The sequence below is a fragment of the Dendropsophus ebraccatus genome, chromosome 11, assembly GCF_027789765.1.
Source record: "Dendropsophus ebraccatus isolate aDenEbr1 chromosome 11, aDenEbr1.pat, whole genome shotgun sequence".
In the NCBI taxonomy this organism is placed as follows: domain Eukaryota; kingdom Metazoa; phylum Chordata; class Amphibia; order Anura; family Hylidae; genus Dendropsophus; species Dendropsophus ebraccatus.
The window spans coordinates 82,784,036-82,928,214 of NC_091464.1; the positions used below are offsets into that span (position 1 = coordinate 82,784,036).

A 144,179-nucleotide genomic window follows, 5' to 3' on the forward strand; every position below is an offset into this window, starting at 1 on the left:
AGCCGGATAGGTAAAAGCATCCCGAAGGTATTAATGACTAAAGTGACACTGGTCATATTCATAAAATTTGTCTCTGTCATTAAGGCCATTTCAGGCTCTGTCCTTAAGGGGTTAAGCTAAAAGTCACTATATTGTGGTCACTATTACCCAGGTGTTCATGGACAGTGACATCCCCAACCAGCTCAGCGTTGTTAGAAATAACCAGATCCGGCAGCCATCACTTCTAGTTCACAGAAAAAAAAAAGGAAAAAATTGGTCAGCTCTCCTAGAACGCTGTTCACACTAGGCAGGAGCACGTGGCCATGGCTGAAATTGCAAAACACACAAAAACACAGAAAAATGCAACAGCTCACCGCAACAGCAAGATACAGACCCACCATAGACATGAAAATAGTTAAAAGCAGCCCCCCCAACTGCCCAAAAAAGTCTCTTGGTTACTAAAGAGTCTCTTGGTTACTATTTGCAAACAGCGTAAACTGCCTCACCACGATAAGGTGGTCTCGAGGCAGACCCTACACTGTATGTACACTATGGTCTCTCCATGGCGTATAATACGCCTATGCTCTGGGCATGCAAGATCCGTCTAATACCTGCAAAAATAATTCATGGACATGGACAGTGGCATCCCCAACCAGCTCAGAGTTGTTAGAAATAACCAGATCCGGCAGCCATCACTTCTAGTTGGCTCCTCCACAAACTGGCCCAGAAAATTATCCTGCAGGAGGTTAAGAAATTCCCTCCCCTTTGTGGTTCTAGCTGAACCGTGACCCCAATCTATATCTGGGTAGTTGAGGTCCCCCATTACCACTACTGTCCCCGCCCGGGCAGCCCGCTCTATTTGTCTATTCAGCTGACCATCTATTACCTTAGTAATGTTGGGGGTCTATAGATTACACCAAGAATAATTTTTTCCCTCTTTTCCTCCTTCTGTAGTTCTACCCATAATGCTTCCACATCATCACAGTCATCGCCCACTATTGCATCTTTTACACTCACTTTAATATCATTTCTGACATACAGAAGACACAATAGAAGATGTAATATATGGAAGGTCCTTAACCTCTTAAGGACATAGGACGTACCGGTACGTCCTATGTCCTCACTTGCACTTCAAAGCGGGGCCGCGCGGCGGCCCCGCTTTGAAGTGCCGCGATCCCGGGTGCCGCGAGTAGCCCGGGACCGCTGCTATTAGCGGGCACGGTCTGATCGCCGTGCCCGCTAATTAGCTAATCGGAGGCAGCTGTCAAAGTTGACAGCTGCCTCCGATTACAGGAGGCAACGTTTCCCTGGTGTCTAGTGGGGGAGATCGCTCCTCCGGGACCTTGTCCCGGAGGAGCGATCTCCGTTACTGATGCCGGCCGGGGACGCGTCCAAGATGGCGCCGTCCTCGGCTCGGCACTCGTTTGTATTCGGCTGCAGCAGCCGAAAGCAAACGAGTGCCGATCTCATGGATCTCTGCAGCATATCTATGCTGCAGAGATCTCAATGAGAGATCCAAGTGTATATACTAGAAGTCCCCCAGGGGGGCTTCTAGTATATGTGTAAAAAAAAAAAATAAAGTGTTGTTAATAGTAAAAAGCCCCCTCCCCTAATAAAAGTCTGAATCACCCCCCTTTTCCCAGGTTTTAAAAGTAAACAAATAAATAAATAAATAAACATGTTTGCTATCGCCGCGTGCGTAATCGCCCGAACTATTAATTAATCACATTCCTGATCTCGTACGGTAAACGGCGTCAGCGCAAAAAAATCCCAAAGTGCAAAATTGCGCATTTTTGGTCGCATCAAATCCAGAAAAAATGTAATAAAAAGCGATCAAAAAGACGTATATGGGCAATCAAGGTACCGATAGAAAGATCACATCATGGCGCAAAAAATGACACCTCGCACAGCCCCATAGACTAAAGGATAAAAGCGTTATAAGCCTGGGAATGGAGCGATTTTAAGGAACGTATATTGGTTAACAACGGTTTGAATTTTTTACAGGCCATCAGATACAATATAAGTTATACATGTTACATATCGTTTTAATCGTAACGACTTGAGGAACATGCATAACAAGTCAGTTTTACCCCAGGGTGAATGGCGTAAAAACACATTTCCCCCAAATAAAAGAAATGCGTTTTTTTTTTCAATTTCACCACACTTCGAATTTTTTTCTGGTTTCGCAGTGTACTTTATGCAAAAATTCAGCCTGTAATTGCAAAGTACAATTAGTGACGCAAAAAATAAGGGCTCATGTGGGTTTCTAGGTGGAAAAATGCAAGTGCTATGACCTTTTAAACACAAGGAGGAAAAACCGAAAACGTAAAAACGAAAATGGGCCATGTCCTTAAAGGGTTAAAGTGTCACTGTCGTGAATTTTTTTTCTTGCAGAAATCAATAGTCCAGGCGATTTTAAGAAACTTTGTAATTGGGTTTATTATCCGAAAAATGCATTTTTATCATGAAAAAGCAGTTTGAAGCTCTCCCCCCTGTCTTCATTGTTCTCCTATGGAGAGAGCTAAAGAAAAGACCAAAACAGGACAACAAAGAGTTAATCTACAAATCCCTCACCTGATATCTCCTGTGACAGTCACCAGTGACCTGTCTGAGCTCGGATTACAGCTGTCACCCAGCTCCGTGCCTGTAATCCTCTGTTATCTGCTTTCTGCTGCCGGCTAACTCCCTCCTTCCTCCTCCCCCCTCCCCTCTCCCTAGAGCAGACAGGGGACGTCTCCTGCAACAAGTCACAGTTTTCAGATTTTTCAGAGTGGATGAAAAAGAGGAAGGAGGGGGGGACCTGGGAAAAGGCTTTTTACATGCAGATAATGGCAGATTTGGCTAATAAACCCAATTACAAAGTTTCTTAAAATCGCCTGGACTATTGATTTCTGCAAAAAAAAAAATACGACAGTGACTCTTTAACGATTTTGTCTCACTGACATGAGTAAGATTGTCATGGTAACCGAGCAATGATCTTTACCATTATAAGTAGCCAGATCGCTCTTAAAAGGGACCCAAGTCGCTCTTAAAGGGACGGGAGCCATGTCGCTCTTAAAGGGACCCAAGTCGTTCTTAAAGGGACTCAAGTCACTCTTAAAGGGTCCCATGTCACTCTTAAAGGGATCCAAGTCGCTCTTGAAGGGACAGTACCCAAGTCGCTCTTAAAAGGGACAGGACGCATGTTGCTCTTAAAGGGACCCGACGCATGTTGTTCTTAAAGGGACCCAAGTCGCTCCAAAAGGTATGGGACCCATGTCGCTAGAGCGACCTGGGTCCCTTTAACAGCGACCTGGTTCCCTTTAAGAGCGACCTGGGTCCCTTTAAGAGCGAAATGGGTCCCTTTAAGGGCAACTCGGGTCCCTTTAAGGGCGACTCGGGTCCCTTTAAGGGGCGACCCGGGTCCCTTTAAGGGCGACCCGGGTCCCTTTAAGGGCAAAATATGTCCCTTTAAGAGCGAAATTGGTCCCTTTAAGAGCAAAATGGGTCCTTTTAAGAGCGACCTGGGTCCCTTTAAGAGCGAAATGGGTCCCTTTAAGAGCAACCTGGGTCCCTTTAAGAGCGACCTGGGTCCCTTTAAGAGCGACCTGGGTCCCTTTAAGAGCAACCTGGGTCCCTTTAAGAGCGAAATATGTCCCTTTAAGAGCGACCTGGGTCCCTTTAAGAGCGACCTGGGTCCCTTTAAGAGCGAAATATGTCCCTTTAAGAGCAAAATGGGTCCCTTTAAGAGCGACCTGGGTCCCTTTAGGAGCAACCTGGGTCCCTTTAAGAGCGAAATATGTCCCTTTAAGAGCAAAATGGGTCCCTTTAAGAGCGACCTGGGTGCCTTTAGGAGCAACCTGGGTCCCTTTAAGAGCGAAATATGTCCCATTAAGATCGAAATGGGTCCCTTTAAAAATGACCTGGGTCCCTTTAAGAGCGACTTGGGTCCCTTTAAGAGCGACTTGGGTCCCTTTAAGAGTGACCTGAGTCCCTTTAAGAGCGAAATACGTCCCTTTAAGAGCAACCTGGGTCCCTTTAAGAGAAATTGGAGTCCCTTTAAGAGCGAAATGGGTCCCTTTAAGAGCAACCTGGGTCCCTTTACAAGCGAAATATGTCCCTTTAAGAGCGACCTGGGTCCCTTTAAGAGTGACCCGTGTTCCTTTAAGAGCGACCTGGGTCCCTTTAAGGGCGACCTGGGTCCCTTTAAGGGCGACCTGGGTCCCTTTAAGGGCGAAATGGGTCCCTTTAAGGGCGACCTGGGTCCCTTTAAGAGCGAAATATGTCCCTTTAAGAGCGAAATATGTCCCTTTAAGAGCGACCTGGGTCCCTTTAAAAGCAAAATGGGTCCCTTTAAGAGCGAAATGGGTCCCTTTAAGAGCGAAATGGGTCCCTTTAAGAGTGACCCATGTTCCTTTAAGAGCGACCTGGGTCCCTTTAAGAGCGAAATGGGTCCCTTTAAGAGCGAAATGGGTCCCTTTAGGAGCGACCTGGGTCTCTTTAAGAGCGAAATGTCCCTTTGAGAGCAAAATGGGTCCCTTAAAGAGTGACCTGGGTCCCTTTAAGTGTGACCTGGGTCCCTTTAAGAGCCACCTGGGTTCCATTAAGAGCGAAATGGGTCACTTTAAGAGCTAAATGGGTCCCTTTAAGAGCTACATGGGTCCCTTTAAGAGCTCTTAAAGCGACCCAGGTTGCTCCTAAAGGGACGGGAGCCAAGTTGCTCTTAAAGGGATGGGACTCAAGTCGCTCTTAAAGGGACGGCACCCAGGATTAAAGTTTCTCTTAAAGGGAAGTCACTGGTAAAGGGGCGCTCCTTTCAAGCACTATGTATTTCCCTGGAAATGCAAATCTAGTTGGGTTTATTAGCCGAAAAATGCATTTTTATCTTGAAAAAGCAGTTTGAAAATACCCCCCCCCCCCCGTCTTCATTGTTCTCTATGGAGAGGGGAGGGGTGGAGGGAGATGAGGCACCAAAACAAGACAACAAAGAGTTAATTTACAGCTACATCAGCTGCCTACTAATCTCCCTCCTCCCCTCTCCATAGCACAGACTGGATCTGACTGATGTAAAACAGGTAAAATTTCCTGATTCTGAAAAGTGGATGACAGAAAGGAGAGGAGGGGGAGACCTGGGAAAAGGCTTTTTGCATGCAGATAATGGCATATTTGCCTAATAAACCCAATTACAAACTTTCTTAAAACCACCTGGGCTATTGATTTCTGCAAAAAAAATTTAACGACAGTGACTCTTTAAAGGCAATCTGTCACTAGGTTTATTATGCCACCTTAAATGAGGGCAGCATAAACCAGTGACAGAAATACTGAACAAATCAGTGTATTACCTATATCATTCTGTTCATCTGTTCTCCTAATATGCAGGAGAATAGGATTCTTGCTACACCCCTCCCCCCGCCCTCCAGCTGCTGACTGACAGGTCACTGCCTATACACGGGTAGATAACGGCCAATCAGCAGCTGGTGGGTGGAATTTTTTGCTTCTCATGAATATCCAGGACTACTGAGCTCATGCACATAATGAAGAGGACTACTTATTATCCATGTTAATCAGGAGGAGATCTCTGGATCAGCTGCACAGAACAATGTAAGTGATACATCATTCTGTTCAGCTTCTCTGTCACTAGTTTATGCTACCCTGAGATAGGACACCATAACCCTACTGACAGAGTCTCTAAGCTCAACAACTAAGCAAATCCAGAAAGTTGATATAATTCTACTACTTTTTATAATAATGAAGAAGTGAGGTCTCCCTCAAAAATAAAGCACACGCATACAGAAACATGTATAACTCTAATTTATTATTAAATTACATAACAAAGCTTTTTTTCTTTATTACAGACAGGATTTGCACATTAGGTGCAGAAATGGGAAAATAATTACAAGAGCAATAAAATATAATTAGTTGTAATGAGCAATTTGTAAAGCAAAATAAGAAAGTGCTATTACATGGGGAAGAGTATATACAGGTGGGTATACTTTTGGTTCGGTTATCCCTTCATAATGCCAGCACGAGGTTTGGAGAATAAATTATTTGTCACATTTGACAGGAGACCACACGTGGTAGAAAGGATTATGGTTAGTACATGTGCCTGACTGCACCCTTATATTTCCATAGGAGCTATGAAGTAAAGCTATAGGTTGCATATGATTATTATGGATGTGATGGCAGGATTGTTGTATAATTGTGGTTCCAGAGAGGCTCAAGGAGAATCTTTTTATGTTTTATAGCAGGATAGGGAACCTTCGGCCCTCCAGCTGTTGCAAAACGACAATTCCCATCATGCCTGGACAGCCTTTGGCTGTCCAGGCATGATGGGAATTGTAGTTTTGCAACAGCTGGCTGCTGCTGGCTACCAATAAGATATTGATGGCCTATCCTAAGGGTCCATTTACACCAGGGATGGGGAACCTTCGGCCCTCCAGCTGTTGCAAAACTACAATTACCATCATGCCTGGTATAGAGCTTTAGCTTTGGCTGTCCAGGCATGATGGGAATTGTAGTTTTGCAACAGCTGGAAGGCCGAAGGTTCCCCATCCCTGATTTACACAGAAAGATTACCTGCCAAAGATTTGAAGCCAAAGCCAGAAAGACTATAAACAGAGATCAGGTTATAAATGATAGCCTGAGCTTTCTCCTCTTTTCAAAGCCATTCCTGGCTTTGGCTTCAAATATTTGGCAGATAATCTGTGTAAATAGACCCTAAGGAGATGATATAAATAAATTTAGTCTGAAAAACTACTCTTGCGTATGCAACGTTTACACTACAATGCGGCAACTGAAACAGTCACATTACGGCTGCATTTCTTTGGGAGTAACTGTGGCATGAATTATAAAGTGAGATGTCGGCATTTAAACTAATTTAAAGTTTATTTTAATTCTTTAGCCGCTGCAAAGATGCATGATAATCACAACTTTGATGGGATACGATTGTCACATAAAGATATTGCAGGATGCAGCAAAGATGGCAACCTAATGTAAAAATTGTTGGCAGCTATACTCCAGTGGCTTGCACACATCAAAAAGTTGCCATTTAGTATTATGCAAAGGATCTTTCTGGTTAAAGGGGTTATCCGGTGCTACAAAAACATGGCCACTTTCTTCTAGAGACAGCACCGCTCTGGTCTCCAGTTTGGGTGCAACATTTGTAACTCAGTTCCATTGAAGTGACATGCACAACCACATTTAACTGGTCAAAACTTTTAATATGTCTGTGCAACAAGTCAAAAGATTTCTAGGGGCCAATAACGCTTTAAAAATGGGAAAAAAAAGATTGAAAAAATTACCAATAGAAACCACATTTCTGTAGAGTAATCTGGGAGCTACACTAGTCATTGGTTGCTATGAGCAGCTTCTTCATTTCTATTTAAACATGAGATTTCTTTAAAGGGTGCCTTCACACAGACCGAATTTCACACTATGGCTGCGGAGCCAGTGTCAGTTCATCCTTATGAGAATACATACTCGCAGCAGGATTGCCATCCAGCTGCGAGTATGTAAGTTAAGTCCCTGGCGGCTGGAGCATACATCACCTCCTCACGGCTCCGGCTTGCTTCGGAAGTTCTCGACAGGACGTCCCGCTGAGCCAATCAGTGGCTGGGGTGGGGTGGGGTGTGGCAGCGCACTGATTGGCTAAGCAGGACGAGCAGACACCGGGAAGCCCTGAAGCAAGCCGGAGCTGGGAAGAGGTGATGTGTGCTCTGGCCGCCGGGGGCTTAACTTACATACTCGCAGGTGGATGTCAGTCATGCTGGAAGTATGTATTCTCATAACGATGAACTGACACTGGCTCCGCAGCAGATTCCGGTGTATGTGAATGCACTTCAAAGGGGTATTCCTATCTTAGTAAGTTAAAACCTATCCACAGGATGGAGGATAAGGCGCAGATCGGGATTCGACCACTAAGACCCCCACCAAACCAGAGAACATATTCGCTCCCTGAATTAACTCTGAAACGCTCAGCAGCCCCATAGACAATGAATGGAGAGGAGGCCCCCCCAGACGCCGTCCACACTATTCATCCTGGGGACAATTATGTTAAAATTTTAGGGAATCAGAAGAGGCCCAGCAGTCAGACCCCAGCTGATCTGCTCCTGACTGAGATATGAATACTCCTTTAAGTTTGGTAGCTAAACACATATATAACCACAAATGTAGGGGACCTAGATGTAAAACGTAAAAGATGGTTTTAGACAGGTCATACATAACATAAGAAAGGAAAATCCCTTTAAACCAACCATTTCCTTATCAGAATTTGTTTTGTGATGTTCTTTATAATAACCAATTCTCTCTACAGAACAAAAAATAGTTGTGTGCTTACTACTTGGGTACAACGCACCTATATATATATATATATATATATATATATATATATATATATATATATATATATATATATATATATATATATAAAACTAAAAGGGTATTGACTCTGCGGGACTAATCTCGAGCATTATGCTTCCAGCTGGAAAATCAATGCTGTAAACTTGAGTGAAGATGTAATTTAATATTGTGTTTTATGCAGCTATCATATATGAATTGATATGCGGGAGATGCAGGGACTAATGCTTAAAGGGGTATTCCAATCTGGGACATTTATAGCATATTCTCAGGATGGGACATAAATGGCGGTCCCATCTCCCCCACCTATAAAGAGGTTGGGGGGGGGGGGGGGGGGTCATCCATGTTAGGTAGTAATATCCCTTTAAATTTACTTCTAGATCTGGGCCTGAGTAAATATTTCTAGTCACAGACAGCACTGTGGTCTTCCTTAAAGGAGTTGTTCACAAAAGAAAAAATTCTTTCAAATCAACTGGTTCCAACAAGTGCCAGAGATTTGCAATTTACTTTTATTTAAAAATCTCCAGTCTTCCAGTACTTATCAGCTGCTGTCTGCCCTGCAAGAAGTGGTGTATTCTCTCCAGTAAGACACCATACTCTCTGCTGCCACCTCTGTTCATGTCAGGAACTGTCCAGAACAGCAGCAAATCCCCATAGAAAACCTTTTTCTGCTCTGCAGCCTGGAAATAAAACTTTATGCGGGGCATACAGCAGCTGATACGTACTGGAAGACTTGAGATTTTTTTTTTTTTTAATACAAGTAAATTACAAATCTCTGGCACTTGCTGGGACCAGTTGATCTGAAAGAAAAAAAAATGGTACATTCGCTTTAAAGGAGTTGTTCACTATCAGGTAAATTCGCTTTACGCTTTGCCCATGGATAGAACAGCACAGGAAAGTCAGTACCGTGGTCCTTTTTTTGAACCGTGGCCCAATTCCCGTGTAACGGACTGTTCCCTCCCACCGGCTGGCTAGCCAGCCCGTCCCCGGTGGGAGGGAAGCCCTGCCCCTATATGATGCTGCTCCATTGATTCTAATGGAGGCGTGTTATAGAGGGGCGGGGGCTTCCTTCCACTGGGAGCGGGGCGCCGGTCTCCAGTGCTCTACCCCCCAGCCGATGCCCAGGAAACCACGCACCTCATCTCATAAAACACTGAAATCGCATATAAGAGAAGTGCATATAATGAACGGCTGTATAATACACTGTCACTGTGGAATAGCATCTATTAGGTGTGTATATATATATATATATATATATATATATATATATGTAGTAATACAGCAGCTGAGATGTCAGAATACACTGTTTTACCACAAACTGTGTCTGCAATGCGGAAGGTAATAAGCAGCCATGAACATTTGGCTAACAGGGAATTCTGAGGAAATTTGATCTCCCACTGTCAGTTCTGCTCTATAATGGCCTCCTCTTAAAGGGAACCTGTCATCCCTTTCATGCTGCCTGAACCACAAGTCTTTTGGGTGTCTCCCAATACCCAAAAAGGGAGAGATCCACCAATCAAGGTCGGTGGGACAGGACAAAACTGCTAGGGACCGCCCCAATGACTCAATGGCAAAATGAAATTGATGGCAAGTTGCATTTAAAGGAAACCATTAACACATTGGAAATACAGTCCAATCACCCGGCAATCTGTTACAGAACAGGAAGAGCTGAGCAGATTGATGTCCATATTTATGGGAAAAGATTTAGTCATAATGTCATCATGTAAACCTCTGCTCAGTCTTGGTTGAGGAGTCCAGTGGGTGGTCTTGCTCAGTGATCGCCAGCCTTGACCAATTAGGACCGCCCCCTGGACTCCTAGGTTCTGATTGAGCAGAATTGAAATAATCTTCAAAAATATAAATTACTAAAATGTACATTAATCTACTCCGCTCACTTTGCTCTAAAGCACGGCCGCCTGCAGGCTGTACTCCATTTTCAACGGAATGGGATTACTTTAAAAATTTGCAATCCTACCAGTTTTCCACCATGAAGATTATTAATATATGTTTTTCGTTTTTAAATTAAAAAAAGTGTATAGATATATACTGTACATGGTTACTTCTGGTCAAACACGGATTGTATTATTACAGTATAAGTAGCTGATGTCTGCTACCACCTGACAAATGCCATAAAGGAACACTAACCCGGGACCACGGTGCCGTTACCGCTGTGAAACGCTTCTTCCGTCACCACAAATACATACAGGTGACATTTCTACAAATAATCTGTGATGCATGGAGATCGGAGACTGACATCTTGTTTCTGCATGCCTTGGTAGTTTTATCAGTACCTAGTAAATTGGTTATGTACATGTGTCTGGTATACATATCTTCTTATTACAGGGGTTGTTCACCAATTTATTTTTCTTTCAAATTAACTGGTGCCAGAGATTTGTAATTTACTGTATTAAAAAATCTCAAGCCTTCCAGTACTTATCAGCTGCTGTTTGTCCTGTAGGAACTGTAGTATTCTCACCAATTTAACACAGTGCTCTCTGCTGCCACCTCTGTCCATGTCAGGAACTGTCCAGAGCAGTAGCAAATCCCCATAGAAAACCTTTCCTGCTCTCCAGACTGGAATGAATACCACTTCCTGCAGGACATACAGAACCTGATAAGTACTGCAAGACTGGAGATTTTTTTTTTTAATAGCAGTAACTTGCAAATTTACCAGTTAATTTAAAATAAAAATAAATTTGGTGAACTAACCCTTTAAGCATTAACAGAGCAAGTAAAATTGGCCACAAGGCTACCCTACTGATCTGCAATGCCTGCCATACAGTACATTATAACAAATCTATAGGGTTAATGCCAAATGTACACACCATAGTCTGTAACTAGGATAAGTGGTCCTTTAAGGTACCAGACATCGATGAGCCTTTCACAAATCCCAAAAATTCAGTATGTACTTCAAAGGTTAGATGACAATGACTATGTACAGCTACTGGCCTGCAATATGGACGCTGCCAGTACTATAGCCTGTCAATATAAAAGGTAAAGTATTCCTGTAATATCCCCACTCCCTTATGTACAGTTGGTGTGTGCAGAACTGCAACTTCCACGCGTTCCGTTCCATCCTGACGTCGCTGCTCTTCTTCTGGATGTAGCAGAGTCTGTGTCAGTTATCAATGGAAAGCGTAAAGTAGCAGCAAGATAGTGCAAATGCCGATAACGGAGCCCAAGATGAGAGAATCCCGGCGCTTCCGCAGGTTAATCCTCTGGATGAGACTGTTTACTGCAGGAAAACGATCTGGAGAGCTGGGTTAAGGACGGCAACAAGTGCAAAGACATAAGACATTGACTTATTATATACACATTGACCACAAAGACTGATCGGCTTCACATTTAGAGGAGGTGCACACACCAGTACGGCGTATACAACTTGTATGAGAAGTTAGCTGTTCTGTAGCAACACAATAAGAACAGGACTGAGCCGTGTTCAACCAGCTGAGCTGCAATATTAGGCCGCAAAATGCAATGAAAAATCACTGCAAGTCATTGGTTGTACTGGTACAGAACAGCCAGTAGCACTGTACATGACGTTGTCACATGCGACACTACTGAATACCTCTGGTGAATGTCAGGTGGGGAATTGACGTCTAACATGAATAATTATTCTGCTATAAATACGGTGTCACAGTGGGCACATGACAACGCTTACCTATGATGTTGGTATTAGTCTATACTTGGCTAAGAAAAGGGAGGTAGGGAGACACATGAGAGAAGAGGAAAGAGGTAGGAGGGCATGGTGTAAGGCTAGTAGAGATGAGCGAACCTTAAGCATGCTCGAGTCCATCCGAACCCGAGCATTCGGCGTTTGATTACCGGCGGCTGCTAAACTTGAATAAAGCCCTAAGGCTATGTGGAAATCATGGATATAGTCATTGGCTGTATCCATGTTTTCCAGACAACCTTGGAGTTTTATCCAAGTTCAGCAGCCCCGCTAATCAAATACCGAACGGTCGGGTTCGGATCGACTCGAACCCGAACCCAGTTTGCTCATCTCTAGAGGCTAGGCTCACTGACAGGCTACTAAATTCTTACTGTATTTTAAGTGGGCCCAAGGCACCCTGAAGGTCAGCAATAGTGAGGGCAAAGGGTTTCACTACCTGCATAATTTGGTCTTTAGGATAGTGGAATGAAAGGAAGACCTTCTCTGAATCTAATTTGTCTCAAAGAACAGCTGCATTTCTGACACCACCTCCGACTTTTTGGGTATTTGGGGATTCAACCACTCCCTTAGGAGAACCCTCTTTGCCACCAGCAACACCACGTGTATTAGTTTCAGAATCGATCAGAGGCTCAAGCTTCTAGGATTTGCAGGCAATTTCCCGAGTTGTGATGACATCATGACTGGGGGAAAATGCCCGTCCTGGCTGATGGACAGCTCTTTCAGCCAATCAGTGACTGAAATAGCATCCCGTCTCAGTCACTGGCTGACTGAGCGGCCAGTCTATCAGCTGAGTTGAGTTCCCAGAGCAGCAATCCGGTGCTGAAGAGGCACGGGGAGAGGCGAATCAATACTCTTGGTTATTCAACGCCCCCCCCCCCCCCAGGCAATAATTATCACACACACACACACACACATATATATATATATATATATATATATATATATATATATATATATATATATATATGTGCATAACTCTTATCTGTGAGCTTCCCTATCTATCCATCAGCACACAATCAACCTCTGAAAACAAAAGACATTTTCATCCTTCATTAAATATATGATGGGAATGAATGCAACTATGCTGGTGTTCTGCTGCAGGGCTGTTTACCAGCCAACTATATCTTCCCTAAAAGCAACGGCAGGGGACTAAGAGGGAACACTGGTGCAGTGGAAATAACTGGCTGGTTACTGTTCACTTCACTTTCCCATTAACAGCCCAGGAGAGGTGTCAGGAAGACAGCTGCTGAAATATTAAGCACTTTCCTGGATCTACTCTCATTACATGCGCTGTAGTAATTAAACCTAGGACTCTTAAGTCTCCATTGATCAGTCTGCTCATCTGTCACTATGAAAAAAACATAGTAGGGGAAAGGGATAGCGCCCCTCATGAGGATAACGGAGGATAATCTTGGGAAAAAATACTATGCTTAAAGAAGCAGTGCTCTGTTTTTTTGTTTTTATTGGGCACATAAATCTAATATATATATATATATAGAGAGAGAGAGAGAGAGAGAGAGAGAGAGACCTATGATGTGGATTTTCACTGTGCAAAACACAAAAACACGGCCGCTTTCTTTTGCAAACAGCACCACTCTTGTACTCAGTTTGGGCGTGGTTTTGCAACTCTGTTTTACTGATCTGCAATAATGCACACGACCTGAGGACAGGGGTGGTGCTGTTTTTTGCAAGACAGAGTAACCATGTCATCTTTTGTAATCCTAGAGAACCACTTGAAACTTTGGACTCTGCAGATTCATTGCAGGTTTTTCCCAGTGTGGATTTTTGGAACCTTTCACTGTTTGGGTATGTGTACACTGAGTAATTTTGACGGAAACTCCGTCGTGGAATTCTGAGCTCGTGCCCGCTCATGGACTGCGGCGGGCGGTCTCCACCCGTGTCATATACTCCATTCTATGCACTGGCAGATTCTTTCATCCGTCCAAAGAATGAACTGTGCCCGCCACAGTCCGCGAGTGGGCACGAGCTCAGAACTCCGCAACGGAGTTTCCGTCAAAATTACTCAGTGTGCACATACCCTTTACCTGTAGTGAAGTTGTATACATATATGAAGACTCCTCCCTGTCCATACAAACAGATATTTAAAGGGGTATTCCACACAAACATAACTTTTGCCCATGGTGAGACTAGCAATTCCTTCCACACTTCCACACAGATTTTTGTGTCTTCAGAAGAAAGCAGCAGCTAAGAACTGGGGGAAGGAGACTAAATAGATAATAACAAGTATGGAAGGAATTGTTAGTATCACCATGGGCAGCAACATACCAAAAGTTATGTTTGAGTGGGATACCGGTTTTGACATACACAATTGTTCATAGAGAAAATTGCTCACAACGCTGCAAATATTTTCCTATAAGACCTAATTACCCATTATTGCTTATCAATATCCTCAGTTACGACGTAATGAACAATAATATTACTTATGTGGTATAATCTATACAATTACACAGGCAGGAATACAATATTCTACATCAAAATCTCTGAGTAGCAGCCATTAAGTGTGACTATACACAATGTAGATTACTTTCAGAGCGCACAGACAACTCTTACATAGTTATGTTAGCTGTAGTCAATACCGTTCCTGCTGACAATGCCATTTGCCAAACTGCTTACTCTGAATGGAAACCGGCTCCCGGAGGACTTCTTTTCTATCCAACATATGTAAGGGATTGAGAGTGCACAAAGAATAGACTGGGAGGAGATTTCATACAAGCCCTTTTAATATGTAAACTACATAAATGGCAAAATATAAAGTTTTTTTTTTTAAAAAGCACAAATTTTATAAAATATTTAGTACTTTTAAGACTTAGGGTCCTATAAACTAACGGTCCTTTAGATGGGATGCCTGCAGGAAACAAACGCTAATCTCGGCACTTCTCTACACAGCCTTCACATGGCTTTATCCTGTAACGGTGTAATATATATATATATTTATTATATATATATATATATATATATATATATATATAATTATTTTTTTTTCTTTGTTAAACTTTTTTTAAAACATTTTTTGTAATATTTTTTCTAATTTTCCATTTTCCTATCTTTATTATAAAATAATCCTGATATCTTGTAGTTCTTATTCTCATGAGGCCAAAACTAAGCTGAGACTTCCTGTTGTGTCTGTGGTGATAAGAGGAGGCTGCTGTAAAGTGATCTGTACAGCATTACAGCGTCATGCGAAACCAGTAGATAGAGGAGACGATAGCAGCTTCCTATGGAATGACCTCTCTAAGGGTCACCGAGCGCGCTCAGTAATCTTTCACATTCATCTCAAGGGGGACAGAATCTGTCTCTTGTTGTCTATTTCCATGAGTCTTGCTGTACATCATGTCACTAAATGCTGTTAAAAACAGCCCAGGAAAGATGGCAGCCACACATTCCCTTTAAATTGATCATTATAACAATGATTTTATTGGATCCGATCAGGCGATGAATAAGCGCTTTATCATTGGTCGGCTGATCGTTGGTCTACCAATGCTGATCTGTCCAAGACTGGCTGAGCAAAGAGCAGTGTCCCAACCCCACCCAATAACAAGTGCCTCTCAAAAATAGTCTATAACTAAAAGTTAACATCTTTTTTATACAGATTTTTCTGGACAGCACAAAACAAAAAGATAGACGATGACCTTTGGATGTAACCCTATCCATCTCGGAGACATCCCCTGAGGAAGCTAGAAAGGAGAAGCTGAAGCACCTCTGTATGACTGTATGTGGATCCTGTCTGACACTGGTAATAAGTGGATATGTAGCTGTTGCTGAGTGTTCCTCTTAATGTGGTAAATAGAGATGAGCGAGCAGGGTTCGAGTTCATCCGAACTCGAACGATCGGCATTTGATTAGCGGTGGCTGCTGAACTTGGATAAAGCTCTAAGGTTCTCTGGAAAACATGGATACAGTCAATGACTATATCCATGATTTCCACATAGCCTTAGGGTTTTATCCAAGTTCAGCAGCCACCGCTAATCAAACGCCGAACGCTCGGGTTCGGATGGACTGGAGCATGCTTGAGGTTTGCTCCTCTCTAGTGGTAAAGTATTAGCATGCTCAAAAGGATACTAGCCAAGGTATTCATCCGGCTCTGTATGGATTTTAACATCCCCCTCTGCGATGTCATGTTTTCTTTCGTAGCCATCGCAATGCTGCAAAGATAAAGAAAGCATTTTACTTCATAATGGAATTATTAATTATAACGAGAAAGAAGCAATTATGTGAAAATCCTTAAGTCTCCAGACAGAGAGGGATTCTGCCGTCTGTAACACAATTTTATCTGAAGACTGATCCAAAAGCAGAAGCAATGTGCAAGGCTCGGTCTTCCGGCAGACATGAGTGGTCAAGTCTAACAAGAACAAATCAGCGGGAACCAACGATGGGTCAGACACCTAGGCTGAGAACAGGGGTCACGGCTATCTGTGTAACTCCAATCCAAGAGAACAGACAATGCTGCACACATGGAGGTCCCTTCTTAGCTTGTATTCGCCAGCTTTCACACCAGTCAGGGCTGTGGACCATCAGTGCATCATCCACCCTATCGGATATTTATGAAATAACCAGATACGCTATAAGCATCTGAGATGGCGATACCATTTTAGAGAGTACCTGTCATTAAAAATTACTTCTGACATCAGGTATCAGTCATATCAAAAGTTATTGATTGCAGTGGGTCTCACTGCTGACACCGGCTGCAGTCAGGAGATATAGCCAGCATCCATTCCCCAGTCATTCGCCTATTCTGACAGTTTAGTCTCATACTATAATGTCAGCTCAGCACTCCCTTCCCCCTCATTGTCCGCTCGCTGCCTGTGCTACTACGCGCATAGACAGCGAGCACGGAGCAGCAGGAGAGGCCAACGGAACGATCCTTAAATCATTAGGGCTGCCCATGAAACGGCAGCCTGCTGCCACCACTCCTATTACACAGAGCGACGAGCAGCAGACCATCACCCACATAATCGTGATTTTTCAGCATGTTGAAAGACGACGATCAGCCCCAATGTCACTGCACGTAATATGCGGTTTGCGGAACGTCACTGGGAGATGGATGGTTAACCCTTTCCATTTATTTTTTTTATTTTATTTCCCTGGAATACACCTTTAACTATTTCATAGCCTGCCAGACGACATTGTACTACTTTCTTACAACCGTTTTCCTTACCAGTGCCCTATCCCTCCTCTATTGTTTTTTCATCTGTGTTGATAAAAAAATTAGTATTTTAAATCATGTTTAATAATAAAGAATTGCGTTGTGTATGATATATATGTGAGTTGTGTAGTTGTGGGTTTAGGGGTTTTGATTGTTTTTTGTTTTGTTTTTTTTTATTCTCATATCAACTATCATTGTTAACCCTTTCACGACCATGGGTCATTGATGCATCAATGCCCAGGTCGTTTTAGGACATCAGCTTATGGGATCATAATGATCCCATAAGCTGATGTCCCTATGTCTGCCCCAATGTCGCTGTTACAATCTTGTGACAGCGGCAGGGGAGAGAGGGGAGGAGGCTGAGCATACAGGCATGCGCCCCGTGCGACCAGCCTTAACTCCCTCCCCCCGCCGGCCTCCGTAGGCCTGAGGCTTCCGGTTTCCATGGCTACCATCGGGCTCTGCGATCACTCCGCAGAGCCCCGATGGACAGCAGACAGAGAATTCTACCTCAGTAGAGGGAGAATTCTCTGTCAGGAACCCTAGAGATGCTGCGGTCGCGCTGACCGCAGTATCTATAGTGTTGACTCACAGCTCCTGCATCTGTGTCATGCTGCGGTGCAAATTAACGTACGGCTCATCAAGTTAAAGGAAACCTGACAGCATGGCTTCCCATTGCAGATTCCACGAGCAGTGCATACTTACCGCCCATGTCTGTGATCCAGCGTGCACCTAAAAATCGTGTCTGTGCCCACCTCGCTCTCCATCTGATGCTATAGCTTCATGCTGGATAGAGAGCGGGACGGGCGCAAACAGTGGCACAGGCAAACCTCTGTGATACCTCTGTGTGTCGGGGATAAAAGACATTTTGTAGGCGCACACTGGATCACAAAACAGCATGGAAGGTAGGCATGCACTGCTCATGTGATCAGCAATGGGAAACTGGCAGTGCAGATGAATGCATCTGTGCTGCCAGGTTCGCATGAAATATTTTTAAAAAATACTTTATAAATGCAGTGGACTGGCTGGTATATAGGTATAGTATACATATTTAAATACATATAGTATATATACACTATGGGGGAGATTTATCAAAGGGTATAAAAAATAGACTGGTGTAAACTGCCCATAGCAACCAATCATAGCTCAGCTTTCAGCTCTGGTACAATGAAAGCTGAGCTGTGATTGGTTGCTGTAGCCAGTTTACACCAGTCTATTTTTTATACCCTTTGATAAATCTGGGCCTATATCTCATTACATCTACATTATAGTAATAATAAACTACATCATATAACTGTATTTCATTTGTAATACATTGCATCAGCTATATAGCTTTTCCTTATAAATCTCAGACAGAGGGGGCAGCAGAGAGCACTGTGTCAAAATGGAAAAAATACACCACTTCCTGCAGGACATGCAGTAGCTGATAAGTACTGGAAGGATAAATTGAAGTAATCTACAAATCTTTACACTCTCTGAAACCATTTAATTTGAAATATTTTTCCCAGAGTACCCCTATAACATGAGGAAAAAAAAAACATTTCAATGTCCTACAAAATGGAACATTTTCGCTGCCTAATTTATATTACTTTGGAGGGTTTATTTGGTTTTGTTCTTGGGTTATTACTGTCTTCTTAATACATTATGGTACAGTATGTTATGGAGCAGCACAGTTTGGAAACCACCTTAAAGTGTCACTGTCATTTAAAAAAAATTTTTTTTGCAGAAATCAATAGTCCAGGCGATTTTAAGAAACTTTGTAATTGGGTTTATTAGCTGAAATTTTTTTTTCATGAAAAAGCAATTTGAAGCTCTCTCCCCTGTCTTCATTGTTCTCTTTGGAGAGGGGAGGTGTGGAGGGAGATGAGGCACCAAAACAGAACAACAAAGAGTTAATTAACAGATACATCACTGGGCTATCTCCTCTGAAGTCAGCACTGACCTCTCTGACTTCTGAATACCGGCTTTTATACAACTCCCGCTGTGTAATCCTTTGTTCTCTGCTGGCGACTAATCTCCCTCCTCCCCTCTCCATAGATTAGACAGGGCACGACTGATGTAAAAGTTGGAAATTTCCTGATAATGAGCAGTGAAGGATTTTTGAATGCAGATAATGGCATATTAGCCTTATAAACCCAATTACACAGATTCATAAAATCGCCTGTACTATTGATTTCTAAAAAAAAAAAAAAAAAAAAAAAAAACGAGTGACACTTTAAAATATATAACTATGAATAACAAATTATCACATGAAAGAACTGAATATATGTATAATTTCCCCCAATTTCAGTACAAGCATTGCTTAATCACCGCTACAGGGATTGTCTGATGATGCGGACGTCGCTATCAGGCTGCATCTAGCTTAGGGCCATGCCAGGACACGCTGCCATACCAAAGACTAGTAATATCAACAGCCAAGCTCTTCCATGGTAATAAATGACCTACATCAGCCACCGCGTTCCTGACTTCTTCCACTGGCCGGCAGTCATTCTCCCAGCAGATCTCTGCAGTGTCCCTGGACTCATTACAGCAGTAATCATTGTATCTGAACAGGTCTGCCTGGCTCAGATTCCGAGTGCTGCTGGCCTACGTGAAGAGCCCCCCAGGGACACAATTATAAAACCTCATTAGGAATATATCCTGGGAGTGAGTGCTTTTAACATCTGAAAAGCAGAGCTCAATAAGTAAGGCAGGCAAATGCATGGAGCTTTCAAGCCTGTACATTAGGGAAGGGAGAAGCTTTACATTCTGCTAAGAAAAAAAAAAAAGTGCAACTTTTCATCAAAAAGGCATTACTGAAGAAAGGGCTGTGGGCTGCGCAGTTTGGGAACGGAGAAACACCGGGCAGAATACCTAATAAGCAAAGTCTTCAGATAGCAGGAATTCCCATCTGTAGGTTGTGCTGAGCAACGTGCGAATAGATTAGCCCTGACCATTTAGCATCCTCATTGCCTACGCTTTTGGGAATCATCAAACTTTTAAAGTCTCTTAACTCCTTCTCTTAGATCTCGCTGCATCTCTAATAGCCGCTAATGATCGCTGAGATGGTGTGATAGGAGCGAGATGACGTCTGCGAGGTGAAAGCGAAATCTCTTTTGCTGACCAATGTAGATCCAAGACTGTCTGACTGATTTATAGGGGTGTTCACGCATTTGTATAAGTAGCTGATACTCTGATGGGGACCTTACTGATCAATGGTAAGAGAGTCCAATGTCCTCTGCTCCTCTTTACCAGCACACTCTTATTTCCATAAACACCATAGAATCCAATGGAGCAACATCCACCGCATCATATAAACCAGTACACGTGCTCTACTGGTGATTGCTGGGGCACCAAGTGATCCAACAGACTTCACCTATGCTGTGATCAACATGAAATACTGAGTAGCAGTAGTAGTGATAGGGTTAGGCTCTACTCATAGTATGGCTTTCTTGTACCTGCTTTAACCCTTTGAGGACCAGGCCCAAAATGACCCAGTGGACCGCGCCAATTTTTTATTTTTGCGCTTTCGTTTTTTCCTCCGCCCCTTCTAAGAGCTCTAGCACTTTCATTTTTCTACAGGGCCATGTGGGGGCTTTTTTTTCAGTAATAGTTGTACTTTGCAATGGCGTCTTTCATTCTTCCATAACATGTATGATGGAACCCCAAAAATATGATTTATGAAAATATAAATTGGTGAAATTGGAAAAAAGAATACAATATGGTAACTTTTAGGGGGTTCCTGTGTCTACATAATGCACTATATGGTAACAGCGACATGATACCATTATTCTATAGGTCAGCCCGAACACAACCATAAGCAGGTTTACACAGATTCTCTTATGTTATATATATATATATATATATATATATATATATATATATATATATATATATATATATATTATATATATATTTTATTTTATGAAATCCTTTTTCTTTTTTTTGCAATTTAAGTATTAACAAAAAAAGGGCCTATTTGACTCTTATAACGGTTTTAGTTTATCACCTATGGGGCTGTATGGGGTGTCATTTTTTGCGCCATGATCTCTAGTTTTTAGTAAAACCACATTTGTGTAGCTTGGATGTTTTGATCACTTTTTTATAAATTTTTCTTATATGTATAATGTACCAAAAAATTAGCAATTCTGGCGCTTTTTTCCCACTTTTCGTCTACGCCGCTCACCTTGCGGGATGACGATTGTTATATTTTAATAGATTGGACAATTACGCACGCTATGGTATGTAATATGTTTATTTATTTATTTTTACATGTTTTATTTGTATAATGGGATAGGGGAGTGATTTAAATTTTTATTGGGGGAGGGGCTTTGGGGTATTTTTAAAAACATTTTTACTTTTTTTTTTTTTTTTTTTTTAAAGTCCCCTTGGGGGAATTTTACATGCAATACTTAGATTGTATACACTGATCATTGCTATGCCATAGGCATATCACTGATCAGTGTAATAGCCTGTGGCAGACTCAATAAGCAGAGTGCCGATCAGACTGCACAGAGGACCTTTCTGCCTGTCATTTATCCTCTCCAAGTGTGCTGACAGGCAAAGCGCGGTGACTAGATACGGGCAGGGAGCCGCCCAGATGACCAGTCCTTTTTTCCGGGTATACAGCTCCTGCTGCAGCCGCGGACGGTACGTGCCGCGGCTGCTGCAGGAGCTGTATACAGCAGTTCAGGGAACTATATCAGCCCAATTGGGCTGATTGGTTTCCTTTAGGCTCCATTCACTTCAATGAAACTGAGTTACAGAACATGCAGCCAAACTGAAGACAAGAGCGGTGCTGTCTCTGCAAGAAAGTGGATATGTTTTTGTAGCGCTGGATAACCCCTTTAAATTAATTACACTGACTACCTTGGCAATGTAAACTGCCCCCTAGTGGTCAAGTCATGATCTTTTTTCATCTGCTTCTTACTGCTGCCATACGAGAACAGCCAAAATAAAATTCTATGCGGCTATTTTTTACTATAAAGAACTTGTTGTAGATAATCCGATCAATATCCCTGTGAACTAGAAGCATCTAATGATGGAAAAAGTAGCATCACATTTAGCGGCTCATCTGACATCTGCTCACCATTAACAGAAAAATACACGCTCTTTCAGCCAGTGATGAAAACAGATAGAAAATGTTACGTTTTCCTATGAATGTCTATCATGGAAGGTCTAGCCGCTCATTGCTGGCCACAACTTATCACTTTGTACTATATAGAAGGCTGTAGAACCCTTCCCCAGTGATTCCAACTGGTCTTGCCACAATGCACCTCCTGAGTCCTCTTCTCTGTTAGATGCCAGGCACAGCATACGTACCCCTTTACATAGGTACGAACCACTAAATACCAGGACTTGCTGTTTTGGAGATGCAGATCCCCCAGCTGTCCGGTCATCACAATCCGGCACATGTCAAAATTGCTCGGCTCCTTTCTTACTCCAAGCTCCATTTTTACAAAATGTAATCCACATTAACCCCTTTTGCCTAACCAACAGCAACCAATCACAACTCAGCTTCCATGTTCAGAGCAAGTGATGCTATGAGTTGAGCTGTGATTGGTTGCAGTGGGTAAATAGCTCTACACAAAGGAGGATAACTCTGGGCCTAAGCTTATTTATGATATTTTTGGCTTAGCAGCCTGGAGAGTAATACCAGCAGTTCTCACTGTAATATGGATTGACAACTTGTAGTTTGACACCCCTACCATAGACTGTGAACTGCGCACTGGCTGCACGCACAGTCTGCTCAACTCATGGAAGAAATTTTTTCTACCTTTCTAGTAATCGGCAGGGGTCCCATACATAATACCAGTGAATGCCAGACATAGTATATATGGATTATTATCTTACCTTATGGTTTCTTCTATCAGACGATCAGAACTGTAAGATAAAAATAAATAATGATCAATGATCATATTGATATTCTTTAAATCGAGACTTTGTAGAGATTAAAAAAAGAAAAAGAAATGTAAATTAAATAGAAATACTTTAAAGGGGTACTCCGGCCCGGGGGTATTTTTCTGCTCTGGCTGGGGAGGGGGTGGTTATGGACGGTGGAGGTCACTTACCTTCCCGGATCGCTCAGCGCGGTACACCGGTCCCGCAGCCGATTCCTAGTGTGAGCTGCCGCACGAGATGTGACTCCGCTACGGAAGCGGCCGCGGGATGGGTGTACTGGCCGGCGCGATCCGGGACCCGATGCTGGAATCAAGGAGGTGGGTGACCTCCGCGATCCATAACCACCCCCTCTCCGGCCAGAGCACAAAAATACCCCCGGGCCGGAGTACCCCTTTAATGCAATTTTCAAATAAAAATAAAACAATGTAGATGCATTCCCTGCAGGTGGGGCAGATGGCCAGGGGAAAAATAAAAAACAAAAAAATTAAACAGCAGTTCACCAATATCGATAACCCTGCACCAATCCTGCATCAAGGACTAGAACGTTGCTAGTAGAAGGAAAAGTTTTCCCATCTCGCAATGGTGGTTATCATTTGAGTTGCTTGATCGCCATCTTGATATCCCGACAGGGCAGTATGAACTCCACCATCAGGTTAAGTAACACAAAGGGGTATTCCGCTCAAACATAAATTTGAATATGTTGCTGCCCATGGTGAAACTAACAATTCCTTCCATACTTGTTATTATATATTCAGTCTAATTCCCCCAGTTCTCAGCTGCTGCTTTCTGCTGAAAACACAAAAATCTCCCCCTACCTCCGCCTCCTTTTGAGATGGCTGATGTAAACAAGTCCCTATCTGTAACTTTTTTGCAACATTGCAATGCCGGAGGGATAATTACAGCGAGTTCATCAGCAACTTGACCTCAAATTAAAGGGTTATCCAGCGCTAGGGGACACGTTAGTTTAAAGTTGAAATACCCCTTTAGTTAAAACCACACCTGAACTGGAGTCACGTTGTCTATGGAAGAAAGTGTTCATGTTTTTCTAATGCTGGATAACACCTTTAAACCCTCCCAGAATTACAAAGAAGCTACAAAGTTGCAGATATAGCCGGCCAGGGACTTGTTTACATCAACTTACTCAGAAGGGGGAGGCGGAGAATGAACAGCTCACACAGTTTTTTGTGTTTTCAGCAGAAAGCAGCAGCTCAGAGCTGGGGGAAGGAGACTGAAGAGATAATAAATATGGAATGAATTGTTAGTTTCACCATGGGCAGCAACATATGTTTGAGTGGAATACCCCTTTAAAGATGGTGACAAACCAGATGAAACATAGATTTATCCATCTCTTACAAGGCTGATTTACTCGAATGCAGAAAAAAAGTGCTCTATTAGGAGGCATCAATTCCTCCACCCAACATGTAGAGAAGAAATGATGTAACTTCACAGATATCGACAAGCAGCAATGATTTGTTTTATGGGTTCTCCTAGCAGCGAGACTGCTGACATCTAATAATCTGAGCGAGCAGGAACAATGTGATGGGTTCCTACCGCATGAGTGTATTTAAGCTTTCTCCTTGTCAGGCCAGCAGTTGGTAAGCCTTTTCTGTGTCATTTGCTATGCAGGAGCCCATTGCAAGGCGGTGAAAGTACGCAGGTAAAAGGCATTACTGAAAGTCATTAAGATTAACCGCAATGGTTCCAGCCATGCCAGGAACAAATCTAATGGATTCTCTTACTCCTCTAAGTAAAGGAATTAACATATGCAGCTGCAACAATAGGAACGACATGCCTCTCACAACCGGCACTTAACTTTCTGGTGATCAGAAATTTTCCTAAACGACCCACCTAGAAGCTAAATCATTACGTATATCGAGCTCTGTAGTGACAGCAGCGGATACAGTCTGGAGGCATACAGACCGATTCACAGCTTTCTTATTTTTGTTCATTTCTAGAGTTGAGTGGACCCGTCAAACTGTTTGGGTTCGGAAACGTTTTCTGAATATAAACGCTCTGCATTTTATTCCTGGCGATTACAGAAGTTGGATGTCACCCTAGGGCTGCTAGAAAAACATGGATACAGCGATAGGCCATGGTTACAATTTGCAACAACGGCCGTGATTTATACAAAACATATGTTGTATGTGCATGAATGGAATCCCTGCTGGAGCGTATACACATAGTATATGCTCCGGTTGGGATTCTAACCAGTCGCACAGAAAACTGATGCGCCCGCATTCCCAATTCATCAGAAATTAACAACATCCGTCCGGTACTACAGTACCGGCCAGGATGATCTTCAGTACCACCGGTACCAACGGCCGGTGTTGTACGTAGTGTTAACCTAGCCATATGCTGTTTCCATGATTTCCTGGCAGCCTTAGGGCTGCATCCAACTTCTGCAGCCGTGAGGTTCAGAGATTATTTGATATGCCTCAGGCAGGTTCAGAGTTACTATGGCTGATATGGAGGCCTAGTAAAGGTCTCAAGCCTCCATAATAACTTATGGACACCCTGTGATTGCGTTTCAGAGATGCCAATTGGTCAGTGAAGACTACTGTGGTCACTGAGACATTTAATTGTAGTGCTCACAATCCCAGCATTTAAGTGGTTAAAACACTGCCATCATCTGCGTGACTGATTTGATTTTTTTTTTTTAAGTCCAGTTACCCCTTTAATAAACATAGTAATTTATCTTGTTCAATCAAAATCTCTTTCCACTACTCCACTGTGTGTAACTTTCCAGAAACTGCACTCATTATACAGAGCATTATATCACATTATAGCATGGGCTATATAATAATACACCAACTAGAGCTTTATTGCTACCAGCACTGCTCTGTCAGTTGCCTTGATGTTGTGATGATGTTTGCTGACAGGCTGTCAGTTATCATATTTAACAGAAGAACAATAAACTGAACACAGAATTTAAAGTGAACGTACCATCAGGTGCATAGCTTTTTTATTTTTTACATTAGCCAATTGGCACCAGCCAAAAAAAAAAAAAAAAAAAAGTCCATACAACTGGGATCCCTGTGCCAGCACTGATTAGCTAGTGTAAAAAAAAAAAAAAAAAAAAAAAGACATTACCCTGATGGCACAAGCTCAGACAAACTGGGGACCTCAGTGCTCCTGAGTGCGAAAGAACATTACTGCAATAAGTATCACATCCTCTAAAGCTGAGTAAAGGAAAAACTAAACTATTAAGAAATGGATCCTGTAAAGCTTAAAAAACTGCTGAAAAATATATGATACAAGAAACACTGTGGTCACAAATACCATTATTCTTTCATCACACAGACACACAACAGTTTTTTTTTTCCTGAAATTTCACTTGAAGTTACACCTGATAGTTGGCTTAAACTGTCGTATTTTTTTTTTTTTTTTGCAGAAACTGGCACGAGCTGGGTGACAGCTGTAATCAGAGCTCAGAGAGGTCAGTGGTGACTGTCAGAGGAGATAAAGGGTGAGGTACTTGTACATTAACTCTTTGTTGTCATGTTTTGGTCTTTTATTTAGCTCTCTCCATAGGAGAACAATGAAGACAGGGGGGTGAGCTTCAAACTGCTTTTTCATGATAAAAATGCATTTTTTTTTCGGCTAATAAACACAATTACAAAGTTTCTTAAAATTGCCTGTACTATTGATTTCTGCAAAAAAAAAAAAAAAATTGACAGTGACACTTTAACCTCTTAAGGACATAGGACGTACCGGTACGTCCTATGTCCTCACTTGCACTTCAAAGCGGGGCCGCGCGGCGGCCCCGCTTTGAAGTGCCGCGATCCCGGGTGCCGCGAGTAGCCCGGGACCGCTGCTATTAGCGGGCACGGTCGGATCGCCGTGCCCGCTAATTAGCTAATCGGAGGCAGCTGTCAAAGTTGACAGCTGCCTCCGATTACCGGAGGCAACGTTTCCCTGGTGTCTAGTGGGGGAGATCGCTCCTCCGGGACCTTGTCCCGGAGGAGCGATCTCCGTTACTGATGCCGGCCGGGGACGCGTCCAAGATGGCGCCGTCCTCGGCTCGGCACTCGTTCGTTTTCGGCTGCAGCAGCCGAAAGCAAACGAGTGCCGATCTCATGGATCTCTGCAGCATATCTATGCTGCAGAGATCTCTATGAGAGATCACAGTGTAAATACTAGAAGTCCCCCATGGGGGCTTCTAGTATATGTGTAAAAAAAAAAAAAAAGTGTTGTTAATAGTAAAAAGCCCCCTCCCCTAATAAAAGTCTGAATCACCCCCCTTTTCCCAGGTTTTAAATAAAAGTAAACAAATAAATAAATAAATAAACATGTTTGCTATCGCCGCGTGCGTAATCGCCCAAACTATTAATTAATCACATTCCTGATCTCGTACGGTAAACGGCGTCAGCGCAAAAAAATCCCAAAGTGCAAAATTGCGCATTTTTGGTCGCATCAAATCCAGAAAAAATGTAATAAAAAGCGATCAAAAAGACGTATATGGGCAATCAAGGTACCGATAGAAAGATCACATCATGGCGCAAAAAATGACACCTCGCACAGCCCCATAGACCAAAGGATAAAAGCGCTATAAGCCTGGGAATGGAGCGATTTTAAGGAACGTATATTGGTTAACAACGGTTTAAATTTTTTACAGGCCATCAGATACAATATAAGTTATACATGTTATATATCGTTTTAATCGTAACAACTTGAGGAACATGCATAACAAGTCAGTTTTACCCCAGGGCGAATGGCGTAAAAACACATTTCCCCCAAATAAAAGAAATGCGTTTTTTTTTTTTCAATTTCACCACACTTTGAATTTTTTTCTGGTTTCGCAGTGTACTTTATGCAAAAATTCAGCCTGTAATTGCAAAGTACAATTAGTGACGCAAAAAATAAGGGGTCATGTGGGTTTCTAGGTGGAAAAATGCAAGTGCTATGACCTTTTAAACACAAGGAGGAAAAAACGAAAACGTAAAAACGAAAATGGGCCATGTCCTTAAAGGGTTAAAGCGGACCTGTCACAGGATCTTTAAGTGCATGGTTATATAGGGCTTCTCCATCTGATTTCATTGAGCTGATCTCATTGAGCTTTTATTGAGCCCCCAGTGCTGAGATAGCTGTCTTTTTATGATTATGAAAATGAGCTCCAAAAAAGGGTGTTTTCCCTGGATGCAAAAACCCATCTATGTAAATCCCAGCAATTGCCTGCAACGCCCCTGTGCTCTGGAGAGCAGGAAAGGTTATCTATGGACATTAGCTTCTGCTCTGGACAGTTGCTGGACAGAGGTGGCAGCAGAGAGCACTGTGTCAGACTGGAGAGAATACACCACTTCCTGCAGGACATACAGCAGCTGATAAGTACAGGAAGACTGGACAATTTTTTAACAGACGTAAATTACAAATCTTGAACACTTTCTGGCACCAGTTGATTTGAAAGAAATTTTTATTTAGAACAACCCCTTTAAGCAAAAATAAATAACAGAGACAACAACAGTCGCCATCTCAATTATTCTTGTGGTCCCTATGGCTGAAATCCCTCTGCACTGTGTGATGACTGGACCACAGTAATGCTGCATCCAGTGACAATGTCAATCAACAGTGTTGTCACATCACTACAGACACAAATACCCTTTGCTATACCCTTCTCATTAGCAATACTGTTGTCAGACATCAGAAAACTCAAGAATCCTAACTTTCAGTATCTTGCAGAGGTATTTTTGCTTTCAGATAGACCGATATGAGATACAGATCATCGGAAACACTTCCTCTACCTCTATCTTTAACCTGTTGCAATAATGCAATTTAGCACTTATGGCTCTAAATGGAAAGCCAGTCAGTTTTAAACTTTAATGGAAGGCGTACATTTAACCCTCATTTCCACAGTTGACACATAAATGGACAAACACTTAGGAGTCAGCCTGGGCTAATTTGATTTCTGGTAAAATTCAGCCCCGGTTCAACCCCGGTTACAGCACTGTAGGGTTATGGCCCACGGCCAGCTAGGAAAGTAGACGACAAGAGGAAGAATTAAAAATATAAGTGTTGACAGGTTGGTGCTTACAGCTTTGTGCTTCACGGGGTCCAAGATGAAGCAGATGGCCACAGCTTGGAATTGGTGAGAGCCTGACCTGTAGATCATCAGTGCAGCATTTACTCTGTAATAAATGTGATATACAAGCTCGGACACCTGGCTGTAATAAAAGGAAACAAAAGGAGCGGGCTCGATTGTTTAAATCTATAAAAAAGGGAAGAACCATCAACCTTAGCATCAAAAACGTTGGAGAAGGAACACAGGAATGGGGAACCATTGGCCCTCCAGCTGTGGCAAAACTACGATTCCCATCATGCCTGGCATGGTGGGAATTGTAGTTTTGCCATCCCTGTAGTTCCCCATTCCTGCTTTAGAGTGATGACACGTCCCTGAGAGCCACTTCCGTGGTGCACTGCCAGGGCTGCACTGTGTGTCAGCAGTACACACACACACAGAGGTTTTTCACAGCACCTATTCCTCTCTGCTATGTCTTGATATAGTGTTAGTGAAAGTGCACTGAACAGGCAGACTGGCACAGCTAGCAGGTACACAGAGCTTCTGTAGCTCACTCTCAATCCTACATACAGGACATGCTAAGCCCTGGCCACATTTCCTGTGTTCTTTCTTGCTGTGACTTTTTCTAAAGACAGACCTACCCTTCCAACCAGCAATGGACAACAGATGGGAGGGAAGTGAGACACCTAGTGGCCAATACTTTAGAGCTGTTATTTGGAGTAAGAAGTCATTTTTGGTCAATTAAAGGGGTTGTTCACCAATTCTTTTTCTTTAAAATCAACTGGTGCCAGAAATTTGTAATTTACTTCTATTAAAAAAATCTCAAGTTTTCCAGAACTTATCAGTTGCTGTATGTCTTGCAGGAAGCGATGTATTCTTTCCAGTCTGGAGAGCAGAAGAGGTTTTCTATGGGGATTTGCTACTGCTCTGGACAGTTCCTGACATGGACAGAGGTGGCAGCAGAGAGCACTGCGTCAGACTGGAAAGAATACACAGCTTTCTGCAGGACATACAGCAGCTGATATGTACTGCAGTGTCAGCCGTTTGGAAGAAAAGTTACAGCTGACAGATTCCCTTTAAGTACTTTCCTTTTCACCCTTGACCACATTTTCACATTTTCAAAGTCTTAATGCCATTGAATATGAGAAGTATAAAAACACATTCTCCCAACCAAAGCAACGTCCACAGTATAAGTTATATGATAGGGTCATCAAGACGGAAACAATCCAAATGTGGAGGAGACGGAGTAACTACCAGCGTCTCACTTGGGGGTCATCATCTAATTAAGAGGACAGGCTAGATTTCTGATCACTGTGAATAGGAGATTGGTCTTCTCACAAAAAAGATTTGATTCTTTGTTCGGCCAAATCTTCGGGTGAGTAGGTTAAGGCACACACAGTGACAGGGAAATTGCTTCAACTTGCATCAAATGGGTCATTTCTAAGGCAGAAAAGATTGAAGCCCGGAGAAATATAATGCTAGCTCTCATTTGTCCGCAGTGCTGGGAATCTTCGAAGATAAAAGAAACGCTTGGGAGAGATGAAAGGACTGGGCCCATCCACATCTGGTTTAAGTAAAAATGTTTATAATTAGGTGGAAGCGCTCGTTCCCTTGAGCTTTCGGCTTCATTAGTACACAGCTCCTCCGCTTTAGAGACAACTCGCAGCACTAATACGTTTCTTTTCCTTCTTCTTCAATAAACTTTGCTTCCAGCCAAGCAAACAAAAACTTTTTTTTTTTTTTCTTAAATCCCAAAAGTGAGCGGATTAGTAAATTTTTATCATACAATGAGTTGGGACCAGCAAATACTATTCAAAGGTAAATTCTTACTTGTTCTTTTGTTCAAATATGGTTATATGTACGCTTATGTTTGCAAACCCTGTGGAACTACCTACATTTTTTAAAATGACACAAATGTTATCTAAGCGAGTGTCACTGTCGCTTCACAAAACTTTTGACATGTCATAGAGATACTTAGACCCCGACCGATCAAATCTTTTGTCTCTATGACATGTCAAAAGTTTTGTGAAATGACAGTGACACTTTAACAAGTGATGTTCAAAGAGGGAGTAAGTGAATCTTAAAGGGGTACTCCAGGCAGGGGTTATTTTTATTGTATGGCCTGGGAAGGGGTGGATATAGAGGCCGCCGGTCACTTACCTTCCCGGTTCCAGCGCTAGGTCCCGGATCGCGCTGCCCTGCTCTCCCGTCCCACTGTCGCTTCCTGGTCTGAGCTGCGGCTTGAGACGTGACGTCTCAAGGCAGCTCAGCTATTCAGCGGCTGAGGGGGGACCCTACTACGACCGCTGAATGGCTGAGCTGCCTTGAGACGTCACGTTTCAAGCCGCAGCTCAGACCAGAAGCGGGACAGGAAAACAGGGTGGCGCAATCCGGGACCCGACGCTGGAACCGGGGAGGTAAGTGACCCGTGGCGTCTATATCCACCCCCTCCCCGGCCACACAATAAAAATAACCCCAGCCCAGAGTACCTCTGTAATGATCAAGGCCTTCTCAATAGAGATGAACGGACCTGTAACAACAGTTCAGATTCAGCAATGTTCTGTGAAACCGAATGCTCTGCGTTTCATTCTCTGTGGCTGAAGAAGTTGAATGCTACCCTAGGGCTGCCAGGAAAAACATGGATACAGCCTATGGCCATGTTCACACAGTGTATTTTTTATGATGACTTAAAAAGTTGCCGTTCTTGTCTTAAAATAATGGACTGTAACAAACAATGTTTCCATGTATTTAAGGACTCCTTAGGGCGGCATTCAACTTTTGCAGCTGCGGAGAATCAAACGCCGAGTGTTCAGGTTCGGATAATGTTGGCCTCGCTGACGGCCGTAGTGACAGACATGCTGTTTCCAGCGTTCTGTTGCTTATAGCTAAGTGTAAAGTTGTACATGGTGAGAAACTTGCCAATTATCAGCAGATAGACAGGGCCAGAGGCTTCTCAGGAATAATGGTGACTCTTCTCCTGCAGTACCGGTGCACGCTGTGTATTTCAGCATATCACTGCTTTAAAACTACTGCCTGCAACAAATCGATGGTAACAGAGTGTCTGTCGCTATGTTATGCTGCTCTCAGCTGGACCTGACAGGTTCCTGTGAATAAATACTAATTATCAGCATTGCCATGTGGTCTATACCTATGTGTCCTGTTGCAATCTTATAACTACCTGCAGGTGCAGATACTATCAATTTCATGGTTATGTTTGATGGATAATTAATCTAATCAATTTGATAAATCGCTCAGCCCTACTTCTAATCTCGTCTTAAAGGGAATCTGACACTAGGTTTATTCTGCCTTAAATGAAGACAGCATAAACTAGTGACAGAAAAACTGAACAGATCGGTGTATTACTTACATCATTCAGCGTTCTCCTAATATGCAGGAGAATAGGATTCTTGCCACACCCCTCCCTCCACTGCTGATTGACATTTGACTGCCTATACGGCCAATCAGCAGCTGGTAGGCGGAGTTTTCAGCTTCTCATGAATATCCAGGACTACTGGGCTCATGCACATAATGGAGAGGACTACTTATTGTCCATGTTATTCAGGAGGAGATCTCTGGATCAGCTGCACAGAACAATGTAAGTGATACATCATTCTGCTCAGCTTCTCTGTCACTAGTTTATGCTACCCTGAGATAGGACAGCAGAAACCTACTGACAGAGTCTGCTTAACTAAATTTTACAAAATATAGAAAGAACTGTGATTTTAGGTGGGCCATAATCCAGATCTATTTGGATAAAGGCATGGGTGTCTGTGGCCATTACTACAGTATAGTATCACTCATGCAAACAGGACGCCGGTAACGCTTGTACATATGAGCACAACTCTCCCTATTTTTCGGGTCTGAGTCAGCACATAGTCCAATCCTCAGACACAGAAATTGCACAAAGATGTAATACATGACTATGACAAATGTTTTCAACTAGTGGCAAAAAAAAACCTTATCAATTTCCTACAGCAAAATATATATTAAACAGCAACTTATGCAAAGGTAATTGACTGCTGTAGCCATAAATCTTCTGAGTCAACGTGACAAGAGTGCACAGGTTGGCAAAGCATCTGAGCAAACTTATTAACATAATAGTAACATAAATGAGAAACTCTAAGTTGCAGATAAATCCTCTAACATTCGGAGGCGTCATCAGTTATGATCAGTGAGGTTGGTCTCCGTCTGTAGGGCGCGCAGCAGATGGTTTGGTTGGGAAGGTTTGTCTTTTAGCTGACGACTGTAAGAGGTCGTCCGAACAAAACAGCCCAGGATTGCATTACGAATGTGCCAAGAAAATCCCATCTTGGAGACATTTTAACCCTTTCCTGTTGTGTGCCATAGATGTACAGCGCTGTACTGTGCCGATACTGGAAAAAAACAATTCTGATTACGGCATTAAAAAGGAGGAGAGTTCTCTGTGCCCCCTAATGGCCAGGGTAGAGTATTTAGAGGGAAAGCCCAAGCCCAAGGCCTAACAAATAATACAAAAATAAGTATAATTTAGCTCTCAGAATGTGGCTAGCTAAAAAGATGAAGGGTAACATTTCCAGTGTATTTAAATGTCTTCAAAAATAACTTTTTATAAGTCATCAGGGATGTCAAAAGTTATAGATCACAACGTATCTCACTGCTGAAACCCGCTGTGATCGGGAGATCTCAATGACCATGCAGGCCTCACCGCACAAATGATTAAAGGGGTAGTTCAGCAAAATGCCTTTCAAATCAAATGGTGCCAGAAATTTGTAATTTACGTCTACTAAAAATGTCAAGTCTTCCAGTACTTAGCTGCTGTATGTCCTGCAGGAAATGATGTATTCTTTCCAGTCTAGAGAGCAGGAGAGGTTCGTATGTTACTGCTCTGGACAGTTACTGAAATGGACAGAGGTGGCAGCAGAGAGCACTGTGTCAGACTGGAGAGAATATACCACTTACTGCAGGACATACAGCAGCTGATAAGTACTGAAAGACTGGAGATTTTTTAATAGAAGTAAATTACAAATCTCTGGCACCAGTTGATTTGAAAGGACTTTGTTTTGCTTAGTTATCCCTTTAATAAATTGTAATTTCATTATTGTCAGCTCCACATCACCTATTTTCAATGGTGCGACCTGTATCAATGATTTTCATGCCTGCATAATAGATCTGATTGGCCGACGAACAAGCGTTTATCACCCGATAGTTGGCCCTTTTACATGGGCCCATTATCAGGGGAATGAAGTGACAATCGGCATGGATACTACATGATCTGTGTACACTGTACTCTAGAGACCCTTAGATGTGCTTAAGGAATAAATAAATTTGTATAAGGACTCAAGAGTGACTACTCTTTAAGGGTCCGTTCACACTATGTTCTGCATGTCAACGAGAGTGCACGAGACATCCTATTGAATCATTGGGACAAGCAGAACTTCAAGCGAAGCCCGCAGCATAGTGTAAAGACCCTAAGGGTGAAAGGCTGAACTTAGTTATTTTGTTATTCTTCATTTTTGTCTTCTTCACACATAGGTGACAAAAAATTCCCCACGTAAAAATAGGAACCACTTGGATCTCAAATATCACAAACCTTGACCTGCTGTATAACATAAAGACATACACAACTAGTGCCTACACTTTATTTTGCCAACTAAAGTGCATTTTAAAGTGTCAGCTCTATAGTTATAGCGAACAGGATTTAGGCGGTGCGATCATTTTTCTTCATTACCATTGGTCCTCTTATATAAATCATGCATATTGGCTTGTCACTTTATAAGGAGAATGTATTAGGGAGTAGCAGGAAATAGACTTGGGTAATATAAAGTGACAAGTGGGTTCTGAGTTGCAGATGAGCTGTGCAAATTGTCTGATTTGTCTGTGAGGCTGATACACAGCAGGGGGGGAAAGCGGAGCGATACTGCATGTATAGCCCCAACTAATAGGCCACTCCTCACCACTGTCAGGAAGATGGGGAAAGGAGAGTATATAGGTTAATGCAGCCATATATCAAGCAGTAGAATATCCCAGGATGAGGAGGAATGACATTTACTTTATATTAATACTGTAGGTGACATAGTAGGAATTAACATCTTCTCATAGCAAATGGAAGATAAATACGGCCAATCGTAACTTGGTAACAGAGCGTTCACATCAAGATTTCCCCGTACGTTTGGGATATATATACATACATATATATATATGGGCCATTCCATCCAAACTGAACCTTTCGTAACACCTAAACATTTTTTTTTTAACAGCTAATTAAAGAAAAATGCAATTTAACCACAAAAGTTAATATAAATTAAGACTCTTAATGTATATTTATAACTAAATTGCAGTTTTACTAGGTTTAACTATGTTTTACGAAAGGTTCAGTTTGGATGGAATGGCCTAAATATATATATATATATATATATATATATATATATATATATATATATATATATATTATATGCAGTGGTATCTTGGATTAAGAACGTTTTGCAAGAAGAGCTCACAATTTTTAAAAATTGTTACTTGGTTTAAGAGCATTGCTTTGGTGTAAGAGCTCCCTGTACTGGGTGGGAGGGGGAGTGGGGGAGGGGCATGGTCTGCATAGCGGGGTCTACAGCACTGTACTCTGACCCAGGAAGTCTCCCTCACCTTCCAAATCATAGTAGATCCACTTCCTTCGTATTTCATGCTCCCTGCAGTCTCTGTAAGCCCTTGTGTTTCCCATCCTCTCCATTCCTGCTATAATGTGCCTGCACTTACACTCAGCTATACACACTGCTGCAATAATGTGCTTGCACTTACACTCAGCCATTCACACTGCTGTATAGAAAAGTTTCTGTCATTGTCCTCCTGCGCAGCTCTGAGACTCTAGAATGAAGAAACAAAGCAGGAAGTGCCAACTCACCAACCAGTGCGATTTATTCAAGGTACATGCTGTACATCAGCTCACAGGCAAGGCATTCTGAGTGTCTTCCACTGAGCCTCAGTGGAAGACACTCAGAATGCCTTGCCTGTGAGCTGATGTACAGCATGTACCTTGAATAAATCGCACTGGTTGGTGAGTTGCCGCTTCCTGCTTCGTTTCTTCATTCTATGTTTACAATGATCTTCATGCACAGCACCACCAGTTAAAGTGCACAAGACGCCACACATGCTAAGACTGCACACCACAGCCCTCTCCCTTGATTGCGCATACAAAAGGGACAGTGCCTAGCGCGTCACAGTTTCTACGTACTGCTCTGTGACTCTCACTTCCTGATTGGTCCATGCTGAACACACCCCTCCCCCGTTGCAGTCATGTGACCACACAGACCTCTGGCAGAAGCTCTGCTCTCTTTTGTAGCCTGTTGTACTATGCTACTGCATTATGAGGATTTGCAGTTCCAGGCTATGTTCACACTATGTATCTGTATTTTTTATGCGGCTGGAAATGTGCGGCTGAAACTACGGCCGTGGGAAAAAATAGACATGCGGCTGAAAACATACGGTCATTTACGTGGAAATCTGGTTCAACTAAAAATAACAAATAAAATCTTTAGAAAGTGATGCAAACACCTCTGGATGCATCAGGGAAAGCAGGGAAACAGTTTACATGAATCGCTATTAGCGGGGTTTGCGATCCTCTGCACTAATGCCGATGCCTCTCATGGTTAATATATTTAAATAATAAAACACATTTTCGTTGTAATAAAGTCTCTTTCGTTGTTCAATAATTCAATTTAAACGAATCCATCATTTTGCAATTAAATATACTGTTAAAATAAATATATATATAAATAAATGTATATTTATACACTCACTGGCCACTTTATTAGGTACACCATGCTAGTAACGGGTTGGACCCCCTTTTGCCTTCAGAACTGCCTCAATTCTTCGTGGCATAGATACAACAAGGTGCTGGAAGCTTCCTCAGAGATTTTGGTCCATATTGACATGATGGCATCACACAGTTGCCGCAGATTTGTCGGCTGCACATCAATGATGCCAATCTCCCGTTCCACCACATCCCAAAGATGCTCTATTGGATTGAGATCTGGTGACTGTGGAGGCCATTGGAGTACAGTGAACTCATTGTCATGTTCAAGAAACCAGTCTGAGATGATTCTAGCGTTATGACATGGCGCATTATCCTGCTGAAAGTAGCCATCAGATGTTGGGTACATTGTGGTCATAAAGGGATGGACATGGTCAGCAACAATACTCAGGTAGGCTGTGGCGTTGCAACGATGCTCAATTGGTACCAAGGGGCCCAAAGAGTGCCAAGAAAATATTCCCCACACCATGACACCACCACCAGCAGCCTGAACCGTTGATACAAGGCAGGATGGATCCATGCTTTCATGTTGTTGACGCCAAATTCTGACCCTACCATCCGAATGTCGCAGCAGAAATCGAGACTCATCAGACCAGGCAACGTTTTTCCAATCTTCTACTGTCCAATTTCGATGAGCTCGTGCAAATTGTAGCCTCAGTTTCCTGTTCTTAGCTGAAAGGAGTGGCACCCGGTGTGGTCTTCTGCTGCTGTAGCCCATCTGCCTCAAAGTTGGACGTACTGTGCGTTCAGAGATGCTCTTCTGCCTACCTTGGTTGTAACGGTTGGCTATTTGAGTCACTGTTGCCTTTCTATCAGCTCAAACCAGTTTGCCCATTCTCCTCTGACCTCTGGCATCAACAAGGCATTTCCGCCCACAGAACTGCCGCTCACTGGATGTTTTTTCTTTTTCGGACCATTCTCTGTAAACTCTAGAGATGGTTGTGCGTGAAATTCCCAGTAGATCAGCAGTTTCTGAAACACTCAGACCAGCCCTTCTGGCACCAACAACCATGCCACGTTCAAAGGCCCTCAAATCACCTTTCTTCCCCATACTGATGCTCGGTTTGAACTGCAGGAGATTGTCTTGACCATGTCTACATGCCTAAATGCACTGAGTTGCCGCCATGTGATTGGCTGATTAGAAATTAAGTGGAAACGTGCAGTTGGACAGGTGTACCTAATAAAGTGGCCGGTGAGTGTATATATATTTATTTTTTGACAGTATATTTAATTGCACAATGATGGATTTGTTTAAATTAAATAATTGAACAACGAAACTGATTTTATTACAACAAAAATGTTTTTTTTTATTAATTAAATATTAATTAGTACAGGAAGCTCCATTAAGCCGTTAATTCATATTGCCGGCAATAGAGCATTCTGTACTAATCATCACTTTACTTTAATTAAAACATCAAATGTTTCTTCTAATTATGTTATCACAATAGCATTATTAGAAGAAACATTTTGAATTATATGTGTGCTCAGCCGATTGGCTGATCGCACATATAAAGAGCCGGTCCGCAGTACAGTGACTTCATTGTGCTGCGGACCAGCGAAGAGACAACATCGGGGTGAGTATGAAGCTCTCCCCACCCCCTCCCCTGCACTGCACCCCTCCCAGCAAGGAAGGGGGGTCACTTAACCCCTTCCTCGCTGGGATGGGTGCAGTCTGACATCAGTCTGGCCCCCAAGGGGTTAAGGGGGATGCAATACATCCTCCCTTAACCCCTTGGGGGCCAGACCGTAAGCAGCGATCTGTAAAGATGCTGCATACTGTAAGGTGCACAACACCGCTCACAATGATGGGTGTTGTGCTCCTGTTTGTGTGTTTTTGTGTGTTTCTCCCTTTTTGTTTTTCAGATATCGGTATCCTGTGGATTACGTTGGATTCGGTGGACTACGTCGATGACCAGCGTTTGTTTGGTGTTTTTTTTTTAATAAAATGGTCAATGAGGGGTGTGGGGGTGTTTTTATTTGAATTAAAAAAATGTTTTCACTTGTGTCTTGTCTTTATTTCTTTACTTTATAGACTTAGTAGTGGAAGCCGTCTAATAGACGGAATCCATTACTAAGTCGGGGCCTAGTGTTAGCAGGTATAAAATGGCTAACATTAACCCCCCATTATTACCCCAGTACCCAATGCCACCAGGGGTACTGGGAAGAGCCGGGTGCCAGTGGTCCCGCAGCGTCAAAATTGGCGCTCCTGGACTGGGCGGCAGCAGGCTGGTAAGATTTAGGCTGGGGAGGGCCTAAACCAATGGCTCTTCCCACCCTGGTGTTACCAGGCTGCTGTCGCTTGGTTTTTAACCCAACTGGTTTCTTTGTAATAAAGTCCCTTTCGTTGTTCAATAATTTAATTTAAACGAATCCATCATTGTGCAATTAAATATACTGTCAAAAAATATATATATAAATATAAATTTATTTATATATATATATATTTATTTTAACAGTATATTTAATTGCACAATGATGGATTCGTTAGAATTAAATTATTGAACAACGAAAGGGACTTTATTACAAAGAAAATGTGTTTTATTAATTTAATATATTAACTATTAGAGGCATCGGCATTCGGCATTATTGCCGGCTATTTTTGAAGTACTCCGTACGGACCGCCTCTCAATCCACGGCCGTGAATTTGCACTGTTCCAGCCGCAAACAATGGTCTTGTTCATTTTTTACGGGTCCATTTACGATAGGGCCGTAGGTTCATACATAGTGTGCACTGTGCAGCCGTATATCGTATACTTTCCAGCGTATGCATTAACCGGAAAAATCCGGCCGATGATTTACCGCCCGCAATACAGCCGCACAGATACATAGTGTGAACCTAGCCCCATCCTGTATCTATGTTTTCAGGTTTATGCACTTACTATACGTTATACTCTTGCTGATTGCTATACTGTACAGTAACTTACAATATGACATATTCAGCCAATTCTCATTGTTTATTTCATCTGTTCTACATGTTATTAAGAATAATAAATCATAATTTCTGGGGTGTGGAACCAATTGTCTGCATTTCTATGATTTCTTATGGGAAAATTACTTTGCTATAAGAGTGGATTTGGATTACAAGCGCGGCCCCGGAACGTATTATGCTCGTAATCCAAGGCACCACTGTATATATATAAATATATATCAACGTCCTGCCAAAGGGATACATTGGTGTACTGGCAAGTAGCCACCTTCACTTTAAAGGGGATGTCTGGAGTTTGGTATATTTGTTATACATTGCTGCTGGTACACATAACAGAAACCTGTTATGCTTACCCATCCACGCTTCCCTGGTGTCGCCAGTGTCCCCCCGCTTACTGCAGAGCCTCTACTTCCTCGTCTCGGGAGTGACAGCCTGGTCAGCCAATCACTGGCTGAGATAGGATAACCCCGTGGCCAGTGATTGGCTGAGCAGGCAGTCTCAGAAATAGTGGCTCTGCAGTCAGTGGGGGGACACCGGCGACACCAGGGGAGAGCGGAGAGGTAAGTATAGGATGATTATTGTTTTGTATGCACTAGCAGTAGTATATTAAAAAAAAAATACCATACACTGGACAACCCCTTTATGGTCCAAAATGGCAATTATGAAAGATACCATGGGTACAGACTCTAACCTACTGTTACGTTCCCATAGAGCCGGTACCCTGAGAATGAAGGTCATTTGCTTACCTTCATTTTCACTGGCAATTTCGCTAAACTTCTTTTTAATCAAGAGATGAATGTAAGAAAATGACCTTCATTCTCAGGGTGCCCGGCTTTATGGGAACATGGCAGCAGGATACATACTCCGAACCTGCTGTTAGTTTCCCTTTACAGGAGCCCACTCCTAGGAGCACCTCAAATTCTACCTTGAAGAACTCTGGCAGATGTGTTGATTGCTTTTCTGTCCCTGTCAAATATCTAAGAAGAGGCTGGAATTATTGTGTCATCTCTACCTTAAGAGCATTTGCTGCTTCTAAGAAACTTTAAATAAGAAAACTGCTCTGAGGAATCAGGCACTACAAGATCTAAAGAAGAAGATGGTTTCAAAAATCGTTATAGCGTTTGAATTTAAACGATAACCGTTTTGTGTGTATGCAGGCAATGAACGAAAAAGTTGTTGATCGCAACCTAAAATTAACGGTAACCATTTGCTGTAATTCCACATTCATTCGCTAATCATTCCGTGTAATTCCACATTGTTCATTTAATTGCTGGGATCGATAAAGGTTACACAGAGCGATAATTGGCTAAATCGGGCCGATTCGGCCAGTTATCACTCCTTGTAATAGAGAAAACGATCAGCTGATGAAACGATCATCGGCTTATCGTTTCTTCAAATCCAGACCTAAAATCATCAGGCTTTGAACGCGCATTTCTACATGTAATAGCTACGTGTAATAGTGATGCGTGGCCGGCGGCTGATTATTGTAGTTTGAGATAATAAAGTATTAACTCACCTTACCACGTCCCCAGGTGTCCTCAGCTCTGCCTTTTGTTTCGATCTCTGCAATGACAGGATACAGCAGCTCAGCCAATCACTGTCTGCGGCCTGTCTCGGCCAGTGATTTGCTGAGCAGCCAGCGGTCTGTCAGTGCAGAGAATAGAAGTCAAAGCTGCAGAATGTGGTAGGGTGAGTTAAAGGAGAAGTCCGGGGAAATTTTTTATTAAAGTATTGTATTGTCCCCCAAAAGTTATACAAATCACCAATATACACTTGTTACGGGAAATGCTTATAAAGTGCTTTTTACCCTGCACCTACTACTGCATCAAGGCTTTACTTCCTGGATAACATGGTGATGTCACGACCCGACTCCCAGAGCTGTGCAGGCTTTGTGGCTGATAGAGAGGATGATGGCAGGGGGACACTGAGGGACACAGGGCACTGGGGGGACACTCAGCATCCCTCTGCCATCATCCTATTTAGCAGCCACAGCCCTTACAGCTCTGAGAGTCAGGTCGTGACATCACCATGTTATCCAGGAAGTGACATCACCATGTTATCCAGGAAGTGAAGCCTTGATACAGTAGTAAGTGCAGGGAAAAAAGCTCTTTATGTGCATTTTGCGTAATAAGTGTATATTGGTGATTTGTATAGCTTTTGGAGAGCAATACAATACTTTAATAAAAATTTTCCCCGGACTTCTCCTTTAAGACTTAAAGGGGTACTCCGGGCTGGGGTTATTTTTAGGGTATGGCCGGGGAAGGGGTGGAAATAGTGGCCGCCGATCACTCACCTCCCCGGTTCCAGCGACGGGTCCTAGCTGGCGCCGCCCTGTTCTCCCGTCCCACTGTTGCTTGCTGGTGTGAGCTGCGGCTTGAGACATGACGTCTCAAGGCAGCTCAGTTTTTCATTCATTTTTTTTTTGTTGTTGCATAAAACGGACTGCAAAAACACAGTGTGAACCCAGCCTTATCATTAAAAATCGCTTCCTCTGATAGGTCCCGAAGGATATTACCGCTAATGCCTAATCACTGAGTGTTTTGCCCTAGTAGAATTGATGTGATCTGTTCCAACATCGATTTGAATGCTACCCCTTTATAAAGCAATTGCTTTATGCTGTATTGCTTTAGGCTCCATTCACATTACTCCAGATACCCCATTTGGAGATTTCACTGGTAGTTCCATCAGATCTCACAGGAAGAGAAAGTGCAGTACACATTGCTATTCTTCCTGTCAAAGCCACAAAGACCATAACAGAATCCATTTTAAGTGGATTATGTCGGCCAAGATCAACACTGCAGTGATGGTCTGATATAATGAAAGCCATGATGGAGGTGTGAAAAGAGCCACTGAAAAATTATTATTGTATATATAGCAGCTGCATATATTCCCAGCTACAGGATTATCAGCTACTGAAAGATTCTATAGCAATGGGTTAAACAGAAGTTGCCTATTGATATAGCAATTACTCCATATTACCTTACCTCCTACTCAGAAACATGATTGTACAAAGTATCCTGGCCCCAGGCAGGGACTCAGCAAGAAAGTGCATCACGGTTCATGATCCACTTCATCTACTTCAAATTAACAATCTACATTTTAATTACTTGGAAAAGCTCTGAAAGCTGTCCGGGTTGAACTGTAAACTGCTGAATACAGGTCTATAAGGGTAATACAAGGCTGCGGCATTCTGACACATACACAGTGCCCTCTGGTGGTCACAGGACAGAACCGCACAGAAATCACACGTAAACAATCATTTATATACAACGGTAATGTAATAAAGGAGAAACTGTTAAGGTACGTTAATAAGAATAAGTAACCATAGTACAGAAAAAAAAATAAAAAGACAATTTAGAAAAAAATGATACTGATAAGTAGGGCAGAATTATTTCTTCTATTTCCTTTGCCATAACAGGCAAAGCATTTAAAATGCGACTATATTACAGCTATATAATCTCCACAGAAAACCTCTCCTGCTCTCCAGACTGGAGAGAATACACCACTTCCTGGCACCAGCAGATTTGGAAGAATTTTTTGTCCTTTGTTATGTTTTTATTGGTATAACCATTCATTGTAATCCTGCCTGTGATGACTGTGGTGGAATGAAAAATTCAAGGCGTAAAACTGCAAGATTTTAGGATTTTCTATTTTTAATATAACGGAAGAGAAATGTGCAGCACAACAGATCCTGTGAAAACCCAGGAAGGCTATATATTAAGAGAGATCTCTGGCAGAAACCATAATTTTACAGGAGGGTGGGGGTGGGGGGGGACATAACAAATAAGTACTACTTCCCTCACCCCATGCCTAAGCAGAACTGGCTTACAGCTCCAGGACTCCAGCCAGGCTTCAGGATCTGCTTCTAATGGGATGTTACAATCCGGCTGATGTATTGCCTGCTCAGCCAGTCAGTGACTGGGGCAGGACACCACCGTAGTCACTGAATGGCTCAGTGGGCATTCCATTAGCCAGTTCGGGTATTCCCCGCCCCCCCCCCAAGTCATGACAACATCACAACTCGTGAAAAAAATAAGTTCCGGCTGGGGTCCAGGAGTCTGTGACGTGGCCCTGCGGAGGCATAGGGAGAGGGAAGCACTTGTTTATTATGTTTCCCCCGCCTCCTGTGAAATTATGTTTTTTGCTGGAGTTCTTCTTTTATCTATAGTAAAAAAGCTTGGAACAGCAAAATATTTCACACAATACTATCTGATGCGGTTCAGGAATTTAGTAATTATACCTGACTCACAAGAGACTTGACAAGCTGATTAGAAAGGCAAGCTCTGTCCTGGGGAGCCCCCTCGACCCGGCGCAGGTGGTGGGTGACAGAAGGATATTGTCCACGCTGGAGAATAACTCCCATCCCATGCATGAGACCGTGATAGCACTGGGCAGTATGGTCAGAGACCCACTACTTCACCCAAAGTGCGAGAAAGAGCGCGACCAGAAGTCTTTCATCCCCACTGGGGTTAGGCTGTACAACCAGCAACGATCTAAGAAGAGTTCATTCAATACAGAGAGCTGGAATGTATATATATTTAAGCTTGTGATATCCTTTCTACCTTTGTATCTTTTTACCTTTTTTCTCTGTACCTACTGTCACTGTAATGCCCTTACCTTGGAGTTTTTTGTATTTGCATTATCTATAAAGCTGTAACACAATGAATTCCCCAATAATGGGACAGTTACAAAAAGGGAGAAAGGAAAGGAAAGTAAGATTTAAAGGGATAATTCACTTCCATACTTGTTATCTATTCAGTCTCCTACCCCCAGTTCTGAGCTGCTGCTTCCTGCTGAAGACACATAAATCTGTGTGCGCACTTTTTTCTGTCTCCCCCCTCCCTTCTGATGTAAAAGAGTCCAAGGCAAGCTTTATCTGCAACATTGTAGCTTATCAGCAACTTCACCTCAGAATAACCCTTCCAGCATTACAAAGAAGCTACAATGTTGCAGATAAAGCCAGTCAGGGACTTGTTTACATCAGCTGTCTCAGAAGGGAGGGGGGAACAGAGAGAAAAGCTCACACAGATTAATAAAGAGCATCCTGTACTTTAAGGGTGCCTTCACACATACCGGATGTAGCAGTCATTCTCTATGGGCATCGGACTCATCTCTGGTGAGTGCGCTCACGGCTTCCGACGGGGATCTCTCGGCAGCGGGACTGGGTCCGGGACCGGGAGTTCGAGAGAGGGATAAGTATAAGGTGCTCCACCTGGGGGTCGGACGGGCTTCACCCCGGCAGCTGGGGTGACAGGTCCTTTTTAAATCACTGGATTTAAATTATTATTGTTACCAGAAGGTTCATACCCATCTCCAAGACGATGAAGAATGGACTGAATCCACAAGGATTTTCCTAATTCCTTTGTACTTTCCTTAGTCTAATAATCAATACTGGCTACATGAAAGTAAATGATCTGCCTACATTCACCCACAGGAAAAGCAAAGAATAGATAACATATTACCGATTTGGAATATGCTGCTTCTCCAATAACAGAAAACAGCGTCTGCAATATGGAGATAGGGGCTTCTACTGGGTAAGTGACCGCCTACAAAGAAGCTGCACAATTGTGATGACATATTACTTTCGAGGAAGTCCCTATTCTTGTAATGAGGTCTATTCTTAAACTTGCTGAAGGTGTGATTTGCTGTGAAGCATGAGCCCTGTGCTCTGCATGCATAGCTGCTGGATCAGCCTATTGGCTATTAGATCATTGTAGAGAGCAATTAGGCCATAGGAAGTGAAAATCTATACTGCACACATTAGCTCCATAGGCTTCAGGGCAGCCGCTTCATCTTACCTTCTAAGGTGCTCGTGTTCTTTCAGGAACAGCTCTGTCCTCCTGTTGTTCACACCAGAGCCTGTTTTGTAAGATCTGTGAAGGAGACAACAACCGAGGAGTTTATTTATACAGTTCTACTAACATCCAGAAAATACTACATTACACAGCACGGAAGGAGCTCTCTATCCTCCTTTCAGAGAAAGTTGTCCAAAATTAGAAAAACGTGGCGGATTTCCTCCAAGAACAGCACCACTCATGTCCTCAGGTCATGTGTGGTATTTCAACTTGGCTCCATTCACAATACAGCTAAGCTGCAATACCACAAACAAAACTGAAGGCAGGTGCGGCGTTATTTTTAAAGGGGTTGTTCACCCAAATTTTTTTCTTTCAAATCAACTGGTGCCAGAAAGTGCCAGAGATTTGTAATTTACTTCAATTAAAAACTCCTTTTCTTTCAAAACAAAAAATTCAGAAAGCTATATAGATTTGTAATTTACTTCTATTTAAAAAATCTCAAGTCTTCCAGTACTTATCAGCTGCTGCCACCACCTTGCCTGGGTTGCTGTTTAAAGGGGTAGTTCAGCAAAGAAATTTTCAAATCAACTGGTGCCAGAAAGTGCCATAGATTTGTAATTTACTTCTATTTAATATTCTCAAGTCTTCCAGTACTTATCAGCTGCCTTATGTCCTGCATAAAGTGGTGTATTCTTTCCAGTCTGACACAGTGCTCTCTGCTGCCACCTCTGTCCATGTCAGGAACTGTCCAGAGCAGTAACAGAGCTGGTAAGTGCTGGAAGATTTTTTAATAGAAGTAAATTACAAATCTCTAGCGCTTTCTGGCACCAGTTGATTTGAAAGAAAAATATTTTTTGTGAACTATCCCTTTAAAGGAAAGCAGCTATGTTTTCTGCATAATACATTTACTATTGTAGGGCAGCAGAAAAAAAGCTAACATAAATCAGATTGGTATCGGAGAAGAACTTGCCAATAGCTGAACTCTGTAGCCAGTTGAGAACTATCAATAATTTGAGTAACATACCAAATAACCATATACACTCAAGACCAGGGGACATAAACCTGCCTTCACCAAAAATAAGGTGTAAACTGTACATGGCTTACATGCTGTACACAATGGGGGACATTTATGAAACTTATGGCAGGGGCGTACACCAGGGAGAAGGCGCAGATTCACCCCTTCTTCCTGACGTATGCCTGCCGCATCGGCCTGATGGGCGGGTAGGGGGGCTCATGAGGGGCAAGGCAGGGAGGAGGCATCGCAATCAAGATCCGAATCTACCAAATCAAATTTGGTACGCCGGCGCAGGGCTGGGGGCACTGCTGACCGGACTGACTAAGAGGCGTGTGCCTCTTAGTGAATTTGGCAGGGAAAAGGGGGCTAGGTCTAATTTAAGACCTACGTACGAGTGCGCCGATCTTGATATATATACTCCCCCTCTATTGTTTTCAAAGTTTTTTAGACCTTTTTTTTGCCAATTTTGTGCCTTGCATCACAAGGGGTAGGGGCTTACTGTGAAATGGGATTGGCTTGCTGAAAAGGGCTTGGCTTATACACACAAAACTTTGCAGCACATTTTCTGAAAGTTCTTGCTAATGGGCAGCAATATGGAGATCACACTGATGCAGTAGAGGGGAGCTGGCTGTCAGGGACAGAAGGGCTCTAAAGAGACAAGGCAGGGATCACTGTGTACATACTACTCAATAAGCACTTTGCTCACAACTTGGCAGGAGCCATATGGCTTCCTTCTTCCTATCTTGGCGATCATGTGATCATCATGCTCTTGGATATGCAGAGTCTTTGCAGACCCAGATCAACTGTGCAAAGAGTGTCATGGCTAGAGATAAGCAAGTTCAGGTTCACACAAGCTTAATCTGCTCAGCATTTTAATCCTGCTGCCTGGAGAAGATGGATGCCACCCTCACCTTAAACATGAATACAGCCTATATTCCTCACTATATCCCAAATAATACGCCAGCCTTAGTTAGGGCATGTTCACAATGACCAAATTCGGCAGAATTCCGCCTGCCTTAGTGTCAAAGTGTGTCTATGAAAGGGCTCGAACACCTCCGCTCTCCTCTCAAAGAACTGACATGTTAAAGGGGTTGTCCGGCGATAAAAAATTATTCACAGAATAACACACATTACAAAGTTATACAACTTTGTAATGTATGTTATGTCTGTGAATGGCCCCCTTCCCCGTGTCCCACCACCCCCACCCGTGTACCCGGAAGTGTGGTGCGCTATACATTACCTGTCACGTGCCGACCACGGTCTCCGATCCTCAGCAGTGACGTCTTCTTCGGGAGGCCAGCGGATCTTCCCGAGTGCCGGCCGCCCTCTGCAGCGTCATCCGAAGCTCAGCCGCGATTGGCTGAGCATAACTGTGCTCAGCCAATCGCGGCTGAGCAGCTGATGACGTGGCCGCGTCGTCAGCCGCTCAGCCGCGATTGGCTGAGCACAGTTATGCTCAGCCAATCGCGGCTGAGCTTCGGATGACGCTGCAGAGGGTGGCCGACACTCGGGAAGATCCGCCGGCCTCCCGAAGAAGACGTCACTGCTGACGATCGGAGACCGTGGACGACACGAGATGCGGTGAGTATAATGCACCACACTTCCGGGTCTAGCGTGGGTGGGGGGAAACACGGGGAAGGGGGCCATTCAACGACATAACATACATTACAAGGTTGTATAACTTTGTAATGTGTGTTATTCTGTGAATAATTTTTTATCGCCGGACAACCCCTTTAATTCTTTGAGCGGAGGCACACGAGCCCTTTCATAGACACACTGTTTAAAAACTGAGGCAGGCGGGATTCTGCCGAATTTGCTCAGTGTGAATGGGCCCTTACACAGGAAATTAGCAATAATGATAAACGCATGCAATGTTAAAAGGTACCCCGAAGGGGTGTGGGGGGGAGTGAACACACAAAAATAAATAAAAATGAATAGACAAATTAAAGTGTCACTGTCGTTTTTAAAAACTGTTGATGTCATAGAGACATGTCAAAAGTTTTAATTGGTCTGGGTCTGAGTGTTCATACCTGTACCAATCAAGAGAACAAGTGGGTCTCTATAGCACGTGTCTGAACACTCAGACTGATCAAAACTTTCGACATGTCTCTATGACATGTCTAGAGTTTTTACAAACAACAGTGACACTTTAAACAAAACATAAAAAAAAACAGCCCATTGTCAGCTTCTGGTCCTGTGCCCGTATGAAAATGACCATAACAGGATAGAAAAATGAAAAATAATATTTTTTTAATAATTTTTTCCCAATAGACCAAGAATAAATAGACCAAGAATAAAAATGTACTCCTAAAAATGACATAAAAATAAAGCCTTATGCATCACAGAAAAAAACGCTGCTAAAATGATCTGAGTAACCGAATAAAACTTTGCTTTTTAAATCTGTATGTATATTTGTGTGTATATATATATATATATATATATATATATATATATATATATATATATGAGGAGGAGGAGGAATGGACCTGGTCTAGTAATGGTTACGTTAACACATACAGTCTAAAAATACAAAGACCATAAAGTAAAGCGACTTCCTGTGCTGCTGAATAGGGCTATATTGCTGTGTAGAAAGCAGTTCTAAAATAACATGAAAGGAATCAGGAATGTGCTATAATATCAGAGCTATAAATCTTTGAAAAGAAAGCAGCACTCAGCACTGACCACTCAAGCCATCTGCTGAGACTCTCTAAAATCATTTGTGACTTACTCAATATCCTTCCGCACGGATCCCAAGAGGTCTTCTCTTTCTCGAATTGCCTGGAAATTAGCTTTTGTTTTGTGGAATTCATGTGTGTAATCCTGTAAAATAACAATCTCATCTATTAATAAATGGATTGCATTATAGTTAATAGCAAGTGTACATGCACACAGATTAATATGTTATAAGGAATCAAGTAGAACTAAGAAGCAGAGTGTAACCGTCATTCTTACATTGCTCCAGCCTTCATCCTATATTGCCATGGATGAGAGTTATCAGATACTTGAAGACTGAACTCCAGAGTAATGAAAAGCCCATGAACTATACATGAGTTCTAAAAGGAAAATGGATGAAGCTTAAAGGGCATTTCACAGTACAGAAAAGTGATTTCACTTTTTAACTTATTTGATCTATAGGGATGTGACTACTGGGAGGGAGTAATTGGCTCTTTGACATTTTCTCTGCACAGCGCCTCACCTGACCGAGCATGGAGCATACAAGTGGGACCTAGCCCCATTAAAACATATAGAGCAGAGTTGCTGAACCTTGCTGTGTAAGTACACAAATAGGCCGCTGCGCTCCGCTAGTGATGCATCCCTTTTATTCTAGTCATTGCCGGGATCCCATTATACATCTCAAAGGGGTTATCCAGTGCTACAAAAACATGGCCACTTTCTCTCAGAGACAACACGACTCTTGTCTCCAGTTCAGGTGGGGTTTGCAATTAAGCTCCATTCACTTCAATGGAACTAAGCAGCAAAACCCCGCCCAAGCTGGAGACAAGAGAGGGGCTGTCTCTGGAAGAAAGTGGCCATGTTTTTGTAGCGCTGGAGAACCCTCTTTAAAATTTAACTTACTAAAATTCACTTTAAGCAGAACGATGGAAGATTTAGAGGGCAAAACTGTGAATGCAGTTCTAGAGTCTAACACAATAAACAGGGCTGAGCCCATCTACTCAGGCTCAGGCCCTCATACACCAAACAATTACTGTCCGATAATTGTTCGGTGTAATAGCGCATGGTAAAAGACCGCGTGGTCTTTCAAAATCATGATAGTGACGGTCTGCCGCTCATCCGTGCAATAGTAACTGCAGCAGCGGACCATCACTGACTTCAATAGGCAGCCCGCACGATCTAAGGACAGTCCAGGGAGCCCCTCCCGCTGTTCCCTGCTTGCTGTCTGTGCGTGTAAAGGCACAGACAGTGAGTGGGGAACGAGGGGGAAGCGATCACTGATCTGACAGGTTGGCACTTGCTTCCCCCTCATTATCGTGCCGTGTAATACGGCCTTAAGGGCTAGCGACTTACCAACAATGTGCTCATTACAAACCACAGGGTCACAGTACATGCAGCAAAGCTCTTCCATATTCATAGCAGCGTTTTGCATTTCTTTTCTAGTTCCCCATGTTCTAGTGGTAGAAACGGCACTGCCTCGCTCTTGTCTACCATCAGTCACAGCAGTGTTCCCAACTTTCCACAGTAGTTATAGCAGAGCAATACATTGTTCTTTTTTCATCCCTTACAAGAGTTGTCCCTCTTTACCTGCAGATGTCACAGCAGGACTTCTACTTCATTTTTAGCTCCTAGAGCTAATACCAGAGCCCCCCTATCTTTAGGGGCCAGTTTACACTGAGCAAATTTGGCTTGTCTATGGGAGGGCTTGCATAGAGGAGAGAGGATGAGTGCGAGCCCTCCCATAGACACACTGTTTGACACTGAGGCAGGCGGGATTCTGAATTTCCGCCAAATTTGCTCAGTGTGAACTGACCCTAACAGTGACAGCAAAGATACTCACTACCTTCCAGCATGCCATTTGTCAGCACTGTCCTTCTAGTCACCAACCGCACCGGGATATATCTGGTGTACAGAATTTTATTGATTTCATTCACCTCTGACGCTAGCAGGCCCAGCTTGTTAAGTTTAAAGGTAAATAAAGTTTATAAAAGTTAATAATAAAGTTTATAAAGTTGATAATAAAGTTTATATAAGTTGATAAACTTATCCCCCATCTACAAGATATGGGATAGCAGCTTAATCATGGGGGGTCCAGCTGCTGGGATCCCCACTGATCGGGAATGGGGACAAAACTGCTCATGAGATGAACACTACACAAAGCATGTGTGCACCCTGCGCTCCATTCATTGTCTATGAAGTAGCTGATCAGTGTTGAATATGGTGCTCTGCGGTACCATACACAACCACCTGTGGGAAAGAAAGGTGACGTTTGGGAAAAACAGCAGCCTTGTTTTTCTAACCCTGCATAATTACCTCACCCCGGTTAGACTGTGTAAAATGGGCAAGCGTACTACGACAGAGTGCCATAGACCGAAACATCTGCACTTCGCACATCTAGGAGTGTCCTGTGAAGTGTTGAATTTACTTGATAGGATTGTTTGGCACCCAATAGAACACTCTCCAAAATGCTGCCTCTTGGGTATATTAGATGAAGAAGTGTGGACGATATTTTTGGGAGAATCTTTATTTTTGTCTCATAAGGCCATAGCAATACACTCGATGGACCATAGGTCTCTGGTGTTGCTGGAATGGCTGGCCCTGGTTAATACTGCCACATCTTAAGAAGACCTTGTGTTCAAACATAGAGGATGTCCCTGTATATTTTGTGAAGTTTGGGGCTCCTGGTGCGATTCCTCGCAAATTAATTATACAGTCACTTGATATACTACTTTGAGGGACTCATTGCTTACTTGCTATACCTGAGAACGGTGTACGTATTATATTGGGGGGGAAAGGGGTAACAGTTAGTGTTGCCGCTCAGAGACGTTGGACATTGTCAAGCCTTGATCCTTGTTTGTGGAGGTTTTTCCCTTTTTTTAGGGTAAGGATTGTGTGCAGCTTTGAGTCAGTTGACCCCCTTTATGGGGATTTGTTTCTATATAACGTTACAAAATATTACACATTGTGTGTACTCCGCCCTTATTGTACTGTATCTGTTTTCCCTATATTGATCCTTGATCTGCGATCTCTGGATCGGTACTGTCATATCATGTCATGTACAATCTTAATAAAATACATAAAAAAAATGGCAGTTTCTGTAACCTACCTGCAGTATATCTCTGTGCCTCTGCAATGTGTGCATTAGTGCTGCATTTATTGATGTCACGCCAGCTGTGCTGCTGTACTCTGCCATCTTGTCATTCACCCCGGTAAGCTGAAAAAAATCACAGATAAATGAAAGGTTTGGAACAAACAGTAAATCAATTTACACCTGTATTACCCTCTGTTCTATAGGACTACACATGGTTTTATTTATCTACCCATTCCGGCAATCTCACTTCTCCATCTACTTTATGTTTTCCAGTACATGGCGGCTGCTTCATGTGCCAGGCTGTTATGTTGCTCTTTTTCAGAATTATTGTAGCTTACTTGGCCACATATACAGTATACCTGAACCCTGAAGAAGTACCTGTCCTCAACATACCTGTCCTCCACATAGGGAGTGATTTACAGCTTCCAGCTGTTTACTTTTCTATTAAAGGGAACCTGTTGTTAGTTTAAAAATACAGGCAGCATGAACCATTCACAGATGTACTGCTTCAGAGTAATCATAGATGTAACTTTGGCAAGGAATAGAGCTTTAAATCATTAGGATGGAGCCCGGCCCTGATTGACAGACCTCTATACCTATTCATGCATGGAGAGAGATCTGTCGGTCAGGGCCAGGGACCATCCTGATGCTCAGAGATCCTTTTTCTACCAAGTTACATGATGACTCAGAAGTAAAACAGCCATTCAGATTACCCCATGGATCACTGCAATAAGGGACCCTATCAGGAAAATTTCATTCTGCTTGTGGTTCAGACAGCATGATACTCATAGGTTCCCTTCCACTTATTACTGTAACTTCAAGGGGTTTACCGATTTAACCTAGCTTGCCCCCTATCCACAGGATTTAAAGTGACATTGTCACCCACTTTCCATATAAGGAGTTCTCAGCACCATTCTTAAAGGAAACCAATTGGGCTGATATGGTTCCCTGAACCGATGTATACAGCTCCTGCAGCAACCGTGGCACGTACCGGCCGCGGCTGAAGCAGGAGCTGTATACCCGAAAAAAAGCAGTTTAATCACCCAGGCGCGTGACAGGCAGCGGCGGGGAAGTAGTCATCTGGGCAGCTCCCATCCGTGTCTAGTCACCGCTCTCTGCCTGTCAGCGCGCTCCGAGGGGATGAATGACAGGCAGAGAGGTCCTTTACTGGCCTCTCTGCCTGTCAATCATCCCTCGAAGCGCTGTGACAGGCAGAGCGAGGTGACTTGACAAGGGTATGGAGCCGCTGCTGCTGCAGGAGCTGTATACAGCGGTTCAGGGAACCATATCAGCCCGACTGGGTTGATTGGTTTCCTTTAAGCTTATATTCTGGACATTTCATATCTTACAATATAAAGGATTTCTTTGTGGTCTCTCCCCTCAAAAATGCATGTTATGGTTTGTGGACAGTACCGTATAGGCAGGGTTTTACGGCCGTAGTGCCAAATATTTCCACCCACATCGTCGCCATAGGCACCACCCATCCATGACGTCATTTAGGCTCTTGCCCCTCTGTAGCCATTGGACTGGGCTGACTTAGACGCCTAGGCTCTGCCCCCTCTAGGTTGACCCATTCCAATGGTTGCAGAGGGGGTGCGGCCTAGATGCAGATGATATCACAGAGGGGCCCAGTCTACGGCACCAATATGGGCGGGGATATGGGGCACAACTCCCCTATGGCACTGTCCAACAACTCTAACATGCATTTTTGAGTTGATAGACCACCAAGAAATCCTTTATTCGGTAAGATATGAATTGTTCACAATAAAAGCTTAAAGTGACACTGTCACCCCCTTTGTTCATTCTGACATCTCTACACAGGTGTAAAGGGTAAATTTAGTGTTTTTCATACCTTATTTCATATCATATGTCATGGTGCTTGTTCAAGTAAAAAGTGTCTTTTTATCATCTGCAGATTGTATTAAGTGGGCGTGGCCTCGCGGCACTAGCGCCACATAACCCCGCCCACAACGGCACAATTGGCCCCGCCCCCTCGCCGGCCATTGGAACAGGCTGGCCGAAAGGTCTAGACTCCACCCCCTTTACGTTGGACAACCAATGGGCGTCAAGGGGGCGGGGCCAACCGTGCCGTTGTGGGCGGGGTTATGTGGCGCTAGTGCCGCGAGGCCACGCCCACTTAATACAATCTGCAGTTGATAAAAGGACACTTTTTACTTGAACAAGCACCATGACGTATGATATGAAATAAGATATGAAAAACACTAAATTTACCCTTTACACCTGTGTAGAGATGTCAGAATGCACTAAGGGGGTGACGGTGTCACTTTAAGAAGGGTGCTGAGAATTCCTGATATGGAAACGGGGGGCCAATATCACTTTAAGGGAGCACTGTTTTTTTCCAGTGGGAGTTAATAGGTGACTTTGCCACTGTACGCAATTACAGCAATACGTTTTGGTGCATACAAAGATTTTCTTTGTATACCAAGATAGTACACAAGTAACACAACATACCTTTGTAAGAAGCTGCTCAATCTCGACAGCCATGGTTTCGAACATGTGATCCTGACTCGATCCATTTAGGAGTGGAGTTGTGTCAGAACTGCGGGCATGAAAAGCACAATTTCACATTTTCAACCATAAACCAGGTGCATAGAGGTTGACACATTTTCAAAAAATGGTATGCATATGACATCTTCCTATACAAGAGCCAAATTTGCATACAGGACTTAAAGGCGTAACCTCATCTCAACTAATATAGTTATAATTGTAAAACTCATGCAAATACAATCATTTAGCAACTTGCCTCCTTCGCCTGATTTGCCGCTCTTTTTCTCCCACTGCTTTTAGAGCAGAGTGGAGGTCAATAACCTACACACAGCACTGTCAACAATAGGATGAAAAGAGCAGCATATCAGGAGAAGGAGGTACACTTACAAAATGAAATTATTTGCAAAAACTTGATGAGCCCTTCAAGTATAACTATGTTAGTTGAGATGGGAATACCCCTTTAAAAAGGTTATGTATAGCGAACATAACTTTTCAAAAAATCTGATTTGTTAAGCCAGGACAAGCTAGTTTCTGTGCTCGAGCACATGCATTTTGTAAAACTTACAGACAGACATGAAAGAAGAAGGAAAAGCAAATCAATGTATATTATTAGTGCGCTTAGCTGTCTGCCTAATGTTATAATGGTTTCTCAGTATTAGTCTACCATCTCTTTCTAACGTCATATCAGTGAGTGCAGTAAAGTAAGCCTAAAATTGCTTCATTTATAATGCAACTTAATGCATTTGACAATACAGGAACTCCCCCACCTTCTAATAGTAAATATTCCAAAATTGGCAAGTACACTTTAAAGTGGCTTAAAGTGTCACTGTCGTTTGTATAAACTTTTGATATGTCATAGAGACATGTCAAAAGTTTTGATCGGTCCGGTTCTGAGTATTCAGACCTGTACCGATCGGGAGAACGAACTGGGAGAAGATCGTGCTGTAGCGCATCCTCTCCCCGCTCTGTATTAGGAAAAAAAAAAGTCAGGGTCCATAGACTTACATTATGAGCCCAACTCTTTTTTTTCCTAACACTGAGCGGGAGAGGACTGGCTGCAGCTTCGGTCTTCTCCCCGACCTGTATGGATGTGAACACTCAGACCCCGATCAATTAAAACCTTTGACATGTCTGTATGACAGAAAAATTTGTGATCCAACAGCAGTGTCTAATAAGTTCTGGAGAGTGTCGGTGGAGCATAATGGATGCACGCTGGAGTGTCAGTTATCCTGGGAAGCGACAAGCAAGAAGTCATCCAACAGAGTCCAAGTTCAGTTTGAGATCTTCTGAGGTCGAAATGTCGCTTGTCTGCTCATGGATTTGCAATAAACTGAAGATCTCAGACTGAATTTGGATGCTGTTGTACTCCTCACTTTAAAGCCCAGGGAAAATTTTGAGTAACATACTGAATTGTCCCCCAAAAGTTAAACAAATCACCAATATACACTTATTACGGGAAATGCAAATGAAGGGGGAGATTTATCAAAGGGTGTAAAATTTAGACTGGTGCAAACTGCCCACAGCAACCAATCACAGTTCCTCTTTCCTTTCAGCAGAGCCTAAAGCTGAGCTGTGATTGGTTGCTGTGGGCAGTTTGCACCAGTCTAAATTTTACACCCTTTGATAAATCTCCCCCAAAGTGATTTTTTCCCTGCACTTACTACTGCATCAAGGCTTCACTTCCTGGATAACATGGTGATGTCACTTCCTGGATAACATGGTGATGTCACTTCCTGGATAACATGGTGATGTCACTTCCTGGATAACATAGTGATGTCACTTCCTGGATATGGTGGTGATGTCACAACCCGACTCCCAGAGCTGTGTGGGCTGTGGCTGCTGAAGAGGATGATGGCAGAGGGACACAGGGCACTGGGGGACACTGAGCATCCATCTGCCATCATCCTCTTAAGCAGCCGCAGCCCGCACAGCTCTGGGAGTCAGGTCGTGACATCACCATGTTATCCAGGAAGTGACATCACCATGTTATCCAGGAAGTGACATCACCATGTTATCCAGAAATTGAAGCCTTGATGCAGTAGTAAGTGCAGGGAAAAAGCACTTTATGTGCATTTTCCATAAGATGTGTATATTGGTAATTTGTATAACTTTTGGGGGATAACAATACTTTACTAAATATTTTCACCGGACTTCTCCTTTAAGTCTTTATGACATGTCAAAAGTTTTTACAAACAACAAGTACACTTTAACTGCTGCAGAAGGCCAGTTAGGATTGGTTATGTGCATCCTGTAAGAGCTTTGTGTTGTGGACACACAGTGTTGGCTACGTTCACACAAATAAAAATAAGAGAATACTGCTGTCGAACGCAGATGTATTTTGAATCTTAACATGTGCTATACCTGTACAACAGCTGACTGTCAAAAATCATCCAACTAGCAAGCATTCCAGGATTCCATTATCCAATACACTGAGGACTTCTGCATACTATACTTATATCCTGTAAAGGCACTAGCAGTCATCAGATGCAATATACCAGCCAGTGCATCACAGGACAGCCTGCCAGGAGTTTACATGGTTTACAAGCTACTTGATTGACCCACTTCCCTGATGAACCCACTGAAACAAGTAGGGAAAACGCGTTGGTAGCTAAGGGACACACTGTTATATATACACTCTGAGGAATAAAACTCTAGACCAGTGTATACTGACATATCGTATGGAACGTAGACTGAGGGCTAATTTAATACACTGACAAACACTAAGTTCAGTTTGAGTCTGCGCTAGCTGTGCTGGCCTTAAAATATCCTTTACACGCCATAACCTTTTTCTTGTTGCTATTTACATCTACTAGCCTATTAGGCATTTGAATTTTTATGTTGCTCTGCTGATCATAGAGCATAAAGCAATTGTATTTATTATGTCACTCTGCTAATCTGCTATTTGCCATTTTGACAAACCATTACGTTGCTGGTTGTAGCAAGGATCTATCTAAAAAATAAAAAAAAAAGTATTAGGAGAACCAACATGGCACGCAAAGTACCTGTGCCACAGAAGTCATCCACTATCTAGAGTAGGGGTAGCCCCTTTGTCTTTTTGACTTTGTGGGCGCCCAGACCAGGGTGTCTCATAGTGACTAGGCAGGACATAATAAGCAAACGTATCTATGGTTCACAACTGCACTGTTACCTTATCAGACAACTTTGGCTGCCGAGGCATGATGGGAATTATAGTTTTGCAACAGCTGGAGGGCTGAAGGTTCCCCATCCTTGCTCTAGGGCAAGTAGTAATTTCCATCGCTGCCTGCTCTGCTAGTAGTTCTAGTTGAGCGAGTGGTGATAGCAATCACCATTGGCTGGGCAGAGGCAGCCTCTAAATTGAACCCTGCTCTATATAGTGCTGTGCGGCAGGGCTTGAGCAGAGCAGGGGATCGGGAACTGCAAGATTAATACAGCCCTGCATTTCCTGACACAAACATTGGTGGCAGCAGAGGGCCCCTTTATAAATGTCCACAATGCTTTTTTTGGTTGACATTTTCATGCGCTGACACTGGGTAGTTATCGTGATAGTTAGGCTGCATTCGCACGTTCCGTGTTCCGCATGAAACACGGATGTGGAATGCCTGTAACGGACTTCTCTCCCCACCCAGGCAGCATCTGTGATAAGATGCTAGGAGTGGGAGAACTGTACAGATATGCACTGCAATGAAAGAGCTGCGCGGCTGATTCATTACAGCGCGGCGCATGTCCGTACAGTTCCTCCGCTCCCAGCATCTTATCACAGAAGCTGCCCGGGTGGGGAGAGAAGTCCGTTACAGGCACTCCACGTCCGTGTTCCGTGCAAAACACGGAACGTGTGAATGCAGCCTAACTAAAACGATAACTGCCCAGTGACAGCGCACGAAAATGTCGACCACAAAAGCATTGTCGACATTTATAGATTGTTTTTCATCTTGATTGGTCAGCAAAATAAAAGCAAAATACAGCAGGAACATGGAATGTGTGAACAGTGTAAACAGACAGGAAATATTAATGGGAAAGAGAGATGTTTATAAAGGAACAAGAGATAAATGAAATTAAAAATTGGGGTAGTACCTATACCTGTCGCGTCTTCCCTCTCTGGAGTTACTGTGGGAGTAGCTTGTACACAGTTTGCTAAAAGAAACTAATTTGAGGTCTAGTTCATTTTCCAGTTGTCTGGCCTGCTTCCTCAGGTCTGTTAATGGGGGAAAAAAAAGAAATACAAAGTTACATCACCACATCATGAACAGAGAGCTTTAAAGAGGGTTTCTGGGTTGACTACAAATTGCAGACAGAAAAATAAATAAACTATGCTCCTAAACTATACTCCCCTCTTTGGTCGCTCCAGATCCAGCACTGTGCTGCTCCAGAATCCCTGTTAGAGGGGTGCCAATAATCTGCCCATCTAGTGTAAATGGGACCATGCAGCCAATCACTGGGCTCACTGGTCACATGGAAGTGATGCTGCACTGTTGGGACCAGTGACTGGCTGCAGGGAGTATATGGAGAAAACATCAGGGCAATACCACTGGAGATTCCGGAGCAGTAGTGGAGCTGGACTGGGAATGACTGAAGGGGTGAGTATGTTTTTTTTTTGTTTTTTTTTTCTCGCGCGATCGCTGCTGCCTACCATTATTTTGCAAATTTACAGGCATTGTCTTCATGTTAGAAACCTCCCCCCACCTTTCAGACACATAGAAAGTATAACAGAAAGTAAACTCTGTTAAGAGGAAAGAATAGAATTCCATCAGCTCCAGCATCACCGGGTAGCCAGTGCACACAGAAGTCTATGGGCCCTATTCCACCGGACGATTATTGTTTGCATAATCGTTAACGATTAACAATCTCAAACTACCGCTATTGCGAAAGACCTGAAAACGTTCACTCATTTCCATGGAACGATAATCGTTACTTATGATCGTAATTGCGATCGTTTTTTCTTCGCTATATATTCGCTATTGCGTTCGTATCTATTGCGAACGACCAAACGATGTCTTATTCAGTGCGAACGATTTGCGAACGCTTTGCGAGCGAGCAACAATAAAAATAGGTCCAGGTCTTATAAAGCGATCAACGATTTCTCGTTCGGTCGTTAATCGTTAACTGCATTTCAACCGAACGATTATCGTTTAGATTCGAACGATTAAACGATAATCTGAACGATAATCGTCTGGTGGAATAGGGCCCTATAGCATCTTATTGATTCTAGAGATAAATGGCAACGAAGCAGAGAGTGCAGATCTTGTACACGGAGTTCCATGTTCCACCAGAAATGTATGTCAGGAATAATAACCAATGTATGTATACTTGTCAGGGACCAAATGTGATACTCAGCCTGAGCAATTTGTAGCATTTCACGGTTTATTGCGATAATTCAGTGTGTACATGAGTATCTCAGCAGTTATTCACAGAAGAAGAAGCTCTGACTACATTCATCTCTGCCTCAAATCACAGATTTTTTTAAAGGGGTTATTCAGGATTAGAAAAACATGGCCTCCTTTTTTCTAGAACTGCCACCGCTCCTGTCCTCAGTTTGGGTGTGGTATTACAGCTCAGTTTCACTGAAGTTAAAGGGGAACTATCAGCAGGCAGGTTAGACAAATCTAACCTGCTGATAGCTCCCCAGTGGGCACATGGCGGTGAGGATGAAGGTATGTCTCTAACATTCCTCCTCAGCGCGGTTCCTGTGCTGTTAGTTCTGCCCAGCAAGCTGTTAGCACTACTGGGAGTGTGGCTTCGAGCACAGATCCCCACCCCACCCCCCCGGATGATCATCACTGGAGGGGACGGCCTGGGGGTGAGTAGCCACGCCCCAGTGCTCCTAAAGGCTTACCCCGCACAACAAGAAGCACAGAAATGGTGGTGACGATAGTGTAAAGGCCCTATTCCACGGAGCGAATATTGGCCGTACGGATGATAATCGTCCCGTGGAATAGAGTGCAACGATCAGCCGATATCCTTCATGTCGGCTGATCGTTGCAGTCGCTTGTTTTTCAACATGTTTTCAACATACAGCAACGATCTTCTGCCGTCGCTCCGTTGAATAGGAGCATCGGTAGCAGACGCTGCTGTATCCTATGGGCAGCCCCCTTGAAGCCCCTCCCGCACTCACCCGCTTGCTGCAGCTGCGTTGAATAGCGGTCGTTTGCTCCTCTAGACAGCCCGTGGAATAGGGCCATAAGGCTGGGTTTACACTACGTTTTAGCAATTCGTTTTTTTCATCCGTTTTTTCCAAAAAACAGATGAAAAACTGCTGAAAAAACGGATGCAACTGTGTGCATCCGTTTTTCTATTGACTTTCAATTTAAAAAAGAAACGGATCAAAACGGATTCGGTTTTTTTGACGGACACAAAAATTAGGTCGACCACGTTCTTGTGTCCGTCAAAAAAAACGGATCCGTTTTGGTCCATTTTTTATTTATAATGGAAGTCAACGGAAAAAAACGGATCAAAACGGATGCACACAAATGCATCCGTTTTTTTCAGCAGTTTTTTGTAAAAACGTAGTGTAAACCCTGCCTAAGAGACATACCCTCTTCCTCAGTGCCACATGGCCACTAGGGAGCTGTTAGCAGGTTACATTCATCTAATCTGCTGATAAATCCCCTTTAAAGTGGTTATCTGTTTGATCAAATAGTTTGCTAAGATCCTCACTTTTCTAAAAAAAAAAAAAAAAAAAAATGTATATTTTAATTTTTAACATCTACAGAGCAGGTGTTTGCCATGTGTACAGTGGGAGGAGTATATACAGTAAGCCCTTGCACCTGTGGGTTTCTGTTGCACCTTCTGTTTTTTGTCTGTACTTAAAAAGAAAACTCCCACGGGAATGTGCACCAGCAGCCTTTTCTCTCCCATTCACTTTCCATGAAGACGCCGAGGAGGAAGAAGGCCCGGACCGCCCCCCGGCTCTGACGTCGTCGTCACCAGATGGCGCCCGGGAGAAGAGGACCATGAGGACCAAAATTGGCAATGTATACATTCTTTAACTTCCGGGGGGGGGGGGGGGGTTGGGGGCCAGACCGGTTATTTAACCACATATAATGTGTGTTAAATAAGCCCCCCAAAAATTTTCATGGGAGTGGTCCTTTAAGCCACAAGCAGCGTGCTACCTGCAGTGTGAACAGAGTCATAGATATGGACAGAGGGGGCAGCAGAGAACACTGTGTCAGACTGGAAAGAATACACCACTTTCTGCAGGACATACAGCAGCTGATAAGTACTGGAATACTTGAGATTTTGAAATAGAAGTAAATTACAAATCTATATAACTTGTTGCACCAGTCCTGTAATCCAGGCATATGGATGGGGTATTTGATGACCACAAACAGATGTAACTATGGTTCAGCAGGATAGCTTTCCCACATAACCAGCCATAGGGATTAATTTTCTACCGTTCTACCATTTACCTGAGCAGAAATAGAAATAATAACATACTAAAAAAAATGCAGACCGACAAATCTTAGATCGCCCTTTGTGGTATAATATTATAGTGAGATATAAAAATAAAAAAAACAGCAGAAAAAGACCATCTGCTCCTTATGTATTATCTTTACTATTATTATGTTTTATTATTATATTTTACTATATATAGATGCCAACTCCTCCATCATGTTTTCACTCTACATGCACAGTATACACTGGAACCCAATCAAAAAGGGTCGCTGATGTATCCTGCAGTGCAGTCCCAACAATCCCGCAGACTTTAACGGACCAACGTAACTAACTAGCGACTATGATTGGTCTATTTTCAGAACCCCGTGATCAAGCTCTGGGATGCGAAACGTGCGTTGGGGAGAGAGAGTTTCCCACAGACCATCGAACACTGAGGTATATTTAATTGCACTTGCACTTTACTCCTGGTTGTTTGGAAGCTGATTGCCCGGCTGGGATTTACCCAGGAGGGATACTTTTATGTCAGGGAGTTCAGAGGTGATTCGTTTGCAGCACTTGCACTTTATACTCATTCTTATCTTCCCCTGCTGATATCTATATGCTTCCCGTATAAATTAATGTGTTCAGGTGAAGATCTGTGTGGACCCATACCATTTCTGCATTTCTGCTTATATATTATATATGTTTTTAATCATGTCATTTTTGGATTACATTTAATAAAGGTTTTGTGATTTGAATATTTATTTGTGTAGGATTTTTCTGTGGTATACAGGTATCCACGATACAGCATATTGGTCTTTATAGGATTTATATATTTTCAGAACATACACATTAATTTTGCAAGATTCAATAGTGTAGCAGACGTTACTGAGGTCCCACAAACTTAGTGTTTATTTTCACAGAGTTGTCAGAAGGCAGTCACTAGTTGACAACATCAGTCCATAAAGGTCTATGAAGCTGCTGACACTACACAGAGATATGCCAGCCACCTTTTTAATAGGTTGTTGATGTATACTGCAGGTGTGGGGTGAAAATATGATGGGAATATATGAAATACAGAAAGCCCAGTGCTGAGTGGAGCAATAAAATCTTCCTTCCTTTAAATGCGTTCACGAATGGATGTGTGATGGTAGGTGACATCACATGACCAATGGTAAACACATAGGGGTACGGTTCTGCCCACATGTGTTCATCAGCAAGTGGAAACACGGCCTAAGTCTAAGCTGATATGTTTTAGGCTTAGGACCTTCCACCCTTTTACAGATCTGTCTCTGGACCCGGTCTATTTTATATCAATGATTGTAGACACACCTGCCAGCAGAAGAACCATGTGCAAGAACAACACATTACATAGAACAGATTAGTTGCAGGACTTTCTGACTGTCCCATTCATCTGAATGGGGTGTGTACAAACCTAAGAGGTTATGGCCAAGGCAACCTCAGATCACCATTATTCCACGGAAAGAGGATTCCATTACAGAATGTTACCGCTTATGGCTCCAAGACATCACCAATACCGGGGGATTTAAAGGGGTAGTGCGATGTAAAAGTTTTTTCACTAAATAACACACATTACAAAGTTATACAACATTGTAATGTGTGTTATTTATGTGAATGGCCCCCTTCCCCATGTTTCCACCCCACGCCACTAGACCCGGAAGTGTAATTCTGCATGCTCACAGAATTACTGTCGACCCCTTCAGTGACGGCCGCCATCTTGGGACGATTACGTCATTCCTTAGGAGGCTGGTGAAGAGTGACACTGCACTACCCCTTTAAAGGAAACTGTGCAGCAAAGAACCAAAAGATAAAGTGGACCTGCTGCTAAATAATTCCAGCCAATTTTTTTTTTTTTTTTTTTTTAACATCCATAGTGCTTCCTGGTGCCGAGGTTTTTGGCCAATATGTAAATGAGGCGCAGCAACATCAGTCTACACAGAGTGGGTGTCCTGTATGAGAGAAGGGGCCGAAAGTTGCTGGACGATGCTGCAGTGGAGGACTGATTCAGGGTAAGAAGCCCTATGGTACTACCCTTATTTCAAGGGGCACTATGAGCATGTTAGACAAATCTAACCTGCTGATATGTCCCTACTGCACAGGGCACTGAGGAGGACATATGTCTCTTTCTTTCCTCCTCAGCGTTGTCCTTGTGCAGTTAGTCATGTGCTCCGCGGTCTGGTGAGACCGTTAGGAGCACTGGGGTACTGTTAGGTGCCCTGCCTGCCCCCATGATGCCAATCCATGCTGCCCCTGGCAAGCCTGCTCCATTGATTATAATTAGAGAGGGGTGGGCCAGCCGAGGGAAGATTGGCGCAATGGAGGTGGGCAGTGCTCTTAACGGTCTTACTGAACCGGAACGGCGCTGAGGAGGCATGTAAAAGACATACCGTCCTCCTCTGCATGTTCTGTTTGGTTTGAGAAGACACTGTGAGGTTTTTGGTCAATATGTAAATGAGGCGCAGCAATGTCAGTCTACATTCAGTGGGTGTCTGGTATGAGAGAAGAGGCCAAAAGTTGCTGGACGATGCTGCAGTGGAGGACTGATTTAGGGTAAGAAACCATTTTGTACTAACCTTACTTCAAGGGGAACTATCAGCAGGTTAGACAAATCTAACCTGCTGATATGTCCCTATTGCACAGGAGACACTGAGGGATGTAGGTATGTCTCTCACCTTCATCCTCCCCGTCATTACATGCATTTAGGGTCCATTTACACAGAAAGATTATCTGACAGATTATATGCCAAACATTTGAAGCCAAAGCCAGGAGTGGATTTGAAAAGAGGAGAAATCTCAGGCTTTCCTTTATGACCTGATCTCTGTTTGTACTCTGTTTCTGGCTTTGGCTTCAAATCTTTGGCAGATAATCTTTCTGTGTAAATGGACCCTTAGTTACTTACTCCTTGGTCCAGTAAGACCGTAAGAAGCACTGCCCTGTCCTCAAAGCACTGATCTGCCCTCAGCTGACCCACCTATTCTAATGATTATCAATGGAGCATGACAGATTGGCGCTATGGGGCCAGGACGGTGCTCATAACGGTCTTACCAGACTGCGCGGTAAACAACTAACTTAATGGGAACGGCGATGACGATAAAGGTAAGAGAAATACCTTTCTCCTTAGCGTCCCGGGTGCTAATAGCAGGTTAGATTAATCTAACCTGCTAATAACTTAAAGGGGTTATCCAGTGTGGGGACACTTTTTGGGGGGGACCAGGGAGAAGGTGGCTGAAATAAAAGACGTCCACTCACCTCCCCGGTTCCAGCGGCGGGTCACTCATCGCGGTGCTCCGGTCCCCGGCCGCTTCCTGGTGTCTGACGCCGCCCGAGATGCTACGTCTCAGGGCTGCTCAGCCACTCAGTGAAGGAGGCGGGATCCGTTTGAAGTCCGCTCGGATCCCGCCTCCTTCACTGAGTGGCTGAGCGGCCCTGAGACGTAGCGTCTCGGGCGGCGTCAGACAGCAGGAAGCGGCCGGGGACCGGAGCACCGCGGTGAGTGACCCGCCGCTGGAACCGGGGAGGTAAGTGGACGTCTTATTTCAGCCACCTCCTCCCCGGTCCCCCCCAGAAAGTGCCCCCATGCTGGAGAACCCCTTTAAAGTGACTGTACCACCAGGCCCAGGCTGAAGCACTGGAGGCGGGCCGACCCACCCTTAGTGGGAGGAAACCCCTGCTCCTCTATGATAGAATTCCATCGGTTTTAATGGAGTCACGTCATGGAGGGGCTGGGGTTTCTTCCCACTAAGAGTGGGTCGGACCGCCTCCAGTGCTTCAGCCTGGGCCTGGTGGTACAGTCACTTTAAAGGGGAATTAACAAAAGGCTGCTGACAGGTCTGCTCTAAGTTAGCTGTACACCTTCAATAGCTGTCATCCAAACGCTTGATTCACCAATATCTCTCTCTCCTCATACTCATTATTGTTCAGCATTGCCAAACATTCACATGTTCTCCAAAGTAGGGGTAAGCCGCTGCCACACACACACACGGCTTATCCCTCTTAGAACAAAAAGAATTGTGCAGTTGAAATCCAACCTGTCGACCCCTCTCTCCTCCTAAATAATCCACTAGAGAATAGCTGGGACTCAGCCCTGTATTTTAGGCAGTCGGGTGGTTTCAATGACTTTTTGTATGGGAGTCTTTAGTACCTGTCACAAAACAATGTAAAAACAGCTGAGGCATGTCCCTGCTGAGCTCAGGGGCCTGGGAGTCAAGAGACCAGGAAGTGGTGATCAGCAGAGGGGTGGTGACGGCGGATCAGGCAGACGAGTACTCTTACTTTCTTTATTTCTAGTCCCCGCCACAAATCCGTTGCTTGCTGTCAGTGAATGGAAACATTCTGGTTCACCCCTTAGTTGCGAAATCTTCTGATCCTCACACCGTCTCACTATAAGGCACAGCTTGGCCTGACCAAGACCTGATCCTGCCACGTGTGTAAAGAATAGGTTTAGAACAGGGATGAGGAACCTTCAGCCCTCCAGCTGTGGCAAAACTACAATTCCCATCATGCATGGACAGCCAAAGCTCTATACCCAGCATGATGGGAATTGTAGTTTTGCCACAGCTGGAGGGCCGAAGGTTCCCCATCGCTAGTTTATACCATGAATACTACAATGCTCTGATTCCCTGACAGCAAGCAAAGATCTTGAGCTTATCAGAAGTTTCAACAAGCTTTATTCACATAAAATATCCCCATCCGGAGACAAGACGCAACTAATAGGACCTGAGCGTCTCTTTATCGGATGACGGCTTCCCTGGCCACCACCATACGCCACATCACATGCTCCTATGTCACCTACAAATCCAGGTCAGGACATATCACGGATATCACGACATGTAGTGCTTGTATAATGAAATGTTCAGGAACTACCTCAAACACTCCATTAAAGTCTATGGGGAGCAGCCTGAGGGGATGCCAGGCCTCTAGGCCCTCCAGTACATGCCCCCTGGCTTCTCAGGTGAGGCTAGGGCAGATGTTCTTGTATCTAGGACATGTAACAGCTCTGTAATAGGAAAGTCTTCCTGGTTGAGGTATATAACACTACACTAATGGCTGACATCACCCCTCAGGAGATATAAGCAGGCGGCCAGCAGTCTAACCGGCCTCCCCCACACACACAGCTGCCGGTATATACGCTGCTCCCCGCCTCTAAGCTCCGTTTCTCACCTTCCCAGTAGTTACTGCTTCCCGCCGCCATCTTTGTTGTCCAACGTCACCCAGTCCGGCGAGTCGTTGATAGAGACTAGAGAGATTGGCTAGAGAGACGCTATGACGAGCCAAAGAGATTACCCACCCGGCGGCTGTGCGACAGCGACACCTGCTGGCAGGAAAGAGGTGTTGCTGCACTGTTTCCAAGGTGATGGTGTACAGAGCTAGTTGTACATTGTATTTAGGGGTTTATGTCATTTCTTGTGCTATCAGAGTCATATGGGATTGTCTGTGGTGACAAAATAATCTGATTTATATGGAAACATACAGGACTGACAGCAGAAAGACCATGTCGTCCATCTAGTCTGCCATTAAAGGGGTTATCCAGCGCTACAAAAACATGGCCACTTTTCCCCCTACTGTTGTCTCCAGTTCAGGTGTGGTTTGCAATTAAGCTCCATTTACTTCAATGAAACTGAGTTTCAAAACCCCACCCAATCTGGAGACAAGAGAGGGGGAAAGTGGCCATGTTTTTGTAGTGCTGGATAACCCCTTTAAATCACTTTTATTATTATTTTGGGATCTATAAGCAACCACACCACAATATTCATTGTCTAGGGAGCAGTCAGACCCCCTTGGTAGGGGGACAAGTGTTCCAGCCCAGAATATCCTTTAAATGTCCAGGGAAAATCCATCATTTTATGTTTTAGGGTCATTTTACTCGGTCGATTATCGTCCAGAGCTCCTGCAGCTGAGAATCCGCTCCGTGTAAAAGTGACAGCGATCGGCCGAAGACCAGGCAAACGCAAGGTTATCGGGTGATCCCATCTTTTGTGCATGTTCTCCCTGTTTAAATGGGTTTGTGCAGCCGAGAAAGATGAGAAACTGACAGCACAAATTTGTATACAATGGTACCTTGGTTTAAAAGTAACTTGGATTGAGAGCGTTTTGCAAGAAGAGCTCACAGGTTTTCAAAATTGTGACTTGGTTTAAGAGCATTGCTTTGGTTTAAGAGCTCCCTGTACTGGGTGGGAGAGGGAGGGGCATGGTCTGCATAGCGGGGTCTACAGCCCTGTACTCTGACCCAGGAAGTCTTCTTGACCTTCCAAATCATGGCAGATCTACTTCAGGCTGGGGTTTACATCAGGGGACAGGACTGTGGAGGTAATCTCTCCATAGCTGTAACCCCTCTCTTCCCAGACAGAGAGTGCTGCATGTATATGCCCACATCTGCCCTGCTTATTCCTTCATGCTCCCTGCAGTCTCTGTCAGCCCCTGTGTTTCCCATCCTCTCCATTCCTGCTATAATGTGCCTGCATTTACACTCAGCTATACACACTGCTGCTATAATGTGCCTGCACTTACACTCAGCCATTCACACTGCTGTTTAGAAAAGTTTCTGTCTCTGTCCTCCTGCACGGCTCTGTGATTGTAACTTCCTGATTGGTCCATGCTGAACACCCCCCCCCCCCCTTCTCCATTGCTGTCATGTGACCACACAGACCTCTGACAGCAGCCCTGCTTCTCTATTCTAGCCTGTTGTACTACAATACTGCATTATGGGGATCTGCATCTCCATCCTGTATCTATAAACTGCTGCTGTGTTATCAGGGTTATGCAGTTACTATACATTATACACCACATGCTGATTGCTATACTGTACAGTAACTTATATATCACATATCCAGCTGCTGTGTTATCAGGGTTATACAGTTACTATACATTATACCCCACATGCTGATTGCTATACTGTACAGTAACTTATATATCACATATCCAGCTGCTGTGTTATCAGGGTTATGCAGTTACTATACATTATACACCACATGCTGATTGCTAAACTGTACAGTAACATATATCACATATCCAGCTGCTGTGTTATCAGGGTTATACAGTTACTATACATTATATACCACAAGCTGATACTATACTGTACAGTAACCTATATATCACATATCCAGCTGCTGTGTTATCAGGGTTATGCAGTTACTATACATTATACACCACATGCTGATTGCTATACTGTACAGTAACTTATATATCACATATCCAGCTGCTGTGTTATCAGGGTTATACAGTTACTATACATTATACACCACATGCTGCTATACTGTACAGTAACTTATATATCACATATCCAGCTGCTGTGTTATCAGGGTTATACAGTTGCTATACATTATACACCACATGCTGATTGCTATACTGTACAGTAACTTATATATCACATATCCAGCTGCTGTGTTATCAGGTTTATGCCCTTACTATACATTATACTCCACATGCTGATTGCTATACTGTACAGTAACCTATAATATCACATATTCTACTATTTCTGAATGTTTTTTTATTAGTTCTACATGTTATTCAGAATAAAAAATGATTTTTGGGGTGTGGAACCAATTGTCTGCATTTCAATGATTTCTTGTGGAAATTCTTGCCTTGGTTTAAGAGTGGATTTGGATTACAAGCACAGTCCCGGAACGAATTATGCTTGTAATCCAAGGCACCACTGTATAGGATATGTATGTATCCGTGCTGTCAGTTTCCAGATAACAAGTAGCAGTCTATGCTTACCAGCCATGCTGCCTGTTATCCAGCATTTTGTTCTCACGCTGCCTGCTGTAACTTCAGGCCACCGGCCACCTGAGACTAATACAAAGACTTGGAAAGCTTATTGTATGAAAAATCGCCACAACAATCGCCACAATCGAACAACTAATGAAAATTAGTTTGTGTGTCGCTGATTGCATCTTTTGAGCTGGCCATAAAATCATTGTTAATTGTATGTACACATCATTTGTTCGTTATTATGTTCGTAACGACTATCATCCGTGTATTATGGTAAAAGATTTCAGGTCATTTGCGATAGTTAATTTGAGAAAACGAAAAATCACTTAGTTTAATAGGACCCTTAGGGCCTTATTCCACGGGCCGATCAATAATGTAAACGAGCGTCGATCTGTTAGATGGGCACTCGTTTACTGGGCCTATTCCACGGCCCGATGATCGTTTAGCGAGGGCTGAAGGGACATCATTACCAATGTCCTTGCAGCCCTTGCAGCATACATTACCTAGCAGGGCTTCTCCTCCGCACCCAGTGATTGGCTGAGCGGTCTGACAGCTCAGTGAGGCGCCACCGAAGCTGCTGCTGCGCCGTGGGACTGGGATGAAGACGGAGCGGAGGAGAAGCCCTGCTAGGTAATGTATGCTGCTTAAATCGTCGGTCGTCCGCGGCGCACTGCTATTCCACACAGCGATGCGCGGTGGGTGACCGATGATTTTAGGTTTGGGCTTAAATAAACGATCAGCCGATAACACAATCATCGGCTGATCGTTTCCTCTATTCCACCGAGCGATAATCAGCCGAATCGAGCCGAATTGGTCCATTATCGCTCCATGGAATAGGCCCCTAAGATTGCTAAAAAAATTTTTAAAAAGTGGGAAAAGTTGGGTTATAGCTCAGTGGTGATATATTTTGATAGTGCTCCTGAGACTGGAAGAACTGGGTTATAGTTCAGTGATTATGTATTGTGATACTGCTCCTGGGTTGTTCTTAGCCTGCAGCTGGGTTATAGCTAATGCTGGGTTTACACGGAGCGATAATTCGCCCGATCGGACGATTAATAACTTCGAAGTAACGATTTTTCTTTTATAACGATCAGCGTTTAGACGGAATGATATATTGTACGGAAAATTCATTTTGCCATCTTTTTGTGATCGCTTAAGCCTCTCGCACATAGGTAAAATAGGTGAACGACTGTTTACACAGAACGATCTGCGAATTTTTTAGAAAGACGATTTAAGAACATGTTCAAAGATCAAAATGAACGATTTATTGCTCGTCGTTTGATCGTTTGTTGCGTTTACACGTACGATTATTGTTCAAATTAGATCGTTATCGTGCAAATTCGCACAATAATCTTTCCGTGTAAACGCAGCATTAGTAATGATACCATAGTAATGTTGGATCCCGGGATTCTGTGCACCCTGTGTAACATGGCACACTTTTTGAGCCTGAATATGTTGGTTTACCCAGGGCCGTCTTTCCCATTGGGCAGGGTAGGCGGCTGCCCGGGGGCCTATGACTCATGGGGGGCCCCAGTGGCAGTCGCCTACCCTGCAGAAAGGGAAAGACCAGGGGCGGGCTGGGCCGGGGGCATGTGCCCCCCGGGCCGGTCTTCCTCACCATTAAGTGGGCCGCGACCCGCGTCCGACCCTCTGCAGTGGTTGAGACTGAGAGAATAGCGCGGCTGCCGCGCTATTCCCTCAGTCTCTTCCGGGCCTCAGTGATCCCCCAGGTGCCACAGACGTGCCGCGCGCAGGCACGTCTGCAGGCACCTACATCAGGTCCCCAGCGGTGACGTCACTTCCCTGACGCGCCGCTGAGGACCTGAGAGCGAAGAGAGGAGCCGCCGTGCTGCAGCAGCAGGGAGAAGCTGCTGCCGACTGAAGATCCGGGCCGAGGAGAGGTGAGTTGTATTTTTTATTTTTTATTTTTTAAACCCCTTCACATGTGGCCACACGGGGAGGGACGGGGGGGGGGGGGGTTTAGATGCACAGGGGGACTATCTTACATGGGAGGATGCAGGGGGGGGGCTATTCTTTATGGGAGGATGCACAGGGGGGGCTATTCTATAAGGGGGGTGCACAGGGGGGCTATTCTATAAGGGGGGATGCACAGGGGGGGGCTATTCTATAAAGGGGGGATGCACAGGGGGGCTATTCTATAAGGGGGGATGCACAGGGGGGGCTATTCTATAAGGGGGGGATGCACATGGGGGGCTATTCTACATAGGGGGATGCACAGGGGGGACTATTCTATAAGGGGAGATATACAGGGGGGCTATTCTACATAGGGGGTGCATGGGGGGGGCTATTCTATAAGGGGAGTATTCTATATGGGGGGATGCACAGGGGGGGGCTATTTTATAAGGGGGATGCACAGGGGGGCTATTCTACATAAAGGGATGCACAGGGGGGCTATTCTATAAGGGGAGGATGCACAGGGGGGCTATTCTATAAGGGGGGATGCACAGGGGGGCTATTCTATATGGGGGGATGCACAGGGGGGCTATTCTATATGGGGAGATGCACAGGGGGGCTATTCTATATGGGGAGATGCACAGGGGGGCTATTCTATATGGGGAGATGCACAGGGGGGGCTATTCTATATGGGGGGATGCAGGGGGCTATTCTATATGGGGGATGCACGGGGGGCTACTCTATCTGGGGGGATGCACAGGGGGGCTATTCTATATGGGGGGGATGCACAGGGGGGCTATTCTATATGGGGAGATGCACAGGGGGGCTATTCTATATGGGGGGATGCAGGGGGCTATTCTATATGGGGGATGCATAGGGGCTATTCTATATGGGGGATGCAGGGGGGGCTATTCTATATGGGGGGATGGAGGGGGGCTATTCTATATGGGGGGATGCAGGGGGGTATTCTATATGAGGGTACGCAGGGGGGGCTATTCTATATGGGGGATGCATAGGGGGCTATTCTATATGGGGGATGCAGAGGGGGCTATTCTATATGGGAGGATCCAGTGGGGTATTCTATTTCTTTTTCCCCACATGGGGCTGCACAGCACAAGGTTAGGGGGGATGCGGGGACTTGATCTTGGGTGGGGGGGGCCCAGTCCACAGCTGTGCCCAGGCCCCAGGGGCCCATAGTTTTGTTAAGACGGCCCTGGGTTTACCCTCATTCATGTGGTTTGGAATAGTGTAGCAGGTGAAGGTATATGTGGTATCCCACCACAGGTGCTGTCTAGAGCACCTGAGTAAGTCATTCTTTTAGGTTAGCCAGTGGGAGATGTAGTACTTTGTTTTCCCCACCGTTGTTAGTATAGGGGAAGTATAGGGTTAACTGTTTTATATCACGTGTTTGTGTGCTGACCAGTCACCGGTGCTTGCTCCTTCTAACCAATCCTATCTTTCTTCTCTTGTACACATGTAACGGCCCAGTCCGGTATATATTGTCAGGTGTCTGGAGGTATATTGTTGCCATAGACTGTCTGTATTGAGGCCTATGTGTTTGTGTCTATACCTGGCCTCTCTTGTGGTAATGCATTAACCCCTTTAAGGACCACAGGCGTACATTTACACCCCCACTGCTTAGGCCTTAAAGGGGTTGTCCAGTGAAAATCTTTTTCTTTCAAATAAACTGGTGTCAGAAAGTTATATAGATTTGTAATTTACTTCTATTAAAAATATTAAGTCTTCCCATACTTATCAGCTGCTGTATGTCCTACAGGAAATGTTTTATTTTCAGTCTGACACAGTGCTCTCTGCTGACATCTCTGGCCGAGACAGGAACTGTCCAGAGCAGGAGAGGTTTTCTATGGGGACTCCGATACAAAGTTTCTGTCTCGGCCAGAGATGTTAGCAGAGAGCACTGTGTCAGACTAAAAATAAAACAACATTTCCTGCAGGACATATAGCAACTGATAAGTACTTGAAAACTTAAGATTTTTTAATAGAAGTAAATTGCAAATCTATATAACTTTCTGACACAAGTTGATTTGAACGAAAAAGATTTTCGCTGGACAACCACTTTAAGGCAGGAGCTCGCTCCATAGCGGGTGAGGACCGGCTGCTATCTGCAGCCAAGCCCTCCCTTTCAATGGCAGGCGATCACAATCTCGTGGCCGCCCACCATTAACCCCTTAAACACGCGTTTAAGTGTGAGTGACAGGAGCATCTCCTGTCACTTACCGATCGGGACCCACACAGCGTTTATGCATGGGTCCCGATCACACTGCCTGACTGACGGAGGTCTAATCCTTACCTCTGTGCAGTCGGATCTTCTTATAGAGTCTGCCACATGCCACAGGCAGGCTCTATCAGCAGATTGCAGATTACACTGATCCCTGCTATGCTATGGATTAGCAGAGATCAGTGTAAGTAACCTAATGTATGTATGTAATAGTCATCAAAGGGGACTTAAAAAATGTAAATCAATAAAAGTTTTAAAAAATGTCCTAAAGCCCCTCCCAATAAAAGTGAAAATTACCCCCCTTCCCATTTTATACATAAAACACATAAAAATAATAAAGGAAAATTAACAGATAATATACCATACCGTGTCTGATCTATTAAAATAAAACAATATTATTTCTGCACAGTGAATGGCGTGAACAAAAAACGGTAAAAAAACGCAGGGATTACTTTTTTTAAAATGACATTTTATGCATAAAAAAATTAATAAAAAGTGATTAATACGTCTGATCTAAAAAAATGTTACTGATAAAAACAAAAGGTCATGGCACAAAAAATTACACACCATATGACCCTGTAGGTGAAAAAATAAAGCGCTATAAGAGTCACTATAGGGCCATTTTAAATATACCTACTGCTAATAAAAATAGTAAAACGTTTAAACCTAGAAAATATGCATATCACTGTGTTCAGACTGACCTATAGAATAAAGAAAAGATGCCAGTTTTACCATTAAGTGCATTACGTAAACATGGGACCCCCCAAAATTTGCGGAATCGCATTTTTTTACCCAAATTCACTCCATACTCACAGGAGGTTTTAGATTTACCCCTGTAGGAGTAGTTTGTTTTGGTGGAGGAAGTAAGGGAGTCTCTAACTAGTTTTCAGAGTGAAAGGACACAAACAGACCTAGTTCTTGCAGAAGTTAAACTAGGGCCTGGCTTTAGCCAGGACCCCTGACAGGGACCAGATGCACAACAGAAGACTTTCTTTTATGCAAGCAACTAAGTTCACTACGCAGTGCTAAGTTCACGTTAGGGGAGAGAAGCCACCTAGGATAACCCTCGCTCATGCCAGAAATTCTTCTAAAACGTGCAGGGCAATCTCCTAAAACAAGAGGAACTAACCCCAGTAGGACAAAGCTACCAAGGAAAAGGTCTACGTATCCTACTGCACAGCGCAGGACGACTGGGAAGTCTCTCCAACCCGCTACACCCAGATGACCGACGACTGGGGCTCATATTACCCACCTAGGACAGGTATCGCACAACTAGGGGGCATAGGCAGTTCAGAGCCACAACTAGGCCATGAGTACGAGTATCACTTATCTCTTTTTTCTACAACTTGTTGCAGCAGAGCACATATTCTACATTGGGCAGCTTGTAGAGTGGATACTTGCCTTATGAATCAAGTCAATAAAACGTCTGCTAAATTATAGCCTCTCATGATGGTTCAGTCTACTCCACCTTCCTATTTTTAATAGCCATTAATTTTGTATATGTTATTGGTGGTTTCTTCCCCCTCCATAGTGTCAAACTCAGGCTCTCCAGCTGTTAAAAAACTACAAAACTTCAAATCATGCCTATACAGCCAAAGCTTTAGCTGTCATGGAAGGGTCTGCTTCTATTTTAATCAGAATAGTTATATTCGCTACAAATTGCTCATTCTTTCAGATTTGCCTTTAGATTTTATTAGGTCTGGTAATTCACACTTGGTTTGCTTTAAAGGGGTTCTTTGACTTAAATAAATAATAAAAAAAAAAAGATAGCCTGCAAAGGGTTTAAAATAATAAAATACACTATACTCACCATACTCCATCAGCACCGTCTGCCCAAGGGTCCTACTGTTTACCCACCTTCCTGACATTCCAGATGACTTCATGAACACATAGCTGCCAATAACAGAGGCTGTAGGGGGTTCAGAATGTGGTAAGCAGAGCAGGGAGAGCACATCATCACGGAAAGTCACCAGTGCAGGTAAGTATGCTGTATTTTTTTTCAAATTAGGGCTGAATACCCTTAGTGGTGCCATGATGTGTCAGTCCATATATATCACATAGTGAAAAACCGTGGCGTCTCTTTCCTCACAAGAAAGGGGCATAAGGGATAGGGGAAGAGTTCACGGCAGAGCCCGGAACAGGAACTTGAACTTTGTTGAAGAGCGGAACTGGGGACACACTGGTAACTGGTCAACAAGGCCTCAACACAGGCGCAGCAGAGCGTCCAACTTTCTTTACTCACAGCAGAGCATCCTTGGTTCAGTTGATGGTAGCTTATTCCATCTTGGCTAGCTGCCAAGTAGCTCCGGCCTTCCTCCAGGGCCAAACAGACAGCATAGGCCGTGGTCCCTAATTTTTCACTGCGCTATTAAATGTTTGTATTATTATATTGTAGCTATGAAAGATAATAAGCTCCATTTTTTTTTTAAAGTTACAATTTAGTCATTTTTTGTTTCCAGTATTGAGGATCAGCACAAGGCAGTCTTTTATATGTTGTTTCCAGTATTATCTTATTGTGAGGTTATTTACATTTAGGTTGGGTTACCCATAGTATTGTGGTCAGTGTTTGTTCAGTGGTTTAAGCAAAATCCAGGTGTAAGGCTCAAAACATGGAAAAAAATGTGCTGATCTTTCTGTTATAGTTTTCTCTGTGTGGGTTTCACTTCTGGTTTTATAATATATGTGAACCAAGCCACATTCACACGTCCGTGATATACGTTTGCTCCAAAAAATGATCGCTACTGAATTAACACGGCTGTGTTAGTACAGTAGTATGGCCCTTTAAAGAGAATCTGTCAGGACCTGGGCCCTAACTGAGGTGCTGACAGTCTCCTTGTGAGCATGTTATCTTTTGCTAATTTGTCTGTGGAGTGGATTATACACAATCTCAGGTCTCCTACTGTAATGAAGAGTCAAAGAGGAGTTGTGGCTCAGCATTTGTGCCGCACTCTGGCACACCTAACTACTCCATCCTCCTCCCTCTTCTTAATGAATAATCTCTGCTGCCCAGCCTACTGCTCGCTCAAACACTGTCGGCCAGTGTCTCCGATTGCAGATAAGTCAATGATGAGAAAAGAAAAAAAATAGTTATATATCATTTCCATCAAGGGGAATCAAACCAAGGGAAAAAAAACAGTTGTTGGTCTCTACACAGGTGATTTACCCCTAGACCACAGCTCCAGCACATTTGAGCTGAGCTAAGAGATTCAACTGTGTTTCTTTCAGACAAAACCTGCCTACAGAGAATTGATCAGCAATTAGAGACACTGACTAAGGGTAATATTACACGGGCCGATGAAGGCCTGATAATAAATCTAAACGAGCGCCGATCTGCCAGAAAGGCTCTCGTTTACTGGGCCTATTTCACGACCCGATAATCGTTTAACAAGGGCTGCAGGGACATTGTTACCGATGTCCTTTCAGTCCTTGTTTAAACTTTATACATTACCTGTCCAGGCTGCAGGGCTCCTCTTGTTCTGTGCTTCTCTCCGGGTCCCGCACGCTCCAGCTTCAGAGTGCCTGTCTCAGCTGACAGGCTGCTCAGCCAATCACTGTCCGTGGCGGTCCCAGTAAGTGTTTGAGTGGCCTGTCAGCTGAGACAGGCCTCTCTGAAGCTTGAGCCTGAGATTTTAGTAGGAGCCTGAGATTTTTCATAATACACTCCACAGAAAAATTACTGAAAGGCACCATGTTCACTATGGCACTGCCAGCTACAGCACACTGTCAGCACCTCAGGTAGGGCCCTGGGTGCTGACAGATTCCCTTTAACTGGAGCTCACTGTAATAAATTATGATGCAGGAAGTTCCATAAGAGTTGGACAGTTCAATCTGTCATATACACTTGTGTGAATGAGGCCTTGAGGTCCTTTTACACATACAGATATTTGTAAATATCCAGATTATTGAAGCCAAAGCCAGGAATGAATTTGAAAAGAGGAGAAATCTCAGTCTTTCCTTTATGACCTGTTCCCTGTTTATAGTCTGTTCCTGGCTTCAAAGATCTGTCAGATAAATATGTCTGTGTAGAAGGAGACTCAAGTTTTTCAGTGTTGCAAATATACAGTGGGGAAAAAAGTATTTAGTCAGTCACCAATAGTGCAAGTTCTCCCACTTAAAAAGATGAGAGGCGTCTGTAATTGACACCATATGTAGACCTCAACTATGAGAGACAAAATGAGAAAACAAATCCCGAAAATCACATTGTCTGATTTTGTAAGAATTTATTTGCAAATTATGGTGGAAAATAAGTATTTGGTCAGTAACAAAATGTCATCTCAATACTTTGTTATATATCCTTTGTTGGCAATGACAGAGGTCAAACGTTTTCTGTAAGTTTTCACAAGGTTGGCACACACTGTTGTTGGTATGTTGGCCCATTCCTCCATGCAGATCTCCTCTAGAGCAGTGATGTTTTGGGGCTGTCGCTTGGCAACACGGACTTTCATCTCCCTCCAAAGGTTTTCTATAGGGTTGAGATCTGGAGACTGGCTAGGCCACTCCAGGACCTCGAAATTCTTCTTACAAAGCCACTCTTTCGTTGCCCTGGCGGTGTGCTTTGGATCATTGTCATGTTGAAAGACCCAGCCACGTTTCATCTTCAATGCCCTTGCTGATGGAAGGAGGTTTGCACTCAAAATCTCACGATACATGGCCCCATTCATTCTTTTATGTACCCGGATCAGTCGTCCTGGCCCCTTTGCAGAGAAACAGCCCCAAAGCATGATGTTTCCACCCCCATGCTTTACAGTAGGTATGGTGTTTGATGGATGCCACTCAGTTTTCTTTTTCCTCCAAACACGACAAGTTGTGTTTCTACCAAACAGTTCCACTTTGGTTTCATCAGACCATAGGACATTCTCCCAATACTCTTCTGGATCATCCAAATGCTCTCTAGCAAATTTCAGACGGGCCCGGACATGTACTGGCTTAAGCAGTGGGACACGCCTGGCACTGCAGGATCTGAGTCCCTGGCGGCGTAGTGTGTTACTGATGGTAGGCTTTGTTACATTGGTCCCAGCTCTCTGCAGTTTATTTAGTAGGTCCCCCCGCGTGGTTCTGGGATTTTTGCTCACCGGTCTTGTGACCTTTTTGACCCCACTGGGTGAGATTTTGCGTGGAGCCCCAGATCGAGGGAGATATCAGTGGTCTTGTATGTCTATTTTATAATTATTGCTCCCACAGTTGATTTCTTCACTCTAAGCTGGTTGCCTATTGCAGATTCAGTCTTCCCAGCCTGGTGCAGGGCTACAATTTTGTTTCTGGTGTCCTTTGACAGCTCTTTGGTCTTCACCATAGTGGAGTTTGGAGTCTGACTGTTTGAGGGTGTGCACAGGTGTCTTTTTATACTGATAACAAGTTTAAACAGGTGCCATTACTACAGGTAATGAGTGGAGGAAAGAGGAGACTCTTAAGGAAGAAGTTACAGGTCTGTGAGAGCCAGAAATCTTGATTGTTTGTAGGTGACCAAATACTTATTTTCCACCATAATTTGCAAATAAATTCTTACAAAATCAGACAATGTGATTTTCGGGATTTGTTTTCTCATTTTGTCTCTCATAGTTGAGGTCTACCTATGATGTAAATTACAGACGCCTCTCATCTTTTTAAGAAACTTGCACTATTGGTGACTGACTAAATCCTTTTTTCCCCCACTGTAGCTGTAGCTATAGATTGTACGGTTAAGCTGGACATGCATTAGAAATGATTACGTACATTGTAGAAGTTTCCCATTCCCATTGACATTAAGGCTGCGTTCACACTACGTATATTTCAGTCAGTATTGCAACCAAAACCAGGAGTGGATTAAAAACACAGAAAGGATCTGTTCACGAAATGTTGAAATTGAGTGGATGACCGCCATATAACAGTAAATAACGGCCATTATTTCAATATAACAGCCGTTGTTCTAAAATAACAGCAAATATTTGCCATTAAATGACGGCCATCCACTCAATTTCACCATTGTGTGAACAGATCCTTTCTGTGTTTTTAATCCATTCCTGGTTTTGGTTGCAATACTGACTGAAATATAGTGACTGAAATATACATATAGTGACTGAAATATACGTAGTGTGAACGCAGCCTAAGGCTGGGTTAACACTATGTATATTTGAGGCTGTATTTGGTCCTCATAGCAACCAAAACCAGGAGTGGATTAAAAACACAGAAAGGCTCTGTCCACACAATGGTGAAATTGAGTGGATGGCCGCCATATAACGGTAAATAACGTCCATTATTTCAATATAACAGCCGTTGTTTTAAAATAACAGCAAATATTTGCCATTAAATGACGGCCATTCACTCAATTACAACATTATGTGAACAGAGCCTTTCTGTGTTTTCAATCCACTCCTTGTTTTGGTTGTTATGCAGCCTCAAACATACAGCCTCAAATATACGTAGTGTGAACATAGCCTAAAGGTACGTGCCTACACAGTATAACACCAGCACCTCAGCTTCACTGGTGTCCCCATTGAAAAGCACGGTGTCTTGAATAGTGATGTTCGGTTCGGATCCTGAAAACTAACATAAAAAAAATCATTGTTATCTGTTTGTGGTCGCCGAACATTCACGAACAAAAGAAGCGTAGGTTTCAGTCTACGCACATGCGTAGAGATTATCAGGTTCAGGGTAGCTTCACACATACCGACTCGCAGCGTTAATAACGCTGCGAGTCGGCTAGGTCCTGGCAGATCACTTTCACTACATACACACAGCGGTCTGAACGACCACTGCGTGTATGTAATTCTGCCGGCCGCTTAACCCCTTCAGCTGCCGCCCGGCTCCCGCTGCTCTCCCCCTGCGCTCCCCCTCTGTATACATTATATGTCCTGGCTGCACGGGGTCTCGGCGTACTGCTCTCCCGCCCGGCCAATCAGTGGCTGCGGCAGGGCAACACACTGATTGGCCGGGCGGGAGAGCAGTACGCCGGGACCCCATGCAGCGAGGAGAGGTAATGTATACAGAGCAGGAGCCGGGCAGCAGCTGAAGGGGTTAAGCAGCCGGCAGAATTACATACACACAGCGGTCGTTCAGTGAGTCGGTACGTGTGAGTCGGTACGTGTGAAGCTACCCTCAAAGCGGAAATTACGCCATTACGTACATTTCAGTCTAGATTTACGCACATGCATACAGATTATCATGTGCAAAGGGTTAATTGCACAGTTGCATACATCGGGAAATAAACGCTCACATGTTCGAAATTGATCGATATAACCCTTCCGATCAGCGAACACGAACAATTAGCTTCATGTTTGTACGAACATATAAACATTTACGAACATGTTCGCTCATCACTAGTCTTGAATTATCCCATTGAGACATCAGGAACAACTGTAGTATCAGATTCCCTCTGGCATATTACTACTAGAGATGAGCAAGTACTGCTTGATCGATTAGTACACTATTCGAAATACTCGAAGTATTCGATCAAAAATGCAGTAATAATTCGATTCCTCTCCCACCTTCCCTGGCGGCTTTTTTTTTAACCAATAACTATGCAGGAGGTGTGGTAAAGGCACTAGGAGCTCACAGGCAGTGAAAAAATCACCTACATTCATTGGCTGGCTAAACCATGTGACCTTCAGAGTACAAGAATAGTAAATTTCAGATTCATTTTCAGATGCTACTTGGAGCTAGACAGAGAGACGGTGTATAGCTGGGGCAGCTAGGTTATAGGTGATTTTAGGCAGGAGGGACCCCCCAAAGCCCTTGTTAGGGCTAAAATTATAGATAGCAGAGAATGATCACACATATATACAGCTATTAAACCTGCTAGCAGCACATCAGTGTGTTCAGATAGGCAGACACCTGGAGTGCACTGTGAGGAATAGGCTGCAGTGTATCTACTTGGTGAAAACTTCAGTTATAGGGTATACGGCTGTATACTGAGAGTGTGCCAAAAAATAAAATAATTTGGTACTACTGTTTTGCGTTCTGTGCGTAACATTAACTATTGGAACACCTGTTGTCTTAAGGGATTTCTAAAAAAAAAAAAAAAATAATATATATTGGTTATACGGCTGTATACTGAGGGTGTGCCAAAAAAATTGATTGAAGGAATTTCTCAAAAATCATATATCGGGTATACAGCTGTATAATAATATAAATTAATTATATAAAATAATTATTATTATTTTAATGCTTACAGGCTGTCGCATATCCAAATGAGCAGCCATTGGATTGACCCAGAGTGTTCTTCTCCACCAGTGGAGAGCAGCAAAACATGAAGTGCCATGTCTGCTGAAGCGCCTTTCCTCCTCCTACTTCTCCACCACCATATAAATGGGCCATTTTAAAAAAATCTTTAAAGGCAGGACGACAACAGACACATATTTTAGAGGGCTTATCTCAAGGGCCATCCATAGAATTTTTTCTAGTGCTCACCTCATGGGCCTCAAGATAATTTTTTTCAAGGGCTCACCTGTAGGGCCTAAAAATCAATATGTGTAGGGCTCAGCTCAAGGGCCTAAAAATAATGTTTGTTGGGCTCATCACATGGGCCTAAAAATTTATGTTTATTGGGCTCAGCTCAAGGGCCTAAAAAGTAATGTTTGTTGGGCTCACCTTAACGTCATTAAACTAAATTTTTGGAGGGTTCACCCCAACGGCATCCAAATACATTTTTAGAGGGCTCAAGCATCAAAATCAATTTTTGGAAGGTCTCAACTCTAACTTGTCTAACTCCATTTTTGGAAGACTCACCTCAAGTGCATCAAAATAATTTTTTAAAGGGCTCACGTCAATGGCCTCAAATGCAAGTTTTGGAGGGCTCAACTCAAGGGCCTAAACTCTATTTTGGAGGGCTCAACTTTTTGTCAATGCTCATCCAAATTGGTATTGATAATTTTGGTGCCTTCTGGCTTCCCTACCTCCAATAAGTAGCTTTTTATACACAACTGCATCAGGGTGTGGGGCAAAAACTTGGCATTTCAATTTTGCTATTTTAGGAGGATCCTTGTGTTGTCCATATCATTTCATTTTATTTTTGGATACAAACTTCTTGGGGCTGTGCTCTGCCTTTCTTTCATTTTGTAGTTGTTTCAAAGGCAGAAGGCGGCAGATTGGTAGAGGCCACACTATCGGCTGTTTTTTAATCTTCAATTTCAAATTAACTCAAATTCAATTCAATTTTTCAGTTAATTTTTTTTATTATTATTAAATCGAATCGAATGGGAATGTTGGAGGGTTCACCTTAAGGGCCACTAAATCAATTTTTGGAGGACTCTCGTTTTTTTTTTTTTTTTTGTCTGCTACTCTGAGTTGGGAGTACTAATTTTCTTTCATTATGCCTTTAAGTGGAAGAAGTCACTGTTTAGCAGGATCAAACCAGGTGGTTTGTCCATCAAATTCAATTTAAATTTGCCTTCTCTTAGATACTTTTTAAAGGATTTGAAGTGTGAACATTCAAATTCCAGGGTCTTTTAGGAAGACTGTATTGTAATCAGTTCTTCTGTAACTCCCAGGATTTTTGGAGTGTTTACCTCACTCAAGGGCCTCAATTACAATTTTTTACAAAGTTTCCATGAGAACCACACCCCTTTATGTGTAAAACATGTCTGACCACATCACACAAACAAACACACAATGACAGCGGAGGGTGCTGTTTGATCTCACCCATGCCATCTGTAGTTCTCATAGGCAACGCACATGAAAAATATTCTATTCCTTAAATTTTGGCTTTCTGTCCATGCTAATGTAGAGGAAAGAAGGTTTCATGGTGTTTTTGCCACTTTACATAGAGGTTATATTGTGTTTGGAGTGTATTGTTGAAAGGCTGTGATAGTGACGTAATGCTGCGACATTGGCGTGTTAGACGCACCCAGGCATGCTTCCCCTGCTGTCCTAGTTGCATTCCAGATGTGTTGGCATCATTTTCTGAGGTGGACCTAAATTTGACCACTTGGAGATCACCAAGTCACAAGCTATTTTTTCCCATAGACTTTAATGGGATTCGATATTCGATAAAATAGTCAAGAATCGCGGTCTACTCAAATTGAATTTCAAATATTTCACTACTTAAATGACACTTATACTTTTCCCCCTAGACGACCCTGTACATGCCAGTATGCAAGGGCCGCCTGTCATCAGAAGACCCTGGGTGTATCGGTATGTCCATGGCTTTTCACATCCCCATTCAGTCAAAAATTGTGTTTTTCTAAAGATGGCAGCTATTTCTTAAGGAGGAATCGCTCCCCACGTCCCCCCGCCTCCATGATGGTTGTGATTGGCTGGTCAGTCAGACCAATCTGACTGACCAATCACGGGCGAAGTGGGCAATCTAAAATATCGATCTCTCCCTGCTTGCCTCAATCCTTTCAGAATCGGTGAGCAGAGAGGGTCTACGTCTGTGTCCGCCACCCCCTGTGACTGTCCTGCGCTGTCCCATGCTGCCCCCGGGATGCCCAGTGCTGCCCATACAGCCACTGTCATTGGTGGCATAGTGTGTGCAGGGACATTCTGCTAGCATCACCCTCTGTGCTGCTAGCAATTCCCCTGCATCTGTGTCCCCTGCCTTGTTCCCCTTCTGCCCATCTCTCTCCCACCTCACCTGCCTACCCTCCTCCCCCTTCTGTGCCAGCCTCTCCAGTGGTGGCACAGTGTCAGGGAGACACTAGCAGTCCCTCTGTGCCATCCTTACCTTTACCATCCTCCCCCTGTGCCCTCCTCCCACTACTTTTTTATGCCTCTCCTCGTTGGTGGCATAGTGCAGGGTGATCAAGCCAGCAGTGCCCTGTGTGCTGTCTGGCTGATCCCCTGTGAGGTCTGCCCCTCTGCAGCTGCAGTAGCTGCTGTTCCTGTCTCCCACCCTTGTGCCGATCAATGAGTAATCACTGATCAGCTACACAGGTGGGCACAGGTTTTTTTTTTCTTCTTTTTTTTGTGTGCCCCCCGATGTGCCCTAGGTCGCTTAGTGCTTATTATAGGGTGCATACGGCCAGAAAAAGTTTGCTGTCCGGCTTGTCAGCTCAGGCGCTGCTGCTGCCGGGACCGGGAAGCTGTGGAGCACAGGAGAGAAGACCAGGAGCGGGGAGAGGTAGGGTATCAGGTGTTTGGGCAAGGGTTGCCTGTAGATCGCTAATGATGTCTGTGCAGCCCTTACTGCCCATACATCGCTAACAATGTCCATGCAGCCCTTACTGCCCAATTATCAGGCCATCTGATAGGTCCAGTAAATGAGCCGCGGATCGGTGCTTGTTTACTAAAATTATTGGCCTGTGTAATAGGACTCTTAGGGCTGCATCCAACTTCTTCAGCCACCGGTAATGAAATGCTGCATACTCGGGTTTGCTTATCTTTAGTCTACAACCTTTAAATCTAAATTGGCTTTTGGAGGTCAGCTTCTAGCATGGTTCTAAAAACTCTTCCTCCAGTCAGCAGCCTCCCTTTTTTATTTTATAAATCTTGTTTTTCTATATTTATTGACATACTTATAGACCTTGTATCACACACATATGGATGAGATAGAATGACGTCTTTTTATCGTCCATATTTCTTTCCCCCCATGAAGTATACATTCATTACCCGCTGATAACAGGGACAGGAATTCAACACATAATCCATTGTAGTTAATTTCACATCAGACTCTAGTTAGCGTACATGGTAAGGAGCGCCCGCATCATTAGTCAGAATTAGAAGCAGATAAGAAAGCATGATATACATTAATGGAAAGGTAAGACTTGGCTTATATGATCAATAAACTCATTTATGCATCAGCGCATTCTGCACAGCGGGACATCGATCTAAAAATGTCAAACTGGACACGAGAGGAAATTTCCTCTAGACGACTCTGGATAAAGTGTTTTACATGCTTAGCAAATTGGAGGGATTTTCTAACCCCTTTAATGGTGGTAAAGTTCATCTACAGCAGGGATGGGGAAACTTCGGCCTTCCAGCTGTTCCAAACTACAATTCTTATCATGCCTGGACAGCCAATCAATCTATTAAAGAAGAAGTCCAGCAAGGTGCAAAAAAATTATAAAAAAGAAAGTTATATTCACCTGTCCCGGTGCCCGCGAGTCCCACTCTTGGACCTCAGCCATCAGTCTTCTCTTTATCAGTCTACTTTATTAGCGGGCACAGCGATTGGACTGTACCCGCTAATAGCCGCGGTCCCGGGCTACGAGCAACACCCGGGACCGCGGCGGTTCAGAGCGCGGCCACGCTCGGAACACATGGAGGCGGCCTTGGATGTACGGGTACGTCCAGGGTCCCCTAAGGGTTAAATCATATCATTCTATTTCACATATTTTATTAAATTTTCCAATAAAATCATAACATTCTAATGGAACGAAGGGTCTATCTTAAAAGAAAGACTATACGTTATATATATCCAACAATACTCTTAGATATTGGTTTAGTGAAATTACTTTGGTTGGCCCAGTCTGTTGGCCTTACTGTTATGCTATGTACTTACTAGTGTATGCATCATGTGGTTTTATATTGGTGTTATTAATAAATAGAGATCTGATTTAAAAAAAAAAATTAGAGACCCCAAGCGTGCGGTATTTGATTACTGGTGGCTGAAGTTGTTGGATGAAGTTTTGGCTTCTTATCACAGAAACGTTGGTGGTTTTCCCACAGACTTCTGTATCTCGTGATGTTACAGCCATACTCAAAAATCCCCGCTCAACCAATCAGTGAGTGAGCTGTAGTCACTGACTGGCTGAGCGGGTAGCTCCGCAATGATTCAGGTGCACGAACTCTGACAGAGAGCTGATAAATCTAGACCTATGTCTGACCTGTATATCTATGGCTGACCCCTCTATACTACAGGTATCTGGCATTGTTAGCAGTGTTTCTGTGTGTATGGTGAATATTTAGTTAGAAACATAGAAGACTGTCAGCAGGAAAAGACCACCTGCTCCATCTAGTCTAGTTGTGAGTAGTTCAGGACATGGAGGCTGGAGACTGGCTGCATCCACTGCACACACAGGAGAAGCTGCTTTATATCTTTCCTTATTCCCTCAGAAGTCGCCCCAGGATCATGTAGGACATTAGGGAGAAGCTGCTGAGCCAGTCTGATAAATAACTCCCCTGGTATATGACCGGCCATATATGAAAGAGCAGGAGTCGGACCCTGATAAAATTCAGGAGTTGGACCTGCGGCTTACCAACTTCGCAGTCCTGTACTGACATGGTTGCCAGGGACGACTCATTTGTAAAGCGTTGTATGGCAATGCTTGATCAGAGCAGGATTTACTGAACTACTTGGTTTAGATTGTCCTGACGAACAATGCAGCTAGGGGGACTAAAGCAATGTTTAAAAAAAAAAAAATAATAATAATATATAAATATATCTTCCTTTACTAAGTTACCTAAATAAAACGCAACAAATTTTTTTTTGAGTTTTTCTTCTTAAATATTTAGTTACATCATTTGCAATAAATAACCACAACCTGCAAACCCATCAAACCGTCAGGTATCGGCTATAATGGTGTAATAAAAGGCAGTGAAGACAATGCAAAGTTAAGACAGTCGCTTGACTCTAGCACATAAATATGCATCCTGCATTTATTTCCACAAAAGTATGACAAGATAAAAAAAAATCAAGTGAAAATGAACATTTCCATGTAGAATGGGCTATTAACAGGCACGAGTGCACTACATAACACAATGTTGTACCAGTTTACCAACAGTATCGGAGTTTAACATCCAACCACATCACTAAGATGGTTCCTTAAAGCAAATAGAAGACTTCCATCAATGAAATCGAGGGAACCCCTTTTCCCATGGTCAGGCGTCGCAGCATTGTTACGCACAATACCGTACCTCGCAAATGCTGCGGCTGATGCAACAAGGCACTTCGGGAGTTACTACATATCAATACAGCATGGGAGCAAAGGTCCAGAGTGCCTCATTGGGATAAGCACAGGATAATACTGCATGGCCTTGGTATGTACTGATTAAGTATACAAAATGGATTTGGTGGTTGTTGCATATATTACATAGAGGCCAGAGAAAGCGTCATTCTACATGAGATGTGGGACCTTTGCCGCGGCTTAAAGCCTAGATTCACCTTTAGTAAATGTACACTAATATATTAAAGGGGTGTTCCAGGTTAACACACTTATCCCCTATGTACAGGATAGAGTAAGTGTCAGATTGCAGGGGACCCCTGTGATCTCAAGAACGGGTAGTAGAGTCTTGTTTAGAACAGAGGGGTGAGGAGCAAGGAGATTTCTATTACTAAAATCTGACCATCATCATATTAATCAGTGACCCCAAGCTTCTGAGTGAATGACTGCCAATCCTGTACACTGGGCTCTCATTTACAGAGACTATTACACAGCAGCCAGGGCGCATGAACAATCGCTGGATTGTTTGTGCAGCCAATGATGATAGGTCAAAATTGCCTGATCAGCTCATATACAAGCATTTTGTTAGGGCCCAATTCCCTCCGCGAAACTGACATGTCACTTCTTTCGGCAGAATCAGACGGCCCATAGAAGGGCGTCTATGGAGCCGGCGGAAAGGTGCGCGTCCGTGAGCATGTACAGTCGGCGGAATTCCACAGAGTTTATCCACGAGAATTCCTCAATGTGAACCCACCCTTACACAGAGATTGATCTGACAGATTTTTTTTTTAAAGCCAAAGCCAGGGACAGACTATAAACAGAGAACATTTCATAAAGAAAAGACTGAGATCTCTCTTCTCTTTCAAATCCATTCCTGGCTTTGGCTTCAAAAATCTGCAAGATATGTGTGTAAAAGGATCCTTAGATTCTTGGCTGATTACTATCCCTACAAGGGTGCCTTTACAGAGATTTATCTAACAGATTTTCTGAAGCAAAAGCCAGAAACAGATTTAAAATAGGTGAAATCTCAAGTCTTTCCTTTATGACCTGTTCTCTGTTTATAGTCTTTTACTGGCTTTGGCTTTAAAAATCTGTCAGATAAATTTGTCTGTGTAAAGGAACCCTTAGGGTCCATTTACACAGAAAGATTATCTGACAGATTATCTGCCAAAGATTTGAAGCCAAAGCCAGGAATGGATTTAAAACGAGGAAAAATCTCAGGCTTTCCTTTATGACCTGATCTCTGTTTATAGTCTGTTTCTGGCTTTGGCTTCAAATCTTTGGCAGATAATCTTTCTGTGTAAATGGACCCTTACACAGAGTAATATCTGCTAACTTCACCATGTAATAGGACCCCAAATAATGCAAATGGGGTGTGAGCGCTCAATAGAATCCTTGGAGGGAATTCATCCCCAGCCACGTGCCCCACGCTAGATTAACTAGGACGCACGCCTCAGTAATCCGTCTGATCTGTTGCCGTCACAAAGCAGGTGCAGGAATCTATACCTCCTCCCATCTTGGCGAGTCAGTATACACCAGGGAAAAGGCAGTTTATGTACATGTGTGGTTTGTACAAAAATCTGCGTCCTTTCCCTGGCATATTATTGATAATTTCACCCCCTTGTGTTCTGAAAATCAATGGTGAAGAGAGACCACAAACGTCACCTGTCACCTTCTCATATGAATGAGCCATGGATTTCCCCTTTAAATGTCACAATGAATAAGAAAAATCATATTAACTGTTCACAATAATAAATTATTGCCCTAGTGAGGGACAGGACCATTATGTGTAAAGTTCTCAGTCATGTGAGGAATAAAATCTCAATATGCAAATTGTATTTTGGGAGTGCTGAGAAAGGTACTGTATGAGTGTAAAAAATAAAATAAAATAATAGAGATAATAGAGAAGCCACCTTCTTGTATCTATATTCTGTGTCTGTACATGTGAGCCAAAACCAAGAGAGGGTCAAAAACTTGGAGAAAGCACAATGCTTCCATTATACATGTTTTTTCAGATTGCTCCAATTCCTGGTTATGGGTTACAGATACTGGTGCAAAATACTGCGATGTGAAAGCAGCCAAAGGCTTAATCTAGAAAGGCAAAAAAAAGTGATGTTGGTTGATTTGGCAGCTATACGTATACGAGTACTTGATAACCGTTTAACACGTCAGTCCTGGTCAATAACAGGAGACCCGAAGCATCCTGGATAAATGCAGGTAAATAGATTATAGAGACAAGGCAAAAACAGAGCCACCCCTGTTCCCAGGTTATTTGTGGTATTACAATTCACCTCCAACCACTGGAAATGAGCTGCAAACCCCCCACCCCTAACCTGAAGCACAGGACAGACGCCGTATCTATAAGAAAGCAACTATGTTTTTCTTTAGGCTATGTTCACACTGTCTGACATATTCCTAATTTTATTTTAATTGGAATACGGGCACATTTGGGTGTTCCTGTACTCCAATTAACCAATGAAGTCTATACAAAACAGCCATACATTGTGTGAACGAAGTGGGAACAACGGCCACTGTTGCTGCATTACCGGCCGCAAATAACTGAAAAGTCTATTATTTGTGTGGCCGTACGAGATCAATGCCTGTTGTTCGTTACAGTGTGTGTGAATACAGAGTGCAATGCAGTGTAACATTTGATGGCAAGAACGGCTGTTTTAATCGCAAACAATGGCCGTTCCTGCTTTAAAAAACAAAACAAAAAAAAAAAAACAGTGTCAACATAGCCTTAAAGTCTAAATCAAGCCGAGGTGAGCTGATATGTGAGAGGATCACACCGAGCATATCTGATCTAGGACCTCCAACAATTAACCTCTTTGACACCTACTGAAAACAACGTTCTAAGCAAACTGCTATTGATCTGAATGGCACTTTGCTTTGAATGTGATCAGATATTCGGTAACAAATCCCTCACAGTGCCAGAGAGGTGTATGGAGAATCCCACACTTATCCATGCCATAAGGGAAGATAATTTTGACCAACGGACTCCTTTATAAGGTACTTCCTGTTCTATATTAAAATATTTTGTATCCCAAGAAAAGGAATATTAGTGCGTTATTTAGCAAGATCTATAGGTGAAAATGTTTGCCAAAGCATTCTGTCTTACTGCAATGGATTAAAATGCAAGCATCATAGAAATTTAGAAAATGTGCTTATTGCCCTATAGCAGAAATGGCCGAAAGATAAGAAAATAAACACTTGCTGACCAGTCAGCAGCTTACTGACAAGAGGGCAGTCCACTGTACCTAGAACGTCACCTCGGTTATTGTAGTGTCTAGAAAAGAACATTAAATTACAAACACTCTTTGTTCCTGAACCCTATCGCAAAAAAAACCCTTGAGAATCTAAACCATCTACAACCATTATAAAACCGTTCTCAGGTAACACATTCATTTTGACCCCCCCCCCCCCTTCCCACCCTTCCCACCCCCAATGGCAGAAATAAAGTCTGGTCAATACAAAATCCCCAATCAGTTACCAAATACAATAAACTGACAACACGTTCACCCAAAAGTCACGTTGTTCTTATGTAAGAAACATCATAGAATAGAAACAAGTACAGAGGCTCGGTGAGGCACCGCGCCAAGTATTGCAATATATCCTAACCCCTCCACGAGGGCCGCTGTGTGGTGAAGATGTGCAGCTGGTAAGGCTTCTTAAGCAATCCGCTGTCGTTGCGATCCTTTATCGTCACGTCGCTTTGCTAGCAGACAATGGGATCCAGACATACACAAACACACAACAACAATGTTGTAAAAATGAAAGAGCACTTAATACAAAAAGTAGTTCGAGAAAAAGGTCAATGGCAAATGTGCAGAACAAGTGGTGGGGCATTGCTGCAGCCAAACTAGGAATAGTTCCCAAGAGATCTTAGTATCCCGCCTGGAGCAACGCATCCCGGCTGTAGTGTCTTTAATGCTTGCTGGTATATAGAGTCTCTTCCTCTGTGTCTGTTTCATCCTGAAATTCGTTACTTAGGAGAGATTTCTTGGATCCGGCTGACATCAGGCGGATTTCGTCCTCATAGTCATCATTGTGTTGCCTCAACCTATGGAAGCCATCTTTGTGTCTATTGGACTTGATGGAGCAGACACACCAGATGATGCAGGCAGTCAGCAGCAGAGCAGTCATGGTGGCTCCTGAAAATAAACCATGAAAAATCAAATTTAATATTAAAAGTCAGAAACATTTACAAATAATTAATCAGCAAGCAGGCAGGACAATGGTCACAGTACCAGAATGCAGAGTTTGGTGGATCAAATAATAATAATAAAAATAAAAATAATAATAATAATAATAATAATAATAATAATAATAATAATAATAATAATAATAATAATAATAGCAATATTAATAATGATTTTATTTGTATAGCGCAAACTGATTCCGCAGCACTTTACATAGTTTGTAAATTTTGGTCCCTGTCTCCATTAGGGCTCACAATCTAAGCTGACCTAACTGCATGTTTCAGGTGTGGGAGGAAATCTGAGTACCCAGAGGAATCCTACTCAAACACAGAGAGAACATACAAAAAGAAAAGCTTGTGGAGCCTCATTTAAGAGTCTTGAAACACAGGACTAGCCAGATATCCCTCTGGGAAGGACCCAGCCAACCCAGCTAGTCCTGTGTTTCAAGACTCTTAAATGAGGCTCCACTTGCTCTTTCATTTGCATATTCATGTTTTCCAGGGAGTAATGCACCTAGGACTTCACTGCATTGAGCGCTTTAACCAGCAGCCGGCAGTTTTATCTTTGGCTGGTCTCCCCGAGATCAGTGATCTGTTTCTCTTACAAAGAGAACATACAAACTCTTATGAGCCACCGTGCTGTCCTATAAGAAAGCAGGCATTTAACTGCAGCCAGGACGGTTCCTATCCAGTTATTGAAAGTCAACTACTGTCCCCTCTTTGGAATAAATGGGCTGCTGATGGTAACTAGCTCAACTGCGTATGGAATACGGAAGAAAATAAAAAATGTACTGATCAATTAATCACCAGGTCTCCCCTATTACATCTTCTGGCTTCTTGCTCGATTCCTGCCCTACTTACCAGACAGAATCATCTAAGCCAATCTGTGACTGAAATGGTTTCCTGCCTCATTCAGGGATTGGTTGAATGGGACAGAAAAGTCTGTCTCAAAAATAGGAAGGAGATAGGCAAGTAAGGAGCCAAAAGATGTCATATTTAAAGTTTATCCAGATAACCCCTTTAATTTTGTGTAATAAAAAGATTTAATGGCAAAAAAGAAATTAGGTATTTGTTTAAAAAAAAAAAAAAAAAAAAAAAAAAAAAAAGAGAAGGTTTTCCAGGACTCCCTAAGGCTGTACCCAAGTTCCTCAGCCACAGGAAAGGACTATTTCCATGTTTTCCACATAGCGGTGGCTGCTGAACTTGGATAAAGCCCTAAGGCTAATGAAATGCCGAAAGTTCGGGTTCGGATGGACTCCAGCATGCTCGAGGTTCGCTTATCTCTAATAGCTACACTTTAAGTGATGTGAAAAGAGCTTTACATACAAGCTCAGCAATAATCAGGGTACTGTGCCAATTTAAATAAAATAAAAATTAAATAAAATGCCATACCTGCAATAGTTACAACTAACTCCCTGGGTAGTCCAAATATACGATTATCCATGACAAAGATTATTTCTACCAGGCTGGCTGCATCGTGCCGGACATGAACCTACAAAAGAAAGAACAAAACATGACATGAAGCCGAACTACAAGATGTGAGCAAAAAGTATATACAGAGAATAAGGGAGGAATAAAAAAAAAAAAAGCCCCCCCTCCCTAAAGTACTAAAGAATCTGCCGCACTTAGACCCTAACCTGCTGCACAGCAGTATTGTCAGTGCCGGAAAATAACTAAGGTATATTCACATTAGTGTTTATAAGTATTACTAAAGCACAACACTTTCTATTTGGAAGTACAGGTTTATTGGACTTTGGATGTTAAACATTTGCTGGACTTTCCTCACAATACTTAGGACATTGCCAATTTGGTTCCTGGGGTGTTTGTGTTTTTCTTTTTCCAGGGACGAGACACCTATGTTTAGTCCGTCCCTGTTGTTGTATTTCTATAACCTTTCTGAAAAATGTTATAAAAATGATTTTGATCAAAAAAGATATATTCATATACAGCGTTACTGGTGTGGCACCATACAGCTTTCATTCCGCTGTTTAAATATTAAACCTTTTTTTTTTTTTTTTACTTTATTTTTATTTTTTTAAAGAAACTAAAATAAAAAATGCAGCAAAAAGCAAGACCGACACTAAATGTAAAGAAAGTTTTTTTGGTGGTAATGGTGTAGTTATTGGCTGTCTGACCCCCTCTGGCCTGGCAAAAACTGCCTGAGCTGGTCAGGAAGCCAAAAGAGCATACTCAGCCATTAGCCCAAGTTTCATGAATCCTGGTGCTGCACTGTGTATGCAATACCCATTAACCTCTATGGTAGTTATGTAAAATGGATTAAACAGCACATTCGCCTGTTTTTTATCTTTCCAACCACCTCTGACAACCACAAACAGGCCGGAAAGGGTCAGGAGGCCCTTGATCATGAGACAGGTGCAGGTCCTAGAGGTGAAAGTGTATTTGTCAGACATTTACGGCCTATCCTGTAGATATGCTTTAAATATCTCAGTTGGGAATACCCCTTTAAGCCCATGAATACCACAGAGAGCGTAATACCTGTGTGTGCTGCTGCTGGAATCCCTCAGCAATGGCATTAATGTTATGAAAACCTGGAGCCAGCAGAACGTGGAAGTATCCTCCCTCCTTGGTGAACACTTTTACTCCCTCGTTGAATATAATAGTTGCTTTAGGAACAGGTTTTCCTTTCTCATCCTTTACAATGCCATGTACACCTTTATGGACCTGGAAGGACAGAAAACATCATGAGTAGGTTCCCCCAGATTACCTGCCTGCAGTCACCCGGGAAATCCTGCTGCGTAGCTGGTACCATTATGTGGGTGCAGGTACTGCGCCTTCTGTAACAACCAGGGACCAAGAGGACAAAATGATCAGCAGGTTAATTACTCCACAAATCATAAAGTAAAACAGATCACATAATAGAGGAGAAAAAGCATTATACAATAGGTCAGTGCTGAAAGAAACAACTTGGAGAACACGCACTTGCCTGCTAAGAATGCCGCAGCCTATTGTCACAGTAAAGGTGAGCAGAGCTAGCTGTATTCAGTTTCTATCACTTATTGATGGAAACCTTTAAATCCGCCTACTATTACATGTTCAATTTCCATTTACGTTACTGCTGGCTCCCATTACATTCTTTAACCCTGTCTTACCTGACACTCTGCAAAGTACCAAAGTACACACGGCAAATTAGAGTGATAACTAGAAAACAGTATATGTGCATTATAGTACAAACGTATGTGGGAGACGGTTTGTGGTCCAAGTTTGTGCATACACTGAGAAAGGCGGCAACAAAGACGACATTTGGGAAAAGCTGCTTTTGAAAGACTATTATAATGCCTTCAGAAAACTACTTTCCCCACCTGGATAAGATGCACTGCTGATCCTCAGGTTAAGGAGCGTATTCTTAAAGGATGGAGAATTGTTAGAGCATGTATTATTAATGAGAGGTGGAGGGAAACTTTTTTTTGTAAGTTAGCCCACTGTGCTCTTTACAATATCAATATACGCCCCTCTCCAAATTTTCCAGACAGGATTGTTGCTTGTCCAAAGTGTGATATGCCTCTCATGAATCTATGGCATGGTGTATGGGAACGCAACTATTCTAAAACGTATTGGCAATGAGTTTCTACTTATATTCATGATCATTGGAAGATTCAAATACCTGATACCCCGCAGGCCTACCTCTTCCACCAATTGAGACCTCCTGAAGACGAAGAATCTGAGTGCAATCCAACAAATAGTCCACATAGTGTTACATGTAGCTTTAAGATGTTTGTTTCAGGTGTGGCTGGCGAAGAACGTCCCAGAGATATCCATAGTAATATCCCAACTTAAACTACTCTTTGGAGTAGACAGGCTCCACATAGAGAAGTATAAAAATCTAGCTACCAAAAAATTCTTTAAAAGATGGAAATCTTTCCTGGAAACACATTATCAGCCCCAGGAAATTCATGACACAGTATTTCCTTTTCGGTGCACCGATTGGTACTGCCGGAGTGATTTAACAGAGATGTTGGGATCTCTCCGCCTTCCGCCAGCCAAAAAGAGAAACAGGGCAGTAATTGGAGGGGATTGATATAGGTTATCAAAATCTGGAAATTACTTGGTAGGGGGAAAAAGGTGGTGCTATTTTAACCTGAGGGGGCAGATGGGATTGTGATCAGGAGCCATAGGGTTCTTCAACTGTACATGATTGTATCAGGCAGAGGCAAATGTCTGGAGATATTAGATAGGTTACATGTATATCTTCTTGTCTGTTGTCCATTGGACAATGTTATGTTAGTTAACTGGGTCAAGGATAAGACCATTGTTGTTTACTGTTAAATGTATTTTATTTTGGAAAACATGAAAAACTCAAACATATTTGTTAAACGAGGCTTTCCAATCCCAAGGACATGCCATCGCATGGTCTGCATAGCGGGGTCTACAGCCCTGTACTCTGACCCAGGAAGTCTCCCTCACCTTTCAAATCATAGCAGATCCACTCCAGGCTGAGGCTTGCATCAGGGGACAGGACTGTGGAGGTAATCTCTTCATAGCTGTAACCCCTCTTTCCTTGGACAGAGTGCGCTGCTATACTGTGCCCACATATGAACTGCTCATTCCTCCCTGCAGACTCTGTTAGCTCTTGTGTTTCCCATCCTCTCCATCCCAGCTATAATGTGCCTGCACTTACACTCAGCTATACACATTGTGGCTATAATGTGCCTGCACTCACACTCAGCCACTCACCCTGCTGTACAGAAAGGTTTCCGTCACTGTCCTCCTGCACAGCTCTGTGATTCTCACTTCCTGATTGGTCAATGCTGAACACACAACCCTTCCCCATAGCTGTCATGTGACCACACAGACCTCTGACAGCAGCCCTGCTTCTCTATTCTAGCTTGTTGTACTACGCTACTGCATTATGGGGATCTGCAGCTCCATCCTGTATCTACAAACTGCTGCTGTTTTTTCATTCTCATGCACTTCTTATACTCCACATGCTGATTTCTATACGGTACAGTAACTTATATTCAGTTGTTTCTCATTGATTGTTTCATCTGCTATACATGTTATTCAGATTATTAAAAAATATATATATTTTTGGTGTGTGGAACCATATGTTTGCATTTCAATGATTCCTTATGGGAAAAACTGCTTTGCTTTAAGAGTGATTTGGAATACAAGCACAGTCCTGGAACGAATTATGCTTGTGATCCAAGGCACCACTGTATATATGTATACATATATAATTATACACACACCTGTTTTCAGCTGATGGACTCACTTTGAGAAGTCATTTAACCAAATCAAATTATTACGAGTGATCAAGTAAGCAATTCAGAGAATTTGATGGAAATGGAAAGAGTAAAGGAATTCTATAGTGAATCTCTCTCTTAACACTTACCTCTACCAGCATGGCAAGCAGTGCTTTTTTATTCTCAGTCCACAAGGACTTCAGCTGCATAGCACTGGGAAATAAGCAGCAACTGGTGTAAACTGTGATTTCTGGGCAATGACCATGAGTTACGCTGAAATCCTGCAACCAACAAGAGAAACACTTACTAAAAAAGCAAGAGAGAGAGTATAATACCACAAAATAACCCTATTTTCTGACACTATGGGTTTTGTTCACATCAGCGTTAGAGGCTGTGTGCATTAAACATATCTGTTTAAATAATGGTACAAAATATTGCATGTTGTATTTTCTGGTCCCGTTAGAATAGGCAAAATGACACCAGTGGAAATCCCAATTAAAGTTAAAAATAAAAAAAAATAGAGGTTAGAGAGACAGATGCACTCACCTTGAGTTGCGCAAAAAATAGGCACAACTCTACTGTAGGCATATAGTATAGCTTGGATGGGAGACGCAGCTATCCCTCGGGTTACTACCACCAGCAGTGGGTAAAGGCATGCAAGAGTGTGTCCCACGGAGGGTTACTAGAACCAGGTGAACTCTACAGAAGGATCAGCACAGGTAAACGTCCAGAGTTCTTAAGCAGAGTTGCGATCAGAAAATCCCACACCGACGTGACTTTATTAAACACAATATTGAGTCGCATTAGTGTGCGATTTTCTGACCGCAACTGTGCTTAAGAACTCAGGACGTTTACCCGTGCCGATCCTCTTATGGGATTCTCCTGGTTCTAGTGACCCTCTGTGGGACACACTCTTGCATCCCTTATTTGTATAGGGAGAGCTTTCTCAATCATGCCTGGCAGGTCTGGAAATGACTTGGTGACTTTTTGTCTTATTCCTACTCAGTATATAAAAGTATGATTTCAGGTGAATAAAGGTGTTTATCTCCTTTATAACACTCATAAGAGGTTCCCTTTAAAAAGTTACTCCATAGCAAATACTGCAGATGCACCTCAATACCTTCCATTATTCATGTCCAGAAATTCTTAGCAAGCATTAAACTATGACAGGGCAGGATACTCCCAGGGCACTGGATGATTACTACGGCACCGCAACCAGCCAGCACGCAGTTACAATGGTCTCCAAGTCTAATGCCAAATCCGCAGGAGAATATGTCTTGACTACCTCTTTAAAATTACAACTATTGTGAAGCAAAGCCATTTGCAGTACAGACAAGAACTATTTTTAATCAGCTGTCAAATCTATTTTTCTGGCTCTTACACCAATGATACTTTTATCATACTACCTGCGTAAATAAGCACTAAAATTTAAAGAAAAAACCTTTGGCCTATCCTAGAGACATGTCAATAGTTTTGATTGGTCTGAGTGTTCAGAACTACACCGATCGTTAGAGACGGGACTAAGCGCGTTCTCTCTCTTCTGGCACAAGATGGACTTCCATTGGTTCCCTGTAACCGACCTGTGGTCAGGTGGGGAGAGAAATGCACAACCATTTTTAAGTGGGGTCTGAACACCCAGACAGCCACAAAAATAAAACTTCAGATAGCGAGGTCCCTGCTGGCAGGAATTCAGATCTGACAAAGAAGGCAACCTTGAAATGAGTTATCCTAAAAAATCTGACAGCTTTTATTAGTACACTACGTCTACCATCATCCTTGACTAGGGTACAATGTGTGGAGTCGCCAGCGTCAAGTTGTCCCGGGATTCCTGCCGCAGGGACCTCACCTCTGCACCACTATCTGATCTCCAGCCGGTTCCCCAGTCCCGTGGGATGGGCAAGCAGACAGCTCATCTTCTAAAGCGTTTGGCAGTGTCACGCTCACAGCACGACCGCCAGAGGCGAGCGGCTCACTTAGCCATCTTCTTTCTCCAATTTGCGTGCGGTTGTCACGCTATGTGCACCCATGGTGCTTCTTTTTTTTTTCAGTATGCACAAATCTTAAGATACTTAAGAAAACTTTTGATAAGTTCTAAATAAGTGACAGGTGCACTTTAAATTCATGGAAAAATTGCAAACAAGCATATCAGCTCACCATACCTTTGATAGCTTTTTTGTCAATGGCTCTCCAGACATGAAGCACGCGAGACCTGTATTGCGGGCCGTGTCCCGTATGTATAGCTGAACAAGACAAAGATTTCGGTCTCTAGCTTCTTAAAAAGTTCCAAATTTTATTGTGACATCATCTAAAATCCAATAGTTAAAAACACGCCGACGCGTTGCGAGGTAGACACCTCTTAATCATGGCAAAGTAAACTTTGTTATACAGAAGTATAAATATCTTATGCAAAAGATGACGCCCCTTGGACGGAACTCCCACAGCCATGGGTAACACCTGTGTTACAAAACCACATGACCTGTTTCTCTAGGGAAAAATGTGGACTGGATCAATAGATATAAAATAAATCATTTCTATAATTTAAACCATTTGGAAATCTTGTATTAAACTTCAAGATCCAGAAACTTCACGTTTTCTCAGGAGGTTTTCCCAATCTCCCCCTCTTTTTGGTTTGTTAACTCGTTCCAGAGCACTGACCTGTAGGGTTGCTACGCTACTATTGTGACAGTCAATGAAATGTTTAGAAAAACCCGATATAGAGCTCCGTAGATTATCGGAACTACCTTTTCTAATGTCCCCCAAATGTTCACTTATACGGGTTTTTAATTTTCTAATACTAAAACCTATATATTGTAATCTGCAATCTGTACATTGGGCAACATAGACAGTATGGGAGGTAGAACAATTCAGAAAAGATTGTATTGTATGTCTAGTCCCCGTACTGTATGAAGTGACCACTGATTGATTTTTCACAAACACACTCAAAAAATCAATCAGTGGTCACTTCATACAGTACGGGGACTAGACATACAATACAATCTTTTCTGAATTGTTCTACCTCCCATACTGTCTATGTTGCCCAATGTACAGATTGCAGATTACAATATATAGGTTCCAGTATTAGAAAATTAAAAACCCGTATAAGTGAACATTTGGGGAACATTAGAAAAGGTAGTTCCGATAATCTACGGAGCTCTATATCGGGTTTTTCTAAACATTTCATTGACTGTCACAATAGTAGCGTAGCAACCCTACAGGTCAGTGCTCTGGAACGAGTTAACAAACCAAAAAGAGGGGGAGATTGGGAAAACCTCCTGAGAAAACGTGAAGCTTTCTGGATCTTGAAGTTTAATACAAGATTTCCAAATGGTTTAAATTATAGAAATGATTTATTTTATATCTATTGATCCAGTCCACATTTTTCCCTAGAGAAACAGGTCATGTGGTTTTGTAACACAGGGGTTACCCACGGCTGTGGGAGTTCCGTCCAAGGGGTGTCATCTTTTGCATAAGATATTTATACTTCTGTATAACCAAGTTTACTTTGCCATGATTAAGAGGTGTCTACCTCGCAACGCGTCGGCGTGTTTTTAACTATTGGATTTTAGATGATTTCACAATAAAATTTGGAACTTTTTAAGAAGATGGAGACAGAAATCTTTGTCTTGTTCAACTTCAAATTCATGACCAGTTATATCATGCTGATGTGCGTTACCTTCATGCTGCCTTGATGTCCTCTCCATTCGGCACCACTGATCACTCCTCCCGGAATATTTTCATCTAAAAACATTGGAAAAAAAACATTGAAATCCCACAAATATTTCCACATAAGCAAGGCCAAACTAATCATTTATACTAACCAGACTTGTTAGGGCATCCTGGGTGTCCCAGATGTATTGTAGGGTGATTATTTGCATAGACAGAAGCTAAATGTTTCAGAGTGTCTTTATTCTCCACTAGGGTAAAAAAAAATAAATTTAAATTAAAATTTATATATATATATAAACACATATATATATATATATACACACACACACACACACACAGAAATATTCTGTTATTGGCAAATTATTATTTAGCATATATTCCTATTTTCCAAAGCACTTTCTGTTTTTCACGGCTCTCCTTGCTTTCAATTCAATAGGAGTCTTCAATGTTTATTATGTTTTTGACTCCATTGGATAGTCATCTGTCAAAAACAATGAGGGTTCCTAGCAGGGAACCATGGTGGATTTGCTACAAATAATTTGGAAATACTGTAATTTTATTCCATATAAAACAAAGGGTATTTGTGGAGTCTTGAAAACACCAATAAAAGTAACAAAAGTAAGCAGAAAATCGGCATGGTGGTTAAAAAAAAAAATAAAAGACACACCCATTGTTCTACACTTCATACCCCATAATGACAATGTGAAAACATAAAATAAGAAACGAATGCTAATTTATTGAAGAAAAACTAAAGTCTTGCATTCACATAAGTATTAAGGCCCTTTACTGAGTACTTAGTTGAAGCCCCTTTGGCAGTGATTCCAGCCTCCAATCTATGGCTATAAGGCCACAAGATTTGCACACCTGAATTTGGGTATTTTCTGCGGATAATATTATGCTGTCAGGTTGGACGGGGACAGCGGATGCCATTTTTAGGACTCTCCAGATATTGGGTTCTTAGTTAAGGGGGCAGCAGCCTCAAGAAGAGTCCAGGTTGTTACAAAGTTTTTCCATTTATTAATTATGGAGGCCTCTGTGCTCTTGGAAACTGTGTGCAGCAGAAATTTTTTGTACCTCTATCCAGAACTGCACCTCTATAGAATCCTGTCTCTGAGTTCTACAGGCAGCTTGGCTCATGGCTTGGTTGTCGCTCTAATACCCAGCTGTAAAATCTTATACATGTTATATAGACAGGGCTGTGTCTATCCAAATTCTGTCACTAACTACAGGTGACTTACACTTAAAGCGACTCTGTACCCACAATCTGCACCCCCTACCCATGTGTAGTGTTCAGACAAGTGATTATTGGGGGAAATCCTGCCCATGAGCATTCCTAATGATGGGGGCGGGAGGACGGAGAGGCGGTGCAAGCCTAGGGTACACACACACAATCGAGGCCACACCAATTTGACACAGGGCTGCAAGCTTAAAAGTAGTTTTTAAGGACAATAACTGCATCACCTGCAGAATGGACAGATCTTGGGTTAAAAGCAGCTATCTGAAGGTACAATCAGTTTTTTTTTTTGGGGGGGGGGGGGGGGGGAGATTGTGGGTACAGAGTCGCTTTAAAGATGATCAGGAGAAATAGGAAGCAAAAATTAAATTTTTTCCCTGTTTGATCGATTTGCAAAAAAATAAATTAATAATAATAACCCCTTAAGGACAGAGCTAATTTCGATTTTTGCGTTTTCGTTTTTTCCTCCTTGTGCATAAAAGACCATAGCACTTGCATTTTTCCACCTAGAAACCCACATGAGCCCTTATTTTTTGCGTCACTAATTGTACTTTGCAATGACAGGCTGAATTTTTGCATAAAGTACACTGCGAAACCAGAAAAAAATTCAAAGTGTGGTGAAATTGAAAAAAAAAACGCATTTTGTTTATTTGGGGGAAATGTGTTTTTACGCCATTCGCCCTGGGGTAAAACTGACTTGTTATGCACGTTCCTCAAGTCGTTACGATTAAAACGATATGTAACATGTATAACTTATATTGTATCGGATGGCCTGTAAAAAATTCAAACCATTGTCAACAAATATACGTCACTTAAAACCTCTCCATTCCCAGGCTTATAGCACTTTTATCCTTTGGTCTATGGGGCTGTGTCAGGTGTTATTCTTTGCGCCATGATGTGTTCTTTCTATCGATACCTTGATTGCGCATATACGACTTTTTGATCGCTTTTTATTACAATTTTTCTGGATTTGATGCGACCAAAAATGCGCAATTTTGCACTTTGGGATTTTTTTTGCGCTTACGTCGTTTACCGTGCGAGATCAGGAATGTGATTAATTAATAGTTCAGCGATTACGCACGCGGCGATAGCAAACATGTTTGTTTATTTATTTATTTACTTTTATTTATAACCTGGGAAAAGGGGGGTGATTCAGACTTTTATTAGGGGAGGGGGCTTTTTATTCACAACACCACTTTTCTTATTTTTTTTACACATATACTAGAAGCCCCCCTGGGGGACTTCTAGTATATACACTTTGATCTCTCATTGAGATCTCTGCAGCATAGATATGCTGCAGAGATCCATGAGATCGGCACTCGTTTGCTTTCGGCTGCTGCAGCCGGAAACAAACGAGTGCAGAGCCGGGGACATGTTTGACAGCTGCATCTGATTACTGTATTAGCGGGCACGGCGATCGGACCGTGCCCGCTAATACCTACGGTCCCGGGCTACACGCGGCACCCGGGACCGCCGCGGTTCAGAGCGGGGTCGCCGCGCGACCCCGCTCTGAACGCCCTTACCGGCAATAGGGCGTACCTATACGCCCTTTGTCGTTAAGGGGATAATAATAATAATAATAATAATAATAATAATAAAATCCAAGAATCTTTCTATCTTTACATTGTTATTATAGGGTACTAAGTGCAGATTGATGGGGGAAACTTTTTGGGTTTTATTTTAGCAAAAGGTCTCAAACTAAAAAAAGTGGAAAGAAACGTTTCCAAAAGAATTTTAAGCAATGGTGCATTTTAGAGACTTTCCACAAGATGGCGATATACTCCCCACCTCACCTGTGTGTACTGGGTTATCATACGGATATGTAACCAGCAGAGAGCCCCCATCTAAAACGACAGAAAGCGTGAAATCCTGCTTCAAGATTAAACTATCAATAATGACATTAGTCTCCTTTTCCCTTTCTCCAACAGGTCCAGAAGAGTTACCTGGAAAGAGAGACAAAAGTTCAGCTGAAAATGTTACATACAGTAAAAGGCAGACTAACGCACAGATAAACACAGAACTGACAAAGTTTAAAAAACTTTATAAACTATATAAAAGTTATAAAGATGTGTCGGTTCGGGTTCTTACGAACCAGAACCCTCGGTAATGATACCCGCTGTCTGCCCGCTCCGTGGATCGGGCGGATCCAGCGGGAGGACCGCCTAGAAAACTGGGATACAGCCACAGCCATAGGCTGTATCCCAGTTTTCCAGGCGTTACTGATCTGCTGCCGAGCGTTCGGGTTCATACGAACCCGAACCTCGGCAGGTTCGGACCATCCCTAGTCTATACAATTTATTACCGTATCTGTGCAGTTTTGCCAGACTGGTAGCTGATAGAAATCCAGAAGTGAAGAAAAATGGCCTCTGTGCCAATCCACATTGTCTCCTGCTCCCACTGCTCTTCCACCTTAGGAGACAAATCTTCCATGCCTCTGTCTCACATTGTGTGTGTTTGCTGAGCACAGGCTGATGCTGACAGGGGGCTGGGTGTGGTGTCCCAGGAGGCTTGGCTGGATCCCCCAATCTCGAGTGATTCACTATCTCTGACTGGCCAGAAGCAGGTGTTGCACTGATTTCTCTGATTGTGCAGAAATGTGCAGTGAAATTAGGGCTGTGTTCACACATGTTGGAGTGTCATTGCAGTACTGCAGCATATTGACAAAAATGCTGCTAAATGGCAGAGAAGATCAGAGCCTTATTGTGGGGCTCAACTTCAAAGATAAAAGATGCTTGATCATAATATGTGCGTGGAAATGATAAGAAAAAAAGAAAATCAAAAAGTTCTTTACTTTATTCCAATATCAGTGTTACAGGTAGAGAAGACAGCGTGCTGTGTGGTGCTACAGGGAGAGAAGACAGCGTGCTGTGTGGTGCTACAGGTAGAGAATACAGCGTGCTGTGTGGTGTTACAGGTAGAGAAGACAGCGTGCTGTGTGGTGCTACAGGGAGAGAAGACAGCGTGCTGTGTGGTGCTACAGGGAGAGAAGACAGCGTGCTGTGTGGTGCTACAGGGAGAGAAGACAGCGTGCTGTGTGGTGCTACAGGGAGAGAAGACCGCGTGCTGTGTGGTGCTACAGGGAGAGAAGACAGCGTGCTGTGTGGTGTTACAGGTAGAGAACACAGCGCTGTGTGGTGTTACAGGTAGAGAATACAGCGTGCTGTGTGGTGTTACAGGTAGAGAATACAGCGTGCTGTGTGGTGTTACAGGGAGAGAGGACAGCGTGCTGTGTGGTGTTACAGGGAGAGAAGACAGCGTGCTATGTGGTGTTACAGGCAGAGAATACAGAGCGCTGTGTGGTGTTACAGGTAGAGAATACAGTGTGCTGTGTGGTGTTACAGGTAGAGAATACAGTGTGCTGTGTGGTGTTACAGGGAGAGAAGACAGCGTGCTATGTGGTGTTACAGGTAGAGAATACAGTGTGTTGTTACAGGTAGAGAATACAGTGTGCTGTGTGGTGTTACAGGTAGAGAATACAGTGTGCTGTGTGGTGTTACAGGTAGAGAATACAGTGTGCTGTGTGGTGTTACAGGTAGAGAATAAAGTGTGCTGTGTGGTGTTACAGGTAGAGAATACAGTGTGCTGTGTGGTGTTACAGGTAGAGAATACAGTGTGCTGTGTGGTGTTACAGGTAAAGAATACAGTGTGCTGTGTGGTGTTACAGGTAGAGAATACAGTGTGCTGTGTGGTGTTACAGGTAGAGAATACAGCGTGCTGTGTGGTGTTACAGGTAGAGAATACAGCGTGCTGTGTGGGTTGGACAACAATAAAATGGTAAAGTAATGCAAATAATTCATTTTAATTTTTTTAACCTCTACCTGGAGTTCCCCTTCAATATGCAGTGGAAGGCGATGGGGCACACTGATAACCTCACTATAGGAAGTGAACAATTTTCTAAGACCTGACATTGTGAAGTCTTCCTTCGCTCATATTCAGGAATACTAAAATTTACCAGTACTGCATTTTTTCCACAAATACTTGTCTAGTCACACACACAAAAAAAAGGACTCCTTACTGATAAAGTCCGTGTCCAGATCCTTGCCATTGGCATTGGATTGACCTATCTTAGAGGAACAATCCTTTTCTGTTGCTTTTTCTCGTCCGTCAGGGTTAACCAAAGGCACAATAACAATTCTTGTTCGGTCAATGAGCTAAAAATGTAAGAGAAAGTATGTATGAACATAATAATAATCTGTGCAACAGCTAAGCTCATGCACCCCCCAATACAGCAGCCAGGTGGTTCAAAGCGGGGATGGGGAACTTTAGTCCAATTAGTACAATTCCCATAATGCCTGGACAGCCAAAGCTTTAGCTGTCCAGGAATTATGGGAATTGTAGTTTTGCAGCAGCTGGAGGGACAAAGGTTCCCTATCCCTGCTTTAAAGGGAAAAGTAGCATCAGAAAATAGAAGCAGTTGAAATTAAAAATTAAGGACAAATAGATTTTTTTTTTTTACACACAATAGAGTGAAATTTCCTGTGTACACTTCTTAACTTTGCTCTTTACTGAGGCAAGGAGAGTCATCTCTCTATAGACAATGAGGGGGTGAAACCTGTATTGTACAGCAGGGGACATGGATGATAAAGCTCTGTATAAAGTAACCCTGCGCATGCCAGGTCTCTGAGCAAAGAACAGTCTGCAATCACTTCTTTCTAAAAGTGTAACTTTCATTGTTAAAAACTTCTGACATGTCATCGCAACATGCTATGCCGATCGCTAGAATGAGGGGGCAGAAGCGCCCAGCAGTGCATGCTCTGCCTCTTTATCTCCGCTATAACTGCAGTCTACTATGACATGTCAGAGGGTTTTTTTTTTTTTTTTTACATATTAGAGTTACACTTCAAACCACTAGTTAAGTATTATAAGTGACTGGAAACATTTACCACTGTACAAGTAGATTTCCTAACTTATCGCCTTTGCTTTTCAGGTATTTGGTGCCCAAGTCACAGTGACATCTGGTAAGATATCTGTGCATGACTTGGTTTTTATGTAACAAACCATTAAAGACTTGTACATATTGGTTACCACTGCTTTCCATACAAGATTCACTGAGATAGGGTATATAGAAATAAGATCTAAAATGTAACTTTTAATAATCCTAATATAAAATGAATAACCAAAAAATGAAAACCAGACATAAACAAAAGTGCCAAAACTAGGAAAATGTTTATCTTACCGCTCAACGGTGGCTGCTGAGTCGGAATAACTTGGAGTGGCCGTGGACCATTCACATTGCCGTAGCTGTCCTTAATCCTGAATGGATTCCATGTAGGCGGCTGAGATCTCCCGGTAAGGTGAATGGGAGAAAACACAGTGGAGTGTATACAGAAATGGGAGATAGGACAGCCGGTCCCTGACACTGTCCTATTACACCCTAATAAATCTGTCCCTCCAGACAGAGCTCCCGCCCTAAGAAGGGCGACTCCGCCACACTCACTCCTGGGTCTTAATGAACAAATTAGTTATGCTTGTTTTCTGTAGGTACTCAGTAGGAGTGTAGCCTGGTGGGGTTTCTATAGTCGGCATACACCTCCATTTGTTGAAATATGCACCAGCCATGACTTGCCACATTTATTATTATTATTATGTGTAAAATAGACACATCATTACTGTTTCTTTATTGCTTTAGCCCTAATTTAGTTTTGTGTGTTTTTTGACCTATTATGGTTTTCGAGACAAATATTGTAGTCATACCTTTTGGGATAGTGCAATATGATGAGTTTACCTTGGGTTCATGCAGTTTTATTTGCTATAAATGGTCTGTCTACAGGTTGTGTGATTGTACACAGCGGTAGGGAATAGTGGACGATTATCTGCTTTTTATTATTGGATTTGACCCGATTAGGTTGCGGATACTTTTGATCATTTGCACTTTATCTAGAAGGGTACGGGATGGTCATTGGGTGGATTACTGTTATACTGTACGTTATGGTACCCTATGTGGTCCACTACATCAGTATTATCTATCATGACTATGCGCCCTACATGAGGTTACCGTAAGAGAGCGTAATGGTTCACGTATATGGATGAATAGATATGCATTCCACCCTACGTCACTGTGCGTTCCAAATCCTGAATCAGCTGACTAGGACGCATTAGTGTGTGATCAGGTGATGACTACGTAGCCCTGACGGAGTGAGTTTCTTAGTTATGTGACGGTGCCGGGACAACCCGGAAGTGCTGACAGCAAGACTGGAGTACATCACACGTGGGGGCTACAGCAATACTGAAGCGAGCTAGTTATCAGGTGTGTATCCGCAACCCAGAAGGGGCGGAGTTATGTGTATTTAAACCAGCATGTTTGTATACTAGTAAGGGGACGCCATACGCACGGCTGGCACCATACGTGCAGTTTCTACCCTTCTCTTTTTTGTTTGCTTAGTGGCATTTGACTATCCTTTTGATCCCCTGATGATTCCCCCTACGGGAGAGGAAATGCATTGGGACACAGCCACGTGTATTAGTAGGGTTTAACTAGGGACCCTAGGAGTGAGTGTGGCAGAGTCGCCCTTTTTAGGGCGGGAGCTCTGTCTGGAGGGACAGATTTATTAGGGTGTAATAGGACAGTGTCAGGGACCGGCTGTCCTATCTCCCATTTCTGTATACACTCCACTGTGTTTTCTCCCATTCACCTTACCGGGAGATCTCAGCCGCCTACGTGGAATCCATTCAGGATTAAGGACAGCTACGGCGATGTGAATGGTCCACGGCCACTCCAAGTTATTCCGACTCAGCAGCCACCGTTGAGCGGTAAGATAAACATTTTCCTAGTTTTGGCACTTTTGTTTATGTCTGGTTTTCATTTTTTGGTTATTCATTTTATATTAGGATTATTAAAAGTTACATTTTAGATCTTATTTCTATATACCCTATCTCAGTGAATCTTGTTGGTAATCTGTTAGTGGTGTTTGTGGCATTGTTTTTGGATTTGTGTTTTTCATACAACTACAGGGCAGTGCTCCCTAATGAAATGCTCAAAAGCCACGCGTGGCTCGTAGGCCCAAACTGCACGACCCATAGACCTTACCTTTGTAACTGCGGCATTCATTTTATAATTCAAGCAGAGGAATTCTGCAAAAGTCAAAAGCAGCTCTGTACCGACTGGTGCATTCCCGTGAACTCCAGCTACAAATCGGATTTTTGGCTTCTCTGGTTCAGAAATATTTGGTTTATTTGAGATCTCCAAAGACCATATGTAGCGATACTCAACACTCTGTCCCAACCTGAAAAGAATAAGCACAGAAAGAGAACAATTAATCCAATGGGAAAAGAAAATACTCACAGCCAGGCATAATGCTGATATTAAAGCGGTTATCCCATGCTTGAAAAACATGTCCGCTTTCTTCCAGAGACGGCACAGCTCTTGTCTCCAGGTAGGGTGCAGGTTTTGTAACTCAGTTGCAGTGAAGTAAATGGAGCTTAATTGCAAACCGCACCTGACCTGGAGACAAGAGCGGTGCTGTCTCTAGAAGAAAGTGGCTGTGTTTTTAAAGTGCTAGATAACCCCTTTAATATATCAAAAGGATTAACAAAGACCATGAGTGTCGAACTCAGGCCCTTCAGCTGTTACAAAACTACAATTCCCATCATGCCTGGAGAGCCAAAGCTTTAGCTCAGGCATGATGGGAATTGTAGTCTTGTAAGAACTGAAGGGCCTGAGCTTGACACCTATGACATAGACTTTAGACTAAAAGAGTTACTGAATAAAAGGACGACCTATACAGATTCCCAGGCTGTATGTTCCTAGCATGTATTATCTAAAGACTTGAACTGCAAACCTATGACATGCACGTGAATTTATATTGATTTCTGTGTAAAAATCTGTATGCTTTACAACAAAAAGAAAGTTCACAGCAAATTCCACCCTTAAAGAGGACATGAAGCCAACTACAAAAAAAGAGATGTTACCTAGCATTAAATCGCTTAGGTTGCTGTGATTCCAACCTCTTTACAGTTTCTTGATATCCCCTCCTGAGACAGGAGTGTTCATAATTTGTCTGACATTTCATTTAATAGTCAGATGGGCGTGATCATAATTTTAATAACGGGTTATGTATTATCACAATCAACTAATAATATTTAACTGCCTAATCCCGTCCATCACCCGATAGTCACTCCCATTGTTAAAATTACTTTCACGCCCATCCGACTAGTAAAGGAATTGTCAGGCAAACTATAAACCTACATATCTCAGGAATGGGAGTGGATGTAAAATGGTGAACATGAGGAGGGAAAAAAAAAATAAAAAATTATATATATATATATATATATATATATAAAAATCTCTATTTCTATATCTATATCTCAGGAGATCAGCTTTTTTAGCTTCATTTCTCTTAAAGCTGCCCCACCATAGCAACTAATACCCCCGTTCTTACTCCCGTACACTTTCTCAAGTTCTCAGGGGCTCCAGAAGTTGGACTCCCTGGGATAAGAAACTTTCTCCCTGTCCTGTGAATAATGGATACGTTTTTATGGAAGGATAAACCCTTTAAACAAAAAACGAGACCAGTAGCACAAACTACCCTATGCACACATTTTGTGGCATTTGTTATGCAGCGTCTGGCATGTCCATCCTGTGTAAACATACACTTGGGGTATGCTCACACAATGGATTTTATTCATTGAAAACCATTAATGCTGCAGTTTTGGATGCAGTTGGCCCCATCTATAGCCAGGATATCCGATGTGGAGTGCACAAGTATTCACCATCATAGAAATGGGATGTCACTATATAATATATTCATTTTCACTTGGATATTGATGAGGAAAACACATAAAAAAAACAAAACCCCTCTGTCTGACCATTCCCCTCATGCATTTCAATAAAGAAACATGAACAATACCTGGTGAGTTTAGTAATGTTTGGGTAGTTAAGGTTCAGTCCCCGTAGTGATTCAGAGAGGTCGTGATATGGTCTGTAGCGGTATAGAGCTATATCACTGGAGGTGGAGAGGAGCAGATGCTCCAGACCATTCTCGGCTGATAGATCCTTGATCAGGGTCTCAAACTCCTGCGTGTTGGGGTCTGTTTTCTCTGGCTCTATCATTGACACTTTGCCTTTATCTTCTTTGTGTAAATCTGCACCGGAGCGAACAAGTGTAAAATTTGTCACCTCTGCATCTCCTTCTGTCACGTTGACCATTTTTGTCACCGGAACGTATCTGAGAAATAAAGAAATCGAGGTGGATGAGACAACATTCTGAGCGGCACGGAGTGATTGAATGCAAGGTATACCAGATACTATAGCATATCATGCTGGTGTGCTGAGCATTATCAAATACAATAGGGGGGAATCTATGATTGTTTGCACACATGGAATAAATTTAGGCAAATGATTTTTCCTGCACTTCCAGCAATAAAGTGTATTTGCACTTAGTAAAAAATGCAGAATACGAGTAGAATTAACAGTAAATCACCTGATATGGTGGCATGTGGCAGGCATCTGATTGAATCCCTCTATTACACACCATCATTATAACATTCAGCCCAAGTTACACAAACATGTGCTCAATGATAAAAACTCTGCTCTAATACTAGGAAAGGCCCCCATCATCTTCATATATAGTGCTGAAGCATAGATGCTAGCAGGTCTACTGTTTCAGAAGCCAATGTGAGCAGGGGACCATATATACATATGCATACATGGCCATCTGATTCAACGGCTAGGCAGTCCCAAAGATGCCCAGGGACTGGAATTTTGTGGCATTCTGTCTCTAATAAAAGACAATAAACTAATGTAATATAAGACATTAACCCAGGGGTAGGGAACCTTAGCTCTGCTTAGCAACCTAGCTGTTGCAAAACTACAACTCCCATCATGCCTGGACAGCCAAAGCTAGGCATGATGGGAGTTGTAGTTTTGCAAAAGCTGGAGAGGCAAGGTTCCCTACCCCTAGGTTAACCCAATCCAAAGCTGTAAGTTGTACAATGTTTGACAAGTTCTTTGAAATATAATTTGGGCAACAGAATACTCAACTATTCCCTAATATATCTCTTATCCCATTCTTTCCTTCAATGAGCATTTCCCATACAGTAATAGGATAGAGCAAGTACTGAGCATGTACATATGAAAGAATGTGAAACATGCCTTATGGGCCAGGTTCTTTTAATGTGGGTGGCACATGCAAAAAAAACAAACAAAAAAAACACGCCCTCATATAGCAGCACAAATTTTCTAGTAATACCAGCAAATCATGCAGCATAAAGGCTAAGTTTTACCGTGTGTGTCAGTATCAGCATGGGGACCTGGCCCAATAGAATTCCAAAGTAATACAAAGACAATAGTAGCTATAAGTACCCTCTTGCAGAGGCCGTAACTTTATACGATCCTGGGACCAGCAATCTCCAGTAATCCCCAGCCTTGTCAGAGGTCACCGGGTGATTGATGTCCGCAACGCTGATGGTTGCATTAAAAATGCCTCTTCCATCGGTGGCATCAAGTACAAATCCCTTGATTCCCTTGTGGACCTAAAAAAGGAGTCAGGGTTAGTGTTTCATACATAAGACACAGTGATAGAAGGCCCGTCAGCAGAGACTCACCTGCTCTATGAACTCCAGCAACGAGCGATGGTTGCTTTCCCAGTAGTCGGGCAGTTCTGCAGCCATAGGATACTTAACACAGCCCAACTCAATCGTCACTTCAAAGCAGTTTGTATTAAGATAGTTCCAGTCCTGCATTCCCCCTGTGTGTTACAGTAGGAGAAGGAGTGATGTAAGAGTCAGAAACCATTACACTGAAAGAGAGATTCCTCTGGAATACTGGAACAAATGAGCAGGGATTTTTCTTACAAAACTATATGCCAACTAGCCATATTGGCACATAATAGATAAAAATAATAAAATTATATTTTACCTGGCACATTATACCAGTTGGCTCCATTGGTGATTCCTTGAGGGAAATTCTCATTAGGATAGATCTCCTTACAAGGACTGCCAGTGAACATCTTAGTATTTGCCTATTAACACATGAAGAAACACAATTTCAATGGAACTGTTCGATTAATAAGATCCATTTCCAAGAAACCCCATTGTAGATAGTGATGTCCTCCATTCAGCACCCTCATCTATTAACCAGAATGAAGAGTAACATGTGTCTAATATCCTGTAGGGCCTTGCATGTCAGACTTTGAATGTTTTCAGCAATACTGAATAATAAAAGTGTGATCTTCATTTTCGCCACATGGTGGTGCTATCCTATCCTATCCTATACTATAATTGTGAAGCACAATGAGTAATTCTTACAGGTCCTTCTTCTACACATTGGGTCAGGGGGGTGAAAGCATACAAGCTACATTTACCCATCATGTTACTGCGTGTTTGTTGCAAATGGTTTTGACAGCAACGTCACTGTATTTTGCAAAAAACAAACTGTTTTGGTTTTTCATGCAGTTTCTGAAAATCTTAGCAAAATTCTATTGTTCTGCTACAAACAAAACCCACGCCAAAGTTTTCCTAACACAGATATTTAAATGGTTATTATGGGTGTGTGAGTTTTGCAGGTCAGTTCCTATTGAAGTGAATGGAGCTGAATTGCAATACCACACACAACCTGAGAAGAGGGGTGGTGCTGTTATGCAAGAGAGTAGCTTTACTTATCGATAATGCTTCATTGGTGGGAGTCTGTATGCTGGCATATTCACCATCTGTCAGAACCGAGATCCACTCACACCCTGTAGTGGGCATCAAAGCGGAGAGATGGAAACAGCCGAGGAAGTGTTTCCACCTCCAGTACTCCTCAGTGACATCGTAAAACGTTTTTTTGCTATGCAGCAAGGTTTATTTCGGACTCCCATTCTCAGTTATGAGGGTCCCAGCACTGATCAAAAATGTATTGTCAGGGGCAAAAATTAAATTAACTGGTTTCAGAAAGTGATAAAGGTTTGAAATGTACTTTTATTTATAAATCTCCAGTCTTCCAGTACTTATCAGCTGCTGTATGTCCTGCAGGAAGTGGTGCATTCTCTCCAGTCTGACACAGTGCTCTCTGCTGCCGCCTCTGTCCATGTCAGGAACTGTCCAGATCAGTAGCAAATTTCCATAGAGGTGGCAGCAGGGAGCACTGTGTCCGACTGGAAGGAATACACCACTTCCTGCAGGGCATACAGCAGCTGATAAGTACTGGAAGACATAAGATTTCCAATTTACTTCTATTTAAAAATCTCCAAACTTTTTGAAACCAGCTAATTAAAAAAAAAAAAAAATCACCGGAGTTCCCCTTTAATATGAATTGTTTTGGAGTATTGCATGGTGGTTTCTGCTGGTAGAATTTGCATTGTGTAAGGGTCCATTTACACAGAAAGATTATATGATAGATTATCTGACAAAAATTTGGCGCCAAAGCCAGAAATGGATTTGAAAAGAGGAGAAATCTCAGGCTTTCCTTTATGACCTGATCCCTGTTTACAGTCTGTTTCTGGCTTTGGCTTCAAATCTTTGGCAGGTAATCTGTCAGATAAAAGGGATATAAAACCTTCTCTTGTGTAGCTTTTATACCCATGGTATTTTACGACTTGTGGCGGCTACAGGCATGACCTTGCTTTGCTGGCAGCGCTGTTACATTAGCTTAAAGGGGTTATCCAGCAATACAAAAACATGGCCACTTTCCCCCTACTGTTGTCTCCGGTTTGGGTGGGGTTTTGAAACTCAGTTCCATTGAAGTAAATGGAGCTTAATTGCAAACCGCACCTGAACTGGAGACAACAGTAGGGGGGAAAGTGGCCATGTTTTTGTAGCGCTGGATAACCCCTTTAAATGCGTTATCCAGCCTTATAAAACTGATGCAACACATATGGTCAGATAGTAATTTGTTTTAGTAGGACAGATCATCCTGGAAACTATTCCCTCAGCCCACTTACACACAATGCTTACTGCTATGTTCTGTCTTTTTCCAATATCCAAACCCCCCTGTGTGTATAATCCAGGCTTTTGTGTCCTTACAACTGCAGACTTGTACAGTGAAGAATTTCAGGATTACACTATTGTCGTGTATTATTGCTTAGGAATAAGGAGGAGATTTCAAGTATTTGCATTGGATCACAATCAAATAACCACATGAAAGCTTTTTATACAACACAATGGCTGCCAGAAACTCTGCAGTATACTGCAGCTACAAATCATACAGTGAAGATTCCTTTTAAAGTTCACCAATTTCTCTCTTCTTTCAAATCAGCTGGTGACAGAAAGTGGCAGAGATTTGTAATTTACTTCTATTAAAAAAAAAAATCTCACGTTTTCCAGTACTTCTCAGCTGTTGTATGACCTACAGGAAGTTGTATTAATTCCAGTCTAGAAAGCAGGGGAGGTTTCCTATGGGGATTTGGACAGTTCCAGACATGGACAGAAGTGGCAGCAGAGAGCACTGTTGGACTGGAAAGAATACACCACTTCCTACAGGGCATACAGCAGCTGATTAGTACTAGAAGACTGGAGATTTTTTAATATAAAAAAATTAAAAATCACCAGCACTTTTTGGCACCAGTTGATTTAAAAGAAAAAAAAAACATTTGGAGAACAACCCCTTTAACCTCTTAAGGACATATGACGTACCGGTACGTCATATGTCCGCACTTGCACTTCAAAGCGGGGCCGCGCGGCGGCCCCGCTTTGAAGTGCCGCGATCCCTGGTGCCGCGAGTAGCCCGGGACCGCTGCTATTAGCGGGCACGGTCTGATCGCCGTGCCCGCTAATTAGCTAATCGGAGGCAGCTGTCAAAGTTGACAGCTGCCTCTGATTACCGGAGGCAACGTTTCCCTGGGGTCTAGTGGGGGAGATCGCTCCTCCGGGACCTTGTCCCGGAGGAGCGATCTCCGTTACTGATGCCGGCCGGGGACGCGTCCAAGATGGCGCCGTCCTCGGCTCGGCACTCGTTCGTTTTCGGCTGCAGCAGCCGAAAGCAAACGAGTGCCGATCTCATGGATCTCTGCAGCATATCTATGCTGCAGAGATCTCAATGAGAGATCCAAGTGTATATACTAGAAGTCCCCCAGGGGGGCTTCTAGTATATGTGTAAAAAAAAAAAATAAAGTGTTGTTAATAGTAAAAAGCCCCCTCCCCTAATAAAAGTCTGAATCACCCCCCTTTTCCCAGGTTTTAAATAAAAGTAAACAAATAAATAAATAAATAAACATGTTTGGTATCGCCGCGTGCGTAATCGCCCGAACTATTAATTAATCACATTCCTGATCTCACACGGTAAACGGCGTCAGCGCAAAAAAATCCCAAAGTGCAAAATTGCGCATTTTTGGTTGCATCAAATCCAGAAAAAATGTAATAAAAAGCGATCAAAAAGACGTATATGGGCAATCAAGGTACCGATAGAAAGATCACATCATGGCGCAAAAAATGACACCTCGCACAGCCCCATAGACCAAAGGATAAAAGCGCTATAAGCCTGGGAATGGAGCGATTTTAAGGAACGTATATTGGTTAACAACGGTTTGAATTTTTTACAGGCCATCAGATACAATATAAGTTATACATGTTATATATCGTTTTAATCGTAACAACTTGAGGAACATGCATAACAAGTCAGTTTTACCCCAGGGCGAATGGCGTAAAAACACATTTCCCCCAAATAAAAGAAATGCGTTTTTTTTTTTCAATTTCACCACACTTTGAATTTTTTTCTGGTTTCGCAGTGTACTTTATGCAAAAATTCAGCCTGTAATTGCAAAGTACAATTAGTGACGCAAAAAATAAGGGGTCATGTGGGTTTCTAGGTGGAAAATTGCAAGTGCTATGACCTTTTAAACACAAGGAGGAAAAACCGAAAACGTAAAAACGAAAATGGGCCACGTCCTTAAAGGGTTAAGCAGATTTTCTGCATTAAAAGCTCAAAAAAGTGATAATATCAAGACGGTCACAATGAAACGTGTTATTGATGGCTTGTACATAACCCACACACAGACGCTCCCAGGGCGCCGTGCCTACTGCTGGCAGAGCGAGAACATAAGCCTCACCTTGGAATAGGAGAGAGCCAGCTGCCTGAACACATCATCATCTGGGGATTTACTGTACATAGACAAGCCCTTCTCACCATCATCATACGGGTAATTAACCACCAGGGAGCCTGCAGACACAAGTCAGGGTTGTTAGAAAAAAAAAAAAAAAAGCCACAAGGTGCTGTATGTAGACAAAGAGAACCTACTTCACGGATATACATTACAACCTGTCCCAGAAAAATACCTATAAAAAACTAGGAGCGCACTAAACACCTAAAAAAAGAATACTGCAGGCAAAACGGATGCACGGCGTCATGTCTGAGACACAGGAGTCTTCTCTCTATGGTATTATTTGAATCCCTGTGTCATACACTGCAGCCTCAAGTCCTATACTAGTGAAGAGGAGGAGGATGAAGCACCAGAACAATGAAAAAATTCAAGCATAGCGCAGTGGTTACACGTCCCGCTCCTAATTTCTATGGGGCCTCAGACTTTGAATGGGGCAGGACAGACGTACGAGCGCCTCCTCTCTGTACTGTAGTTCTGCATAGGGGGCTCTGAACCTCCATTCTATTTTACATGAGATAGCCGGAATTAGACACACACAAAATGTAACATTACACACGAGGCCACAAACTTTTAGAGGAACCCATATTTCACCAAAAGGTAATGACAGCCACATAATGTAAAATGCACACAGACTTACTGACATGTGAAGTGCTGCGGAATCAGGTGGTGCTATATAAATAAAGGAATTAGGGTGCCTGCACACGTACAGTATCTGCTTCATTACTTAGTACTGTCATGGCCTGCCTACATAACCCATCACCTGCCAGGCTTTAACAAGCTAATACATTACCTGCCCGTGCTCCCACTGGCTCCCTGGCATCCTGCTCAGCCAATCTGTGACCAAGGAGCCAGAGAAGCAGGCGGGAGCGCGGTCAGGTAATGTATTAGCCCAGGCAGCTGGTGGGGTAAGTGGGCAGTGGCTACAGTATCACAGCAGAATGAAAATGCAGAGCCATAGGCAATGACAGTACAGAGGTTCACAGTGGATTTCGCAGCATAAAATCCATTGTGAACTCAGCACGTGTGAACTTATTCTTAAACCTCGGCTCTCCAGCTGTAGCAAAACTACAACTCCCATCATGCCTGGACAGCCAAAGCATTCCCTACCCCTGCCTTAATAGGAATTATTACTTACATCTCAGGGAACTGCATATACATCAGTCCTTAGTTACTTCTATTCTCAGAACTACTAGCATTATGAGTGTTGACAATATAGCTGGGAAATCATATCCACCAGGTCCAGTTTACCAGGCAGCCTTAATCTCCCACTCCCAGAGGTATATGGTTGTGGCCTGTCGGACACAGATGGTAAGGGGAAAGAGAAGGGAGCACCCTCATATAACTGAAAACCATCATAATAATTGTAGATTGTCAGCATTTGTGGGCAGGGACCTCTTTCCCCATGTCATTTATTTTATTTTATTCATGTTGTTTTCTTTATCTTATGTTACATCCTGTATGGTAACCCCTTATCATATGTACAGCGCTCTGGAATCAAGGATGTTTTAAAAACAAAAACAAAACAAAACGATGGATTTGTGCTGTTTCTCTGCTATTCATATTGGAAACACATGGATAAATTGACAAGTGGGTGTTACCATTATCCTGACACCCAATTGTCATTTTCCAGCAGGAATTACAGAGTAACATCACAACGCACAGCTCTAAGGCTACGTTTTTGCAATCGGTTTCTTTTAATTATTTTTTTTTAACGGACACAAAAATAAGGTCGACTACGTTTTTGTGTACGTTAAAAAAACGGATCCATTTTCATCTTTTTTTCTATAATGGAATTCAATGGAAAAACGGATCAAAACAGATGCACACACACAGGCATCCATTTTTTGCAAAAAAACGGATTAAAAAAAATACGGATTGCAAAAATGTAGTGTGAACCCAGCCTTACAGTGTTTTATCTGAACTTACAGAGACCAGGAGAGCTGTAAGGTCCTCTTAAAGGGGCTGTTCTCCAAAAATGTCTTTCAAATCAACTGGTCCAAGCAAGTGTCAGAGATTTGTAATTTACGGCTAATAAAAAAAAAAAATCTATATTTTCCAGTGCTTATCAGCTGCTGTATGTCATGCAGGAAGTGGTGTATTCTCTCCAGTCTGACACAAAGCTCTCTGCTGCCACCTCTGTCCATATCAGGAACTGTCCAGAGTAGCAGCAAATCCCCATAGAAAACCTCTCCTGCTCTCCAGACTGGAAAGAATACACCACTTCCTGCAGGACATACAGCAGATAAGTACTGGAAGACTTGAGATTTTTTTAATAGAAGTAAATTACAAATCTCTGGCAATTTCTGCCACCAGTTGATTTTTTTTTTTTTTTTCTAATTATCTACCCCTTTAAGCAATTCTCCCACAAGTAAATGTAAATTTAGGGTCCAGCATTGGTAAGCATATTATTTCATGCAGTGTAAAAGGCTTTTACACATGAATAAAAGAATGAACATTTCGAAAGGTACAACATCATCCTATTAGTGCCTGAAGTCATGTGATCACTTACATAGCTGGTAATGGTATATACTGCACTAACACAAAGGAGAGAGAATGATGCAAGTATAAATTCTATAGCATTCCCAGCCAAACAATAGCTAAGGGCAGCGAGGAGTCTTCGATTTTGTTCTCTGGCTGAGTAATTCTTTGAAACCCTTGTATAAAAGACAGAAGGCACAATGGACAAGTGTAATGAATAACATACCTCCATGGAGATTAGCCGACAGGACAAATGGGTAGGTTTTCAGCCAGCTCATTACAGCCAAGGTCTCAAGTTGCGGAGGGTCTGTGATTTGGAAGAACTGGTCAGGGAAATTACGATTAAGATCATAATTGTTGCTGTTGTTTCTGCCAACAACTCCATCACGGTCTCCTGCACAGGCCAGAAGGTGAACAATGTGAGTAATGTATTCTATAGTAATCTGGGAAGCCTAGCTCACAGCATCAACCACTGCCGAACATGGACATAAAATATGTGATGATAGGATATACCTTCAGTGATACAGTTATTAAGGGCTTAGGGTATACATCTCAGTGTGTAAATTAAAGACGTTATCCAGGATAAGAAAAAAGTCCAGCTACTTCCTTGCAAAAACCAGCACCATTCCTGTCCTCAGGTTGTGTGTGGTATTACAATACAGCTCCATTCACTTCAACGGAACAGAGTTGCAAAACCTGCGCTTAACCTGAGGACAGTAGTGGTGCTTTTTCTGGAAGAAATCGGCCATGTTTTTCTGGAGTCTGGATTAACCCCTTTAAGGCAGCTAACCCACAACTGATAGGAGCATTCACCTGCAAGTTGCTTATGCCATTCATTTCAATATGGGGCTAAACAAATTGCATATTAAATTGTGTAACTTTCAAAAGGGGTATTTTGTTCAAACATAACTTTGCACATAATGCTGCCCATGGAGAGACTAACAATTCCTTCCATACTTATTATGTATTCAGTCTCCTTACCCGAGTTCTCAGCTGCTGCTTTCTGCTGAAGACACAAAAAACTGTGTGTGAGCTTTTTGTCTGTCTCTCCCTCCTCCCTTAGGAGTTGATGTAAACCCTATCTGAAACTTTGTAGCTTCTCTGTAATGTTAATCTTAGGTCAAGTTGCTGATGAACTGTGATTAACCCTTTGGGCATTGCAAAGTTGCAGATAGGAACATCCGCTGTCTTAGAAGGGAGAAGGGGGGCAGAGAGAGAAAGGATCACACAGAATTATAAGTCTTTAGCAGAAAGCCACAGCTCAGAACTGGGGGAAGGAGACTGAATAGATAATAAGCATGGTAGGAATTGTTCGTCTAACCATGGGCAGCAACATATCATGAGGGGAACCACCCCTTTAACTTCCTTTTTTGCTGAGAGACCTAGGTAGTAAGTCTAAGGGTCCATTTACAGGAAAAGATTATCTGACAGATTATCTGCCAAAGATTTGAAGCCAAAGCCAGGAATGGATGTGAAAAAAAGAGGAGAAATCTCAGTCTTTCCTTTAAGACCTGATCTCTGTTTATAGTCTGTTTCTGGCTTCAAATCAGATAATCTTTTTGTGTAAATGGACCCTTAGAGACAGAAGTAATAATTAACGTGTCTGTAGAGGGAACCTGTCGTCTAATAAAGACCTGTGATTACAGCAGCCTCAGCACTGGTACAAAGAAAGCAATGCCTCTTATAATGTGAGAAAGCAGGCTTGGGCTAATGCTGATACGGCGCACAGTAAGATATTTTTTTTCTATTTCAGAATGGAGTTACGCGTTAAAGCTTATTTCCATCAAATGCAAGTAAATAATTACCTTCTAGAGCTTTCTCATAGCCATCCGGATTCATCGAGGGCATAATGTGTATTCTAGTGGTATTGACCAACCGCGTCACTTCACGGTCAGTTCCGTAGTTCTTACACAGATATTCAATGAGGTTCAGAAGCAGCTCTCTTCCCACAACTTCATTACCGTGCATGTTCCCGATGTACTTGAACTCTGGCTCACCTGCAATAAGGTCAAGATTGAGTATATAAAATGTACAAGACTAAAAAGGATCACTGTTATGGCCGTATTACACGGTACAATAATCTGGGGGAAGCAAATGATAACGAGCCCATTCAGCGCTCGCTTCCCCCTCACTGCCAGTGCTATTACGCGCACAGACAACGAGAGGGGGACGAACCTGCTGGGAGCAGCCGGAGGGGCTGGCCAAAAGATCCTTAATTTGTTTGGCTGCCCACTGAAATCAGCATGTTGAAAAATCACGATCAGACGACATTGTGCATGTCGGCTGATCGTGACCGTTGAACAGGTCCTATTACACAAAACGATTATCGGCCTAATCGGCCCTTAATTAGCCAAGTAAGGCCAATAATCGTTTGATTTGACACGGCCTTTAGCCTATGGGCTGTATTTTAAGGCATGAAACATACTTTTTGGTGCTGAATGAGCAAAAAAAAAAAAAAAAAAAAAAGAGCCTGAAAAGTGAAAACAAATACCTAATTTGCATAAAACATCCAAAAAAAACATGTGAGGCTCATTCTACAACAGGGGTAAAACAAGGGTATTGTAGGCCTCACAACACTCAAATTACCTTGAGTGAACAATTTTGTGGGGTTAAAACCAGTGCTATGTCACTCACGGCAGCATAACAGATGTGGAAGTCCAGCAAAAAAACTAACAAACCAATGCATATAAATTAATGTACAATGGTGCCCACATATATCACTGCCATTCTTCCCACAAAACACAGATAAAGTACCTGGCTCATGAACATGTGGGTTGTCTGATATCGCCATCACATAAAGCTCTCGTGACCCCACAGACTTGCCAATGGAGTAGAGATGGGTGATGCTGGCATACTCGCTGTTGTACCTCCTCAGGAATATCTCCATGTCAGAATAGTGGTGGTGGCGGAAGTCTTGGGGTTGGACTGGTTTGTGTGCTGGGGGGTCGTTCTCAGCTTTCACAGTCACTGGAGGTTCCGTTGTGGGTGGCAGAGGACTTGTAATGTCTGGTGTGTTATCTGCTGCTACGGAGACTGTAGGGTTGAGCTGGAAATCAAGCACAACAGCCGGGCCTTCCTTTACTTCCACCTGAGTCATAGTCTGCGGCAGGTATCTAAGTGGAAAGATGAGAAGTTGCAATCAATAACTACATTATATATCTTGTCGGGTGCAATCAACAGCTCTTCTAAAACATCATGGCATCCAAACTATTAGTGAACGGTAGTACGACAGATCTCTGAATATTATAAGCTGGATCAGGATTTACAGTATACCTTCATTTTTGTGGTAAAAAAAAAAATTCTCATGTGTACCTATGAGCCTTGGACGCCACTGACCTTTTGGCAGGTACTAATCCCTGTGTATACAGAACAAACCTGTTAGTATATAAGCATTTTTTCCCCTTTCTTTTTTTATTTCAAAAGCATCCATTGATCTGCCAACTCCCCCCTGCAAAGGATGCTGGCTTACTGGAATGTTATCCGAAGGACAATGTTGCCACATTTTCTAAAATACCAACCAGGTTAACTAGGGTAACTTGTGGGGGCACATTCTGGAAGGGTGGTTTTACATACAGTAAAATTTTATTGCAGTTAAAGGGGTATTCCCATCTGGATATTTATAGGATATAGGTCTTTCAAGCTAAAGGGATACTTTGATTTCAAGATGGTTGTGGTCAGAAACATGAAAAAAAAAAAAAAAAATGAAAATCCAGGAAATTTCTGCAGCAGAATGAGTGTGTACTCATCTTACTTGATCCCCCACAGCAACTTCCTTCCATTCTTGTGGGGGTGCCAGAGATAGGGAGTAACTTTCAATTTGGGGATAGCCCCTTTAAGGAAAAGGGCAAAAGTGGCCCTACATGTTAAAGGAAAAAACACCAATTTATTTGTCCTGGGTGGTCACTCAGGTAATAATAATGGGGGCCCATTTGCTATGTGTATCTGAGCTATGGGTAACCGTTTTCCTCTGTGCACATCACTGTGCTTGTGTATTACTACCACTGACTATACGCTTACTTACCCAATTACTGAAGCAGTGATGTTGTAGATACCTGGAGCTAGCAATCTCTGGAAGTTGCCCAGCTTCCCCGTGGTGATGTTATGGTTGATTCCAGATACAGATATAGTCGCATTCTCAATCCCTTTCTGGGTAACAGAGTCTTTAACAAAACCTTTGGCTCCAATGTGAACCTATAAACAAAGGAGGGAACGCATGATATATAATTTTACATGACAGCACAAGAAGTCGCTGCAAATTAGAGGCTCCCTACTATGGGTGTGCAGCCCGAAATTGAAGTATGACTTTATCTTAGGACAGTCAAACCAAACATAATAAAAAAAATAACCTACAATAATCATTTTAAACTAACAGCTACTATAACCAGTGATCTCCAGTGTATTTCTTGGAAATGTAAATTGTTTGTCTTACCCACGGAGACAGTCCTAGATGCGCCACAACCCTGTTAGTGGTGCTGCACGGGGATATAACAGGACCCGTCATCCATGCAAAGAAAAAAAACAGAAAACAAGCAAGCTATTGGATCCTAGTCTAGTGATCCACTTGCATCCACTGGCACTACTTACTAAATAAAAGTAACAATGATGACCAAGGGCATACAGATGTCACACACAGAATCCAACCCTGAGCTGGAAACACTGGCGTTCCCTGTAATCTCGCTAAGCAGTCTGCGTAAGGCACTACAACCCTCAGATAGCTCTCTCCAGCATAAGAAGAAATAATGACTGTTCCTACCTGGTTTTATGGAGTAAACAGAGAGAGCAGGTCCAGCAAAGGCGGTCCGCAGCAAGAGAAAACAGGATGCACTCCTAATAGGTGGATATGCAGCCCGGGGTGTTGGGTGCCGTGACAAGGGTTACAATCCTTCAGAACTTAAGTCCAGGCACAGGCAGTGTAATAGATGGAGTGTAGGCATGCTATGGCCAGCAGCGTGCACCATAAAAAACTTCCGCCCGTAGGTCTAGTGACGTCCCGACGAAGGAAAACAAACCATTTTCTGAAACGCGTCGGAGGTTTCTTGGTCTCTCACGGCCTCCTTACTTTGTTTTTGTGACGTCACTAGACCTACGGGCGGAAGTTTTTTGTGGTGCACGCTGCCGGCCGGAGCGTGCCCACACTCCATCTATTGCACTGCCTGTGCCTGGACTAAAGTTCTGAAGGATTATAACCTTGTCATGGCACCCAACACCCCGGGCTGCATATCCACATACCTGCATTGGGAGTGCATCCTGTTTTCTCTTGCTGCAGACCGCCTTTGCTGGGCCTGCTCTCTCTATGTTTACTCCATAAACCCAGGTAGGAAAAGTCATTATTTCTTCTTATGCTGGAGAGAGCTAGCTGAGGGTTGTAGTGCCTTACTCAGACGGATTAGCGAGATTACAGAGAACGCCAGTGTGGTTTCCAGCTCAGGGTTGGATTCTATGTGTGACATCTGTACGCCCTTGGTCATCATTGTTACTTTTATTTAGTAAGTAGCACCAGTGGATGCAAGTGGATCACTAGACTAGGATCCAATAGCTTGCTTGTTTTCTGTTTATTTCTTGGAAATGACCGAGATCGGGCAGCACTGTGCACTAAGACTACACAGGGAGCTCATAAGGTTCCACTGTATGTGGCAGGAATGGAGAGGACAGGCGCTCAGACATCTATCCCGCCACCAAATTCTAAACACATTTATGTTAGTGAAAGGACTGTGAAGTTAGTAAAGGTTCCTGCTCAGGAGGAAACTTGCACGGGTATTATTTTCAGTCTGGAGAGCAGGAGAGGTTTTCAATGGGGATTTGCTACTTCAATGGACAGTTCCTGACATGGACAGAGGTGGCAGCAGAAAGCACTGTGTCAGACTGGAGAGAATAAGCCACTTCCTGCAGGACATACAGCAGCTGATAAGTACCGGAAGACTTGAGATTATTTAATAGAAGTAAATTACAAATTTCTGGCACCAGTTGATTTGAAAGAATTTTTTTTTGTGTGAACTACCACTTTTAAAAAGGGACACACATGAAGAAAAGATCATGTCAGTTCAGAACTGTGCTTTATTCTCGGTTCTGGTAAATCGGTGCAAAGACACAAAACTTTCACTCACACCTACATAATGTGGCTTAAAATGGAAGCACGGCTATGATTTAGTGTTTACTGTTTTTAGGATCTGGTACTTTCTTGAGGTTTCTAGAAAACATACTATGTAGGTTAACTGGCTAATAGCTAAAATTATCATGTATTTTCCTAACCTGTTCAGAAAGCCTCAAATGACATCCAACCCAGACATAAGAGAGAGTGCGGAGGTCTGGGCAGCTTTCATCTGTCATAACAGGGATGATCAGAAAGAAAACCCCTCTGTGTGTGACAGCACACATCCTGCAAGACGGGAAAGGGAGAAGGCGCCAGGTGACACTTACAGGAAAGGGGCCATGACGTACATGCCAACTTCCCAAAGTGCTGGCCTAAAGTGCATGCTTACTGGCAGGCATGTAAGTGTTCAGGGCCTAGAGGACGCAGGCACAATCCTAGAGACCGAACATCAGTCTGCTGGGGGGAAAAAAAAAAAACACCCAGCATAGGAAGCAATATGTAGGGGCAAACAATGGATGTATAGAAACCCTGGAGAAGTGTGAGCAGATCCTGGTGTTTAACATATACCAGGCATGGAGAACAGTCAGCCCTCCAGTTACAATTCCCATCGTGCCTGGATAGCCAAAGCTAAAGCTCCATACCAGGCACGATGCAAATCATAGTTTTGCAGCGGCTGGAGGGCTGTAGGTTGCCTATGCCTGACGTATACGTTTTATGAAAATAAAAATGGGAGCAAAAAAACTGATGCGATTGTGTGCAATCCATTTGGATCCATTTTTCCATTGACTTCCATTATAAAAGCGAAGAGCCACTCCTGATCAGGAACGTATCTCAGCTCCATTTGAATGAATAGGCATGAGTTATGTTCCCTGCACATGGACTGAATGGCAGCGAGGCGGTGCAAGGAAGGATCCAGAAGTCGTCATCATACACCACCAGGGCTACACAGGGGGGCCAGACTACTATTCAACAGTATTTAAGACTAGTTTTTGTGAGAATATGTCAGGATGTCTAATATTAAAACTGTTGTCTGTGGTTTCCTTACAGATGTCCCGGAGTAAAGTCTGAAAAAAATAGAACTAAAATCTAGGATTTGTTCAAAAATTCCAGAAAACCATGCGAGAAGACTATGGGGATGCAAATGAGGTGGGAACTATAAGGTAGTCTGCTCCAATATGCTTGGTAATGTTTCAGAAGATTAAATCTACGTATGGCATAGAGGCTTTCACAAATGTGGAGGACTGAGCCAAAATATAGAGGCAGACGTGCTATACTATAAGTCATTGCGTTGTATGAAATTTATTTATAGGAGCTACAAGGAAAGTTGAAAGCAATAGCGGCAGAACATATGTCATATACTGATAAAAAAAAACCACAGTAATCTGCAGCATCAAGACACTTTACTGACCCCCATGTGCAGGGAGATCTGAGTGAAAAAGTACAAAAAGCAGAAAATGGGGAGGACTGGAGGTTAACGGAGAGGCCTGCATTGTCCTCTATTTCAATAAGAACCACCAGGGGGGTCTCATAGTTCCCTATGTGGAGGGGAGGGGTAAGTTGCAGCCAGAATGCTCTAGCTCAAAATTATCCCTCCAAGAACAATAGGGTCAGGTGTTGAAACCATGTCCCTTGACCCTATCTGCACAGACATCATGTGTCAGGGGAGATTCGGGTGTCCCCTCTACACATTATACTGCTGGCTGAACCCACTGCCAGGTTTGGCATAAGATGTATGGGCATGGTGAGCACAGAACGCTCTATATTGGCTGTTGTATAATAATCCTGGCATAGGGCATAGTAGGTAATGCAGCTACTCAATATTTTCTATAGATAGCCACATATATTGCGCTATTCAGGCCATCAACATTAGATTGGTGTGGGTCTGACCGGGCGTGACGCTGCAGCCTTTTCATTGTTTACATGTCTTTGTACTAAGGGCCCTATTACACCAAATGATTTCCGGGCTGATAATTTGATGTACAGTATTTTCCGGCATATAAGACTACTTTTTAACACAGGAAAATCTTCTCAAAAGTCAGGGGTCGTCTTAGACACCGGGTGTCGTCTTATAGGGTAAAAAAAAAACAACTTTGTTACCAGACTGGAGAATCTGCAGTCGCCGCATACGGTTGGCGGAGCTCAAAAAACAGCCGCATTCCAGTCGTATGCAGTGACCGTATGATGGGAAGAACAAGCTGCAGGCGTCTGGGATACGGGAAAAAAAAAAAACATACGGTAGAGTGGCACTGTGTCCAAAAACACACACCCCTTTCACCTGTCTAGTCGCCCTTGTATCCTACCGGTATTACTGTACCTCCTCTACCTCTCAGATCTCACTGCTGTCTGTTTTTTATTAATTTTTATATGGTGTGCGTTAGAAGAGGGGTAGTCTTATACAGTGGGTATATCCCACACTCTATATTTTATCTAGAAAAGTTGGGGGTTGTCTCATACGCCAGAAAGTACGGTATTAGCTTATGTTAAAAGATCACGATCAGCTGACATGGACGACGTAGGCTGATCGTGGTCTTTCAACGTGTTGAAAAATTACAATACCAACTTTCTGCTGGACGCCGCTCCAAGTAATATGCCCTTAAAGTGATATTGCCCCCCCCCCCCCCTTTCATTTAGGGAGTTCTCAGCACCATTCTTAAGCTTATATTCTGGCCATTTCATATCTTGCGGTATAAAGGATTTCTTGGTGGTCTCTCACCTCAAAAATGCATGTTATTGTTGGTGGACAATGCCTAAGGGCGGGGCCTCACAGCAGTCATGTTCCATATCCCCGCCTACACTGGTGTCATAGGCCACACCTACTTATTGGCACCTAGGCGGAATGGGTCGACCTAGATCCAGCCAACACAGAGTGCAGGGAATATGCCTCAAGTACAGCCCATTGATTTGACGCAGTGGAGTGGGTGGGACCTAGGCACCAATGAAGTCTCAGAGGGGAAGGGGCCTAAAGCGCCAATGTAGGTGGGGAGATATGGCATAACACTAAGGCAGGCGGGATTCTGCAGCTGGGGCTCCACCGCAGAATTTCGCCTGTTCTACTCGGTGTGAACATACTAAGACTGAAAGATAAAACAGAAACATATTATAGGAAGAGTATAAAAAAAAAAAGTTACCATTTCCATAAACTTGAGAAGCGACTCTCTGTTATAGTCCCACTCTTGGGGCAGTTCAGACGCTGGTGGATACTTGCAGCAGGACAGTTCAAACGTCACTTCTAGACAGTTTCCCCATAGATAGTTGTAATCCTGCATCCCACCTGCAGAGGGCAGAAAACACAAAACAGAATTATTAATAACAGACCTTCCATGTGCACAGCCTCCTATGTTTTAGATTAGGTCTCGTCGCTACCATCAACCAAAAGTTCATTTCATTAGGGCTAAAATTACACTGGCTGTATGCCAGAAGAAACAAGGTCGCTACTTTTAGGCCATTTTCATATGAGGCCCATTACGTCATGTACCGTGCCCTTGTAAGTTGGGGGTAACTTACAAGGGCACGGTGCATGACAAGGCAATAAAATACAAGCACACAGACCTTTACAGCTATATTATTATATCTGGTCCATAATCATTTCATTGTAGAACATAAAAAAAAAAAACAACCTTATCATACGGTCAGGAACACCCAAATGTAAAGTCGCTACCCACTGTTATACCATTATGTAAGCTATAGGGGCTGTACACACTTCACTATGACTTGAGATGTGTATGGCGTCATGTCCTCAGTACTCTGATTGGATTACGCACCCAGAAGTACAATGCTTCCCATGAGACAGTTCTTAGTGCTCCTCTCTGGTGATAGGGACCAAACTACATAAAGGACAAAACTAATGGACTTATGGTCGATTATTGAGGCCGGTGAAATACAATCCTGAGAAGATTTACTCAACCTCTTCTGATATTATGTGAAGATAGTGAGAAACATGTAGGAGATCTGTACACGAATAGTAACCATACAGACTGTAAAACAGATGGAGACCATGTCAGCCTTCTGGTTTAGCAGCCTTCATATTAGCAAATAAAACATAATTTGCACCTTCAGAATCAGAGACACCAGGACTGTATTGCTAATAAGTGTACAAGCAGATGTATATGCCAAGTGTCCTGGTAAAGACGCTCAATAGAGAATGCATAGAAATCATTCTCCTGACCTGGAAAAAAAAAATGTATCTTTAAAAAACAAAAATGCTGTATATGTTGAAAGAGATTACCCAGCACTACAAAAACATGGTCACGTTCTTCCAGAGACAGCACCACTCTTGTCTCCAGTTCAGGTGCAGTTTGCAATTAAGCTCCATTCACTTCAATGAAACTGAGCAGCAAAACTCCGCCCAAGCTGGAGACAAGAGTCGTGTGGCCATGCTGGAGACAAGAAAGTGGCCATGTTTTTGTAGCGCTGGATAACCCCTTTAAGAGGAAAATAGCATTTGTCCCTGACTGGATCCCTCATAATGCTAGTGAGAACACAGCTCTAGATGGCCAGTGTGTCACAGCCATCAGCTCTCAGTAAATATGTGCAACTTCATATTATTCAATGGAGGACAAGGAGACAAGCAGCTGCGGACACCGAAGCCCCCTATCCTAGCTAAGGGCCCTATTCCACCAGACGATTATTGTTCGCATAATCGTTAACGATTAATGATCTCGAACAACCGATATTGCGAAAGACCTGAAAACGTTCACTCATTTCCATGGAACGATAATCGTTACTTATGATCGTATTTACGATGGTTTTTTCTTCGCTATTGTGTTCGTATCTACTGCGAACGACGTCTTATTCAATGCGAACGTTTTGCGAACAAGCAACGATAAAAATAGTTGCAGGTCTTATAAAGCGATCAACGATTTTTCGTTCGGTTGTTAATCGTTAACTGCATTTCAACCGAACGATTATCTTTTAGATTTGAACGATTAAACGATAATCTCAACGATAATCGTCCGGTGGAATAGGGCCCTAACAGGATGGGATAGGGAGGGATCCCATCTATAGGACAGGAGATGCTTGGGCACTGCTGTATATGAGTATCAGGATGTTAGGCAGATAGCGGCTACTTTGAGACCACGTTGCAGTATCTCCCATAATAACAGATCAGACACTATAATCTTTTGGTCTCTTCCTAATGTCAGCCCATTTTCCCTTCTTTTCTATGTGCACATCCTTGTATTTTCATGCTCCAACCACCCGGGACAATGCCCCATAGATTCCCATGGACAGATGTTCAGCGTCTGCACAGAATACCATTGTTGCCGCATCATAATGGCCGATTGTCGGCAGAAATCAGCAACAAACCGGGCATTATCAGTCCTGTTGTGTGAAATGTACACAGAGTCACGAATCACGGGTGACATGGGCACAATCGATGTGTTATCGCCGTGTCGGGTGATGTAAAAACAATGGGCCGCTCAGGTAACGTTTACATACAGGTGGTTCCAACATTACCAAGGGCAGAGCCGCATTGGCAGTGAATGAGGCCGAAGCGTCACTGTAACAGATGGGACAGATGTAACGTTATACAGGGAAGACGCCAAAATAAATATTGGCAGCTACGTGGTGTTAGCGTGTGCTATTTACTATGGCTGGAAAATTATGATATCCTGTCACTGTTATAGAGACACAAGAAGGTATTTAATTACCTGGGCACGAGGGCGGATCACACTCATGTATCTAAGCTCTGGGGAAGATGACATTGTATGTATTTACCTATAGCAGATGGTATATGGCAGCGGTGTCAAACCAAGGCCCTCTAGCTGTTGCAAATCTACAATTCCCGTCATGCCTGGACTGCCAAAGCTTTAGCTGTCCAGACATGGTGGGAATTGTAGTTTTGTAACAAATGGAGGGCCTGAGTTTGCCACCTGTGGTGTATGAGAAGAAATAGATCTAACAACCCAACCAACCTGGATGACATGACTACGGACAACTCTACAACCACGTCTGCCACCTGTGCAGTGCACACTAGGATGCAACAATTTTGTAGGATTCAAAGGTTAAATGTCTGCACAGATTCTGTACTGCTGATATTCTGCCAGAGACCCGTTCATTTTCATTAGCCAAGATTTAGGTGGTGCAACACGGCAATTTTGGGCAAATGCAACTTACTTAGTGGTACCATGTAACCCTAACCTACATCTTAAAAAGGGACAGGTCACAAAAGAAAACTATTTAAAATCAACTGGTGGCAGAAAGTGCCAGAGATTTTTTTTTTTTTAATAGAAGTAAATTACAAATCTCCAGTCTTCCATTACTTATCAGCTGCTGTATGTCCTGCAGGAAGTGGTGTATCCTCTCCAGTCTGACACAGTGCTCTCTGCTGCCACCTCTGTCCATGTCAGGAACTGTACAAAGCAGCAGCAAAACCCCAAAACTGCTCTCCAGATTGGAAAGAATAAACCACTTCCTGCCGGACAAACAGAAGGCACTTTTTGGCACCAATTGATGTGAAAGAAAAAAAAAAATCACGAACAACCCCTTTAAAAGGGAACCAATCACGCCAAAAATCCATCTTAAGATAAGGAAACGTGCTGGCACATCACCCAGCACGTTTCCCAAACATCCCCCTGTAACCTCCGTGCCCCCCTCCATCAGTCAGTAATCTTACTTTGAAGAAGTCCCGCGCTGTATGTAAATTTCCGGCAAGTAGTCACGGTGGGCGGATTTAGTCAAGGTGGGCAGAATCAGTCACAGGTCCTGGGCGTCTGTAATGGCTGTAATCACGCCCAGATGGGCGTGCTTGCGGTCTGCCTTTTATCCACGTGACCTGGCGGCTTGCGTTTCATGTCGGCGGCGCGCTGAAGTCATCCACAAGCAGCGCCGTCGTATTCCGGAGTCCGCGCATGCGCAGTATGTTGGCGTCGTCTCCTGTCGTACTGCGCATGCGCGGACTACAGAAGACTGCGCTGCGTGCGGATGAGGTCAGCGCGCCGAAGACGTGAAACGCAAGCCGCCGGGCCACGTGGATGGAAGGCAGACCTCAAGCACGCCCCTCCGGGCGTGATTACATCCCTAGGGTGCTGACAGTGTGCTGTAGCTGGCAGTCCCATAGTAAACATGGTGCCTTTTGGTAATTTGTCCGTGGAGTGGATTATGCACAATCTCTGGTCTTCTTCACCTCTAGACAGGTGAGTTACCCCACAGCTCTAACACATTTGGACTCAGAGATTCAACTATAGCTGAGTGTTTCTTTCACACATAACCTGCTTACAGAGAACAGATCTGCAATCAGAGACACTGGCTGACAGCTGAGCAAGCAGGAGGCCGGGCAGCATTGATTATTTATGAAGAGGAGAGAGGAGGAAGGAGTGGTGAGGCGTGCCAGAGTGTGGCACAAACAACTCCTCTTTGACACTTCATTACAGTAGGATTGTGCATAATCCAATCCAAGGTACTATGCTCACTAGGGCACTATCAGCACCTTGGGTAGGGCACGGGAGCTGACAGATTACCATTAACATATGTGGGCCAATGCCTTGACCACCTGCTCAACTAACATTGTAAAGTAGTCATATAAGAACTGGAAACTATAAGCAGACACCATCAGTAATCCTGCATAGAGCAGGTATATTCGGCAGACAGCATCAGTAATCCTGTATACCTGTATAGAGCAGGTATATCCGGCAGACAGCATCAGTAATCCTGTATACCTGTATAGAGCAGGTACATCAGGCAGCCACCATCAGTAATCCTGTATAGAGCAGGTACATCAGGCAGCCACCATCAGTAATCCTGTATACCTGTATAGAGCAGGTACATCAGGCAGCCACCATCAGTAATCCTGTATAGAGCAGGTACATCAGGCAGCCACCATCAGTAATCCTGTATAGAGCAGGTACATCAGGCAGACACCATCAGTAATCCTGTATAGAGCAGGTACATCAGGCAGCCACCATCAGTAATCCTGTATACCTGTATAGAGCAGGTACATCAGGCAGCCACCATCAGTAATCCTGTATAGAGCAGGTACATCAGGCAGCCACCATCAGTAATCCTGTATACCTGTATAGAGCAGGTACATCAGGCAGCCACCATCAGTAATCCTGTATAGAGCAGGTACATCAGGCAGCCACCATCAGTAATCCTGTATAGAGCAGGTACATCAGGCAGCCACCATCAGTAATCCTGTATAGAGCAGGTACATCAGGCAGCCACCATCAGTAATCCTGTATACCTGTATAGAGCAGGTACATCAGGCAGACACCATCAGTAATCCTGTATAGAGCAGGTACATCAGGCAGCCACCATCAGTAATCCTATATAGAACAGGTACACCAGGCAGATACCACCATCAGTAATCCTGTATGGAGCAGGTACATCAGGCACACGACACCATCAGTAATCCTGTATGGAGCAGGTACATCAGGCACACAACACCATCAGTAATCCTGTATGGAGCAGGTACATCAGGCAGACACCACCACCAGTAATCCTGTATAGAGCAGGTACATCAGGCAGACACCATCAGTAATCCTGTATAGAGCAGGTACATCAGGTAGACACCATCAGTAATCCTGTATAGAGCAGGCACATCAGGCAGCCACCATCAGTAATCCTGTATACCTGTATAGAGCAGGTACATCAGGCAGCCACCATCAGTAATCCTGTATACCTGTATAGAGCAGGTACATCAGGCAGCCACCATCAGTAATCCTGTATAGAGCAGGTACATCAGGCAGACATCAGTAATCCTGTATAGAACAGGTACATCAGGCAGACACCATCAGTAATCCTGTATACCTGTATAGAACAGGTACATCAGGCAGACACCATCAGTAATCCTGTATACCTGTATAGAGCAGGTACATCAGGCAGACAGCATCAGTAATCCTGTATAGAGCAGGTACATCAGGCAGACACCATCAGTAATCCTGTATAGAGCAGGTACATCAGGCAGACACCATCAGTAATCCTGTATAGAGCAGGTACATCAGGCAGACATCAGTAATCCTGTATAGAGCAGGTACATCAGGCAGACACCATCAGTAATCCTGTATAGAGCAGGTACATCAGGCAGCCACCATCAGTAATCCTGTATAGAACAGGTACATCAGGCAGACACCATCAGTAATCCTGTATACCTGTATAGAACAGGTACATCAGGCAGACACCATCAGTAATCCTGTATACCTGTATAGAGCAGGTACATCAGGCAGACAGCATCAGTAATCCTGTATAGAGCAGGTACATCAGGCAGACACCATCAGTAATCCTGTATAGAGCAGGTACATCAGGCAGACACCATCAGTAATCCTGTATAGAGCAGGTACATCAGGCAGACATCAGTAATCCTGTATAGAGCAGGTACATCAGGCAGACACCATCAGTAATCCTGTATAGAGCAGGTACATCAGGCAGCCACCATCAGTAATCCTGTATAGAACAGGTACATCAGGCAGACACCATCAGTAATCCTGTATACCTGTATAGAACAGGTACATCAGGCAGACACCATCAGTAATCCTGTATACCTGTATAGAGCAGGTACATCCGGCAGACAGCATCAGTAATCCTGTATAGAGCAGGTACATCAGGCAGACACCATCAGTAATCCTGTATAGAGCAGGTACATCAGGCAGAAGCCATCAGTAATCCTGTATAGAGCAGGTACATCAGGCAGACACCATCAGTAATCCTGTATAGAGCAGGTACATCAGGCAGACACCATCAGTAATCCTGTATAGAGCAGGTACATCAGGCAGACACCATCAGTAATCCTGTATAGAGCAGGTACATCAGGCAGACACCATCAGTAATCCTGTATAGAGCAGGTACATCAGGCAGACACCATCAGTAATCCTGTATAGAGCAGGTACATCAGGCAGACACCATCAGTAATCCTGTATAGAGCAGGTACATCAGGCAGACACCATCAGTAATCCTGTATAGAGCAGGTACATCAGGCAGACATCAGTAATCCTGTATAGAGCAGGTACATCAGGCAGACACCATCAGTAATCCTGTATAGAGCAGGTACATCAGGCAGACACCATCAGTAATCCTGTGTAGAGCAGGTACATCAGGCAGACACCATCAGTAATCCTGTATAGAGCAGGTACATCAGGCAGACACCATCAGTAATCCTGTATGGAGCAGGTACATCAGGCAGACACCATCAGTAATCTCTGGTATAAAGGAGGAAAGAAATTAATGTAAATGTTATATATTGTTTTTAATTTGTATGGAAAATGTTTTCTTTGGCTCAATGTAACATTACAGCAACTGTGCTAAAATATACAGTAATAATATTCCTAGTCTCCCGTCCCAGCAAACACTATAGAAACCCTGGACAATCTAATGCTGGCCGCCTAGTACAGAGACCTCTGCATTAGAGCGCTGCGCTCTCGCATGTCCTGAAACTTGGCTGAGCAGAACACCCTTGTATGCAGCCCAGGGCTATTTTGGGCTATGACTTTCGTCTTTATTGAGCTCAAACAGAGAAAAGCAACACAGGTAGATAAACAGTACACAATAATTCTATTTACCTTCCACTGTTGATTGCCCATTCAGCTTTGCCTGTATAGGGTTGCGTTCACACTGTACTACATGTTTGGTGTGTATGTTTAGTGGCAATGCTTCTTGCCCATGTGGTCCAATGATTAAACAAGCTCCTTTCTATTCAACATGTCATTTCAGAAAGGGATGCCAGCTTCCAAAGACTACAGGGAGACCAGATGGTCCTAGCACTAGGATTAGCCTATTGTTCCAGGTCTGGAGAACAGCCAAACTGGACAAAACTTCTCATCGTCCTCTCAACTAACACGGCAAAACCAACAACACAAAGAGATACGAGAAAACTTATAAAATATCTTATTACAGAAAACAAAGCTCATCTCTCCCCTTCCTGCACTGATCATTGACTCTCAGTTCAGTTACAATCCATCCTGGGATGGACTAACAGCTGACTGAGGGATCAGATTGCATGCTGCTCACTGGAATTTATGAACAGGGAAGGTGTGAAGAAAAGAGTAGGTGCTGTGAGAGGGACATACAGATACTGCAGGATATAGTAAGGCATCTTACTGTCTTAACCAAGCAATGCATTCATGGCCTCACTGCACATTACAGCTGTATAATATCCTCCATAATAATACTGAAGATGAATCCCAAACAGGGGTACTTCACAGGAAAAAAAAAAGTTTCAAATCAAATATTTTCAGAAAGTTGACTTCTATTACAAAATCTCTAGTCTTCCAGTACTTATCAGCTACTGTGTGTCCTGCAGGAAGTGGTATATTCTCTCCAGTCTGACACAGTGCTCTCTGCTGCCACCTCTGTCCATGTCAGGAACTGTTCATAGCTGGAGAGGTTTTCTATGGGGATTTGCTGCTGCTCTGGACAGTTCCTGACATGGACAGAGAGCACTGTGTCAGACTGGGAAGAATACACCACTTCCTGCAGGGCATACAGCAGCTGATAAGTAGAGGAAGCCTTGATATTAGTAGTAGCTTAGAAACCTGTATAACTTTCTGACAACATCTCTGGGTCCATCACTATTACAACACTTTCTTTCCCCTTACCTCACTTGTATGGACAGCATGTAACTGTATCCCCCAGGGAGCTGACAATCCGTCTCTTTTGTGAAGACAGATTTCAGCAGTCAACTATGGGAGGATTTTAGTGTTGGAGGCAGGGGGTAGCGCACAGGTAATTAAGCAAGCATTTTTCTCTGATAAGATATATAAATTGATCTATTGATCTATGCAAAGCTCCGATTTAATGTGGACATGTGAAAAATAAAGCAAAGAGGCAGAAACCCTGAAAGGGACAAGTGTTCATTTTCATGAGCTGAGCAAACATTTTCATGCTAAAATAAATATGCCAAAAGGCAATATTCAAACAAATGACACAGAAAAGGTGACCTTTGCACAAAGCCGCCCATTATGTACTCCCCGGGAACCATCCGCTCCTGTAACACTTCGAGTGTTTATCGCGGCCAAACAAAACTTGTTACATTGTTATTTACCAGGTAGAAATGACTTGTAGATAACAGAAGGATCAGATAAACCCTGTGCAGCCAGACGGGGAGATCTAATGGCCAGTCAGATAAATGGCCGGTCATATACCAGGGGAGTTATTTATCACACTGGCTCAGCAGCTTCTCCCTAATGTCCTACATGATCCTGGGGCGACTTCTAGGGAAATAAGGAAAGATATAAAGCAGCTTCTCCTGTGTGTGCAGTGGGTGCAGCCAGTCTCCAGCCTCCATGTCCTGAACTACTCACAACTAGACTAGATGGAGCAGGTTGTCTTTTCCTGCTGACAGTCTTTTATGTTTCTAACTAAATATTCACCATACACACAGAAACACTGCTAACAATGCCAGATACCTGTAATATAGAGGTCAGCCATAGTGATATAGAGGGGGTCACACATAGTAATATAGAGGTGTCACTGTGGGTGTGGGGACACGCCATAGCGCGCGCACGCGCACACACACACACACACACACACACACACACACACACACACACACACACACACACACACACCCTGCTGCAGCCATAGCGCGCGCGCACACACACACACCCTGCTGCAGCTATGGCACACACACAGCTGCAGCCATAGAACACTGAAGAAAAAAAAACACATTGAGGACCAAGGTTACTTCTACACTACTTAGGTCTTCTCCTCCTCTATATTACAGAGGATATCTTCATATTACACTGCTGCTCATATACAGTCATCCAGCATCCAGGAAGTGAACAGCACAATGGACTCTTCCAGCTCAGAAACAAACAGCAAAATAGTGACCGACAACTTTTCCTCGACCACCCTTATGTAATAGGGCCAGTGTCCTATTAAAATGTTGCTCATAATATATATTCATGAGCAAAACTTCATATCAAAACTAAATTTTTTTTCGACTCCAGCCAAAACTAGTTCCAACTCCAAAGCTCTGGTTATAACACCCTGTCCGGCCAGACGGTGAGATCTCCTGAGACTGCAGGAGATTATATCAGGTAAGAAGGAGGAGAAGAGTCAGCAAGAGGCCAGATTAGGCAACACAATGTTGTTTATACCGGGCACTACATAGGTGAATGGCGCGGATAACAGAAAACAGCGAGCGCGACAAAACAAATCGGAGAAAGCATCAAAGGTCAAATCCTCTGAGGACATGTCCTACAATGAGCAGAGGTCACCTACAAAGTGTCCCTGTGTTTGCTGCCACCTCCAGGGACTGTTCTGGTGTCTGTGATTAGATAGTAACACAGTCTCCTTTATAATGTACGAGGACAGAGGCTGGTAACATCATTCATCAGGCTACCCATACCCCTCACAATGTCATGCCAGGCCACAGACACACAACTTCACTACATGCTTAAAGGGGTTATCCAGCATTGGAATAACATGGCCACTTTCTTCCAGAGACAGCACCACTCTCCAGCTGGGGTGAAGGTTTTGCAAGTAATTGAGCGTTTACATTTATCTGCCAGATTATTGAAGCCAAAGCCTGGAATTGATTTGAAAAGGAGAAATCTCAGTATTTCCTTAATGACCTGTTCTCTGATTATAGTCTGTTCCTGGCTTTGGCTTCAATAACCTGTCAGATATATCTGTCTGTGTAAATGCACCCCACTGTATTTTTTCATTAAAGAACAGCCGTTGTTTAATGACACTGCCGCATTGCATTAACCCTTAGGGGACACAGCCAGTTTTGGTGTTTATGACACGGCCACATTTTTCAAATATGACATGTGTCACTTTATATATTGATAACTCTGGAATGCTTTTACCGATCCTTGTGGTTCCAAGATTGTTTTTTCGTGACATGTTCCACTTTATGTTAGTGGTACATTTGGGCCGATACCTTTAACGTTTTTTGTGAGAAACTCCAAAATGTTGTGAAAAATTGAAAAAATTTACATTTCTCTAAATTTGAAAGTCTCTGCCAATAAGGAAGATAGTTCTACCACATAAATTATTGATTAATTCATATCTATAACATGTCTACATTATGTTGGCAGCATTTGGTAAACATGCTTTAATTTTTGTAGGATTTTAGAGGCCGTAATTTTTGAGTAGCAATTTTCTAAATTTTGGTGAAAATTTAAACTCGGAATTTTCTAGGGACCAGTTCAGTTTTGGAGCATACCCTAGAGGCCTGTATACTACAAACCCCCATAATTCCCCCCATTTTGAACTCTTCTCCCTTTGAAGTATTCAAATTGACATTTAAAACAGTTTTTAACCCTTTAGGCATTTCACAGGAATAACTGCAAAGTAAGTGTGAAAAGTAAACATTTCCATTTTCTTTGCCGACATTCCAATTCAATTCTATTTCTTTCATACCGCACAGCTATAAAATGTGAAATGCAATAAAACATTTATTCCTCTGAATCTGCAGTTTTTACAAATACCCCATTTGTGGGCGTAAACTGTTGTGCGGTCGCACAACACGGCTCAGAAGAGTGGGAGCACCCTTTAAATTTTGGAGTGTGGATTTAGCTGGAATAAATGTAGGAGACCATGTTACAGTTACAGAGCCCCCCTAGTGCCGAGACAGACCCCCCCCCCCCCCACAAGTGACCCCATTTTGAAAACTACACCCCTTAAGGAATGTAACAAGGGGTACAGTGGGCATTTGGACCCTGCAGGTTTTTCACAGTTTGCAAAAGTGGGCCGTGAAAATGAAAAATCAAATTTTTCACACTTATACATTGGTGAAACCCCAAATTTTAAAAATTTCCAAAAGCTTGGAGGAGAAAGAGCCCCCCAATATTTGTAAAGCAATTTCTCCAGAGCATAGAAATACCCCATTAGTGGACGTGAAGTATTGTACGGGCGCACAACAGGGCTCAAAAGAGAAGGAGCACCTATGTCTGTGGGTGCACAGATGTTTACTGACACTAACGGACACTGACGCTTACTAACGGACGCTGACACTGACGCTTACTAACGGACGCTGACACTGACGCTTACTAACGGATACTGACGCTTACTAATGGACGCTGACTCTTACTAACGGACACTGACGCTTACTAACGGACGCTGACGCTTACTAACGGACGCTGACGCTTACTAACGGACGCTGACACCGACGCTGACGCTTACTAACGGACGCTGACACTGACGCTTACTAACGGACGCTGACACTGACGCTTACTAACGGACACTGACGCTTACTAACGGACGCTGACTGACGGACACTAAGACCTGCCTTATTACTGGGAGATCACGGGGAGGGGGTACTTTTTATTATATGTGTGTGTGTGTGTTTTACAGTATATGGATGCAGGCTCTGATCTGAGGGATCAGAGCCTGCATCCATGATCAGATACTGTGATTGACAGCTCTGATCACAGAGCTGTCAATCTCAGTATATAGCAGCATGTACCAGCGTCATTACACAGACGCTGGTACATGCTGCTGCAGCCAAGTGGTGTGGTGGGGGTCACAGCAGAGATCGCTCCTTCCCTCTCCTCCGGGCAGCACTGGCTCCCCGGTCCCGCAACTCACTTTGAGCTCAGGGATCTGGGAAGCCAGTGCCGCCAGGAGGAAGGGAAAGGAGCGATCTCAGCTGTGACCCCCTCCGGTGAGTACCGGAACGGCGGCGATTGGGGGGGGGGGGGCATCCTGGAGGCAGAGAGAGACCGGCATCAGGGGGGAGAGGATCATGTTGCAGCAGGAGGGGGTCACAGCAGGGATCGCTCATTCCCCCTCCTCCTCGCAGCACTGGCTCCCCGGTCCCGGAACTCATTCTGAGCTCTGCGATCCGGGGAGGAGGGGGAAGGAGCGATCTCTGCTGTGTGCTGTAGTGAGTACCGGCACAGCAGGAGCGACGGCAGCGGTGGCCTGGCAGCAGGGGGGGGGGAACAAAAATCAAGAGGACATGGCGGCGGGGAAGGGGAAAGGAGGCACACAGCAGCTGGGGGAATGAAGAACGGGGAACAGTGGGGGGCAGGGACGGTGCGGCAGCAGCTTCCCCCGGATCCCGGAACTCGGCAGAGACCGGGACCGGAGGTTTACTGCTTGCTTCACCGGGATCAGTGGATCTTTACCGATCCACTGATGCCGGTGATTGGCTGTGCTGGACCCCTTCAGGGGGTTCAGCACCAGCTACACTAAACTGTCAGCTATCAGCTGACAGTTTAGTTTCGGCTCCCGGTCACTGTTTGTGTAAACAGTGAGCACCGGGAGTCGGGAAGTTATTGTACGTCCTGGTGCGGAAAGTAACCTCCTGCCAGGACGTACAATAACGCCCTGGTGCGGCTAGGGGTTAACATGTATGTAACTTGTACTTGTATGTATACATGTGCGGCCGCCCAGAAAATTAACTTGTTTATTTTTTGTGGCTGCTATTTAGTGAACAGCGGTGGCACAAAATAGCCGTACTTAACATTGTGCTCTATTGCTAACTGGGGAGAGGGTACACCCTAATGTACACCTGAATGTGCCTGCATCCCAATTAAAATGAAGTGATGTTCACCCGGCCAAACATCACAGACAGCAGCTGTTCTGTGACACAGCCATGTGTCCCAATGACTTCTATGGGATTTCTGTAGCATAATCGCCCAAAGAGCTCACATGTAAATTTTTGGGCTGGAAAGCTGATACGTAGCGGAACAATACTCATGTAAATTCCGCCCTATGAACAACAGAGCGGAAATCCCACTGAACACAATGGGACAATGCTCTGTACATATTTTACAGGTGGAATTTCAAGCGGAAAATGCATATAATTGAGTGCAGATTCAGCTTGAAATTCCTTGCCTATTCCGCAGTGTGAGCATACCCTAAAGCCCTATTACACATACAGATTGTCTGACAGTTTATTAAAATCAAAGCCATGAAGAGACTATAAACAGAGAACAGGTCAGAAAAGACTGAGATTTCTCCTCTTTTCACATCCAGTTCTGGCTTTGGCTTCAAAAACCTGTCAGATAAACTCGTGTGTGTAATAGGGACCTTACTCACATACATATCTGATTTTACCCACTGTGGTTCATGGGACAACCCTGCTAATACTGTTATTACTGAAAGTGAAACGGAGTGCGTCCTTTAATAAAACAATCGCTGATGACAATACTGTGCTCAGGAGATTTGGGGGCCTGCTGCTGGATGGACATATGCCTTAAACCTACAAAAACACATTTATACATTTGCTTTTCTGCAGATATCTGCTGTTGGGGGGAGCAAGGATCAGCATGATCTATCCTGCCCAATGCAGCTAAGCAGTGCGGAGGTGTCCTGCACAGAGCCCTGTATACATGCTACCAAGACTGGACAGCCATGCTTATAATAGCATCCATAGAGCTACAGACATATTACAAGAGGTCTCCAGCATAGTATAAGAACAGGGGTAGGGAACCTTGGCTCTCCAGCTGTTGCAAAACTACAACTCCCATCATGCCTGGTATAGAGCTTTAGCTGTCCAGGCATGATGGGAGTTGTAGTTTTGCAACAGCTGAAGAGCCAAGGTTTCCTACCCCTGGTATAAAAGAAGTTGTGAAAGCTAGAGAACTCTTAGCAAATTGGTCTTGCGCTATCTCTTGCAATATTTCCTTGCTTATTACAGTCTATGTCAAAAGAAGGATGTAATGTGGGCCGACATTAGCAGTGGGGATACGGACAATCTAGTTGACAGAGAAGCTAATGATGGTATATTTCACTATACTACTTAAAACATGAAGTACCCGTCTGATTTTTTATATATTCTTGTATACGTCATAAAGGAAGAAAAAAAAAAAAAAACATTCTGTAACATTAGTGACTGCCTGCTTCACTCCAGGAGTCCAGAGGTCGTGAATGTGAGACCCCTGGGGTTATTTGAGCCAGCTTCATCATAGAAGTCAGGACTGGCGCTCAGCTGGCACCGTTCATTTCACCGTGAAGCGCCCCTTGATCTCCATTTCACACATCAAACAGGGCCAAGCTTTTGTTACTGGTGAGGCCATTGTACATGGCTGACTGATTTTCAATCTGCTCCCATTTTTTCTTCTTCTACAATTCTGACTTCTAAAGACTTTCTAAAGATAAAAAGTTAGAAGCTGAAACTGTGGAAAATACATAGGAATAACATTTGCACTGGAAAAAAAAAAAAGAAGAAAATTTTTTATGCCTACGCACCAACTAAGTCCTAGAGGCACACTGAGGGTGTATTCAAGGGCTGGGGGAGTGCAACGCAGTAAAAAAAAAAAAACACGTTTTAGTGTAAATTAAAAAAGCACAACCACAATTTGTTCTTTTCCCATATAATGGACACTCATCACCACTATTCCTGATGTGTCATCTGTTTCATCACAGCTCTGCTGTATCCATATATTTTATGTGACCTCTGATTCTTCAACCTCTTGACTTTGAGACTGCAAACTCTCCCTATAAAAGGAGAAGTCCAGCCATGTTTAAAATGCGGCAGCCGGCAATTTGATGATGAGTAGGAACTTACCTCTCCCTGTGCCCTTGGTGAGTGGTGGGACTGGCC

The 144,179-nt window shown here is 43.2% G+C and overlaps 2 protein-coding genes and 1 long non-coding RNA gene across 4 annotated transcripts in view; 1 reads left to right on the forward strand and 2 right to left on the reverse strand.

Annotated features, from left to right (window-relative positions):
• Nucleotides 1-8,638: 8,638 nt before the first annotated feature.
• On the reverse strand, nt 8,639-67,475 carry GOSR1 (golgi SNAP receptor complex member 1). Of its 2 annotated transcripts, none has more exons than XM_069945825.1 (9): nt 67,369-67,475; nt 58,897-59,011; nt 54,802-54,889; nt 52,345-52,452; nt 49,294-49,385; nt 45,554-45,628; nt 22,983-23,012; nt 16,067-16,149; nt 8,639-11,563 (listed from the first exon to the last, which is right to left on the reverse strand). In XM_069945825.1, the coding sequence occupies exons 1-9, from the start codon at nt 67,397-67,399 to the stop codon at nt 11,439-11,441; spliced, it is 747 nt and encodes a 248-aa protein (XP_069801926.1). In that variant the 5' UTR covers nt 67,400-67,475; the 3' UTR covers nt 8,639-11,438. The 2 variants fall into 2 exon arrangements, with proteins under 2 accessions (XP_069801926.1, XP_069801925.1); XM_069945824.1 differs by having other exon boundaries at nt 58,891-59,011.
• A 7,785-nt stretch (nt 67,476-75,260) lies between these two features.
• On the forward strand, nt 75,261-126,884 carry LOC138767925 (uncharacterized). The gene is made up of 3 exons (XR_011358880.1): nt 75,261-75,332; nt 107,097-107,127; nt 126,797-126,884. It is a non-coding gene; the product is annotated as an uncharacterized lncRNA (long non-coding RNA).
• Nucleotides 91,316-144,179, reverse strand: part of CPD (carboxypeptidase D) — a 72,762-nt gene continuing 19,898 nt past the window's right edge. The window contains exons 3-21 of the mRNA XM_069945822.1: nt 128,878-129,020; nt 123,680-123,849; nt 122,413-122,771; nt 121,464-121,655; nt 119,885-120,052; nt 117,130-117,239; nt 113,025-113,127; nt 112,712-112,854; nt 112,470-112,639; nt 111,016-111,333; nt 109,197-109,392; nt 106,185-106,320; nt 103,963-104,112; nt 101,088-101,183; nt 100,943-101,007; nt 97,419-97,550; nt 94,565-94,750; nt 93,461-93,560; nt 91,316-92,021 (exon numbers count right to left, since the gene is read on the reverse strand). Of these exons, the coding sequence (XP_069801923.1) occupies nt 91,795-92,021; nt 93,461-93,560; nt 94,565-94,750; nt 97,419-97,550; nt 100,943-101,007; nt 101,088-101,183; nt 103,963-104,112; nt 106,185-106,320; nt 109,197-109,392; nt 111,016-111,333; nt 112,470-112,639; nt 112,712-112,854; nt 113,025-113,127; nt 117,130-117,239; nt 119,885-120,052; nt 121,464-121,655; nt 122,413-122,771; nt 123,680-123,849; nt 128,878-129,020 (3,164 nt within the window). The 3' untranslated portion in view covers nt 91,316-91,794. The remainder of the gene's footprint in view (nt 92,022-93,460; nt 93,561-94,564; nt 94,751-97,418; nt 97,551-100,942; nt 101,008-101,087; nt 101,184-103,962; nt 104,113-106,184; nt 106,321-109,196; nt 109,393-111,015; nt 111,334-112,469; nt 112,640-112,711; nt 112,855-113,024; nt 113,128-117,129; nt 117,240-119,884; nt 120,053-121,463; nt 121,656-122,412; nt 122,772-123,679; nt 123,850-128,877; nt 129,021-144,179) is intronic.

Excerpts from the sequence above, each read along its gene's own strand:
- GOSR1 (XM_069945824.1), bottom strand. The coding sequence starts at position 67,399 with ATGGCGGCGGGAAGCAGTAACTACTGGGAAG. Across the intron at positions 54,890-58,890 it reads GGAAGACGCGACAGGTATAG|TTCTGACACAACTCCACTCC; the intron begins GTACTACCCCAA and ends TCATGCCCGCAG. Across the intron at positions 16,150-22,982 it reads CTGATAGAAGAAACCATAAG|CATTGCGATGGCTACGAAAG; the intron begins GTAAGATAATAA and ends TTATCTTTGCAG.